General features: G+C 35.1%; 11 protein-coding genes, 1 long non-coding RNA gene and 1 other non-coding gene across 16 annotated transcripts; 4 read left to right on the forward strand and 9 right to left on the reverse strand.

Moving 5' to 3' along the window:
* Positions 1–9,099: 9,099 nt before the first annotated feature.
* On the forward strand, positions 9,100–9,206 carry LOC146926369 (small nucleolar RNA R71). The gene has a single exon (XR_015009197.1). It is a non-coding gene; the product is annotated as a small nucleolar RNA R71 (small nucleolar RNA).
* A 23,272-nt stretch (positions 9,207–32,478) lies between these two features.
* Positions 32,479–37,465, reverse strand: LOC146926370 (Tetratricopeptide repeat (TPR)-like superfamily protein). 3 transcript variants are annotated; one of them, XM_085758743.1, is made up of 5 exons: positions 37,343–37,465; positions 35,886–35,970; positions 34,956–35,089; positions 32,721–34,858; positions 32,479–32,537 (listed from the first exon to the last, which is right to left on the reverse strand). In XM_085758743.1, exon 4 carries the CDS (start codon positions 34,723–34,725, stop codon positions 32,890–32,892), a length of 1,836 nt encoding a protein of 611 aa, XP_085614869.1. In that variant the 5' UTR covers positions 34,726–34,858; positions 34,956–35,089; positions 35,886–35,970; positions 37,343–37,465; the 3' UTR covers positions 32,479–32,537; positions 32,721–32,889. The 3 variants fall into 3 exon arrangements, with proteins under 3 accessions (XP_085614869.1, XP_085614867.1, XP_085614868.1); XM_085758741.1 differs by having other exon boundaries at positions 32,721–35,089; XM_085758742.1 differs by having other exon boundaries at positions 32,721–35,089; positions 35,886–36,064.
* A 16,788-nt stretch (positions 37,466–54,253) lies between these two features.
* On the forward strand, positions 54,254–60,151 carry LOC146926371 (jasmonate-induced oxygenase 1-like). Of its 2 annotated transcripts, none has more exons than XM_085758748.1 (3): positions 54,254–55,005; positions 58,340–58,673; positions 59,409–59,796. In XM_085758748.1, the coding sequence occupies exons 1-3, from the start codon at positions 54,473–54,475 to the stop codon at positions 59,655–59,657; spliced, it is 1,116 nt and encodes a 371-aa protein (XP_085614874.1). In that variant the 5' UTR covers positions 54,254–54,472; the 3' UTR covers positions 59,658–59,796. The 2 variants fall into 2 exon arrangements, with proteins under 2 accessions (XP_085614874.1, XP_085614875.1); XM_085758749.1 differs by lacking the exon at positions 59,409–59,796 and adding an exon at positions 59,860–60,151 and having other exon boundaries at positions 54,279–55,005.
* Positions 60,152–60,537: 386 nt separating this feature from the next.
* LOC146926372 (uncharacterized) lies at positions 60,538–63,124 on the reverse strand. Its single transcript, XR_015034102.1, has 2 exons — positions 60,996–63,124; positions 60,538–60,908 (listed from the first exon to the last, which is right to left on the reverse strand). It is a non-coding gene; the product is annotated as an uncharacterized LOC146926372 (long non-coding RNA).
* Positions 63,125–64,898: 1,774 nt separating this feature from the next.
* Positions 64,899–68,338, reverse strand: LOC146926373 (PHD finger protein ALFIN-LIKE 1-like). The gene is made up of 5 exons (XM_085758750.1): positions 68,056–68,338; positions 67,916–67,948; positions 66,635–66,857; positions 65,929–66,049; positions 64,899–65,393 (listed from the first exon to the last, which is right to left on the reverse strand). The coding sequence occupies exons 1-5, from the start codon at positions 68,144–68,146 to the stop codon at positions 65,139–65,141; spliced, it is 723 nt and encodes a 240-aa protein (XP_085614876.1). The 5' UTR covers positions 68,147–68,338; the 3' UTR covers positions 64,899–65,138.
* Positions 68,339–74,427: 6,089 nt separating this feature from the next.
* LOC146926374 (uncharacterized) lies at positions 74,428–78,112 on the reverse strand. The gene is made up of 3 exons (XM_085758744.1): positions 77,884–78,112; positions 76,491–76,909; positions 74,428–75,122 (listed from the first exon to the last, which is right to left on the reverse strand). The coding sequence occupies exons 1-3, from the start codon at positions 78,046–78,048 to the stop codon at positions 74,681–74,683; spliced, it is 1,026 nt and encodes a 341-aa protein (XP_085614870.1). The 5' UTR covers positions 78,049–78,112; the 3' UTR covers positions 74,428–74,680.
* A 6,892-nt stretch (positions 78,113–85,004) lies between these two features.
* On the reverse strand, positions 85,005–87,778 carry LOC146926375 (uncharacterized). Its single transcript, XM_085706896.1, has 2 exons — positions 86,510–87,778; positions 85,005–86,138 (listed from the first exon to the last, which is right to left on the reverse strand). Exons 1-2 carry the CDS (start codon positions 87,776–87,778, stop codon positions 85,005–85,007), a joined length of 2,403 nt encoding a protein of 800 aa, XP_085563022.1.
* A 135-nt stretch (positions 87,779–87,913) lies between these two features.
* On the reverse strand, positions 87,914–88,594 carry LOC146926376 (uncharacterized). The gene has a single exon (XM_085706898.1). The coding sequence runs from the start codon at positions 88,592–88,594 to the stop codon at positions 87,914–87,916; it is 681 nt and encodes a 226-aa protein (XP_085563024.1).
* A 2,086-nt stretch (positions 88,595–90,680) lies between these two features.
* ESP4 (HEAT repeat-containing protein) lies at positions 90,681–108,133 on the reverse strand. The gene is made up of 27 exons (XM_085758746.1): positions 107,787–108,133; positions 107,426–107,585; positions 106,312–106,404; positions 106,123–106,228; positions 105,835–106,003; positions 105,050–105,224; positions 102,965–103,099; positions 101,596–102,150; positions 100,869–101,483; positions 97,362–97,430; positions 96,516–96,632; positions 96,174–96,425; positions 95,980–96,027; positions 95,763–95,900; positions 95,480–95,641; positions 94,840–94,902; positions 94,642–94,749; positions 94,419–94,502; positions 94,295–94,342; positions 93,980–94,054; positions 93,331–93,426; positions 93,162–93,242; positions 93,002–93,073; positions 92,666–92,710; positions 92,501–92,584; positions 91,522–91,625; positions 90,681–91,331 (listed from the first exon to the last, which is right to left on the reverse strand). Exons 1-27 carry the CDS (start codon positions 108,002–108,004, stop codon positions 91,187–91,189), a joined length of 4,017 nt encoding a protein of 1,338 aa, XP_085614872.1. The 5' UTR covers positions 108,005–108,133; the 3' UTR covers positions 90,681–91,186.
* Positions 97,532–100,145, forward strand: LOC146926378 (uncharacterized). Its single transcript, XM_085758747.1, has one exon. The coding sequence runs from the start codon at positions 97,980–97,982 to the stop codon at positions 99,819–99,821; it is 1,842 nt and encodes a 613-aa protein (XP_085614873.1). The 5' UTR covers positions 97,532–97,979; the 3' UTR covers positions 99,822–100,145.
* Positions 108,134–109,822: 1,689 nt separating the features above from the next.
* On the forward strand, positions 109,823–117,989 carry LOC146926379 (Rhodanese/Cell cycle control phosphatase superfamily protein). Its single transcript, XM_085758751.1, has 2 exons — positions 109,823–110,329; positions 117,312–117,989. The coding sequence occupies exons 1-2, from the start codon at positions 109,851–109,853 to the stop codon at positions 117,505–117,507; spliced, it is 675 nt and encodes a 224-aa protein (XP_085614877.1). The 5' UTR covers positions 109,823–109,850; the 3' UTR covers positions 117,508–117,989.
* A 12,446-nt stretch (positions 117,990–130,435) lies between these two features.
* Positions 130,436–134,738, reverse strand: LOC146926380 (uncharacterized). Its single transcript, XM_085706899.1, has 3 exons — positions 132,004–134,738; positions 130,547–131,749; positions 130,436–130,505 (listed from the first exon to the last, which is right to left on the reverse strand). The coding sequence occupies exons 1-3, from the start codon at positions 134,721–134,723 to the stop codon at positions 130,436–130,438; spliced, it is 3,993 nt and encodes a 1,330-aa protein (XP_085563025.1). The 5' UTR covers positions 134,724–134,738.
* A 1,173-nt stretch (positions 134,739–135,911) lies between these two features.
* Positions 135,912–138,543, reverse strand: LOC146926381 (uncharacterized). Its single transcript, XM_085706900.1, has 2 exons — positions 138,444–138,543; positions 135,912–137,110 (listed from the first exon to the last, which is right to left on the reverse strand). Exons 1-2 carry the CDS (start codon positions 138,541–138,543, stop codon positions 135,912–135,914), a joined length of 1,299 nt encoding a protein of 432 aa, XP_085563026.1.
* Positions 138,544–144,179: the final 5,636 nt, after the last annotated feature.

Here is a 144,179-nt window from a genome sequence, read left to right on the forward strand (position 1 = left end):
ATATCTATTCTTTATAGTTACTTCGTTCAACTGTCGATAGTCAATACCTAACCTCATACTACCATCCTTCTTCTTAACCAACAATACCGGCGCTCCCCAAGGTGAAACATTTAGTCTTATAAACTTCTTATCAAGTAAACCTTCCAACTGTTTCTTCAACTCAGCCAACTCAGAAGCTGACATACGATAAGGTGTCATAGACACAGGCTTCGTTCCCGGAACAAGATCAATAGAAAATTCAACCTCTCTCTCCGGCGGTACTGATGAAAGTATATTTACATCAAACAGGATAAGTATTTGTGTATCGTCTCCACAGGGAATAGTGCGTTATCAATGACAGTTTAACATCGACTATCATTCCAAGTATTAAGAGTACTTGTTTGTTTGAATTGAAATGTAACTAACTAAACTAATTGCAAAAAGTAAAAGTTGAGATAAATAAGGATTGAAACTTGTTAGGAGTAGCGTTCCTTAACCAAGCGTCACACGTAACCTAATGATCCATACGAATTCTAGCTTTGTAAACAACATTATCACAATCAATTCTAAACTACCCTTCGTGTCCAAAGTGATATAATTATTTCTAAGTTATCGTTTAAACATTCGTGTCCAAATCCCTTAAACGATAACAAAGTCGATCGGATAACTTAATCGACCGTGTCCAGCCTGATTAAGCATCCGAAAGCATTAAACTCTTGATTATGGTGATTATCACAAGATTAACCAAGTTGTCAAAGAAGTTAACCTAAGATATATTGCTACTCTAGCTCTAGATTCAAGAGTTTGTGTCCAAATCATCTTGAATCTTATTGAAAGCATTAACACAAGAATAACAACAATATTGAATATAAATTGCTAGAATCATATATTGCAAGATCAAAAGGATTACATGTTTAGCAAGATCAAGTACCTCTCATCCTAACAAAGGGTGTTTAGCTACACATCATCATGGAAGCCTTGCAAGGATGGATTGAAAAGGAAGGATTCATTACACTTGTGATGTCTCAACAAAGAAATAAAGATCCAACTTCCAAAACCAAAATCACTCTATGAAGAACTACCCTATTTTCTCTCTAAAAATATCTAAAGATGAAAAACTAAGAAGAAAATAGAAACCCTGGATATTTCCTAGATATTTACAAAGAATAGCAAGTGGGCTATTTATAGAATTCCCACTATGCTTGAGCTCGCCTCGCGAGCAGACTTACTCGCCATGGCGAGTACTGTTTCCTTCCCCATTAAGCTTCTGCCACGTCACCCTGGGAGGGTCAAACCGCCCTTACTCGCAACGGCGAGTAGCTCTGCTCGCCTCGCGAGCAAGGGGGTGCTCACCGCTTTGTGGCTTCAATTGAAGCTCGCCACTGCGAGCTGCTGTGCTCGCCTCGCGAGCAGTGTAGTGCTTGCGGCCTTTTGCACTTTTCTTGGCTTTTTCATGCTTGCTTAGTGTCTTGAGGTTAAATCCTGCACAATTGGGTAAAGTAAGGCAATTAAAGCGTAATAAGGCAATTATCACTTTTATCTCGGCTTTTCCTTAAATTTCTTGCAAAACAAGTAACAAAAGTGCTTAAAATATAACATGAAAATATCACTTCCTAGCACTTATCAAACTCTCCCCAACTTAACTCTTTGTTTGTCCTCAAACAAAAGATTGAAAATCAAACAAGTTAATAGAACAAGACACAAGTACAAAAGGTTTTGAAAACTTTCTCAGATAATGATTCAAAATGAATGTGCGTGCAAGGCTAAGTTTCCAACTAATTTAGAATTCTACGACTAATATGAGATGAGTCCTATGTACAAAGCTCATGCCAAATAGTTCAAAACAATAATACATATATTCACGAACCACACCTAACACACTTCTTTGAAAGTAGATAAATGATAGATCTCTGGCAAGTGCACCAATAACTATCGAAGTAGTAAAAATATCGTTCCCACGAGGACTGTTTTTAACTTCAATTATTCAATTTCGTTATAAAAGTCGGATGTATAAAAGTTTATTTAGTTTTGCCACTAGGCAGTAGATTTGGTTTGATTTTAAGAAATCAAATAAAAAAGTAAAGATTTGATTAAGAAAATAGGAGAGAGATGAGATCAGGTCTTCGAATCCTCTATGTTTCCCCTAATTGGTTACTGCACCTATTATTACTAATTATTCTCTAGTTTCACGATAGTTAACAAATTAGCCCTAATCAATCCCTTGAGTTAGGACCCTCTTTTTAAACTACAGCCCCTAATTCCTTAGGTGGTCTAATAATCATCAAAGGTTTAAGCACGTTAACCTAATATCACTAACAAACGATTATCCATTCCTAGACTAACCATGTTTATTAGAACAATTCAATTAGGTCTAAGTCGAAAGCTATGGTCAGTAGTCATTCGATCTCACAAAATCATGTTTATATTTGATCAGGATATAAAAAGCAGTAAGAACAATTGAATTGAATGAAAACTAGAATATCATTAATAAGTAATAGAGTTTCACAGCAACATATGATCAATTAGGTTTACATAGGTTCATCTCCGACCTAATCTCTAAGAGATTTAGCTACTCATAATTGAGTTTACAAATAGCATAATCAATGAAAGAATTAAAACATACATAAACTGGGTTAGAGATGATGAAATCCTCTCCGCTGCAGCCTTCTGGGTGTTTAAATCGCACTTTCGTTCTCCAAAATCGTAACCCTTGTTCTTCAGATTGAGTGCAGTATTTATAGAAGTCATGGGCCTGACCCATCAAAATCGCGCCGCGCCTTGTTAATTGGCGTGCCGCGATTTCCCCTTTACAGGAAGTGTGTATTTTTGCTTCAAAAATCGCAGCACGGCTTGAAATTGGCGTGGCGCGATTTCCTTCGAACAGACTTCAAATTTTAAGCTTTTTGCACTCCAGAACAGTAAAAATTGCATGAGAACTCTATCAAAATGTCACAATAAGTCCCTAATATTACGTAATGACAGAATGTCATCACAACCCCAAACTTAAACCATTCCTTGTCCTCAAGGAATTTGCTTGCAACAGTGACAAACGACAGTAAAATAACAGTTACCTGACAAAACGATAGTACCCAAAAGTTCATTCTCCTTCTAGCTAAAGATGAGCTAGTTTGACTTGTTCGCATCTACCAATTCACAACTCCACGCAACAATTTGAAATAGGGTTCTACCAGTCGACATGCAGGTCTACATATTACCATATGCTTGAAAAGTTTCTAAACATCAATCAAAGTCAATATCATTACACACTTTTGTGGTCTTTAGGGTTATAACGGGGCTTAAGTGAAAGGTGGGATATATTTGGATAAGTAGGCTACAAAAAATTTGAGTTAGGCATTCCTACGGAAGTTAAAGCACAAAGTTCAATCCTTCATTCATTCACCTTGTGGAAATACAATCAATGCAAAGGTACTAGAGAACATTTTTAACATTTAGGGACACTCGAGTTTGAAGTTACTCGGATTTTAGATGTTTTGTCCCTTTTTCATCATTCAATTTCTTTTTTTTTTTTGATACACCATTTTTGTGTATATATTGCATGACAATTTCATATTTCTTTCATTTTTTTTTTTCTCTTATTCTCTAGTACCCCCACCCCAAACTTAGTTGGTTGCAAATTCCAATAGCAACCCCAAACTTAATCTTTAGCAACATTCTACAATGCCTTAACTCAGAAATTCATTAAGGGACAAGTCCTAAAAGTCTCTAGGCTTGTAATGTAGTTTGTCACCGAACAAAAAGTTCTAATCCTACCGGCTCACAATTGGTTAAGAAAGGATAAATTCAATCAATATCAGGGTAGGCTTCAAAAAGGTTCACAGGACCAAGCACTTTTGCCTCAGTGTGTAATTGACAAAGACCAATCAATAATAGAGAAACAATGCAAGTTCTAGAAATGTAGTTGCATGGAAAACTAATCTAATTATAAGTAAATTGAAAAACAAGATTTGGCAATGAACCTTATGGCTGAGATTTCTGGGAGTATGTGACTACCTAGCAACGCCGTACACTTCGCCTTTGAATCAAGTCACCCCTCCTTTAGAACTTTTGGAATACCGTTTCATCAAACAACTGTTACTAAACTGGAATAGGTCACATGAAACAAAACAAATTCATTAATAAAACAAGTGCAGGATCAATTACAATAGGGAAATAAGTTCAATGGACTTTGACATTAAAAAGAAAATAAAAACTGAATGTATTGAAAAACAAAGTAAATCTAGTGGGTTGCCTCCCACCCAGCGCTTCTTTATCGTCACTAGCTTGACTGCTAAGGATCCTCAGAGGTCCTTCAGAATGAGTGCCACCCTTCCTTTAGGTAGGTCGCCACCTAGGTATGGTTTAACTCTTTGTCCATTAACTTTGAAACTTCGATCTCCTTCAGGTGTCACTAGTTCAACAGCTCCATATGGTGACACACTTTTGACCAAGAATGGTCCAGACCATTTTGACTTGAGCTTCCCAGGAAACAGCTTCAACCTGGAATTATACAACAAAACTAGTTGTCCACAGTTAATATCCCTAGGCACTAAGTTTTTGTCATGATACCTTTTTGTCCTGGCTTTATAGATGAGGGCATTTTCATACGCTCTAAGCCTCATCTCCTCAAGTTCATTAAGTTTCAAAATTCTTTTCTTACCAGCGGCTACTTGATCAAAATTCAAGGCCTTAATGGCCCAATAAGCTTTATGTTCCAGCTCGACTGGAAGATGACATGCCTTCCCATATACTAACTGATAGGGTGAGAACCCAAGATGGGTCTTAAAGGCTGTCCTATATGCCCACAGTGCGTCATCTAATTTCCTAGACCAATCTTTCCTATTTGACGCAACTGTCTTCTCCAGAATCTGTTTCAGCTGTCGGTTTGAAACCTCTGCTTGACCACTAGTTTGTGGGTGATAGGGAGTTGCAACTTTGTGCTTAATGTTATACTTTTTGAGCACATTTTCAAGAAAATTATTGCAAAAATGCTTCCCCCCATCACTGATCAATACTCTAGGAGTTCCAAACCTAGTGAAAATATTCTTTTGAAGGAAGTTGACAACCGTTTTGGCATCATTAGCAACACATGGTATCGCTTCAACCCACTTTGTGACATAATCAACACAGACTAGAATATGGAGATAAGAGTAAGAGGGAGGGAATGGTCCCATAAAATCAATACCCCAACAATCAAATGGTTCAACTTCAATGATTCCTTTTAGGGGCATTTCATTCCTCTTTGATATATTACCTGTCCTTTGGCATTTGTCACATCTTGTGACGAAGTCGTGGCAATCTTTGAAAAGGGTGGGCCACCAGAATCCACTTTGCAAAATTTTTGCAGCTGTTCTTTCTCCACTGTGGTGGCCTCCATAAGCTGAGCTATGGCAGTGCCACATGATACTATGTGCTTCCTCACCTGCAACACAACGTCTAATCAAACCGTCAGTACCTACCTTAAACAGATAAGGGTCATCCCACAAGTAGTGGTTTGCATCTTTGAAGAACTTTTTCCTCTGAGGGTAGGTTAGATCATCAGGAACTATGTTGCCGGCCTTAAAGTTTGCCATGTCAGCAAACCAAGGTCTTTCTCCAATAGCAAACAGCTGTTCATCGGGGAACTCGGCCTTGATGGCCTTCTCCTTCTTTGTTACCTCGTCATTCTCCAGCCTTGAGAGGTGGTCAGCTACCACGTTCTCGACTCCCTTCTTGTCACGAATTTCAAGATCAAATTCTTGCAATAATAGGATCCACCTCAACAGTCGAGGCTTTGAATCCCCTTTTGTTAAGAGATATTTGAGAGCTGCATGATCTGTAAAAACAATGACTTTGGAGCCTATTAGATAAGAACGAAATTTTTCCAATGCAAAGATTACCGCAAGCAATTCCTTTTCAGTTGTGGAATAGTTAACTTGATTTTCATTTAAAACCTTGCTTGCATAGTAAATTGCATGAAAAAATTTGTTCTTGCGTTGGCCTAGGACTGCACCAACAGCATAATCACTTGCATCACACATAAGTTCAAAAGGTAAATCCCAATCGGGTGCAATGATTATTGGTGCAGTTACCAACTTGTTTTTAATCAAAGAAAAAGCATTTAGACATTCAGAGTCAAAATTAAACTCGTTTTCTTTGACCAAGAGGTTACAGAGGGGTTTGAAAATTTTAGAAAAGTCTTTTATGAACCGCCGATAGAAACCGGCATGCCCCAAGAAACTCCTCACTCCTTTAACATTGATTGGTGGAGGAAGTTTCTCTATAACCTCTATCTTAGCTTGGTCCACTTCAATGCCTTTAGCACTTATCTTATGCCCCAAAACTATACCTTCGGTTACCATAAAATGACATTTTTCCCAATTCAAAACAAGGTTAGTTTCGGTGCATCTTTTAAGTACAACATTTAAATGGAACAAGCATTGATCAAAAGACTTACCAAAAACAGAAAAGTCGTCCATAAATACCTCAATGTTCTTCTCTATCATATCAGAGAAGATGGAAAGCATGCACCTTTGAAAGGTTGCCGGCGCATTACACAGCCCAAAGGGCATCCTTCGATAAGCAAACACACCGAATGGACAAGTGAAGGCAGTCTTTTCTTGATCTTCCGGAGCCACTGCAATTTGATTATACCCTGAATACCCATCCAAGAAGCAATAAAAGGCTTGGCCAGCCAGTCTCTCAATCATTTGATCCATGAATGGTAATGGAAAGTGGTCCTTTCTTGTTGCGGTATTCAACCTCCGGTAGTCTATACACATTCTCCAACCAGTGACGGTGCGGGTGGGCATCAATTCATTTTTTTCATTTGCTACCACCGTCATTCCTCCTTTCTTGGGTACCACATGAACTGGACTTACCCATGAGCTATCTGAGATAGGGTAGATCATACCTGCATCTAGTAACTTCAGCACCTCTTTCTTTACCACTTCCTTCATTGTTGGGTTAAGTCTCCTTTGAGGTTGAACCACCGGTTTGTATTCAGCCTCCATGTGTATTTTATGCATGCAATAAGCTGGACTAATACCCTTTAAATCAGAAATGTTCCACCCCAAAGCTCCTTGATTGTCTCTTAACACCCTCATCAATTTTTCTTCTTCCAAAGGTGTCAAGGTATTGCTGATGATTACTGGTTTAGAGGCATCCTTAGTGAGAAAAACATATTTCAAGTGAGAAGGGAGTTCTTTTAATTCTGGATTTTTCTCTCCTTCTCCACTCAAAAGAGGGGCATCTATAGAGTGCTTACCCATTAATTCTTCTGTTTTTACCGGACCCAACTCTTGCTTGCTTGCTGCTAGTTGCTTCACACAATCACTTACTTCAAGATCTTCATCATCTTCACCTTTTTCTATAGAATTCACAATTGCACGTTCAAGAGGGTGTGTTGGTTGATGTTCACAAGAGTCATCTTTAACTATTTCTTCAATAATGTCAATCCGGTAACACTTGGGATTTTCATCTTTGTGCTTCATGGCCTCAAATATATTAAACACTACTTGCTCCTTATGGAATCTCAACATTAGCTCTCCTTTCTCAATGTCAATCAAAGCACGGCCAGTTGCAAGGAAAGGTCTTCCTAGAATGAGTGGCATATCCTCATCTTTAGCCATATCTAAGATCACAAAATCTGCTGGAAACACCAAGTCATTAACCTTGACTAGCACATCTTCAAGTATACCGAAAGGATAAGAGATTGACCGATCAGCTAAAGTAATGGTCATTCTTGTTGGTTTTGGTTCCCCACACTTAAGCTTCTTCATCATTGAAAGAGGCATCAGATTTATACTTGCTCCCAAGTCACATAAAGCTCTTCCAATGTCTACCGGTCCAATTGAACAAGGGATAGTAAAAGCACCAGGATCCTTCAGCTTAGGTGGCAGCTTCTTTTGAAGAATAGCACTACAATTCTCAGAAAGTGCTATGTTCTCATCATCCTTAGGCTTCCTTCTTTTGGTTAACAAGTCTTTCATGAACTTAGCATACAACGGCATTTGATCAAGAGCTTCACCGAAAGGAATATTTACCTGAAGTTGTGAGAAAAGTTGCATGAACTTCTTGAATTGGCCTTCATCCTTTTCTTTCTTCTTCGAAAGGTGAGGGTATGGAAGCTTCACATATGATGGAATAACCTGTGGTTTGTCTCCATCTTTCAAAATTTGACTCTTCGACTTCCTCAAGATTGAATCTTCATCAATTAATCTCTCACTTTTTTCTCCCTCTATTTTTTTCTTCCTTTCGTTTTCAACTTCTCCATGATCATTTTCTTTTTCAACTACACCCTCATCATTCTTTTCAACTACATCATTCTCCTCCACCTCAACTACTTCATCAACCTTCTTTGGAGCTTTTGGAACCAAAGGTGTCAAAACCTTTTTGCTCCTCAGTTCAATAGCATTACAAGACTCATTCTTAGGGTTATCTTTAGTGTTACCTGAGAATCCGCCTTTGTTTTGTTCAGCCAACTGCTTAGCTAATTGCCCCAGTTGAGTTTCAAGCATCTTCCTAGAAGCTTCATTGTTCTTTCTTTCAGCTTCTTGACTCTTCTTCATCTCTTCAAAGTTGCCTTGAGTCATCTTCATGAAGTTCATCATAGTTTCCTCAAGAGCGGATGGCTTCCTTTGTTGTTGTTGAGGAGGAGTTAGCATCTGAGAGTTCAAAGCATTGTTGTTTGAGTAGCTTAGATTTGGATGCTTATTAATGCCTGAATTGTAGTATTGATTCTGCCTTTGATATCCTCCCATGAAGTTAGCTTCTTCACTTGATCCTTCCGGAACACATTCACCGTTTGGATGTTCTTCACCACATAAGTCACATTCGATTGCAGCCACTTGTTGTTGCTTATGAGCCAAAGTGAAGCCTTGAAACTCCTTAGTTAGAGCTTCAATTTGTTTGTTCATAGCTGCTTGGTTAGCAAGGATAGCAGTTTGTTCACTCACCCCAAACACTCCTCTTTCTTTCTTTTTAGCTTGATCACGATACTCATTGCCAGCCATGTTTTCAATTAGAGCTTGAACTTCATGATCAGTTTTACTTTTGAGACTACCTCCCGCGGAAGCATCTAAGAACATTCGAGTGTTTGGTGTTACCCCCTCAGTGAAGATTTGGAGGTATTGCTTCTCGGTGAACTCATGATTAGGGCATCTCTTGAGAAGCAAATTGAATCGCTCCCAAGCATCATACAATGATTCACCTTCTCCTTGCTTGAAGTTAGAGATCTCCATCTTCTTGTCCCAATACTTAGACATAGGGAAGTATTTCTCCAAGAACTTCAGCTCTAACTCTTCCCATGTTTGGACAGTCCCGTTTGGAATTGTTAGCAACCAATCTTTTGCTCTTCCCGTCAAGGTGAAAGGAAACAGCCTTAGCTTCTTTTGTGCTTCAGTCACGGTGGCTGGTTGCACACAAAACTCACAGGTTTCAGCAAAACGGCTCAAGTGTTCATGAGGACTCATAGCTTCAGTCCCATCGAATTGCTTGTCCCTCAAACCATTGAGGACAGTTGTCTTGATGTCGAACGCTACGGGGTTAGCTGGTTGAAAAGTGTGGGTCAGTTGACCGCGATGAGTGGCTAACCCGTAGTCTCCAAGCTTAGGTCTTGGTGGTACAACTCCTTCTCCTTCCATCGTTGCAGATTTAGGAGAAGAATTTGTTTCAGATTCACTTGAGAGTTGCTCCGGTACTTGTTCTCGAACACCCGGTGGAATGGATTGAGCTAACCTTTGCGATCGGACAGCTTTCCGAAGTGCTCTAGCAGTTCTTTCAATCTCCGGATCGTACTCTAAGTCGTCAGAGCTCTGTTTACCTCGCATAAACAGCAAAATACCTTAGTAGCACTGCACCACGCAAAGTAATCAAGTGAATATGAAAACAGAAAAATAAAAATAAAAAAAACAGAAAATTAAATTGCAAAAACCCTAAATTATAACGTAATTGCCTTGTTGAAATAATTCAACAGTCCCCGGCAACGGCGCCAAAAACTTGATAGATCTCTGGCAAGTGCACCAATAACTATCGAAGTAGTAAAAATATCGTTCCCACGAGGACTGTTTTTAACTTCAATTATTCAATTTCGTTATAAAAGTCGGATGTATAAAAGTTTATTTAGTTTTGCCACTAGGCAGTAGATTTGGTTTGATTTTAAGAAATCAAATAAAAAAGTAAAGATTTGATTAAGAAAATAGGAGAGAGATGAGATCAGGTCTTCGAATCCTCTATGTTTCCCCTAATTGGTTACTGCACCTATTATTACTAATTATTCTCTAGTTTCACGATAGTTAACAAATTAGCCCTAATCAATCCCTTGAGTTAGGACCCTCTTTTTAAACTACAGCCCCTAATTCCTTAGGTGGTCTAATAATCATCAAAGGTTTAAGCACGTTAACCTAATATCACTAACAAACGATTATCCATTCCTAGACTAACCATGTTTATTAGAACAATTCAATTAGGTCTAAGTCGAAAGCTATGGTCAGTAGTCATTCGATCTCACAAAATCATGTTTATATTTGATCAGGATATAAAAAGCAGTAAGAACAATTGAATTGAATGAAAACTAGAATATCATTAATAAGTAATAGAGTTTCACAGCAACATATGATCAATTAGGGTTACATAGGTTCATCTCCGACCTAATCTCTAAGAGATTTAGCTACTCATAATTGAGTTTACAAATAGCATAATCAATGAAAGAATTAAAACATACATAAACTGGGTTAGAGATGATGAAATCCTCTCCGCTGCAGCCTTCTGGGTGTTTAAATCGCACTTTCGTTCTCCAAAATCGTAACCCTTGTTCTTCAGATTGAGTGCAGTATTTATAGAAGTCATGGGCCTGACCCATCAAAATCGCGCCGCGCCTTGTTAATTGGCGTGCCGCGATTTCCCCTTTACAGGAAGTGTGTATTTTTGCTTCAAAAATCGCAGCACGGCTTGAAATTGGCGTGGCGCGATTTCCTTCGAACAGACTTCAAATTTTAAGCTTTTTGCACTCCAGAACAGTAAAAATTGCATGAGAACTCTATCAAAATGTCACAATAAGTCCCTAATATTACGTAATGACAGAATGTCATCAATAAACAATTGAAAACAAACAAATGAGGGTTATGAACACACATCCGGAAATCAAGTTAACATTCCAATCAAGTTATGTGTCCATCCAAATATCATTTCAAAAGGCATAAAGAACATGGATCAAAAGGTCTTTGAGGGTTATAACTTGGCTTGGCTACAAAAGAAATGTCATATGTGGGGCAATTGAAATCAAAAAGCCTAACAATCAGGAACATTCCTTGTATCAACCATTAAATTTCACAACCTTTCCTACCAATCATTACAAACCCTTGGTGCTTAAACATGAAGCACTTTGATCTTGACAACTTATTTTCTTTTTGGATTTTTCTTTCTTTTTCTCTTTTTCTTTTTCTTTTCATGTACACATTGTTTTTCTTTTCTTTTTGTATTTACAACAACATGTTGTCTTGAACAAAGATAAAATTACACCATAGTACTTGACATAAGATTTACATCTACCTTCTCTCCCCAACTTGAATCAACAAATACCCTAATTGAATGTTCCTCTACTCTAAGGCAAAAGGGACAAATAACATTGAAATTTTAGGGTTCAACAATTAAAAGCATATCAGAGTCCTAAAGTGCGTCAAAGATGAACTGAATTTTGAAAAATTTAAAGGCAACTTCATCAAGCATTGTGCTTATGAATTGACAGTTCATAATTGATGACTCTGATTCCTTTGGCTCAAGTGGGTTAGCAAGTACTCGCTCTACTCACAAGGTAGGCTATTTGTGGTCAAGTATGTTTCACTCCTTAACAAAAATGTGCCTTGATCACTTCCATGCCTTCACACAATTAAAAACAATTATTGGATTTAAAATAAATAAACTGAGTTAAACAATGAATCCGGTCTCCTTGCATATGTACAAACATTTGAGGTTTCCTCACTTTTAGGCTAGTACTACGTGGTTCACAAACAAATAAATTATTGTAAAGAACTAAATGAAATGAAATTTGCACAAAGTACTCGTTCCATATTCGAGTAAAAACCTAGAAAAACTGGAAACTTGTACCTTGACTTTGCGCTTTTAATCATTAGTATGAATCAATATCAATCATCTGAGAATTGAAATTTAAGCTTTGGCTATTAAAACCAAAAGGGTACTTTGATCATACAAAAAATATATGCTAAACATGAATTTAACTAATCATAATACAAAAATAAACAATACTAAGATAAATAAGAACATCACAATACTAATTAAATTAATTGTGCCAACGAAACACAATACAACATAACACAATACGATTGTACTAATACAAAAATAAACTGAGTCATTAGTGCCAAATCAAAACACAAAAGAAGTAACATTGTTCAAAAAGTATCAAAAGAGAAAGCAAATGAAATATAAGGAAGACAGCAAGAAAATGAATGAAAGCTTGATAAAATCACTCTATGAAGAACTGGCTTTCAAGACTTTTCCTCTTCCTTAAGATTGCATATCATCATCCGAGCCATCGTGAGAAGATGTAGCACTCGGTACATTTGCTGGATCATCTCTATCATCATCCTCATCACCACCTACATCTTCTCCCATGGTTGCATTCTCATGCCCTGCAAAGTCTCCAACCCCTCCATATGGACCTGGCATGCCCTCAGGCCAATTAACATAGTTCTGAAAAGCCTGTGGTGTCATGAACTGATCCATCACCTCCTGTGGGTAGCCTACTTGCTGCTGCATGACATACTGAGATTGTTGGAAGTAGGTGTTTGCACGGTTTTGAGCTGTCAGCATATTCCAAGTGTGCATATTGCTTTGATGTTGCCACTGAACGTAGCTAGCAAAATCAAAGGCAGCAGTGGGTTGGAATGGCATGGGTTCTTCCTGTGGAGGAGGTGCCTGAGAAGATGAAGCTTGCTTACCCTTACCTTTATCTTTCTTAGATTCACCCATGATGAAACGAGTGATGAAAATATCATTGATGGGGTTGCGAATTTTCTCATGAACGGCAGAAGGAAGCTTCATACCGGTATCCTTAATGAGTCCCATGATGAGACCGGGGAAGAATAGGCGGGCTGCTGGCTCACCCTTCCCTTGTAAAGCGACTTTCCTCAACTCCCACGCAATGGTTCGAGCTATGTCCACTGGTTTGCCATTAAGGATATAGTAAATGAGGGGGCAGACTTCCACAACACAATCAGACATGTGGCTACTAGGCATGACATTATAGAGGATAAATTTCTGGATGATTTTGGCTGGGTTAGTCATGAATTTGTATTGGCAGCGATGCTCTCTCCCGGCCTCACTCTTGTCATAGTTGAAACCCTCAAGCAAAAGAAATCGTTTGATTTCTTCATGAGTTTCATCAACCTTAAAATGCCCCAAGTTCCTCTTAGTGTGGTATTCATCATACTCATGGTCATGGGGTAGTTCAAAGGGATTGCCAAGGTATTTGTTGATGGCTGCCCTATCAAATTTAATGGTGTGACCCCGGACAATAGTCTCATATGGAAAGATATCAGTGAGGGGGTTTTCAGGAAGAGCATTGGCGTAAAACTCACGCACAAGCTCAGCATTTAGGTTGGTGATGGGGTTACAAAGCCTGTCCCACCCTTGATCTTTCAAAAGTTTCGCAATTTCCCCATAAGGTCCGTTAGGGCTTATGTTAAACACTCTCTCAGCCCACATGTTTTGGTCGAGTAACTCGACGTACCTATCCTGATGGTAACAGGTTTTAAATCTGTTTGAATCAAAACTTTGGTTTCTAGAGGATTGGGGTGCAGAGGTTTCACCCTTCTTTCTCTTTTGAGAATTCTTAGGAGCCATACCTGCAAAACAGCCAGGAAATCCATACACAATACAATATAACAGTTAAATATCAGTATGGAAACAAATCAGCATAACTGGCATCACTAAAAATGGAAACCAGAACAAAAATTTTCAAGTTCTGAAGTTACTCGCCTCGCGAGCAGCTTTACTCGCCATGGCGAGCTACCAGACAATTTTCTGGGTTCAGGAAGAACACTCGCCTCGCGAGTGATGAAGCTCGCCACGGCGAGTGACCCAGAATTTGGCCAAAATCAAATTTTTCACAACAGTGGTTCAGTTTTTAAAAGGTATCCTAACCCTAAATAAAGCAATTGCGCCCCTTGTTGTGACCTAAATATGAACTGAATCATGCCTTTGCTTTATAATTCAATTTTATGCCACAAAACCCTAATTTTTATTTTCAAAAAATTTACAAAAAGGGTTAATCAAAAGATGTGGCTAAGAAAGAAAAGCAATACAAAAGTGTACATGATTCTGTTTTCTCTTAGGCATATGGGTTCTAAATCAGAACAACAGTTTCAACAAAAATCAATCTTCTAATCCTAGGGTTTACATGAATTCGAAATTGAAAAATAGAAGTTGAAGAAACAAACCTGTGGGAAGATTAATCTGATGCAATTGCAAAATAAAGAGAAAAGATTTGGATACTTTGAAGATTTAGGGTTAGTGATGAAAAATAGAGAGAAGAATGTGAAAAATTTTGATGAGAGAGAGTGTAAAACGAAAATGATAAGGGAAAGGATAATGATGGGTGGTTAAGGAAAATAATGGGGGAGTTAATGTGAGTTAGTGGTCTTGGGATACGTAACTGACCAAAACTGCACTTACTCGCCTCGCGAGCAATTTTACTCGCAGCAGCGAGTGAATTGGTCGTTGACTAAGTTGACTACCAGTTTGCTCGCAGTGGCGAGCAGTTTTACTCGCCTCGCGAGTTGTAACAATTTTGAATTTTTTTCTCCTGCTTTGGATGTTTTGATGCATGCACATGACTCTAATAACTAATATGCCTTAAAACGATAAATAGACTTACAAAGTTGGGTTGCCTCCCAACTAGCGCTTGTTTAACGTCGTTAGCTCGACGCCTTTTCCGTTAGGGTGGCCAAAATGAAACGGATAGCACATCATCTTTTGAAACCCTACGCTTTGGGAGGAATTCCATGAACTTTAAGTACAGATGATGAGGAGTCCATGACCTCCTTAACTTTGATTTGAACAAGGCACAAATTTCATCAACGACTCGATCGATTTCTACCTTGTTCACCTTCTTTCCCCTTACTTCCATTAAATCTTCCTTGATTAGTAACCGTTCCTTTTTCTCAACCACCATTGCTTCTTCAATATCAACAGTTGTAACTTCCTCATTTTGAACAACAACTTCTTCAACAATCTCTCCGACTCTCTCAAACATGTTTGGATTTTTTTCTTGTTCTCCAAGAGTGGATTGATTGTTGGCTTGGTTATCCATGATTTGTGCTTGAATCAACCCAATTTGAAGTGATAAAGTCTTCAATCTTTGGTTGGTATCTTGCATGTTTATCATGGATTGTTGCATGAAGATATTCAGAGTATTTTCTATCACCTTGTATCTCTCATCTTCATAAGAATGTTGCTGATACTGAGGATAGGATTCATACTCGGGTGGAGTATAGAAGTTGAAGTAACCATGATCAGCCATGATTTTGGCTAGGTGGTGATCCTAAAACGGAACAACTAACAAGAAACTTTTCTTTGTTTATCAACAAGGGGTAAGTACAAACAACTATTAAATAAAGAAAACTATTTACGGATTATATACAAATACTTAAAGCGATAAATCAATAGTACTATCTATGATAACTAAACACCATTCCCCGGCAACGGCGCCATTTTGATGAAAGTATATTTACATCAAACAGGATAAGTATTTGTGTATCGTCTCCACAGGGAATAGTGTGTTATCAATGACAGTTTAACATCGACTATCATTCCAAGTATTAAGAGTACTTGTTTGTTTGAATTGAAATGTAACTAACTAAACTAATTGCAAAAAGTAAAAGTTGAGGTAAATAAGGATTGAAACTTGTTAGGAGTAGCGTTCCTTAACCAAGCGTCACACGTAACCTAATGATCCATACGAATTCTAGCTTTGTAAACAACATTATCACAATCAATTCTAAACTACCCTTCGTGTCCAAAGTGATATAATTATTTCTAAGTTATCGTTTAAACATTCGTGTCCAAATCCCTTAAACGATAACAAAGTCGATCGGATAACTTAATCGACCGTGTCCAGCCTGATTAAGCATCCGAAAGCATTAAACTCTTGATTATGGTGATTATCACAAGATTAACCAAGTTGTCAAAGAAGTTAACCTAAGATATATTGCTACTCTAGCTCTAGATTCAAGAGTTTGTGTCCAAATCATCTTGAATCTTATTGAAAGCATTAACACAAGAATAACAACAATATTGAATATAAATTGCTAGAATCATATATTGCAAGATCAAAAGGATTACATCTTTAGCAAGATCAAGTACCTCTCATCCTAACAAAGGGTGTTTAGCTACACATCATCATGGAAGCCTTGCAAGGATGGATTGAAAAGGAAGGATTCATTACACTTGTGATGTCTCAACAAAGAAATAAAGATCCAACTTCCAAAACCAAAATCACTCTATGAAGAACTACCCTATTTTCTCTCTAAAAATATCTAAAGATGAAAAACTAAGAAGAAAATAGAAACCCTAGATATTTCCTAGATATTTACAAAGAATAGCAAGTGGGCTATTTATAGAATTCCCACTATGCTTGAGCTCGCCTCGCGAGCAAACTTACTCGCCATGGCGAGTACTGTTTCCTTCCCCATTAAGCTTCTGCCACGTCACCCTGGGAGGGTCAAACCGCCCTTACTCGCAACGACGAGTAGCTCTGCTCGCCTCGCGAGCAAGGGGGTGCTCACGGCTTTGTGGCTTCAATTGAAGCTCGCCACTGCGAGCTGCTGTGCTCGCCTCGCGAGCAGTGTAGTGCTTGCGGCCTTTTGCACTTTTCTTGGCTTTTTCATGCTTGCTTAGTGTCTTGAGGTTAAATCCTGCACAATTGGGTAAAGTAAGGCAATTAAAGCGTAATAAGGCAATTATCACTTTTATCTCGGCTTTTCCTTAAATTTCTTGCAAAACAAGTAACAAAAGTGCTTAAAATATAACATGAAAATATCACTTCCTAGCACTTATCAGGTACATCAGGAATTTCATCAGGAAAAACTTCAGGAAAATCACACACTACCTATAACTTATCACTCATTGCTTGATTCTCAATAGATAGTGACGCCATCAACGAAAACATCAAAATTCCATCACGTGCTAACTGCTTCAGCTGCTTAGTAGACAAAACTCTGCTCCACTTTCTTCTTCGGCAGAAGAGAAATACACCGACTTACTAAAACAATTCAATGTGAACATGGTTGTACTCCAACCAGTTCATACTAAGGGTTAAACAACAAACAACAAACATGACAACTCAATGACGGTATCTCAACCGTCAACAACACTACTCGACTCATCTATTTGGCCGGACGGACCGACCTGCTCTGATACCAATTGTAACACCCCGTTTTCCCAACATAAAAATTTCACATAAAATCAGAGTATTTAAATCACAAACGGAATGTCACATGCTTCTTGAAAATCTTAAAATAGATAATAATAATTATCCTACAAAATTCAACATCATAAAATCTGAAACTTCGCAGCGGAAAATAGTTCAACATTATAAAAGTCTTGGCACGCAGGCCTCATCAGAAATCTCATAGTCTTAGTCAATTTTTATTCATAAAAAGTTCATAAAAGACACGTAAGGAATAGAAGTAAAAGCAAGCCCCCGTCCCGTTACGTATCAGAGCACCTAGACACAATGTGAGGAGTCCACTCACGAACGCCTCTAGTCTTTGTTACCTGCAAGTTACCCATACGAAGGGCAACATTTTCAAGCAGAAGGGGTGAGATTTCACAGTCAATAAATTAAACATATAATTCATCAAAATGCATTTAACAACATAAAACATCCTTAACATATTAATATTTATCACTTAGCATAATATCAATTCATAATCAATCATCATCATCGAATATCATCTTTAGTTTGTAAACCAATATCATCTTTAATTCATAAGCAAAAATCATCCTTAATTCATAATCAAGTATCATCATATATTTAACAACTTAAGACATTATAACATCAGCATTAATAATCATTTCGTATTATAATATTATCATCATCAATCATAAACAAACATCATCATCAAACATCATCATCAAAACATCATCATCAATCAAATATCATCTTATAATCATCATAACAACTTCTTAATCAAACTCATAATCGACTTCATAACCATAATCATAACCAAGTTCATATTCGACTCGACTCTTGACTTGACAATGCGACTCAACTTGACAATGCAACTCTTCACAACTTATATCATCGTAAACTTCTTGTTATGCAAATGCATGTGGTACCATTCGGGGCATCAAGCCCCCCAACATAATATGAGCGTAAATAGGCTCTTCAACAAGTGAGCATAAAGCTGTCGGGCCTCAAGCCCCCAACATAGTTTGAGCATTAAGCTACCGGGCCTCAAGCCCCCATATTTAATGAGTATGCAATGGACTCAATCTTCCTACAACTTAGACAACAACGTGAACATCTTCTACAATTCCATAAACATGGACAACTTCTTAAATCTTTACAACTTATACCGTCTCATGCAACTTCAAGACTTTAAATAGTCAACGGCATTGAACAACAACAGATTACAACATATAATAGTGCTTGAATGTCTCAACATCATTTGAGGAATGAATTACATCAACTTGAATATCATAAAACATCGTAATATTACTCATACATCATCACTAATAATCTCAGTCACTTAAACAGCCTTCTGGAACTTCTGAAAGCATCCTAAACAACCCTCATTCTTACTTCTAAGATCAACTCATGACTACACGTGCGAAAGGATCGCATGGGAAACAATTTGGGCAACTAACAGCTTAACTCGCAATGGCGAGTATCCTGCTCGCAATGGCGAGTAATTGGGTTGCTCGCAGTGGCGAAGGGTTCTGCTCGCAATGGCGAGTGTCTGGGTAGCTCGCAATGGCGAGCGATCTTGCTCGCAGTTGCGAGTGTTTGGGTTACTCACAGTGGCGAGTAATGTTGCTCGTAATGGCGAGCGATGGGTTCCTAGCTCGCAGTTGCGAGTGTTACTGCTCGCAGTTGCGAGCGATGAATGTCAGTACGGCCAGAAACCTAAAAATCACAACTTTTCATCTATCTTCATGGTTCTTTCATCCAAATAGCATCTAATTATAACCCTAGGTAATATTTAAGGTCTGTACACAGATTTTGCATCATTCTAACATCTTTTCATGGTTCAATCATCAAAATCAATCATTAACCCTAATTCTCAATTCTCACAAAAACTCAACCTAATCATGCTAAATCCATTTTTCAGAATCATACCCTTAATAATATTGAAAGTTAGTCTCACCCTTACCTGGTTTTGATGCAAATCGACAGCCTCTCTCTTGTTCTCCTCTTTTCTGACTTTTCTCCCTTTTTCTCCAAAACTGAACGTACGTTGTAAACTTATTCTCTCAACCTAAACCCTATATTTATAACACTTGAATTACTCTTCTCACTACTAAACTTACTCATCTCACAACACAGCCCCACTTCTAATATTTTTATTTTATTTCTCATATCTTATTTTAATAAAATAAGTCTCAACACCTCATAACATCTCTAAAAATCATAACATCGCATATATCACATAATTTTCAGATAAATCATATATCTCTCATAAAATCACGTAAACCTCATAAATCACTTAAATTCATAAATCATATAAATATATATAAATATATTTCTAAATAATTAAATAATTTACGACGGGCGTTACAACCAACATCCTCCAGCTCCACTTTCCCAATTATGAAATAAATATGTGCGTATAAAACTTTTCTTATCCCTCCAAAAACAACATATTACAACATATTTTACATAGTATAAACATTTCCTAAATATAGATATAGATAGCATTTGAGTAGTGAGAAACATTTTGTTAGGAACAATTTGATTTAAATAACCATGACCTCTAATTATTATTTGGTGATAACAAAGAATATAACAGAATAATTTATTCTTTAATGCATGCTTTATGTGTAGAAAGTTATTGATGACACTCTATCATACTATGTTATTCTACTTATTTTGATATCATTTGGTAAGGTTTTAAGAAGCTTCAGGATATTTTGATGCTAGAAAGGATAGGAAAATCAGTGATCAAGGAATTTAGGATCGTGCCTTGAAATGGGATCATCATGCCACGATTTTAAACTAAAAATTAGCATTTCAGCTAACTTAATTTTGTGGCGCGAAAGGAGTGGATCACGACATGATTTGAGGGAGTGCCAGATGAAGAGATTTAAATTTTGAAACTGATCGTGATGCAATTTTACTACATTGTGGCACAATTTTACATTGATGCCGCCTGACACGATATATAAGTGAAGGATCACACCACGATCTATAAGCACTGTGGCAGGTTTAATCGACCAAGGATTTTCTATAAAAGCTCATTTGCCATTCTGAGCGAGGGTTCAATTTTTTGAGATTTTAAAGACATATTTGCATATTAGGCTTGAGGATTTCATGGTGTCTCACCATACAACTCATAGTTGTTCATCATTTCATGTAATATATTAAAATATATTAGTGGGTTATGCTTTAGCCATGAGTAGCTAATTTATTCTTGATTAGGTCTTGCATATTGATGTTGGAGGGATAAACCTACTTGTTTTGTTAATGCTTGAATTATTGGATCACAACAACTTTTATCATAACATTTTCAACTTCAACCATACCGTTAGAATTATGTTGTTACGGTTGGAGGATATTTTGTATTTGATTGTTTTGACCATTCGAGGCTTATCAATCATGAAAACTCTCAATGACATGATATTAATCTCATAGGTTGGCCACATCGATGTTTTTGAAGATGATTCATATATTAGCATGCTAAAAGAGCCGGTGCTTTTTGTGTTATCCAACGGGTCTTTCAGTATGCTATTATTTCAAACACCTCTAAGGACTTCGATGTTGAGAACTCAGGAGATCGATCTCATTTCATTAGAATCATCTATGAATAGTGTGAGTCTCAAATATGCGAACCAAAAACATACAACATACCATTCAACGTAATAGCATAATTCAAACTGCAAAAGATGGAGATCATAATTATAGTAATATATGAGTTTCATGCACTATAAAAGGATAAATAGGTTTGCACCTCTAACACAAGTATGCAAACGAGACGACCTTGTTTTCTTAGACTTGCGCTCAAATGTTTACAAAAACTCTCCACAGCTGACTAATAGTATGTGCTTTTTTTTTTTTGCCCTCAAAAAAAAAATAGTATGTGCTTTTTTTAGATTTTTTTGTCTCCACCGCCTTATATATTAATCTAAAGTTTTTTTTTTTTTTGAAAGATATTAATCTAAAGTTATTGAGAACATTAAAAAAAATAAGAGTTGTAAAGATATAATGAAAGTCATAAAGACAAGATAACAAAAAACTTCTTGAAACTACGGCATAATCTAATTAAATATCTCATCAGTTGATGTTTTTCTGATTATTGAACTTTTACGTTAAACCATGATTATCATTACCCAAATCATTTTCCTATTGGCTATTGCAATGAAGAGTGGCTGAAGCATCTTGTTGTGTCTTGTGATTAAAAAAATGAAATTCGTGTGTTTCTTGTGAAAATATTTTCGTGACATAAAGCATTTCCCTTTCTGATTTACAATTTTTCTCTTTGTTTTTAGCGCATTCTTTAATTTAATCATTATTGAACTGATTGTGGTTATTCTGCCATTTGTAGATGGATATTAATAAATAAAAAATTGTGAATTAACACATTTTGAAAATTTAAATAAATAAAAAAGAACATACTAACACATTGTTGAATTGACGCTTTTCTGTTTATAGATTCATCATTGAAAATAAGATATTGAATATTCAATGGCTCTGAACATGTGTAATGACATCTATTTATAGACCTTTTATGTCACAACTTCAGTCTTAAATATTATGGATTAATCCCTTCAAAAAAATATTATGGATTAATAATGTTTAGTTCTTTAAAGATACTCGAATGGGCCGACCCAAATAGATAAACACGAGAGACAATAAAAAGACCTCTAAAAAAAATATAATAATAATAATAATAATAATAATAATAATAATAATAATAATAATAATAATAATAATAATAATAATAATAATAATAATAATAATAATAATAATAATAATAATAACCCGAAATAACAACAACAATCAAATAACAACTTTCAAAATAAATATAAAAAAAAAAAAAGGACAATCAAATAACAAATCTAAGTAAAAGGTCAAATTAAGAAACTTAGCATCTGGGAGCACACCTTGAGTCTTGTGGATGAATGGAGGATGTGCTTTGTTTGATGTTCATCACATATTTAAGTGTTAGGTTATTGTTTTAATGGCTTTGGTTTATGATATTTGTTGGCTATTGTTTCATTGACTTATTAGGTGATGGTTTGACCCCATTCTCTATTGTGAGTGGAGGAGTGGTTTCTTGTTACTGGCCTCTTCTCTACTTTGTTCCTGCCTTCTCTCCCTTTTATAGATGAACCCTCTCCTCTTGGTTTTATTGTTGATGCTTTAAGACCAATGGTCACAGCCTCAAAGCATCTTTTGGTACTTGCAACAATTCCTCTTTCATGCAATAAAGATTGTTTTCCATATCAACTGCTTAAAGTGTGTTTGTTATTTACCAATTGGGGTGATGGCTTGTGACTAAGGTTTGAAAGATAGACTTGCAAGCTGTGAATGTTTAGATAAGTATCTCACTTGGCACATTATAAAAAATAAACCTCTAATATGTGTGGCTTGATGAAATATTTTGATATTTGAAAAATTGAGAACCAAAATTGTGGATTTAAAAATGAGTGAACAAAAGTGAAAATACAAAAAAATAAAGGACTAAAACTAAAATCAATTTATTTTTTTTAATGAAGATGTGATGAGGGATGGTTCATAACTTTTATATTTTGTCAATGAAAAAGAAATTGTATTGGCCAAATGGGCTTTTCTTTCTTTCTTTTAAATTCCTTTTTTCCAATGAAGCGAAAAAAGAGTTAACTTTCTTAAAGCTATTGAATGTAACAGAACAAGTTCAAAAATTAAAAATAATAGGCTTAAATGCAATTTTGCCCCCCCCCCCCCCCCCCCTATTTTGACTCAATACCCCCCTATTTTAAAACTCGGAATTTTGCCCCCCCAATTTAATGTTTTTGGAATTTTACCCCCCCCCCCCCTATTTTAAAACTTGGAATTTTACCCCCCCAATTTAATGTTTTTCGGAATTTTACCCCCCCACCACATTATCTTATTATCCACCTAATTAATTATTTAAATTAAATAATTTTTAATTACAAAAAATAAATAACTTTTTAAAAAAAATGGAAAAAAACTTTAAAAAATACCTTAAAATGCAGAAAAAAAACTAGAAAATAAAGATAAAACGTAGGAATTACAAAAAATAAATAACTTTTTATAAAAATCGAAAAAAACTTAAAAAAATACCTTAAAATGCAGAAAAACAACTAGAAAATAAAGATAAAATGTAGGAATTACAAAAAATAAATAACTTTTTATAAAAATCGAAAAAAACTTTAAAAAAAATACCTTAAAATGCAGAAAAAAAATACTAGAAAATAAAGATAAAATGTAGGAATTACAAAAAAAAAATAACTTTTTATAAAAATCGAATTTTTTTTTAAAAATACCTTAAAATGCAGAAAAAATACTAGTATTTTTTCTGCATTTTAAGGTATTTTTTCTAGTATTTTTTCTGCATTTTAAGGTATTTTTTCTAGTATTTTTTCTGCATTTTAAGGTATTTTTTTAAAGTTTTTTCGATTTTTTAAAAAAGTTATTTATTTTTTGTAATTCCTACATTTTATCTTTATTTTCTATTATTTTTTAGAATTTTTTCCTGCATTTTAAGGTATTTTTTAAAGTGTTTTTCGATTTTTTTAAAAAGTTATTTATTTTTTGTAATTAAAAATTATTTAATTTAAATAATTAATTAGGTGGATAATAAGATAATGTAGTGGGGGGGTAAAATTCCAAAAAACATTAAATTGGGGGGGTAAAATTCCGAGTTTTAAAATAGGGGGGTAAAATTCCGAAAAACATTAAATTGGGGGGGCAAAATTCCGAGTTTTAAAATAGGGGGGGTAAAATTCCGATTGAGTCAAAATAGGGGGGGCAAAATTGCATTTAAGCCAAAATAATAATAAATCAAACAAAAAACCATTGTAATTTATAAGATTCAATATATATAGTTTAATACAATAACAACCGAACTTGGTTTCATTAAGTTGGATCGGCTACATAAATCAAATTCGTAGTAATATATATCTCTATGATTCCTTTATTCGATTATTGTGTCGTTATGCTGTTTTTATTCATGACAAAGCATATTGTTGGGATGTTACCCACTTCACTCAAATACGTTTCAACTCCCACCCTTCTTTTAAATAAAACTACACAACAATTTTTTTTAATTTTTTTAAGACTTTCAAACATTTAACAAAATGAGAAAAATAAACTACTTTTGATTAATTCTTTTAATACATAACTATTAGTCTAACAAAATTGAGAAAACGAAAAAAAAGAGGTATAATGGACTTTTCTCATGGGTTTGAAGACATTAAGGGGAAAACTGTCATTTCAAGTGGAATTTGTTGATTGTCATTTCAAGTGGAATTTGTTGAGTCATCAGTTTGTGTCAAGTCACTGCCACATCACTAATCACATGCTTGTTTGAAAGAATTAAGATGAATTATATATTTAATTTTTTTTCTTCGAATGATTCTCATTATGATGCTTGCAAGAATAAGGAAGTGAAATGTTCTTCGCGTGGACCATTTTATTCTTAAAATAAAAATAGAAATAGATTAAACTCAATCGGGTTTTAGTTCTTGTACACTATTAAGTACTTCTATTTCCACTGAAATATTCTTTCCAGTCACTATTATAAGCAATACTTCACTTGTTAGATACATTGAATAATTAATGTATCTAAAAGTGAAGTATTGCTTATAATAGTGACCGGAGGAAGTGCGTAGTTAGGTCATTAATTAATGTGTCATAACAATACTCTTAGTATTGTTGAAAAATTGGAGAAAATAAAATCCACGTAATCTTGTTTTATAGGAAAGGCCAATTTCCAAAACTCTGGTCTAGACAGATGAAGCAACAAAATAAGTTCATATTTTCCCTTGTCTGCCATGGTTAAACTATGAAATGAATGAACCTTAGTCATTTATCTTCAATCTGAATAACTTTTGTAACCTTTAGTATCGATGTGCACTAATCAAAACGTCTTAATTTATTTACAAATTACAACAAAAAGAATGATCCAAAACAAAATAAAGAAACTAACAATACCACACTCAACTATTTTCTCCCCTCTAACTATCATCGGCTCAAAAATCCAAAAGCCTTTGTGCCATTCAAATGGGACAACTTTCACATTCCAATAACTCATAACATTTCCTCTATCTTTATACTCTGATGTACGCGACATGCTCATGCATCGAGTAAAGCTCCCCATATATTAGATTTCATCAAAAGCAACCTTATTCCCAGACCAAAACTACCTAAAACACCAAAATCCTAAACAAAATCAAATCCTGAACAAATGATGAACAAGAAAAGAGAAAAGGAGACAATGCTCAAGTGGACTATATCATGAGTCAAATTTTGCTCAAGGTGTTTGACTCGCATTCTTGAAAGGTTATGCAAATTAGTTAAAATATAATTTTTTTTTTTTTTTTATATTCTTAACCCTTTAGAAAAACTAATTCTTTTTTTATTATTATCACACCTTTCAATATCAACCATGGGCATGATACAACTTTTGAAAAGTTCATTTTTTATGGTCAATCACCCGATTATAAAAAAAAACTTTTAAAAAACTAATTCTTTTTTTTTTTATTGTTTTAACATTGTCATTGATGAAAATTGAGTGGATTACAATCACCCAATTATGAATGAGCGATCTTGAGAGGTTAGAGGCCAGTCGTTGAGAATTTTATGATTTAGAGGAGCTTAAGTCTCAATCCTGGACCCACAATTGGTGATCCTTGGTCTTTTATTTGCCTAATGTTCACACTTGTATTTAAAGGTTTTTTTTTTTTTTGTTGAAAGGTTGTATTTAATTTAAAGTTGTGTTCTTTGATTTTAATATCTACTTGTTCCTAATTATTCCTATCTAAAGCAATTGTTTGAGGACAAAAATGGTTCAAGCATGGGGGACTTTGAAAAGTCTAGTTTTTATATAGTTTTTATGAATTATTATTATATTTAAAAGTTGGTATTTTTGTTTAACTTTAGTTGCAATTCCCTACATTTGGTTTGATTTCCTTTTTACAGGTCAAGAACAAGAAAACATGAAGAAAGTGATGGGAAAAATTCATTTGACTAAGTTTTGAAGACAAGGAATTATAATGATTCTTCAAGACCAGGGCAGTTACAAAAGAATTGAAAAGTTAGTGAAAACAAAAGACTTGGTACAAGAAATCAGTGAACTACTTGTTCCTTTTTACCCGTAATGGTCATTCCTTTTGAGATTGTGTTGGTTACGCTTTTGGCATTAGATTTGGTTTGTAAAATTACCAACAACCATGCTTAGGGTGGTTACTGAATGCACAAATATTGTCTTATAAAAGCATCACCCTTCCACAGTTTGTAACATTCCATTCCATCAACTTTACATTTTGCAACTTTGTGATTTTCTTTGTTTTTAGAACTTCAGGATTTTATTTGTGCATGTTCTTGTAATTTTGATAAGTTAATCAAATAAGCTATTCTTTTATTTTCCTTCTCTTGCCTTTATGTACTTGTCTACAATGAACATGTGTGAGTATATCCCTAATGATAGAATTTTCCATAAATTTCAATTCTTTCTTGGTGCTATGAGTTTGAAAGCATTCTAAATTTATCTTATTATCATTAAGCACTTTACAGTATGAAATTACACGATTATGATTATATGATCTTATCTATTAAATGATGAACTTGAAGTCAAAGTTCGATAGAAGCATAATAAGATTGAATAGTCGTAAGATTATGATTTATAATCCTAGACTTTAACTCAAGAACTAAAAGGTTTGAGTTGTTGTTGGATGTTCTTTGAGGTGATATATGATAATCAAGCTTAACATGTTTTTTCAATGATTCTTCCATGAAAATAAGACGTCTCATTCGCTCTAAACACGCTTATGCATCTCTAACAGGGGAAGTGGGTTACATTACCTTACCTCACATTTATAACTTTAATTTTCATAACAAACAAAGGGAATTAGGATTGAGATTTCTATCATTATGATGAAACCTAAAAGCATAACAAGGTATATTTGCATTGACTCGTATTTAAACCTAAATAACAAGCATTTCGTCGTAGCATTTTTTCCAAAAATACCTATAATGGCAGAAAGAAAGAAAAAACGTGTTTATTGCAACATTCTTGTAACCGCAAATTAAGTGAAACAACTATTAAAGTCTCTGCATTAGAATTTTTGTTCATGAAAATATCATTTAAAGTTGGATACAAGTCCGCTCCTAAATAATGAAGGATTAAACTTTACGTAGGTGTGCATGAATTCATGGTATGAGACACACTGTTTTTTTTTTCTTATGTGTTGAAATGGGAAGTTTGAAATACTTTTTACATTGGTAAAAAAATATCAACAAATACAACAACTTCATTCGTTAGAGGAAAGAAATGAAGTCATTTCTTTCTTCATAAATAAATGACTTTTTTTCTTACCTTCAAGCCAAAAGTTGTTCTTTATGTTAACTTTTACTACTATAAAAGTTTTACCGAATCTTCCTTGTCCACACATAAACAAAGATAATGTGTATCATCATAGCTTCAATTCATGCATGAAGTCAAAGTGACTTATGGTTTGATACTTTATTATTTAGGATTATTGGACTTGTATCCAACCTCAAAATGATGTTTTCTTCGAAAACCCTAACTATAGGTATCTAAACATTACTTCTTGGACAAAGCTTCTACCACAAAAGTGTAAGTTGTTTATCTTCATCTACAAAATACGAGAATGCTGCAAAAGACGCCTATTTTTCATTGTAGGTATTATAAAAATAAAAATAAAAACATTCAGATGAAATTCTAGGGATTCAAGTTTAATCACAACAAATACATCATGTTTTGTTTTTAGTCCCTATAAAAATTACAATATTTTTTTATTTTTGTCCTTGGTATTTTGTTGTAGGCCTTACCAAATTTGTTTATATTAAAACTAGTCCTGCAATATTAGTTACAACCTTTATTTTGAGGAAATAAAATCCAATAAGTTAGTTAAGAGAAAAAGGTAGTATATTTATCTGATCCTTAAATTTGAGGGTTGTTCCAGAAGTATTATAAATGAAGTGCACTAAAGTTTATTTAAATATGGGATTAATTGAAAAACCATTTATTCATTCAAGGTGTCTGAAACTATGATTAACAAAAGAAAAATGATATTTAAACAACAATTTTATGACAACTTTCTCTCTCATATTCACGTCATGTTTTCATTTTCTCTCTTTATTGTTTAAGTTTTTGTGTCAATACCTACATTTCTTTGCATATTTTGGTTGTCCCGCAAGTTATCCCATATCAGTCAATCATATTGTTTAAAAATGTTTTTTGTTTTGGGGTTTATGATCGTCGAGTTGTCGCAATTCTAGTGTCTCGCACTAGGACAGACAAGATGTTGCATGTCAATCAACCCTATTTATAAAAATAAAAATAGAAAATGGTTTATTATTTTAAGATTTAAGATCATCAAGTTTGTCACAACTATCATGGATTAACAAGATGTCACCTCCCAACTAATCCATTTTCAATTAATGTTTATTTTTCTTTAAAGAATTTTTGTTTTACACCAACTGTAAGGAATTTGGTTTATTCATTTGATTTGAGGTAAATAAAAATGTTATTGAACTCTATGCAGAAAGAAACCAATGTTAGTCCTCAAAAAAACAATGTTAGTCTAAATAACATACATGAATGGGATGAGCCGAAATAGATAAACACACGAGACGACGACGACAACAACACTTGAAAACGATAAAAGGAAAAGATTTAACATCCCTTTTACCAAAAAAATGAAGAAATTGGAAAGGTTCGTAGTTGGGAACAATATACCTTGGTTGGAGGTGTGCTTTGTTTGATGTTCATCGAATGCTTTAAGTGTGGAGAGGATATGGTTTGTTTGTTGGGTGATGGTTTGAGTATGATTCTCTATTGTGAGAGCAAATTAGAGAAAGTGGGAAAATTTGTATGAAGGACATAGAAGCTAAAGATTGATAATGGTGGTGTGGAGAGGAAAAAGGTTTCTTGTTACTCCCCTTCTCTACTTTGTTGCTGCCTTCCCTCCCTTTTGTAGATGAACCCTCTCAAATGGTCACAGCCTCAAAGCATCATCTTTTGGTACTTGCAACAATTCCTCTTTCATGCAATAAAGATTGTTTTCCATCTTTCATTCTTAAAGTGTGTTTGTTATTTACCAATTGGGGTGATGGCTTGTGACTAAGGTTTGAAACACTAGACTTGCAAGAAGTGAAATTGCCAAGAAAAAGAATCATGCAAGAATATGTATAAAGAGTGATCTGACTATGAATAGAAATAGCTTGTTTTTGTTTTTGTTCATTTTTTAAGAAAATGAGCCAAGACAAAAAAATGGTTTTTTTTTTGAACAAAAAAAAATAGTTATGGTTATGAAATACTACATGATTGGACTTTGCAATGGTGAAATCCAAACATAAAATTATAGGACTAAAATAAAATAAAGGTCATATTTCCATGGATCATTCGTATATTTAAGCCAATTAAATATTTCAACAAAAATACAAATATTCAAGTGCGAAAATGCAATATAAATATTTTTTGTTTGTGTTAAAAATTGAATTGGCCTGACAAAACTAAGACACTACAATATTAGTAGTTTGTCTTTTAAGTATCATGTAGATAAAATTTAAAGAACAAGTATAATATAGTTATTATAATAGTTAAATTTCACTTAACAAATAATTTCAACTTCTTCAAAATTTACATTACTCTATATCACAAAAGTAAATAAATTTGATGCAACACATTCTAGGTAAAATTTCAATTAGTAAATCATTGCTATTAGTTAAATTTTTAGATAAGTATCTCACTTGTCACATTATATAAAATAAACCTCTAATATGTGTAGCTTGAGAAAATATTTGATATTTGAATATTGAGGAACCAAAATTATGGGTTTAAAAATGAATGAACAAATTTGAAAATGAGAAAAATAGAGGACTAAAGCTACAATTTTTTTTAGTAAAGATGTGATGAGGGATCTTTTATGTTTTATGAATGGAAAAGAAATTGTATTGGTCAAATGGTCTTTTTTTTCTCCGTTAAATGGTCTCCTTTTTTTTTCCAATAAAGGGAAAAAAAGTGTTGACTATCTTAAAGCTGTTGAATATAACCATTGTATTTTATAATATGATAATTAATAAAATGAAAAATCATTGTATTTTATATGATTAAATATATTTTAGTTTAATACAACAACAACCAAACCTGATATCATTAAATGGGATCTACAACATAAATCAAAGTACGTCATAATATATATCTTTATGATTCCTTTATTTGATTTTATTGTGTGGTTATGTTGTTTTTGTTCCTGACGAATCATGTTGTTGGGACTTGGGATGTTGCCCACTTCTGTCAAATATGTTTCGACTCCCACCTTCTTCTTTTAAATAAAACTGATGGTCGTGATGTTGTGTGGTGGTGGAAGGAGGTGTTGGTGGGGATGTTTGTGATAGTGGAGGTTGTGTTGCTGTTTTGGTGGATCAGTGATGAGAAGAAACGGGTTTCGGGTTATGTGGTGGTGAATCTGAGTGTGTGGTGGCGGTTTTGTGGTGTGTGGTGGTGATGTAGTAGGGAGTAGGGTGACAGAGCTGTCTTGCGTTGATGTTTAAATAGTGGCAAAATGGGTGGGTGGGTGGTGGCCAACGGGAGGATTAATGCGGTTATTGGTGTTTGCGTGGTGGTGTGATGGAGATAGTTGTCTTGCGTGATGGTTGGAGGTTTGTGGAGGTGTGGTTTTTGCGTGGTGGTATGGATGGGGTAGTCGTGGATAATCTAGATTTGGATTTTGTGGCAGCTTGTGATGATGTTTGAGGGATTTGGTACAACTTTTGGTTATGTTGTTGTGTGGAGGGTTGTCTTTAATTTTGGTGTTTCCATTTGTTGATTTTGATACACGAGTCTATGGGTTTACAATTAGGTGCTCCTCATCTATCCTTTGTATGTTACTACTGTACGACTCCTAACCTAGCACTCCTTGTGTTGGTTAGGACTCATTGTGATTTTAATAAATTCTATTTTGGCTTTTTCAAAAAAAAAAATTATTTTATTTTTTTTTAAGAATTATAAACATTTAAACAAAATTGAGAGAACTAAAAAATTAAAGAATTTTTTTTAGTTTTATTTAATAGAAGGGGTATAATGGACATTTCTCAATGGCCTGAAGGCATTTAGGGCAAAATTGTCATTTCAAATGAAATTTTATGAGTCATCAAGGTCTTTACCCAGTCAGCTTGTGTCAAGTGACTGTCATGTCGCTGATCACATGTCACATCACTAATCAAATGGGGTTAGGAACAACACTAAAATCATTAAAATTTACGGTGGTTGTTTGTAAGAATTAGTAAGTTAAGAGACGAAGACTCAAATGACATATATTTGCAGGGACGACTTACATATTTAAACCTTCATTTTATTTTTCTTATTCTCATTGTAATGCTTGCAAGAATAAGGAAGTGAAATGTTCTTCGACCTATTTTATTCTTAAAATGAAAATAGAAAAAGAAGCAAATTGGGCTTCGGTTCTTATACACTATTAATTCCCACTCAAGTACTCCCTCAGTACTAAAATACTCCCTCCGTCTCACAATATTAGTCGTTTAAGGTTTGTGCACGGTTATTAAGGAAATGATTAATTGTGTTGATTTCAATGGTAAAATTAGTAACATTTACTAAAACACCCTTATTAATTGTAGTTAGTGGAGTAGTTAAGTTGGATGAAATTCAATAAATAAGGGTATAATAGTGGAAAAAAGTAATAAATGTTGCATTGGTATTGTAAAGTGACAATTATTTTGAGAAAAAGAAAAAATGCTAAAGAGACAATAATTGTGAGACGGAGGGAGTATAAGCAAAAATTGGTCAACAAAAGTTAATGTATTTGGTTCAAAATTTATACCAAATATATCAACTTATGTTGACTCATTTTTACTTATATTTTGGGACGGAAGGAGTAGGTAGTTAGGACATTAATTAATGTACCATTTAATATTGTTGAAAAATTGGAGAAAATAAAATGCATGTAACCTGGTTTTATAAGAAAGGTCAATTTCCAAACCTCGAAAACATGGGCTAGACAGATGAAGCAACAAAATAAGTACATATATTCCCTTGTCTGCCATGGTTAAACTATGAAATGAATGAATCTTAGTCATTTATCTTCAATCTAAATAACCTTTGTAACCTTTAGTATTGATGTGCACTAATCAAAACCTTTTAATTTAGGGAAATGTTAACCGGTGCCCCGAGGCACTGGTTAAGGACCTTAAATGGTAACATTTTGTGGAAGTTTGTGCAATAAAGTGCATTGAAAATTGAAAACTTTTACATTCTTATGATATAATTACTAAATTTAGAATGCTTAAAGAATGCCCCGGGGGCACTCGTTAACAAGACCCTTTAATTTATTTACAAATTACAACAAAAAGAATGATCCAAAATAAAATAAAGAAACAAACAATAGCATACTCAAAACTATTTTCTCCCCTCTTATTAACTATCATCAGCTCAAAAATCCAAAATCCTTTATGCCATTCAAACGGGACAACTTTCACATTCCAAGAGCTTAAGACATTTCCTCTATCTGTACTTGAGGATCATAACCTTCTTCTCTCATTTTACCATGTAATTTTGTCAGAATTTCATAAATATGGTCAGATTCATCATGAACTCTATCACCTGCTACGAAACTTCGAACTTCATTCTTTAACTCCACCACACTTTGACCGACAATCTTGTTCAACCTTTTCTCCTTTACCAGTCTCCTAAGTTTTGTAGCACTATGCCAATTTTCGTCGCCACAATAAATATTTGACAGGAGAATATAATACCCTGCATGATTAGGGTCTAATGAGAAAAGATTCTTAGCTGCAACTTCCCCCATCTTTATATTCTGATGTATGCGACATGCACCGAGTAAGGCTCCCCATATATCAGGTCCAGGTTGGATTGGCATGTTGTAAATTACATCCAAAGCCATATCCAGCTCTCCTATTCGACCAAGAAGATCAACCATTATCGCGTAATGCTCCGAGTTTGGTTTTAATTTGTACTTGTTAACCATGATATCAAACATATTTATCCCTTCTTTAATCAAACCTGAATGACTACAAGCAGATAGAATTGAGATGAAAGTTACATTGTTAGGCTTAGTATTTGAATGATTAGCCATCTGATAAAATAATTTCAAAGCTTCTTCTCCTTGACCATGAAATCCATAAGCTGCAATTATTGAGCTCCAAGTAACAACATCTTTATACGACATTCCTTTAAAAACCTTGTTAGCATCTTCTATGCTACTGCATTTTGCATATACCTCTATAAGTGATGCTCCAATAAATTGGTTATTTTCAAACCCATTTTTAATTACAAACGCATGAAAACATACAGCTTGTTGAAGAATCCCAAGTTCTGAAACAGCAGTAAGAATCTTAACAAGAGCAATAGCATCGGGTCGAGTTCCACTGGATAACATATTGCGGAAAACCCACATTGACTCGTGCACCATACCGTTGTTGGCATAGCCACTAAATAAAACAGCCCAAGCAATTACATCTTTCTTTGGCATTCTATTGAAAAGATCAACTGCTTTTTCAGGTGAAAAACACTTCATGTACATGTCCATCAAAGCTGTAGAGACTGTGGTTTCCATCTCAAAACCATAATTCACTGCTAATTCATGAATCTTCATACCTTCTTCCAAATTGGAAATGCAAGCACACGCTCGCAACACACTAACCACAGTAACCCAATTGGGCTTAATTCTCTTATCTAACATTTCATTGAAAAGATCTAATGCGTCCGTTTCGGCTCCATTATCGGCATAACATGCAACCATTGAGCTCCAAGATATAATATCCTTATCAGGCATTTCCCTGAACAAATTTTCTGCATTTTTTATAGAACCAGTTTTTCCATATAAATGAAGCAGTGAATTGGCCAAACACAGCTTAGTGTCTAAACCTTTTCTTTTTACAAAGCCGTGAACACTTCTTCCAAGCTTAAAATTGGATAACTGAGCACAAGCAGAAGCAACACTAACAAGCGTCACTGGATCAGGACTCACTTTCTCCGAGACAACCATTCGGGAGAAAAAAGCAAGTGCAAGTTCTGGACTACCACTCTGCTCATAACCACTAACGATCGAAGTCCATAAAACAACATCAGGCTTCGGATACTCCATAAAAACTTTCACAGCATCATTCATTTGACCACATTTTGTGTACAAATCAATCAAGGCAGATCCAACAAACATGTCACAGTCTATCCTCACCTTCTTCAGAAACCCATGAATCACCTTACCCAATAAAAGCTTCCGCAAACCTGCACACGATTTCAAGGCAATGGATACCGAGTAATTGTCGGGTCTTTCCTCAATCGATACAGAACTAACGTTATTCATTTGACGGAATAAAGACAACGTCTCTACCCATTCTCCCTCAAAACAATAACTCCTAAGCAAAGCATTCCATAGGTAAACAGTTCTGTGAGGCGTTTCTTGAAACAGCTTATGGGCATGGTGAATCGATGCATATCTAGCATAAAGAACATTGAGCTTGGTAACAATGAAACTATCATGAACAAGACCCGCTTTCAAACACTGTGAATGCAACTGTGAAATTGATAACTGACTGCAACAAGTTTCCAATAACTTCGCTAAAAGATTCCTCCTTTCCATAAGCTATTCATCTTACTTGCATTATTCAAATTTATTATTGCATCTCTCAATCACTAATCTTCCTTTTTAGTGGCACTACCAACATGTCCTGTTGAGCAAATTACGTAATTAATAAGTTCAGCAGCATTTGACAGAAGAAAATAAAATCCATTGCTGGTATGAAAAGAAAAACATGTAGCAGTCAAATTACACCAGTGTTGTTAAATAAAGCTATAGCAGCTCAAAACCGCTACAACGTTACAGGTTTTTGACAAACAGCTATTATTATGTGATATGCTATTTAGTTCAAAATGTTGTCAAATAACAGCACTATTGTGTAGCGGAATTTTAACAATCCGCAGTTAACAGCGTTGAATGACACAAAAGAATGAAAATATCACAGTAAGAAATAAAAGTACAATAAGAATAAAAAATAAATGGTGGACAAAACCCAGAAAATGGAAATTTTCAAGAGATTTGAACATAATTGTCAATCCCGGAAAATATTTTTCATTTGGGGTTTCTTGTGCGAAACCTTTTCATTCAGTAATCAGAAACTAAATTCATGATAGATAAAATTGCAGGAAAATGAGTTTTCATCTTTGAACAAAATTTGGAGGCCGTAGATCAGAAAGATTAGATGAAAAAAAAAATTAAAATATTATGTTGTCAATCGTAGACATTAGAAACTAGCAGATTGTTAAAATTCCGCTATGCAATTGTCAAAATAGCAGAAAATGGTGGATGTAGAAATTCTGCTATAGCGCCACTATAATGGCTATTTGACAACATTTTATACTAAATAGTGTACCGCGGAGCAATAGTGGTTTGTCCAAATTCCGTGACGCTATAACTGTAGAGCGCCGCTATGTAAAATTATTCAAAAAGAGAAGAAAAAACAATACCTCTGGCCTTTCCTGTAACAATGATGGGTCTTGCAGTGCTGAATCCTTCCTGGTAGAGTCGCTATTCTCTCTTTCTCATTTGAAGCTGAAAGAGTTATCACCCTCAATGATCAGATTTTTCCCTTATTTTAACACTTGGATAATTTTACATATGGTGTACAATATAGTCGTAGGAGAATCTACAAAAATAATTATTATATATTAAATGGCCGTGGGGGCTAGTTTGCACGAATGTGATGAGGGATTCTGATGGTTCATAAATTACACATAAAATGAGTACTGAATTGATTTCTAGGGCAAGCGAATCTATTCACAGGGGACATCTACCTTGATGAATTGATTCACAGACACATAGTTATGTAGAAACAATAGTGATTCAAAATGATGTTAGGAAATTGTGGTCTCTCATTTTATTATTTTCCACAAGAATTCTATCATCTAAAACATCATTCCAATCACTATGAAGAATATAAAATCATTACCTTATCATGCTACACCAAAACCATCATTGAATTCATGATAAACCTCCTTGATCCATTACTTATCATAGTTTCTAAAATACTAAAAATCATATACTCTCATTTCTTAACCTACACCAATTCCTATTTCCTTTCAAGACATTTAGGAACCTGATTAGGGTCCTAAAAATGTGTCACTTTACTCTTTTAAGTTCATTGGTTGTTTCCATTATTATATCAATTCATCCATTCAGTAATGATCAAAACTTTCCAACACAAATAGTGGATTCACACAATGTTGTCAAATGGCGGCTATAGCGCTATAGCATAGCAGAATTTGAACAAATCACTATTATTCTGCAATCTGCTTTATAGTACAAAGTGTTGTCAAATAGCCGTTACTGCAGCACGATAGCGCGGTAGCGTAGCAGAATTTTAACAAAATTTTACTTTCCACGATTCGCAATCAACAAACATCACATATTACATACTCACAGTCACATCCACCAGAGACATGAAAATTGGCATTCCATACAAAATGCACATCACTAGAGTTGTCAAATGGACCGGCCCTGCGAGCTAATAGCTGTAAACTAAAAAGCCCGATCACGCGACAACAGGTTGTGCGAGACAAACAGTTGAAGATTCAATTTGGTTCCTCACAATTTTGCCTCATTACAACAGAAGGTCCAATTTGTCCTATATGAATGTCAGACACTAATTTGACTATTTTTTTTTTTTTGGTTGACAACTAAATTGAACCGCGAAGAAATTGTGAAGAACCAAATTGGTTAGTGTTACAAAATACAGAACAAAATGAGAGAAATTATAACAAAAACTTCCTAAATAACATGAAGAAAAAAAAATATGCATTATGTTCTACTTCTACGTTGAATTAGGATTGTTCACAATGAGAGAGAAATATTGCTATAATGGAAGATGGAACCAAAAAGAAGGAGATAGATGAATGAGGAAGCTATAGAATTTATAAATACTCACTTAACACTTAGTTAACCAAAACGAGAGGTGGTGCCGGAGGAAGATGCTGCGACGGCGTAACGCCGACAAGTGAGAAACGGGAAGCGACGGCGTATTTCTGACTTAGGTCAAGTGGGAAACAGTAACAACGAAGACAAGACCAAAAAATGTGTTTTGTTTTTTGAAAATTGCTTTTTTGACATTGAAAAGTTCACAATGACACATGTAAATGACCTAAATGCCCCCAGCAGTAGCTAACTACTGTTGAGGATCCAGTAGTAGTTAACTACCGCTAACCTCGGCGGTATTTAACTAGTGCTGAATTCATTTCTACACAGCCTACTACGTTTGATGTACCATTCCTTTTCTCAGTCTTCTTTTCTTTTTCTTCTTCCTTTTCCACTTAGATCTGGAAACAAAACTACTTCAATAAACTTATTAATCAACAACTCCTCTTTGTACAATGAAGATACAATTTCTCGAAAAGAATATGGGCTATATTATTTGTGATTCAATTGGAAAACCATTAAAACAGATATGTGAATGAAGCAACAACTCCTCTTTTTTTTCTTCAATCTCAATCATGGAAACAAGGAATGGGAATTCAATATCTCAGCAAAATTGATATAACAAAATTGGAACCGCAAAATTGAAGAAGACAATTGCAGATTCCTAATTTCTTGTGTCAAAAAAAAAGTGCAGATTCTTGATTTCTTAATTTATATATATCCTCACTAATCAACAACCCAAAAACATTATATAATTCCTAATTTCTTAATTGAAGATAGACTAAAAGAGGGACAGTGATGATGAAACTCAGTTAGAAGTAGTGATTTCCATAAACTCACTTATTGAAATTGCAATTTGATTTTATGGAAAAAGAAGAACCATGTGGAGGGGTCTCGTAAGGAGAAGGCGAGTGGCATTCTATAGTCATATGGAGAGGATGACCGAAAAAATAAAATTGAAAAGACGATGATGGTGGCAATTAAATCAGAAAAGCAGTTAAAAAATGGAAGTTGGTGGCAGAACAAGTGGGCATGCAATTTCTAGGTGTAGTTAACTACCGCTCCAGCGGTAGTTAACTACTGCCGGTTTGAAAAACGGTAGTTAACTGCTGCCGGTTTAAAAAACGGTAGTTAACTACCGTTGGGGCTTTTAGGTCATTTATATGTGTTATTGTGAAAAGCAACTTTCTTGTTTTTTTTTTTGAAGGGGAGCCCAAAAAATGTGTTAGCATAACATTAAACTCAAAAAAAAAAATAGAGTATTCTCTCCTTTCTAAAATACATGTCACAATTAACTACCGGATACACAATTTTGACCATTAATATTTTTAGTTATATATAATAAAAAATTATAAAATTTGATATTTTAAAAATATTAATTGAGACAAATCAAATAACATCTTACATGCTAACATTTATATTTAGGGTTAATACGTTTTTACCCCCTGTAATATAGGCGAGTTCCGGTTTTCCCCCTGTAAAAAAGATTCTTTCGATTCCAACCCTGTAATATAAAGATTCCGTCGAAAACCCCCCTGAGCACATTTGAGACACCCCCAGCAGATGAAATGGCATGACGTGGTGGGCTGAGTCACCTATTCTGCTGACGTGGCACGCTGACTGTATAATTAATTTTATTTTTTATTTTTTTATAGGGACAAGTGGCATTTGTCATTTTTTTAATTAAAAAATAATTTTTTTTAAAAAATTAAAAAACGAAAATAAATCAGAAAAAATAAAAAAATTCCGATTTTTTTTTAAAAATTGGAAAAATTAATAAAAATGAAAAAAAAATCTGGAAAATTTTAAAAATAAAAAATAAAATCTGGGAAATTTTAAAAAATAATAATTTAAATTCTGGAAAAATAAATAAAAATTGAAAATTATGATAAAATTCGGAAAAAAAATTAATAAAAATGAAAACAAAAATCTGGAAAATTTTAAAATAATAATAATTTTTTAAAAAAAATTCTGGAAAAATAAATAAAAATTGAAATAATGGAAAAAATAAATAAAATGGAAAAATAGACTTTTTTTGAAATTTAAAAAATTAGAAAAAAGTTCGGATTTTTTTCGAAATTTAGAAGATATTTAAAAATACTGGAATTTAATTTTCAAAATAAAAAAAGTTTAGATTTTTTCGAAATAAAAAAACTGGAATATATTTAAAATTTTAAAAATCTGGATATATATTTTTTAAAACCCAATTACAATATGAAAATTAAAAAAATTATCATCTAAAACTTCTTGCCTATGTAAATTTTTTAATTTTCATATTGTAATTGGATTTTAAAAAAATATATATCCAGAGTTTTAAAATTTTAAATATTTTCCAGTTTTTTTTATTTCGCAAAAAAATCTAAACTTTTTTATTTTGAAAATTAAATTCCAGTATTTTTAAATATCTTCTAAATTTAAAAAATAATCCGAACTTTTTTCCAATTTTTTAAATTTTGAAAAAAAATCTAAATGTCTTTTCTGCTTTTTTATTTTATTTTTCGAAAAAAATAATCTGATTTTTTGTTATTTTTAAAATTTAAAAAAAATCAATCTTTTATTTTATTAAAAAAAATAATCTGATTTTTTGTTTTTTTTTTGAAGAAGCTAAAATGAAATTTATTCAAAACGTAAAGAATCTCATCTAGCACAAGGAATGCTAGGCTAGGATACTTAAAAGCAACATACAAAGGAAAAGTGTGCCATATATACACGGAACACTCAGTATTTTTTTCATTATTTTCAATTTTTATTAATTTTCCAACATTTTTTTTAAAAAATAATTATTTTTAAAAATTTTCCAGATTTTATTTTTAAAATTTTTACAGGGGGAAAACTAGAACTCACCTAAATTACAGGGGGGGTAAAGACATAAAAAAATGACAAATGCCACGTGTACCCTATAAAAAAATAAAAAATAAAATTAATTATACAGTCAGCATGCCACGTCAGCTGAAAAGGGTGACTCAGCGCGCCGCGTCACGCCATGTCGTCAGCTGGGGGGTCCAATATTCGACCAGGGGGTTTTCGACGGAATCTTTATATTACAGGGTTGGAATCGAAAGAATCTTTTTTACAGGGGGGAAAACCGGAACTCGCCTATATTACAGGGGGTAAAAACGTATTAACCCTTTATATTTATTATGGCCAAAGTAATCTATGTGAATGTTGTACATTGTAAAATTGCGACATGTATTTTGAAACGGAAGGAGTATTATAAATTTTATTTGATATTTGGGTTTTTAACACTTTTTTTTTTACCAAGTGTTTTCAACACATTAAAATATCAAAACAACAACTTTTTTATATGAAAGTTATCAATTTTTTTTTAAATCATTTATTAACAAATGTCTTAAGAGCACTTGCTAGAAAGACCCAAGCAACGAAACTTTCCTCATTTCAACGGTTATGAATTTCTAACTTCTCAAAACCGCTTAAAATTTGAATCATCCAACATATTGCAGATTAGGTCGCATCTCAAAACCACCCAATATTCTTAGAAGGGAAGTGTGTCCAATTAATCACATTTCAACCTTTTTCAACTGCCAAACAAAAGATAAGGTCGCATTTATTAAATCAGTTATTCTTCAATTTGTATTTTTATGGTGTTGTGCAGATTTTATATATACGAAACAGATTATTCAGGAATTCAGATTATATAGTATGAAATCGTACGGTGTGTGCTGAATTCTGAATTAATTTGATTTTAAAAGTTTTAGCTAAATTCAACCATTTTTATTAAGTTTGCATATTTAAATATCTTTTTATTTGTAATTTTTAAATTGTTGATAATTTTTTAAGTAATTCATTATAATTAAAAAAAACAAATGGAAATGTTGAGAATGGGTCAGTCTGAAGCCCAATAGGTTAGTATGGCGTAATTTTTAGATGGGCTAGGGCTAAAAAACCAATTTCATTTGGACTATTATTTTTCTCACCCTATTACCTTCTCACGCGTCCTATATAAGCAGCAATCAAAATCTCTCCTATTTCGGCAGTTGTAAATTTCGCTTTTTAAAAACAACAAAAAAACTAAGTAAAAATGATAAAAACATGTCAAATAAAACTAATTGAAAATTTTTTGGATTTTTCTGAGAACATGAAAAATGGGTCTAAATGATGAAATTTATAATTTTGAGAGGCGACTGATGAGTCATAGAATAGTCTATTTTATTGCATTATTTAGTATCGTTTTATTTAGATTTGGTTTTATTTTATTTTAATATTATTTCCTTTTTGAATCTTTTACTTCAAATTGCATTTTATTATATTTTAGGAACGAATATATGGTGGAAGGTGTCTTGGAGCAAAAGAAAGAGGACTGGAGCAAATACAATACAAGAATACGAAGATACGAGACAAAAATATGTCTCTACCAAGTCAGAAGCTTGGCACGGCCCGTGCCAACATGTGGCACGGCCGTGCCACCCTCCAGGACCACTTTTGCTGCTTTTCTTCAAGCCCAAGTTACTCCGTTGCAGCTTTACTGTTTTGCCCTTATAGTAGCTTAGTTTCTAAGTCAATTGTAAAGCTATAAATAGAGTAGCACTCCATCATAAACATTCATCTTTTGTTCTTGGAATAAAAGTTCACTTTTATATTACTGTTCTTTTACTGCTTTCTCTCTTCTTCCCCTATGTCTACAATGAACGTTAGTGAGTAGACACTTCTTTGTCTTGGGATTGTTGGTAAGTCTAATGACATAATCCTAAACAAACCAAGCTTAAACCCTAATTTCTATGTAACCCTAATTTCTAATCTAGATTCACCGTCTTAACGTGGATTAACAATTATCAAACTGTGGAAGCGAAAGCGGAGGGTTTGATAATCGTTAATCCATCATCCCAAACATCAATTCATAAAGCGAGAGCGGAGTCTCGATGTTGGAACAAGTGAATCTAGACAATAATTGCAAAACAGTGAAATAGTCTTTGCAATTATTGAGACAAAGAGTAGTTTCAATCCTCTATGCATCTTCTAGTAATCATGTCAGTGAAATAGGCTTGGTTACTAGAAGTAAACTCTCATCGGACTTTCATCGGAAAGGTGTGGGGCTAAGGGAAACCGGTCTTTAGGAATTAAGGTGTAAACCATGAAATTAGATGTTTAAGTCTTGTCTAGTGAAGGGTTTGTTATTATGATAAACCAATAATCCCAAGGCTCTTTTATTATTATTGTTATTTATCTTCAGCAATTAACCCCCTATTTCATAATCTTTCTTCTTTTCTAATCATTCTCTAAAAGCTAATTGAATTCACAACTCCCTAGCGGAACGATACTCTTCTTACTACTATTACTTCGATAGGCCGTGCACTTGCGGTTTGGCTCTATCAAGTTTTTGGCGCCGTTGCCGGGGAGTTGTTGTAATTTGATTAACTTTTTAATAGTGATTAGACTAAAAAAAAAAAATCTTTTTCGTTGTTTTATTTTATTTTATTTTATTATTTTTATATTTCTTTCAAAAAAAAAAAATCTTTACTTTATTCTGTTTTATTCTATTTTCGTTTTATATTTGTTTCATATATATATATATATTTATAAAAAAAAAATAAAAAAAAACATCTCTCTCTCTTTCTCTTTTTCTATTCTATCTCTAACTGTTTTGATTTCAGGCATGGCTCAAAACCTTTATCAATGGACCTTTTCTCCCCTTTCATCACCTTGTAAAGCTTATGAAATTTTTGGTCACACTGGTGTTGAATGTCAACTAGGTAGTGTTGTTAGAAGTCCCGAGCAGGTAAACTATGGGTTTAGGAATGATCAAATTTTTTCTCAAACCCCTCAAAATCTTTTTAGACAACAAATATCACCACCCGGTTTTGCAAACAACCAAAGAGTCTCTCAAAAATCCGACTTGGAACTTTTGATAGAAAATTTTGAATTAGATAACATTAGGCATAACCAAGAGTTTAAAGTCAAAGCTGGAATTTTGAATGACTCTCTCAAAAGGCTTTCCGCAAATGTGGATTCTCTTTCTACTCACAACAAAATGCTTGAGACTCAAATCCCTCAAGTAGCCCAACAAGTAACCTCTTACCCACAACCCTCCGGAGTCTTCCCGAGTCAAACTGAAACCAACCCCAAAAGCCCAATAAATGCTATTACACCTAGGGATGGTAAGCAATTAGAAGACCCCGTTGTGGAAACCAAGAAAATTGAGGTTGAGGTAGAGAGTGAAAATCCACAAAGTGAGAAAGTTGTAGTAGAAAGTGGAAAGCCTCACATATCACCACCATATGAGCCAAAAATTCATTTCCCACAAGGGTTTGATGAGTCCAAGTTAGATGAACAGTTTAGGAAATCTATTGCAATCATTCAAAGCAAATTGTCATCTAAACTTAAGGATCCCGAGAGTTTTTCCATACCATGTGACATAGGATCCAAGACTATAGAAAGAACAACATGTGATTTGGGGGAGAATATTAGTTTGATGCCATTGTCCCTTAGTGAGAGATTAGGTATCGGATAGAGAAACCTTTTGATCGTCAAGCTAATGACTTTAAACGAGCGCTTCGTGGGAGGCAACCCACGCATTTAATTGCTTTTGTTTTGTTTGTTTTTTGTTTTAAGTTGTTTTGTAGGTAATTGTCCATGTATGATTCAAGAAAAACTGAAAATTTTGAAGCCCCCTGACCAGAAGGTTGGCACGGCCCGTGCTAAGGTTGGCACGGCCGTGCCAGTGTTTTTGAAGCAAAATTGGCCAAGACCCACAGAAAGTTGGCACGGCCCGTGCCAAGGGTGGCACGGCCGTGCCCGACCTCTAGCCTTCTATAAACCCAATTTTTTTTCTTTCTTCTTCCTCATTCACAAACAACAACCCTCTTTCATCTTTCAAATCTCTCTCTAAACCTCCATAACCTTCAAACCTCAAACCTTCAAATCTCCATAAATCTTCACCAATCCACTCAATTATTTCACCAAACAATTCTAAACTTCATCCTAAACCAAACCCTCCCATCAAAAATAACTTTCATCCACTCAAACCTATAATTCACCAAAACCTTATTCTCCATTAAACCTAACAACCACAAATTCTCAACAAATCTCCATAACCAAACCCATCAACCTTACTAAAACATAAACTCCAACCCTAAACCAATCCTTTCCACCAAATATCTTCCCAAACCCTAAACCTTCAAAACCAATCCACACCAAAGGTCATATGGCTTCAAGAAGAAGTGGTAAGAAACCAGCAAGCTCTTTCGGAGGTCCTCCCTTAAAGAAGCAAGCACAAGCAAAGAATCATGGAATCCAATTTCGAGACAACAAGCAACGGGACAGGTATAAAATTCTAATCTCTAAACCCTTGCATCCTTCTCGATATCCCGATTCTCATACTTTGAATATGCTAGAGCTTAGTGCTGATGTTTATAGGCTTATAGGAAGGCTAGGTTGGACTGATTTGTTGAAACCTATGCGGGTTTATGAAAATTTCACTTATGAATTTCTCAACTCAATTATTTTTACTAAAAATAAGTTGGATTTTGATAGCCCTAAGCATAGAGTTTCTTTCTGGTTAATGAATGTTAATTATGATATGTCTCTACAGCACTTTTGTGATACCTTAGGTTTTGCAAACGAGGGGTATATTCATGATTCTTGGGACCCTAGCCTAAAACCGGATAACTACCAACCAGCTGCCTTTTGGGAACACTAGAACCGATGAGCAGTTCATGTTATGGGCAATGCTCTACAACCACCCGGTCAACACTTGCTTTTATCCGATTGATTACACTAGACGTTGTCGGTACTAGACCGGCCGGTAAAGGAGATATAGTGGTGGGTGGCATCATTACATACATAGGTAGGCATTTTGGCATTGGTGAGGACGAGGGGATCAAACAAATTGAGGGAAACAATAGACTTAACATGGACACCCTCATTACTATAAATTTCATCAAACCTCGTCCACCACTCCATCACCAACTCAAGTTTAATGTGCCTATCATGTTTTTACTTCCTAACCCATCTCGGACTACCACCGAGGTGGAAGCAAATTTGTTGTATGTTGATGATGTGCAGGTTCTTAGTGAGCAAGATGATGATGAGGGAAACGATGCTAACTTGCACCATGATGTAGGAGAAGGTGCTAACTTGCACTAAGAGGAAGAGCACCATGACACCATATAAAGTAGGATAGAGGTACATAATGATCGTGATGATGATGGTAATGAAGAGGAGGTAGGTGCAAACTTGCACCATGAACAAGAAGCCGGTGGAAGCTATAATGATGAACGGCGGGCATAGATGCAAACCAAAGTTCAAAGAATAAGCACCGAGAAACAAGGACAAGGTGTTGAAAGGAACAATGTCCAAAGGAGCAATTGAATAAATGAAGAAAAAAATCACATGCTCCGAAACATGACGCAACACCTTCACCCTCCAAAGTCCACCTTATGGACCTCAATGTACAATTGTGAGCTTTCCTCTTCCTATCTTCCCTTATCTCTTCTCTCCTTCTCCTACTCTCTCTCTTCTACTCTTCTTTCCTCTTCTTCTACTTCTTCTCTTTTAATTTCTTTTTCTTTGAATCATTGAGGACAATGCTTCCCCTGAGTGTGGGGGGGGGGGGGGGGGGGGGGGCTAATAAAGTGTCTAGAGTTGTAGTGTTCCCAAACTCCCTTGAACTTTATTCTTTTGTTTTGTTTTTATAGCAAGAGGCATAATTAGTAGCTTGTTTTTAATGTAAAATATGGCATAAAATTTTTTGTTTTGTCTCTTCTTTAAAGGTTGTTTCTTGTACATGAAAGTAGTTTCTTGTGTTTCTTGTGTTCTTGCTATACCCACATCTTGTTTTATTGTGAAAATTCTCCAATGAGAAAAGCACCCAGTTGCAATCTTTGAGCAAGTGTATGAATAGGTATTTTAAGGAACACGTTCTATCTTTAGTGTTAACTTAGACCCTTTAAAGTCTTAAGAGTAAAAGTAGTATAAGTTTGTGTGGGAAAATTAATCAAATTGTTCTTAATTGTTATATTCTTTTTAATTTGTTAATGTTAAATGGGGCGGGAGAATGGCACCAACATGTGGGGGAAAGGACAATTACATCCTAACTTCCTAATTGTGGTGGTGACTCCTTAATTTGAACTTAAAGTGAAACAAATTCATCAAAGCTAGGGGGAAAGGACAATTACATCCAAAAAGACTTCCTACGCGGAGATGAAACAAATAAATAATTTTGCAGCACTGCTTAGGGTGATTTTGAATCTAGGGGGAAAGGACAATTACATCCGAGAAGACTCCCTACGAGGATAGATAGCCCCTAAGCATCTGCAGCCCCTTGTGCTCAATTGTTAAATTAATTCAATCTTAACTTAAATTTCCATCACTCTTATATGAAATGAAGAAAGGACTTTTCTCGGTTACTTTAGCACTAAGGATAGAACCTATTCCTCATAATATCTGTCTTATACAGGAGCAAGAAAAGGGTTGGACTGCACACACACACTCACTTGAAACTTGATGTTGGGTAGAATAGGTTCATGAGAAGTATTTGAAATTGTAATTAGTGTACTTGAAGCAAAGCCTTTCTTTTGAGACTTTTGTTCTTAATATTGCCATAATCAAATCTTTTGTTGCTGCTATGTTTGCTGCCTTTTGCTTGAGGACAAGCAAAGATTCAAGTGTGGGGGAGTTTGATGAGTCATAGAATAGTCTATTTTATTGCATTATTTAGTATCGTTTTATTTAGATTTGGTTTTATTTTATTTTAATATTATTTCCTTTTTGAATCTTTTACTTCAAATTGCATTTTATTATATTTTAGGAACGAATATATGGTGGAAGGTGTCTTGGAGCAAAAGAAAGAGGACTGGAGCAAATACAATACAAGAATACGAAGATACGAGACAAAAATATGTCTCTACCAAGTCAGAAGCTTGGCACGGCCCGTGCCAACATGTGGCACGGCCGTGCCACCCTCCAGGACCACTTTTGCTGCTTTTCTTCAAGCCCAAGTTACTCCGTTGCAGCTTTACTGTTTTGCCCTTATAGTAGCTTAGTTTCTAAGTCAATTGTAAAGCTATAAATAGAGTAGCACTCCATCATAAACATTCATCTTTTGTTCTTGGAATAAAAGTTCACTTTTATATTACTGTTCTTTTACTGCTTTCTCTCTTCTTCCCCTATGTCTACAATGAACGTTAGTGAGTAGACACTTCTTTGTCTTGGGATTGTTGGTAAGTCTAATGACATAATCCTAAACAAACCAAGCTTAAACCCTAATTTCTATGTAACCCTAATTTCTAATCTAGATTCACCGTCTTAACGTGGATTAACAATTATCAAACTGTGGAAGCGAAAGCGGAGGGTTTGATAATCGTTAATCCATCATCCCAAACATCAATTCATAAAGTGAGAGCGGAGTCTCGATGTTGGAACAAGTGAATCTAGACAATAATTGCAAAACAGTGAAATAGTCTTTGCAATTATTGAGACAAAGAGTAGTTTCAATCCTCTATGCATCTTCTAGTAATCATGTCAGTGAAATAGGCTTGGTTACTAGAAGTAAACTCTCATCGGACTTTCATCGGAAAGGTGAGGGGCTAAGGGAAACCGGTCTTTAGGAATTAAGGTGTAAACCATGAAATTAGATGTTTAAGTCTTGTCTAGTGAAGGGTTTGTTATTATGATAAACCAATAATCCCAAGGCTCTTTTATTATTATTGTTATTTATCTTCAGCAATTAACCCCCTATTTCATAATCTTTCTTCTTTTCTAATCATTCTCTAAAAGCTAATTGAATTCACAACTCCCTAGCGGAACGATACTCTTCTTACTACTATTACTTCGATAGGCCGTGCACTTGCGGTTTGGCTCTATCAGCGACGTCCTATAGGAAGTCCCTAAGTCCCTTCTACGAGAGTCTTGATCCTTGATTTTTTTTTTCTTCTGATTTTCTGCGAAAGTTTCAGAGCAATATGATCAAGTAGTCCGAAAACCGGATTTTCGACTGGAAACAACTAACAGCGACCTAAAACAGAAGGATGGAAGTTAGAAAGATTAATGTGGTACTTAAACTGGTTATTCATTTTACAAACAAACTCATAATTTGTGGTGATATAGTTCGGATTATATCATTCGAACAATTTTTTTTCCTAATTAAGGGTGTTCAGAGGGTGTTTGGATTCTATAATCCAAAAAAAGCAAGGAACGTACCCTATTTTTAAAAGGGTGTTCGGATTATAGAATCTAAATGGGTGAAACACTCATTTTTCCACCCCAGAATAAGGGGAAATTCAATTCGAATTATAGAAACTAAAAATTTCATGGCCATTTTCATAATATATATATATATATATATATATATATATATATATATATATATATATATATATATATATATATATAAAGAATAGGGTGCGCGAGAAAAGGGGAGGGTGGGAAAAGTAATAGTATTTCATTTGAAGGAGGAAAATATGGATTAATGGGTTAGTCCATCAGCTCGATCCATTTTTTAGAGCTCTACATAGAAGGAGGAAAACTCAAAACCACAAGAATGCATGTCTAAGAATTCTGCTCTTAACCCAAACGATTTTGCTCATTTCCAAAGTAAATGACCAAAATACCCTTGCGTGAGTTAACTCACGCTAATGTTAAATTTGCGTGACTTATCTCACGCTATGTGTGTTAACTCGCGCTGAAAATACACACTGAATTCCAGCGTGAGTTAACTCACGCTGGTTTTCTTTCTCACTTTCACACCACTAGTGCATACTCTGCCCCCCACCACAACTACTACTCAATAATACTCATTCATTCTCCAAAAGAAAAGGAAAGGAGCACATTAATTGGTGATGAATTATGTTTAAGAAAGTGATTTGGTGTGTGGTGTTTCACTATTTATTTGAGTCAATGGAATGGGCAACATGTCATCACTCATCACCATGCTTTCCTTCATCTCCACCATTTTTCTTCCATTACATGGCAACGTGCATCACCATGTTTTGCATGTTTGTGATGCAAATTGACATAGAACACAACAAAACAACTTCTTTATGAGCAATCTAATCACCACACACCACTATAATCAATGACATGAAAAGAGAAAGAGAGCAGGCATTTTGTTGAACTTGGACAAGTGAAAAAGGAACCAACGTGAGTTAACTCACGCGGCGTGAGTTAACTCACGCAGAGATTAACACTAGCGTGAGTTAACTCACGCAGCGCAAGTTAACTCACGCAGGGGTAATATGGACATTTACTTTAGGAATGAGCAAAACCGCTTGGGTAAAGAGCAGAATTCCATGTCTTATTCCCTAAGCTCTTCATAAAAAACATATTATAATGACCCCGAACATTCGATTAGGTGTGAGATAATGTGTCAACTCAACAATGTTTAATTAATCATAAGTAACATAAGGACCAACTTGACTTATATTGTGCAATGTCTAAGATGATTATCGAAAGAGCATTGCTATATCTCTAGACAAATTTCATCCATAACCAATCACGGACAGTTTCTAGCCAATTAAAATTGTTTCTAGTCGGAAATCAGGGAGGGAAGTTGTTTAAGTTAGGAAAGGTATATATACAATACACGCTCGTGAAACTCTCGTGAGGCTATGCTTCGTTGTATTTATCAATTTCCTTTTCAAAATTACGATAAATTGGAGACTGGTTTGAAACAAGTGGCAAAAACGAAAATTAGTAGTCACTCAAAATATAACTAGAGATGAAGGTTTTCCAATTAAAATGAAGTTTTGGCTACTACAATTTTAGGATCAGTTCGGTTCAACTAAGATGAGGTGATCAGAAAAGCACGCCATCATAGGTGGCTAGAAAAGCAATAAATCCCCACTATTCGTGTATATGTTGTGGGAGTTTGTTTTTGTGTGCAAATATCTTTTAGGTTGTTTAATTGTCTTGCATGATCGTCAAAAAAATTAAAAAATCGTCTTGTGTGGTAGATGAGGGTGTAAATAATTTGAACTGGTGTTCGCATGTATCAAAATTTCATGTGCCTTGTGTTATGACATGAGAAAAGTAAATCAAAAGACTTGTCTATAAGGTGAGATAATGTCATGACTTAAATATCAAATGTAACTTTATTTTATACATGTTAGACTCATAATAGTCAGGGGCACGACCCTGGTGTTAGATTTTTTTTCTTCAATTCTTTTTAAAGGAAACTTGTCAAGATTATAACAGGGTCTTTGAATTGTCAAAGCCGACCTTGATAATAGTGTTACATGATTAAAAATTGACATTGAAACTTGTCAAGATTATAGCATAGTCTCTGAATTGTCAAAGTCGACGTTTATGGCAACTTTCACTCTATTGATAGTAATCTTCTTTGAGTGTCTTCGCTCGTATATCATTATTTAATGGTGTGCCTTAATCCAACTAATTGCTAGGTTACCTCAGAAGATAATTTGTAGCTCAAATCTCAATAAAAATATGAATTTTTAACCCTTAAACTTATGATGAGAGTCCAGTCCAAAAAATTGATCTATAAGATATTAGAATATCATAACTTTAATATGAAATTCAGGTTTAAATTCAATGTGATATACTTGCAACATCTTTTAAGTCGTTGATTGCTATGTATAAGAGTTGTAGTATGCTTATACTCTCATTGATACATTTTACTTATAAAAAAAATAAAAAGGCATGATAAACATAAACTTCTAATCAAGACAATAGTGAAGTTACTTGTAGAACTTGTTCACAACTTTAGACAAGTGCCAATACTTTTTAATTTTGGTGGGAAACATATAGGAACTGGCCTTTTGTTTTGACAACAGCACTCTTTGTGGCGACATTAAATTGCACATGCTTAATCACTTGGTCATAAAGTTGAAATCATAATTTAAAAACCAGGGAAATAAGGTCATGGGACAAATTATTTTGTCCTCGTGATCAAATAGAATTATAGCTTTGGATAAATAAGAAGCTGCAACGTTTCAAATTGCACTTGTGAACTTCACAAATATCACATCACATCACATAATGTATATAGACAAATATAACCAATAATTTTGTGCATATTAAAGAATGTCTAAAAGCATATTATACCATTTCTAGACTAAATTAGACGTTTCTCTGCAATGTCGGGATATATCCAATTCTTGATCATGCGTTTGAAGAAAAAACAAACTCCAATTGAGCTCCAAACTGTAAGGTCTACGACAATAGAATATCATTTCGTTGGAATTTCCATTATGACACATCAATCATTCTAATTTTCAGTCTAATCATTTATTCTTTCATTGTAATTTATTTGGCTCGCTTTAGTATTTGGTTTGTGATTGATTGGGGTTCTCTTCGGTAGACTTTCGCTCTATTTCAGACCATTTCGATCATCATGATATATTCATAGGGGGTTTGAAAGCGAGGCGCTCTTTTTTGCACTTAATTTGATTTACATGTGTGTGAGTTATCCGACAAGAGCAAAATGAGAGGATTTTCAATCATAAGGATAAATGGATGCCTCCGTTGCTTGATAAGGTTAAATATTTGTCTTTATGGTGGTTGAAGCATGAGGCCGCAAATGTTTCTCTTGAGTTTGCTGGTTGGTGGCAACGCTCCTTTGATTATCTGGGTGTTGGTTAATTGTATTGTTTTGTTTCTTTTTTATCGGTACTCTATTCTCTTTAATGGGCGCTAGTTAACTCTTTTGTGTATTTGAACTCTTTACTTCTTCTCGGCGCACTTTGTATTCAGGAGGTGGCTTTTCATGTTGTTTAATATATATCATTTTAGCTTGTTAAAAATATCATTCTAATTTCCATCTAAACTCCAATTGAAACACACATTTTGATAACAATGCTTTTTTTTTCTTAGGGAAAATTTTTAAACAAAAAAATATTTTCTATAGGATTTTTGTAACAAAAAATTTGAGTTGTGTAATTAACTAATATGACAGTTAACAAAAAAAATACAATGTTAACCATTTTGTTAGCAAATATCACATTGACTACTTTGACCGTCTTAATAACTAGAAAAGTGCAAGACATTGACCACTTATTTTATATAAATTTATGTTCTTTCGGACATTATTTTTAAACTATGTAAAATAATTGGTTAATGATTTGGGTTTTTATAAGTAATGAAGTAGCCAAAATGATTAGTAAAATTCATATTAATTAAGCGGATAATAACATACATTTTTGTGATTAACGAAATTGTGAAATTGGTTAATGACACAACTCAAATTTTAATATTCAAAAATTTTCTCTATTAATTTATTTTACAATTTAAAAAGTTAAAACAATAGACAAAAAAGCTTAAACAGGGTAAATGTCATGTATTATTGACAAAGTAGTGTGTTCTGATAGCATGGCTATATATGAAGCACGAATACTCCAAACACGGACAAGTACCCGTATCGGGTACATATCGAATACCGATATTTTATGGATACTCGCAAATACGTATCCACGAAGTATCATAATTAATTATTTTAATTTTTTTTTTTTTAAAAAAATTATTAGATACTTATAGGATGCTCAACAGATATACACGGATACTTATAAAATACTTCACAAATAAGTATCCTTGAAAAGATGAAGGATAAAAAAAGTGGGATAACATTGTGAAAATTTAATGGAGATGTATATGATTCAATTTTAAATATGCATGAATGGAATTGTTTCACTATGACCCACTTAAAATTATACTTCTTGTGGATGAAGTTAACGAGAAAGAGGAGATTCAACTAATCAACATTAGACAAAATTTGTGTTGAGTTATTTTAATGATGCTTATGTTGATAATATAACATATGGATGAAAATATCATATGTATTATTTTTTTAAAAAAACTTGTGACTTTTATAATCTATACTATATATAAAGAAAACTACACCTTTCAGCACTTTTTGGCTGACTTTTTCCCTTCCAAAAATACACTCAATTTTCAATACAAATAACACATGTAACAAATAGATAAAAATAAATTTAAATATTAAAATAAAAGTGTAACAAACACAAATGTCCAGTTTTTTCTTTTATAATTTAAAAAGTGTAACAAACTATATGAGTGTATCTATACTAACTTTTTTATTATCCCAATTATAGCCTTAAACAACAATTTTTTCTTTAATAAATATTGTTGTTGGTGTCATTAAAAAAATAAGAATTTAGATTATAAATTTTTGTTATATTGTTGAATTCATTGAAATAGATAATCATGATTAGTTTGATTTGTTATAATTTAAAAGAAAAAAATTTATATTTTTACTTTTTTCCTTAAAAAAATTATATTTTTACTTTTAATCAAAATTTAAATTTTATAAAAATACACTGTTCATAATTTTCAAACGTTGTCGCAATAAAAATAGCGGAAAGACGGCCACGTGAGTGCCCGTCTTTTCGCTAGTAATATAATAATGAAAAGGTAATCAATGCTTATTTTCACCAAGTATTTTACATGCATATAAGTTTTTTTTTGTGGTGGCCGGATTCGAACCCCGGACCTTGCATATTTTATGCATTGTCCATACCAACTGAGCTAAGCTCACGAGGACACATGCATATAAATTTTAGGCTTAATTGCAGTTTTAACCCCCTAAGAAAAAAAAACTACAAAACTGCCCCTAAGTTTTGCAACTGTAGCAGTTTTGGCCCCCAAGGCCAAAAAAAAATATAAAAAAATGACACGTGGCACCTCACTTAGGGTGCCACGTCAACGTAGACCGAGTCAAAATTGGCCTTGGGGGCCAGAACTGCTACAGTTGCAAAACTTAGGGGGCAGTTTTGTATTTTTTTTCTTAGGGGGCCAAAATCGCAACTTTAGAAAAGTTAGGGGGTTAAAACTGCAATTAAGCCTAAGTTTTAATATAAACATGTTGTTAACGTATCTTAATCGTATCATATAAATTTTAAAAATTTATACGTATTAGCATACTCGTATCGTATTGTACCCGTATCACGTATCCGGGTTTGATAGAAAACTATAAAAATATATAGTCTCACGTGTTATTAATGCCTATATAGTCCCTCTCTTTGTTCATCTTAATCCCATAACAAGAAGCCACAAACGCACTCACTTAGACGCATGCACTAGTTAGTGTAGAGTGTTCCCCTCCAATAATATATCTTATTTTTAGGTCCCCTCCAGTAATATATCTCTTTTATTTTTCTTATGAGCGTTAAATATTCTTATATAACAACCAAAAAAGCTAGTGTAAAACACACAAAAAACGATGGCTAGTGAAGGTTGGCCAGAGCCAGTGATTCGAGTCCAAGCCTTAGCTGAAAGTAGCATAAGCTCAATCCCTCAACGTTTCATCAAACCAAAATCCCAAAGACCTACCACAACAAACTCTCTCACTAGCCAAACTTTTCATCATGTTCATGATGAAAATGACAACAATAACATCAATATTCCAGTTATTGATTTACAACACTTATATGGCGAGAACGAGAAGCTCCGCGAGGAGACGCTAAAGCGCGTCTCGGAGGCGTGTAGAGAATGGGGATTCTTCCAAGTTTTAAACCATGGAGTTAGTCATGACTTGATGAAACGTGCTAGGGAGGTTTGGCGTGAGTTCTTTGAGCTACCACTTGAGGTGAAAGAGGAGTATGCTAATTCTCCTACCACTTATGAGGGATATGGAAGTCGTTTGGGAGTGAAAAAAGGTGCCATTTTGGATTGGAGTGACTACTTTTTTCTTCATTACATGCCTTGTTCACTTAGGGACCAAACCAAGTGGCCTTCCCTTCCTACTTCTTTAAGGTACTATATCACCTACCAAGCTTATCTTTTTTTAGCAAATTTCACATGTGATTGATTTTTATACGATGTCAATATAAAAAGTTTTATAAGTGGGTAAATCACAACGAACATACGTGTTAAAGTCAAATATTTTCAACAATCTGATAGTTATAGTTGATTAACCGTTTATATTTTCTTACACAATACATGTGTGTGTGAAAAAGTCTTTAATATTGTCTTAACTCAATTGATAAAGATATTGTCATAATATATGTACGTAAGGGTTGAAATTTGAGTCCCGAACACCCACTTATTCAAATTAATAAGTGAATTTCTAACCACTAAACTATTTGACCGAGAGGAAAAAAATATTGTCCTTTATAATATTCTCCCATGATTTAATCATGGACAAGATATGCCTTTCTTGCTTTCTTGGTTTCTTCCTCTTGACATATACTTAAAAATGAAAGTGTTTAAATAAACAAGTACTTGGATCTCTGTCTAGTCTTTGTATAAATTATAGCTTTTCTAATTATTATGTTTTTGTAGTAATTATAGTTTTTTTTTTTATTATGTCTTGTTTGGTAAATATGCAGACCTGAATTTGTTTAGAGTAATGATATTATTTTATTATTTTACTAATAGAGTTATGATATTCTATGTTTTTTTGTTATATGATATTTTATAAGTTAATCATCTTTAAAAACATAGTTAACTCTATTGAATAGATGATTAAATCAATTCACCATCAAAATCGTGATCCACTACTAAAAAAATAAAAATTAGTGAGGGAAATTTAGAGAGGAAAATTGTGAAATCCCTCTCTAATTCCGTCATTAAATTTTATGATCAAAAAATTTGTTAAGAATTTTAATTTTTCCGTCACTAATTTTCCTCCTTAATTTTACTTTAACCATATATATATTTTTTTTGTCATAAATCAAATATTGCATTTATATATAAAGAAAATGGCTTAATGGTGTGTTTCGCCCCTGCAAATAGGCGGCGTTTAAAAATTGGTCCCTGTAATCGCTAATCCTGGCATTTTACCCCTGCAATTGTTAATCATTTAAAATTTGGTCCTTTGACCAACTTAATCACTGCCACGTCACCAGATTAGCAAAAATGGCATGGGAAATGACGAAATTACCCCTGGCTTTTTTTTTGTTTTTTTTTCCTTAAAAAAAAAAATTCAGTTTTTTCCCGAATTTTTTTTACGAGTTTTTCCCGAAAATTTTTCAGTTTTAATTTTAACAATTTTTTTCCGAAATTTTTTTTGACTTTTAATTATTTTTTCAGATTTTTTTAATTTAAAAAAGAATTTTCAAAATTTTGAAAAAAAACATTTTTTGAAGGAAAAAAAAAGTTAGCCCAGGGGTATTTTGGTCAATTCCCATGCCATTTTTGCCAATCTGGTGACGTGGCAGTGATTAAGTTGGTCAAAGGACCAAATTTTAAATGATTAACAATTGCAGGGGTAAAATGCCAGGATTAGCGATTACAGGGACCAATTTTTAAACGCCGCCTATTTGCAGGGACTAAAGACATCATTAAGCCAAAGAAAATTGAGTGCCAGTGAAACAAATTGTCTTATATTAAGAGTAATGATATTTTGACATCCATTTGATGACAACTTTGTTGACAACCTTGTTTTTCTCACTTCTTATTGGTCAAAAACAATGAGAGAGAAAAAGGAAGAGAGAGAATAACAACATCATGTGAGTATGAGAGAGAGAGTTGTCCAAAAGTTGTCAAAAAGTGGTTGTCAAAATATCATTTCTCTTATATTAATTGTATCAAAAAACAATGTAGGGTATTTGGCCAATTCTTACACTGTCACGTTGTACACTCGCATGTAAAACGTGATGTATATATTCATGTCTAAGTCAGACGTCAACATAAATGCATGGCGTAGAATACTATTAAAATAAGCACGTGAAAGGGAAGAAAAAAACAAATAACTGGCTGCGTGGAAATAAAATATCAATAAAAATATGCTGATAAAAAATTATCAACAAATATCATTCAATTTTATGGACCGTACAACCTTATCACTATCAGCAATTTAGGAAAATTGTTGTTGACAAATATGATAGGGCTGAAAAACACATATAAAAGACGAAAATGTCCCTGCGGCAGTTAATTACCGAAGTTCTGAACCTGCTGCAGTTAACTACGGAAAAACGAAAAACAAAAAAAGAAAAAACATCGGCACTTAAGTGCCGAAGAACTCATCATTAGTTAAGGCTTATATTGTTAGTCTAACACGTCCAGTTAAGGCTGCCGTAACATTACTAGCACGAGAAGATATATTTATATACACACAAACACACAACTTTTTGGGAAAAGAAAAGATGTTAATCACTAAGAAATCCATAATAATTGTATTAAAAAAATTGCAAACTTTTCCAAACTGTTGAAGCTTGGATCAAAGTTGGGATTGGTAGATTAGAAAGGATGGATTCTATGAGGTCTAACTAAGGTTTGTGATTTCTGTCATGTTGTTGGTTTGTGAAGATGATGATGATGATATGTTGTGGATAGTATATGAATGGAGGAACAGAACAAGAACATAGGGCTGGGAATTGAGAAGATGGATTGGGAAGTCACACGTAGATAGATGGTTGGATGAGTAATGGTTTGGTTGTTCCATTATTGAAGTGGTGGAACACGTGTGTGTCGGTTGTTGACTTTTTTTGTGCTATAATATGAGTGTGTTTGGAAAAGTTTGGGAAAAATCAAAATTCATGTTCTTCGGCACTTAAGTGCCGAGGTTTTTTTTTTCTTCGTGTTTTCGTCGGCAGTTAACTGCCGAAGGAACTTCGGTAGTTAATTGCAGCTGGTTCCTTACTTCGGTAGTTAACTGCTGCAGGGGCATTTTTGTATTTTACATGTGTTTTTCGGCCCTATCATATGTGTCAACTGCAGTTTTCGCAATATAGTGGTTAAAAACGGTTAAAACATAGTAAACTATTAAGGTAAATAAGTAAATAATGCATTCATGACCTTGACCAACCACCACAACTATAAACCCAAAACAAGGTTAGTTAAAATCAAAGTGGATTAAAATAACATTATATGAAACAAATCAAGTGGATTAAAATACAAAGTGAATATTACACTTACATATAATATATTTTTTTTTCTCAAAAAAAAAAAGAATATAATAATATATCTACCCACACCAACTTTGACTCAAAAGTTAAATTATTTTATTGAATTTGTTTTTTGAACAAGTCAAAATGAAATTTAAATTACTAAAACACACTTCTTGACTACCACAATTGAGTACTCTTTACTTTGTATACATGCATTTTTCTTTAATATATACTAAAGTTTCTTTTGGTGATAATAGGAATGTGATCAATGAATATGGTGAAGAAGTTGTTAAGTTAGGAGGAAGAGTTCTTGAGTTATTGTCAATTAATCTTGGCCTTAATGATGATTTCCTTCTAAATGCATTTGGTGGTGAAAATGATCTTGGTGGTTGCTTAAGGGTGAATTTCTATCCAAAGTGTCCTCAACCTGATCTCACTCTTGGTCTCTCCTCTCACTCTGACCCTGGTGGTTTGACCATTCTACTTCCTGATGATTATGTATCTGGGCTTCAAGTACGTAGAGGAGAAGATTGGATCACAGTTAAGCCTGTCCCAAATGCTTTCATCATCAATATTGGTGACCAAATTCAGGTCCCCTATTTATCTATCTATGATATTAATTCCAAGTAATTTAAGTATTTTGGACAATTAACCAAGTTATTTAAGTTTCTAAGTTGTTATCATGATAGCATTCCTAACTAACAAAGTGACGTATTAAATTTGTTAAATGAGTTTGAATCTTGTCCAAAAGTTAGATCAAACTATAAGGGAGGTGAACCACATATATACACACACATCCAACAACCCGAAACTTTAATATAAGACTCCAATACAATTTAATACACAGCATCATGTTTAGCATCGAGCTAGAAAAAAAAGTTTGGGTAGACCATCAAAATAAATTTTATTTCGAGTGACTAAAAAATGTGATAGTAACGTTTAGTGAGATAAATACGAAGATAGGATATAAGGTAATTTTATCTAAAAATCTAGAATGTTATAATTATTTTCCCTATAAAAAAAATTTATTTTATTTTGCTCGGGTAGACCGTGGTCCATCCAAACCCTAAATTATTTATTGCTCATAATTTAAACATGGGTCTTGTTAACGAGTGCCCGCAGGGCACTCTTTAAGCATCCCATATTTAGTAATTATTCTTTCAAAAAGTCAACTATTACAATTTCCAATGCATTCAACACACAACTTTTTATTAAAAACTTACTATTTAAAGTGCTTAAAGAGTGTCCTGGAGGCACCGTTAACAAGACCCTTTAAACATTGGTGGTTGTTTACCTACTCATCAATGATTTATCTTATCTTTGTAGGTGCTAAGCAATGCAATATACAAAAGCATAGAACACAGAGTAATTGTGAACTCCAACAAAGATAGAGTTTCATTGGCCTTCTTTTATAATCCAAGGAGTGATTTACTAATTCAACCTGCTAAGGAACTTGTCACTAAGGATAGGCCAGCACTCTACCCACCAATGACATTTGATGAATATAGAGTTTACATTAGGACAAAAGGGCCTTGTGGAAAAGCTCAAGTAGAATCTTTGGTTCCCCAAAAGTGATTTCTATTAATTTTGTCATTAGTTTTCAATTAATGGATCTTGTTTTTCAATTAATTAATTAAGTAAATGTGTTCAATTTGGGATTTTATTTAATCATCTGATCCAATATTTATATCCAAGAATGAACTTACACATGTCATTCTCATACTTCTTCTTTTATGTTGTACTTATCTCAAACTTGGGTTGCCCTTATCAATTCAAGGTCAAAGAAATGAATAATGAGGAGTGGTTGAGTTATTTCATCAATAGTGTGGAACTATGGAAGCAGAGGTGGCCCTGAGCATGGGCAGAAGGGGGGACGCCTAAGATACCAAATTTTTAGGATCACCGAAATTATTTATATATAAATATAATGTATTTTGTTGAGGCCAATTTTACATTTGAGCCTTTCATTAGACTTATATCATGTTATTCATATGAGCTATTTTCTTTATTATATTATTTAAGATTTAAGATTTATCCAACTATTTCAGATCTCATGAAAATTGATTGAATAGGGTGAGACACGTGTGAAGCTTTTTAATCTGGTCCATTCATTTTTTATCTAAAAGTTGATAAGTGTTCTCATCATTCTCACATAAGTTATCCATTCTCACTAGATATGCTCTCAATAGAGATTTGCAATATTAAAAATTCAATTGGGAGGAGAGAATTTATCCAGTATATCCAACATATTCCTCAATAGAGATTAATCTCCGCTTAAACGATGATGGAAACTTCTTATTATAACATGACTGTCATACCCCAATTTTTGACCTAAGGTCCGACACGTGTCTTTTGACCCTGATCTGGTTATGACTTTTCAGTAAAAAAAAATTCGACAGAGAGAAATTTTAAAATACCTCATAATTTGGTTCCGAGTCGGACCCTCTTCTCTCAATTTTCATTTTTTATTTTTATCTTTTGGTTTTAATTATTTAAAATTCCATCTTTTATTTTTATTTCTTCAAATTCAATTTTTTATTCTTATTATAAAATTCCATTTTAATTAAAATTATATTTTAATTTATTTAAAATTTTTGTCCCCCTTTCCATCAACCACACGACAACAGCAGCAACAATTTTCTCAGTTTCCAGCTTGCACCTCTGTGCACAAATACCCTCCCCTTAGATACAACTTTTTTTCTTGCAACCTTTTACCCAATAAATCAGATCATGACATTGTCCATTGGTAATATGGTTGTGTCCTTGGAGCGTATAAATATGGGAACCAAATATCAGAGAAGGGAGAGCCAGAAACGCCCAATTCATCTGCAAAAAAAAAAAACTTCATCGCAAAAATACAATTTTTCACAGAAAAATTCACGAGAACTCTAATTCACCAACAATTCCAATAACCTGCAAAATCGAAATAAAAGATTCAAAGAGACCAATTGCTCATAAATACACAAACCACGTATCGAACAACACAAAGCTGTCACTCTCAAATCCGTACACAGTCGAAACCCATCAGCATCACAAATCGCATAACACAAATCCAACGAGACAACACAATAAACCTAGAAACATAAGCTTCCAAACCATACACACGCAAACGTTAGAATCCGAAACTAGTCTACAAACCGTAACTACCAAATACAAATTCGACAAAGCAGTGTTCAAGCCTCACAAAGCCAAGCCGTTTCCGAATCATAACCAAATCCGGTCGCCGGAAAACTCATGAATGAACAAGGAACAGAGGGAGAAGACGAGAGACATATGTACCTGTTTGTTACGGCGGTGGCAAAAGCATGTACCCACGTTTTGGCAAAAGCTACAGTTTTAAGCTTCCTAAAAATCACGGTAGGTTAGCATTGGGAAGTGGTATTTATGCTCCCACCACTATACCAAACAGGCTAATAAGAGAAGAGAGAGAAGAAGATGTTAAAATGATTTTTTTCTAACAAACCCAACCTCTTTATACAATCCATGACCCAAACCCGTTTTAAAAAAAACGACCCGGTTCGTTTTGACCAAAGCCCAATTTTACTTGTCTTTTGTCTTTTCTGCTTACTATTCACACACCCCATATTACTGCTTGCACCCCCTTTTCCTTTATTTTCTATTCTATTATATTTTTATGTCTTTCATGCATTTTTATCTTATTTTTGCATTACATTCTATTGTCTACTATTATCATATGCATATTTAAATTTTGTCATTAAATACACATCTCAATCCAGAGTACTCTGGTCCTAAATTAACTGTTAATATTATATTATTCTTCAGAACAATCTGGTCCTTGTCAATTAAATTAATCCAGATTGCTCTGGTCCTAAATCAACTGTTAATATTATATTTCTGCTTATATAATCGTTCTCCAGAGTATTCTGGTCCGTGTTAAAATAACCTCATATTTCAGCTTAACATTATTTTTCTCATTCTGCTTATATAATTTCCATATCATTATTCAAAATAACAAAAACATTCAAATATATCAAAATCACAAAAATTATTTTCATAAACAAACCTTGATCTTAAATCAAGTGATCGTTCATTTTATTTTCTTTCTTAATCAAATCATCAATCAATTCTAATTCTATTTTGAGTCATCTTTCATTTAAATTAAAAAAACACAAACAAATTCCAACTTGCCATTTGGATTTTATTTTATAACTTTTTTTTCAAAAACATTAAAAAGCACTCAACAAATCAAACGTCAATTTCTACCCCGAACTACGAGGTTTTGATCCTTCACGGGTACGTAGGCAAAGGACATGCGTCCTTCCAAATCAATAAAAATGTAGATAAATTAGGTCTTTATTTTCTTTTATCATTGCGAATTTCATTTTTTAAAGCAAGCAAGTTTATAGCACAAAAGTTAAATAAAATCAAAAGGTTTTCGTAGAGTACTACGAATATTTAGGGTGCTTAACACCTTCCCTAAATATAGCCAACCCCCGAACCCTTAATTCCTAAAAAACGTGGTATTTGAACCTTTTTCCACTTTCTGTTGAAAGAAAATTAAATGTTCAGTCGTGAATAAAAAATTGTGAGTCAAACGCTAATCAAATGGCCTTTGACCAGTCCGAAAAATGATGCGACAATGACATTCCAATAATACAGAGGTGATTTAGGCATGTCATAATTATGAGGAAGGACGGTAAATGACATTTTCCGATTGTTAAATGGAGCCATTGCCAACAGCAGCGATAGATACACTATGTCCACATTCTAGTATGTAGAGGGACCATACTATCATATGTTAGGCCGTTGCACAAAAATACCCAACAAACAGCTTTACATGATAAAATAATAACTCTTATGAAGAGTGTTATGGATACTCTTTTTCTAACAGTCACTTTTTTACTGGATGGAATCTATGTGGGTCATACTTTGGAAATAGGCCCGACATAAAATGATGAGACCTATATAAGTTTCACTGAATAGAAGAGAGTGTTAAAAAGATAGTGTTCCCGCCATTTCTCAACTTTGATATGATGAGCAACACTTGTTACCCTTCCTAAGTAGTGAGAGCTGTATCTTAATTCTCTCCAAAATAATCAAGAAAATTTTACAGTTTCACTTCTCTTATTCTCTAATTATAAATTTTCTTAAAACAAACATATCCTTAAAAGTCTATGAATATCCAAATATATTAATATATGATCTAAAATATATTTTTTGCAAGTAAATAATACTCTATCTAGTCCTTTTTATAAGAAACAAATGAGTTAACAAAAATTAATGTATTCATTTAGTGAATAATGTAGACCAAATAGATCAATTTTTGTTTACATATTTATCTTTTACAAAAAGAACCTGGTGGAGTAATATATACATTAAGATCAAGAAATCAATTATTGGACTGTATAATGATGACATCTTCCGAAAAAGATTCTTCAAAAATCTTTCATATGTGTTATACTTGTTTGAGATACCTTGACATAGAACTAGACTGCACATCATCTTTGTAGACAAATTATATGTCAAGTCACATTTAGATTCTTGCTACTTTGATAACAATGAAGTTTTAATAGAGACCCCTCATAGCTTGTAATATCACAATCATATTTATATTATTAGTTTAAGCTTGTATGATAAGGTCACTTCTAAAAAAGGTGACTTTAACTCCAAGAATTTGATCTAATTGTAAAAAAAAAAAATCTTAAATTTAGAAATAGTACGTTGGTTAAACCGTGGTTGAATCAGATATTAAATGAAGATATTAAAAAATAAAAATAAATAAATGTAAAAAGTAAAAATTGGTTGAACTATTTGTGATTCAACCAAACTAGTTGATTTCCCATTTCAACCAATTGAAAAGGCCAATTTAATCCTGTTTTGAAATTATTGCTATAGATATTGGTAAAAGCATTAACTAAACTGATGTGATTTGCCACTTGAAAATAAATTAGCAACTTTTTATTTTGATGAGAAAGAGGCAACTTTAAAAAAAAATGGCTCATTATATAATTTTTCATAATGATTAGGATATTTCTATCAAGTTAAAGACCCTTTGGAACTACAGTTTTTTTTTTTTTGTTACAAAAGACCCTTTGGAAACTACCAATTAATAACAATCTTTCTTATTAAACTTTTGAATATTTTGAATGTTATGAAATTAATGATTGCATTAGAGATTGTTCGAGTAAGAACATGAATCAAATTAAAGTACAAAAGTTGTTCTAAGCATAAAAAGGGAGTCTTCACTTAAATTCTTCAAAACAAAAAGGAACTCAACAAATATCAAAGGTGGTCAAATTGCCACACAGAAATCAGGTGACCCAGAAATCATAGGGAAAAGTTAACATGGTTAGATTAATCATTAAAACAATGAAAGATAAAATGGAGCTTTAGAAGATTATTCAGTCTTCAAATTCTGAGAAAAAAACAAAGTCGCAGGCTGTAGCGACTAGCGAACAATGAATAAACATATAGATATGCTATGAGCCTATGATCTTGAAGTATCTAAACAATAAATGAAAGAATAATGAAAAAACAAATACGGATTTGCAAAATTCAACCCGGCTCAAACCCATATCAATCCACGAATTAAGTGAACCGGGTCTGAATAGCTCGGATCAAGTGAACCTGTTTTTCTCCTGGTACATAAGACATAGCCTTGAGCCTTTCGATTTATCTCAAGTTTCAACAGTTAGCATTTGGTAAAAGAAGCAGCCCTGCAAAGAAAGTGCACAAACATTTGCCACACATTACAATGTCAATAGGAAGCCGATCCAATAGCTAGCAACGATGAAGACAACAAATAAATCAACTACAAAAATTATAAGAAAATCTATGCATATAGGTAACAAAATGTAAAATAAAAATCTACTCTTTCAATCGATAATCATAACCTTTCCCCACCCCTCAATAAGAGGAGACAAATTTGTAACAAACTGAGGATCCATCTTGATAGAAGAAATTAACTTTAATAGTTTTACCCATTAGTCATATATAAACTATACCCATTAAATGAATTTCTACAAGAGATTTGGCAATATTACGTATCCGGTCAGCATCAACAAAGTATTATTCACTTCACATGCTGTCTTAGGCTTAGGGCCTGCCCCTCTTGATGCTGCATGATGGGCACTTGTATTGCTTTATGCTCTCAGCTTTAGCAGGAGTAATCTTCACACATTTTCCATGATACCACCTCTCACAAATATCACAGCCAATCCAAAATTCATCTGCGTTGTAGTTTCCGCCGCAGCTCCCACAAAGGGTTTCGCTATGCTCGTCTTCTTCCTCCTCATAACCTTGATCATCTACCAACTTCGGGTTGCTTTTAACTTGTCCATCACTTGATCTCTTCAAATAAATTAACAAACATGTATTAGACAGTAGTAACATGACAACATTTAGCACCCTACGAAACCTTTTAAAGTTTTAATTCATAGTCATACGCTACAGAATTTGTACAAATGTTGCAATAACATGAAACAAACACAACGATCAAAGTGCTTCTAAATGCAGGTCACATATAATACTCTGTTGCAATTTTCATGATCATATGCATAAGCAAAAAAGAAAAGTAGTGTGAGAGTAGAACGGTGTGATAGATTATGAACTTAGTTTAAAAAGACACAGCTGGTTTAGATATCTGGCGGTACTCACAGCTGCTTCAGAGTGTTAACCAAGTAACCAGAGACTATACAACAAATAAACAAGCCAAACACTTTATTATAGTTCCTTTGTGTTTGATTCAGGAGAAATATTTAAAAAGCTTCAAAAACATTTAGAACACACAAGCATTACTAAGCTAGCTCCGAGTAAATAACAGGCCAATTTGTGTGTGTGTGTGTGTGAGATACTAAACAGTACACACAATGACAATTACACTAACCTTGGTGCTGCCCCGAGATTTGCTTCCACTATCTACAGTGGGCTTGTCCTTTATTGGCTTCCTGTCAGTTACAACTTCAAACACAGTTGGAAGCTCATTGATCAAGCTAAATAAGCGTTTCCTGCCATGAATCAGTGGAACCATCAATAAAAAGAGGGACCTATAAGCCCATTACAAAGCAGTTGAGAAAAAAATGGTAAAAGCAGTAAGCCCTTAAAACGGCAATAACAGAGCAACAGTAACCACATTCTACCATACAAATAGTTGCCCTAACACAGTGTGATAAGGAGGGCGAAATTATTAACGGGGAGAGATTATCAATTGTCCAATTGCAAATCAAAGCAAAAAGTTACAACAGAGTCGGTCGCCTTTCACACAACCTCAAGTTTCTTGAATTGTAAATATGGATGAGAAAGGGCCCTTGTGCTGAGGTTTCTGGGAAATAAAATTGTCTTGGCCCATCAATCCAAGGAATACATATACAAAATTAACTAGAATCACAACAGATGACGATGATGCAATTCAGCAACTAATATAATTACAAGCCTCAATTCTCAACATTTCAAAGTGCTTAAGCATGTGAATTACGATAACAAACTAAATACAACTAAGATAATTATAATGATAATTATAATCACATACATACTCTGTATAACGAGCCAAAACGTACTTAAATTACTATAACCCAACCAAAACTAGATAGTACCTTTCATTGCGGTTAAGACGAGCTCCAAGATAAAAAGCCACAGAAAGCAACCATGAATCACTGTGCACAGCAACCAGGGAAAGCCAGTCCCTACGATTCATGCCATCCCTTGCAAAATTGATTCCAAGAGCTGGCTCTGGAAGCTCAGGTGGAACTTCCTCAGCAGGAAGAGTAACCTCCCATGATTCATTTGTATGTCCATAGAGACACAAATTGTCCTTATCTTGAAAACAAAAAGCACAACAGTGAAACTTGTAAGTCAGTGAAACAACACAGATTCATAATAATTATTATTACAAAAACCATAATAACTAAGAGCATTTCCAGCACGAGTCTAACTCAACCACTTAGGTGTCTGTTAAATCTCATCTCCAAATCAAAATCCAAAAACTGGATATGTCCTAGAAGCAGGGTTTTAAATATAGGTTGGTGACCACGTTCTGGGATGCGACACAATGTTTATGAAGTTGGTGAAATCACGTCGTGACATCAATTGAGACCAAATTTGATTGTGATTCTCAACAACGTCAAGGAACACGATGTAACCTCCATTTAAAACCTTGCTTAAAAGAATACAAACAACCCAATTCAAGCTCTTAACAATTTCACAAGATCACAACACCACAAACATGTAGAATTATTAGCTATGACACACTGACACATCGACACAAATAGTAACTTAAGAAAATGACATATGTAGTCACATGTGTCAGTGTCGTGTCAGTGTAGGACAAGTTTAAGATACCTGACACACCTTCAATCAGAAGTGTCGGTGCTACAAAGGTTATTAGCAGACCGAATCATACTATTTTAAAACAGTTAGCAATGACTCAATTATTATCAGTTATATAGATAATGATTTTTCCGATTCAAAAAAAAGATAATGATTTTCTCAATTCAAAGGAGCAAGATCCAAAAAAATTATAAACTAAAATTTTATTTTATTAACTAACAATAAACTGACTTCAGTGTCTTGTAGTTGAAAAGTAACTGATATGTGTGAGATCGTGCCTAAATAAATAAACAAACAAACAAAACAAAAAATAAAAAATAAAAAACACATGGGACATACTAACCTTTGACTTTTTTTCCTCAAATTCTCCAAAAAAATAAAATTTAACCCTCTCAACTCAACAATTAACAAAATTTTTCATAAAATAAAAAAACTACAATTTTCAATTTCACACAGAATCAATAAAATTGAAAGAAAACAAAAAGCTAAAAATATGATTTTTAGATAAAGTAAAAAACAATAATTCAGATCTTGAACTACCCATTTACCTGGATCACAGAGTGCATAAAATTCATCAACATCTGAAGAAAAAAACAAAAAAAATAATTAATGGGTTAGTTGAAAATTTGAATAAAAATCACCAAAAAAACAAATTGAATTTAACTGAATTGAATTTTGAAGAATATACCTTGAGTTAAAGCACGAACGATACCATCTCTACGAGAACTGAAATCTTTGAAGATCTCTTCAACGGTACGAGGACTTGACGCCATTTCCATATAACCCTAATTTGAGATCTACGCGAATTAGGGTTAGGGTTTGAAGAAGATTTCAAAGAAATTGAAGATTAACGGTGAAGATATGAATTTTGAAGTTTGAAGAGACTAAGCCATGTGAGTGAATGGATCGATCTTAATTGTGATTGATGATGATGTAAAAAGGAAACAACCTAAGAAGAGAGAGAAGACTATGGTTGGAAAAAATATAGAAAATTAATTTAAGTGTGTGTAGTTAGTTATATAGTGTGTTTCCTATTTAGGGTTTATATTAAGGGGAATTGGATTTGCTATTTAGTTACACCTGAGAGCCGTCTGATTTTCATCGACTAAGATCGTTTTATTGTGTGACATTTGTTGTGTGATCAAAATCGTATGATCTTGAATTAATAACAGACAATGTGTATTGTGTGGACTATGATTCCGTGTTGTCGACTTTTTATACATTCGTGCATTAAGTGTATTTGTGATAGTGTCTTTTTTATTTTTAAAAGTTAAAATCTTTATTAAAATATGAACTGTTCGATTTCAATCCAATGATAATGGATGAACTGAATGCGTGAGTTGAATGAAAAATTTGACAACACGAAATCTCATTTTGCATTGCGTAAAGTTGTATTTTTCGAATTGGAGGAGATCTAGATCCATATTCAGTGTGTATTGTTAGATTAATCTTAATGGTTGGAAATTGATTTTAGTTGTTGAATTAACTTGATGGTTGGATTGGTTGTGTATTGATCTTAATGGTTAAGAGATTGATTTTGATCGTTGCGTTGATTCAATGATTGATATATGATTGGAATGATGATGTGTTTATTTGATGATTGCTATATGGTTGGAATGATCATGTTGGTTAATCTTGGACATTGGCTAACCCTTTATGGTAGGAAAAATTCATTTTACATGTTGAGGAAGTTATTAAATTGTTGGATTGGTTGCGTATTGATTTGAATGGTTAACACAATAATTTTGATCATTGGATTGATTCAACATTTGGTATATGACTGGAAGGGACGCGTGCTAATTGTAGTGAGGAGTAGAAGATTGAATTGGATTGATTCAACATTTGGTATATGACTGGAAGGGACATATGCTAATTGAAGTGAGGAGTAGAAGATTGATTTAGATTGTTGGAACAATTTCATGGATGATGTATGGTTGAAACGGTCGTGTGTTAAACTGTGTTAAACTTAACGGTTAAGTGATTAATTATGATTGTTGGATTGATTCGATGATTGGTATATAGTGGGATTGGTCGCATGATTGTAATGAGTAGAAGATAGGTTTTTGTTGGTTTGATTTGATGATTGATGCATGGTAGAAATGATCATGTATGAATTTAACGGTTAAGAGATTATTTTGATTGTTAGATAAGTTCAACGATTCATGTATGGCTAGCATGGTTGTGTGTATATTTTAGTGGTTAGAAGATTTATTTCAATCATTGGATTAATTTCGGTCATAGCTTAAATTTATTGGACTGATTAGACAATTGATATATGATTGGAACGGGTGTGTGTTGTTCTTAATGTGTAGAAGATTAGTTTTGATCGTTTGATTGATTCAATGATTTATATGTGGTTGAAACGGTAATTTACGAGTCTTAGTAGTTAATAGATTAATTTTGTAAAAAAAAAAAAGATTAATTTTTGTTGTTGGGATGAATTCAACGATTGAGATAAAAAAAATTGTTTTTTTTTTTTTATAAATAGAAATCTTTGTTGAGAAAATTGTGTATATTATTTTAGCTTCAGTGATTAGAAGATTAATTTCAATAGTTGGATTAATTCTTTGGCGGCCGTAAAATCTATGTTGTGGTTGTGGAGATTTGTGTGCACTATTAAGTCTTCTTTTCTTCAAATAAAGATTACATACCGGTCAAATTAAATTTACATATCATAGTACTTGTTAAATTTTAGATTTAGTTCTTTTTTTTTTCTTTTCAAGAGATTTAGTTCTTCTAATATCCTTTCAAAATAAATTACAACAATTATTCAAAGATTGAGTTCTTTTAATAAATATTTTTTCGAGTTTTGTCAAAATCTTGCCAATTTAGTTTGTCAATAAAGAAAAATCTTGTCAATTTATATCAAGCTTTAAACCTAAATCAACATGTTTTTTAATGAACCTATTTGGGGTTAGCCTAGTGGTTGGCTTGGGATCTTGGAGTTTACTCCTCTTAAGGTCTCATGCCTCCGTAAATGGCTGGTGGGATTGATCCCCTCGAATTAGTCGGTTTTTGAATCAGATACCGAATTTAAAAAAAAAATGTTTTTTAATAAATAAAATGTTTTTTTTCTATCAAATCAACATGGTTACTACATTGCGTAGATTAACTTCATTATAATTCGAAAGAATTTTAAACAAAATCAACAATAGATTGTAAAAAGTGGTGTGGGATTTGAATGTTTTAAGCAAATGATCATAAGTTAGATCACATAATTTTGTGTTTATTTAAAATTTGAAAGGAGGGAAGAACACACTTTCTATCTTGCACAATTTTTTTTTTTTACATACGTTAGTCATAGTTAAGTGACAGCGAAAACTTTGTATTTATAAAGAGAGAAAAAATATTGCATTAACTTCCTATGATAATAGTTGAATAACACAAAGATCCGCTATATTTTAACAAAAGATCTTTCTAACAAGTGATCTAATGTTAAGAATTCAAAAATTGAAATAATCCATAAGTTTTATGTAAAAAAATTACTTTTTAAACTTTGTGTTGAATGCATCATTGTCAAAACAAAATTCCTTTTTAAACTTCTTACCGGTGTCATTAAGACACTTAGCATTTCCCTTTAACAAATAATACGTCCATTCTCAATTTATATCTTGCGTTGACACCTTCTAACTTTCCACAAACGTTTTCCTCAAAAAAAAAAAAAAACTTTCCACAAACGTTAGTTCTTGATAGAGTAGTGATATTTGAACAACTATTTGAGACAACTTTTGATGACAATTTTTTTTCTTTCTATTTTCATTGGTTAAAAACAATGGAGAGAGAAAAAGAAAGAGAGAGAATAAGATGATAATGTGAGTATGAGAGAGAAAGTTGTCAAAAAGTTGTCACAAAGTGGTTGTACAAATATCATTTCTCATGTAGTAAAAGGATCTCTTTTAAATCACAAAAAATAAGTGGCACCTTTCAAGTTCAACTCCTCCCTTTGAATAAGTGTCACACACACCGTGTGTTCTTTCCTTTCTATTTTCTTGGTACAATTTGTGCGTTCTTTTTTGCCTAATCATCATTGGAAACCAATTTTCTGAATCTACTTTTTAAAGCTTAGGAGGTCATCGTACACGAGGAATATATTTCTTACATCATTCACAATGTTGTTTCTACTATTAAATCAATAAATTTTACTACTAATTTATTAAATGAAATATGATGATATTTATAATCCAATGGTGAAATATACATAATACAATACTAATTTGTTTGTGCACGTTAAAGAAATTCTAACTTAAGACAATTATTCTATCAAAGTTTCATCTTGTGGAAATTTATTAAGTTAAAGAAAGCACAATTCAACATCTTTCTTTCTTGTTCAAGACCTTGCTCACTTCTAGTCAGAAAACAAGACTCGCTCCGTTTCCAAGATCCTAAATGTTTTCGAGGTCTAAACTATTTTATGCAAATAGGTTCTAAACCAGCGATCTTTATTAATTGATAAACAGTAGTAGAGCACCTGCAATGGAGCGTAATCGATAAACATTGATCTTTATTTGGATCTTGCTAACAAATGTCCTTAGGCACTGGTTAAAAATTCAAGAATAGAAATAACTATGTAAAAAAAAGTTACTTTTTAAAGTTTCAATGCTTTGAATGCATTATTTCCAAGACAAAGTTTCTTCTTTAGACTTCTTAACAAGTGTCTTGAGGGCACTTGTTAATATTTTCCTTATTTTTTTGTACTTAAATAGATCTCATGTGTACATATAATTTATTTATAATTTTTCAATAATAATATCTCAAAAACATTTAATCCCTCCAGCTTAACATCTTTAAAAAATTATTAAATTGATTCCATAAATAATTCTACATCATCATATATCAACATCCAAAGATTATTTTAATATTATAAATCATGCGAAGAGAGAGGGTGTTTCATGTATCGCCTCTTCTCATTAAGCATCAATAATATTTTCTCTCCAATGGATTACTATGTTATCCAAGTGCTGTTCGTTACCTATTAGATACCAATGCTTGTGGAGCCAGGCATTCTTCATTGGAGATGGTCCTACGTTTCACTCACACATAATTAATATTCAACAATATGAAGTTTGCATAAGTCACTGACTTGAACACAACCAATGAGTTTTTTTAACAAGAACAAAAGAAACTAATGAGATAAAGGAATATGCCCTATTCTACACCGATATTTAATCATACATTTTCTTATTATGTCAGACGAGTTGTAATTGATCATCAGTATAAAACAATTTTACACAGAAAGTACATTAATCACTAAGGTAACCGTTGTTAGAATTGTTGTATAAAAGGCAAGAAAATCTTGAAGGTAGATACAATTGGTTGAGGTTATCTCTCCATAAAGTTTGAAGAGGCACGCCTATATGTTTGATATCGCGATGAGTATACAAGAATTGTGGCGACTCGCTGCAATTTTGAGTACCAAGCATACACTCAGAGGTCTAACTAAACTATTCACGATTTGATGAAACTTGGTATTGGTAATGATATTAAGGAAAGTGTCCAAAACACGCCCTATAGATTTTGGTGGGTGTTGTCCTCATGGGTGTTTTTTAGGGTGTTTATTTTCGGGTGTTCCGCCTATATACGACACCTTTAGTTTGTATTCTCTATTTCACCGATCTCTGTTTGTTTTGAGCAAAGATATGGTTGGTTAATAAAATTTGTTGTTAAAAAAAAATGTGGTTGGTTAAAAAATTTCAATAAAGTATATCCAAACAGACAAATGTGGTTGGCAATTTCTTAAACAATATCATAAGAATACTTGTTAGAATTATCATAGTTGTTAGATCAGTATTTTCTCCTTTTGAGTAGGTTTGGATAATAGCCACGGCTTGATGAGGAACCTGCACATCACGGTGCAGAATTCTTCACTGGTCAAAAAGGAATATATCAAAAGTAGGGAAAGTTACATCTCAGAAAACCATGTATCAGAAGTTCAGTTTCAAGCTATTACATTTGGCTCAATATCCATGCCATCAGAAAAGTCTCCACTTTGATTAAATAATGATTGATGCCTTTGCTGCCAACTCAAGGAAATGAAATGGAAGCATAGTGCAAAAAAGAAAGAGCATATTAAAATCATATGAAACCCTTATGCCTCCTTTGTACTTTGTAATATATTACTCCCTCCGTCCCATATTACTTGACCTAGTTGACTCTGTCACGTATGTCAATGCACAATTTTAAACTTAAATTTCTTTAATAATCTAGTAGAAAAAATTACGAAAATTTGATATTTTGAAAATATTAATCGAGACGAATCTAATAACATCTTATATGCTATATTTTGTTTTTATATATTAGTAGAAAAATAGAGTCAAAGTATGTTATATGAATAGTGCAAATATTCTAAATAGGTCAAGTAATATGGGACGGAGGGAGTAAAATCTAGGGTTAATAGGTCTTTATCCCCTGTAATATAGGTCATTTCCGGTTTTCATCCCCGTAATTTTTTTTTTATTCACCCCCTGTAATTTTTTTTTTTGATTTACCCCCCTAATAGGCCAAACAAAAACCAATTTTATTTTTTTTTTAAAGAAATTTTCGTTTTTGTTTAGCCTATTAGGAGGTAAATCAAAACAGGGTAAATTAATTTTTTTTTACAGGATGTAAAACCGGAAATGACCTATATTACAGGGATAAAGACCTATTAACCCTAAAATCTAAATTGAATTGTATTTTTTTTGGTACATAAATTGAATTGTATAACTCTATCAAGTTTTGATTTGATCTTCAGTAATTAATTAATCAAAAAATTAACGATCTATGAATCATTGACACAAACATCGAACTCGACATCAACACTAACACCAATAATAATTTAAGAAAAATAAAATAATTAAATATAACCACATAATACCAAGCACACCTTCAATATAAAGTGTAGGCGTATTTCATAGTTAACAGTTCCTTTTTCTAATTAATTTATGCAAGAAAACGATTTTAAAGAGTTTAAGAGCTATGAACTCTCATATTTCATCTGTAACCTGTAAAGTGTACATCAATTGATGAAATGGTTGAAAAGTACAATGATAAAAATGAAAAGCAAGAAATATAGATATCCAAATATGCAAACACACACCAAAACTTTTCACATAACTAAACAGGCCAGTGATTAAGAGAATTATTCACTCAGAAAACCAGAAACTAAATAAAATATGAAACAACAAACAAATATCAAACTTCTAATAAATTGTTCCTAGTTAAAAACTAGTTCACAAAAGCCACGAATTTCCAATTGATTGAAAACCGCAAATAAAATTAAATTCCAAATCTAACACATCTTCATATATGGCTGGGAGAGGTACCACCACTGGTGTTTACGAAGATGTCAATAATCGCTTGATGCCGGTCTTCTGCTCTGATGTAAGTCTTGATGGAAACTTGACGTTGAACTTGACTCTCAAGTTTCCCTTTTTGGAAGGTTCCTTAGGAATTGGCATACCCTCTCCTTTAATTACTTCTTCATATGATGGACTAATGATGGTGTTGACGGGGACCGTAAGATTCCTCCCATCGAGGGTAGTTATTTGGGCAGTGTAACCTGTCAGAGCTTCTACAAGAGAGATCTTCTGTGTAACAACAAGATCATTGCCGTCCCTCTTGAAGACAGTATGAGGCTTCTCGTCGATAATAAAAACAAGGTCTGCAGGTATAAGGCCTCTCTGTTCATTTCCCTTCTCCGGAAAAGTTATCTTTGTTCCTTTCTTCCAACCTGGCTTGATCTCAATTGTTAGAATTTCCTCAACTGTAGTAGGCTTCCTTCAGAATAAGAAAACATACAGTAGATTAGTTTCATGCCATTCAATTCACAGCTCTAATATGTTGTTACTTTTGAACAATGTTGTCATATATATAGCTGATATAGCAGCCCTACAGCACAGCGGAATTTTAACAAACCACTGCTGTTCTGCGATACTCAATTTAGTAGAAAGTGTTGTCATATAACGGCTATTGCAGCGCTATAGCGTAACACTGCTTTTGAACAAACTGCTATTTTCCAACACAGCTTTTGAATACATCTTATGCTATGTGAACTTAATGTTGACAGATAAAACAAAAGCTATTGCATAAAACATATAGTAAAAGTTTTATGAGTAAATGACTTTGGTTATACTTATACATGTATAGTAACGAAGTTAGTTACCAACAACGTAACTTTGTAGCTTCAGTTCTACTATTTTCTGGCACAGGTATTAGTGAATGACATGACATGAAGTAAATAACCTTCAATTTCCTACAGCATCGGCTAGACAATGATATGAAAGAATAATTTCATGAAATGGGAAAGATGAATTCTTACTTGCTGACATGTAATATTTGTCTAAAAAACTTGAGTCTGGACTGTTACATATATATATTAGTTTCAAATTTCCATTTAAACATGTCTTATTGCACATTCTACATTATTATAATATTAACCTTAATAGTTACATCACATCACAACTAATATTAGTTTGAATGAACAATGCAAATTGTAAAATGCAATTCATAAACATGATGAAGAATGTTGGTCTACAGCTATTGCGATAAAGATTTATGTGCCAGCAAAAGAAGAATTATTTTGAATGAAATAGCATATAGAAAGGTAATGTCAACAACCATTTAAGAACTACAAGTATCAAAATTGCTTATACATCAAAGATGTCAGATTCTCAAGTCTCGAACCATCGCAAAATCTGCCACTTTATTATGGCCTGTTTAGATTGGCTTATTTGAACTTATCTATTCGCATAAAGACTTGTGAGTCTGTTTGGAAGAGCTTATGGAAACAGCTTATGACAGGTCCATAAGCTGTTTTTAGCTTATTTGCATAAGCTTGCCAATATAGCTTATGAAAACAACTTGTATGAAAACATTTTGACTTTATTTTATCTTTTGATATAGAAATAGCTTATTCGTAAGCACCTAATATAATTAAGCTGTTTATCCGAACAGGCCTTAGCGGAAATTTGATTATTTAGAGCATATAAAACAGAAAATGTAAACTACGAAAATGATCATCAACCAACAACACATAACAAAATACAAATTGTCGAACTAGACTTCAAATTCAATAATTTAAATCTATCCAATAAAACCAATGCAACTAGGTTAATATAGGTTAGCAGGTTAAACTAGAAAACTCACCCGCTGGAATCAGTAACATCTCTGGAAATCTTCATTTTTTTGGTGGTCCCTTTATACAAATCCTCCAAACTGCAAGGCAATGTTCTCTCTATCGGTGCACTTTTCCTCATCACATTGGCAGATCCTTCACCGGCCGAATTCCTAAAAGAAGAGAAAAGGTCATCCCTAAACATTCCCCTCGGAAAGCCAGATGCACCAGGATGACCACCCATATCACCCATTCCACCGCCAAATGGTCTTTGAAACCCGAAGAACTCGGAAAATATGTCATCCGCACTTCTCGGATTGAACCGGAACATTGTCGGCCCACCATCACCGCCGTCAGAAAATCCACCTGCACCTGGGGGAGGCATCTGCCCCTTCAACCCCTCCTCACCATATTGATCATACACAGCTCTCTTTTGTGGATCACTCAAAACCTATTCACAAATCGAAATCACTAGCAAAACCAACAATTCCAAATGATTCTAAATCACAAGAAAACACAAAATTCAACTCCCCAACATTTCAAAAACATCTCACCATACTGATCATACACCTCTCTCTTTGGTTGATCACTCAAAACCTAATCACAATCAAAACAAAAAAACACAATTCCAAATGATCCTAAATCACAAGAAAATAACAATTAAACACCCCCAACATTTCAAATTGTAACCCGAAAATCCAACTGATCCAAAAACACAAAAATAAACACCTCATCATTCCAAATTGTAACCCCGAAATTTCCAAGTAATCCTAAATCACAAGAAAAACACAATTAAAACCAATCCAAATTGTAACCCCAAAAAACCCAAAATTCCAAATATCCAAAATCATAAAATTAAACACCCCTTAATTCCAAATTGTAATCCTGAAACTTCACAATTCCATATGATCCAAAATCACAAAATCAAACACCCCATCAGCTAAAATTGTAAACCTAAAACCTCAAAACTCCAAATGTCCAAAATCACAAGAAAAACACAAAAATTGAACACCCCATATTCCAAATTGTAACCCTAAAACTTCACAATTCCAAATGATCCAAAATCAAACACCCCATCAGCTAAAATACCAACCCAAAAACCCCAAAAATGTCCAAATGATCCAAAATCAACAACGAAAAAAGCATCAAACTTTACCACCCTCAACATTCCAAATTTTACAACCCCAAAAATCAAACAAATGATCCAAAATCAACAAGAAAAACACAATTAAACACCCCCATCAATTCAAATTGTAGCCCCAAAGTTTCCAAATGATCCAAAATCAACAATAAAAACACAAACTTTAACAAACCCAACATGCAATTTACAACCCCAAAACCCCAAAAAAAATCAAAACTTCACAAAAATAACTCACAGCCCAATTAAAATTACACAAGATAAATCATCAAATTGAGCATACATACATCATAAGCTTCAGAGATTTGCTTAAATTTGGCTTCAGCATCTTTCTTGTTATTAGGGTTCTTATCAGGATGCCATTTCATAGCAAGTTTGCGATAAGCTTTCTTGAGATCATCATCTTTTGCATTTCGATCTATCTGAAGGACTTTATAGTAATCTACACCCATGAATCCGATTTGAAGAAGAAGAGGAAGGAACAATGTGTATGTGAATGTGTATGTGTGCGTGTGTAAAAGAAATATCCAAATGGGTGAAAAATGTGTTATCTGGGCTCAACAAAAAAACACACACATCCCCTAAAAAAAAAAGAATTCTGCTCATCCCCCAGCACATTTTGCTCGCGCCCTGCAGTCATGCCAAAAATGCACCTACGTTAGTTAACTAACGCAAATGTTAAACACTGTGTAACTTAACTAACGCTGTGTGAGTTAACTAGCGCAACGTTAGTTAACTCACGCTACGTGCTGTCTTAAACAAGGCAGAACACCTAATTTCCTCATTTCTCATTTAAAATCTCAAAAAATCTCAAAAACCTCTCTCAAATCACCCAAAACCAAAATTCCTTCAAGTTCAAATCAGACAACACTCCAATAACAAGTAAGTTTTCATAATCAAACATCATTAACCTTTTATGTTTATATGTTATATTTTTTTCTCATTAGAAATTTTTTAGATTTAGGGTTTGTTTAAATTTTTGTTTTTTTGGCAAGAAATCATACAATGTTTACATGAAAATGACTTGTGTTGCATAAATGTTTAGATGTTTGCATGTTTATGTTGTAGTTTTGAGATTTTTTTTTTAGATTTAGGATTTGTTTGAATTTTGATTTTGCTTGCAATAAATGATACAATGTTACATGTAAATGACTTATGTTGCTTAATTGTGGTTAGATGTTTGCATGTTAATGTTGTAGTTATGAGTTTTAGGATTTATGTCAAATTTACACTTCAAGTGTTTGATGAAATGTTTGAATGAGTTTTTCATTGATTGTTTTCAATTTCTTATTGTGTAGATTTGAAACAATGGTCGGGTGGATCGACGTTCATGCACAATTCAACGGCGGAGAACCTCATAGGTTGAAGGTTCGTGCCTTGGTGTAACGTTAAGAAGTCTCAAGGATGAACTGGATGAATTCAACCAAGGAGTCAACCCCGGAGACACAAGGAGTGTGCAAAACGTTCGGTATAAACGTCCAACGTTCAACGAGGGGAGAGTATCATTCACTTGGATGGAGTTAAAAAACGACGAAAACGTAACGAGCATGTTTTGGGAGCACAACATGTTCTAGTGGATCGATATGCGAGTAACGTTGTTGAGATCAACTGAAGATATCATCAATAGTCTGATTTCGCCAGAAGATCGTGATTAGGTAGGGAATGCACCTTTCAACTACAACAATTGTCTTCCTTTAAATGGGGTAATTCAAACTTGCCAAACGGCGGGACTCCAACATTCGACCGACATTCCCATTGTTCCTTTCAAAAGATTAAATTCTTGTTAGGCTGGTTTAAATGAAGGTATTGAAGTGTCAAGGAATAGACCTCATTCTTTTGACACTTGAATACCGTCATTTAAACCAAACCGAACAAGAATTTAATCTTTTGAATGGAACAATGGAAATGTCGAGCGTGTGTTGGAGCCCTGCTGTATGGCAAGTTTGAATTTACCTTATTTAAAGGTAAGACAATTGTTGTAATTGGAATGCACATTCCAACTACAACAATTGTCTTACTTTGGATGAGGCAATTCAAACTTGTTAATCGGAAGGACTCGAGCATTCGCCCGGAAGTTCTTTTGTTCCATTCAAAATGTTAAATTCTTGTTGGCTTCGTTTAAATGATGGTATTGAGGTGTCAAGGTCTGGACTTCATTCCATTGGCACTTGTATACTATCATTTTAAACCAAGACCAACAAGAATTTAACCTTTTGAATGGAACAAAAGGACTTCAGGACGAATGTTGGAGTCCTGCTGCTTAGCAAATTTGTATTTGCCCCATTCAGAGGCAAGACAATTGTTATAGTTGGAAGGTGCATTCCCGAATGTAATGTAATGTAATGTAATGATAGGACATATTTATGAACATATATAGTTGACATACATGTCGTTTATGTAATGTAACGTAACCTTTATTCGAATTTATTCAATACACAATTTTTATTCTAATTCACGCTCAATTTATTCTATTTCATTTATTTACTTTACTTGAATTTATTAATTCAATACGCAATCGTAAAATAAATGCAACAACTAGCAAAAATAAAGAAACAAAAATAATGGATATAAAATATCATTTTATTAATATAATTCTTATTACATTTACAATGGGGTAAAACTAAATCTGCGAAAAAATAAAAACCACCAGAAAACCGACCTCCCTGGCGTAAAACTAAAAGAAATCCACAAGAAAACCAGCTTTCCTGTGGTAACACTAAAAGAAAACCACCAGAAAACCGACCTTCCTGGGGTAAAACTAAATCTGCACATTTAGTTTTACCCAATCTGATTCTTTTCCCAAGAAAGCTGCTCACTACTTATCTTTTTCCCAGCATTCCCACTACTTATCATTCTTTCTATTTTTACACCAAAATAAAGAAGGAAAAAAAGAAGGAAAGGAAGAAGATTCATAGGGGGAGAGAGTGAGGAGGAGAGTGAGAATGTGAGATGGTGTGAGGAAATGGGGAAGTTTAGAGGTGTATTTATATGGGGAGATTGTAACATAGGTTATATCTACCATAAAAAGGGTCAAAAAACGTGAAAAAACTTAACAAAAATGTGCAAAACCAATTAAAATGCATTGATCAAAGTCAAAAAAACGTGTGTTCTTGAGCTCTAACCACCGGCCAACTTGCGTGAGTTAACTCGCGCACATGCCAATGGTGCGTGACTTAACTCACGCAAAGATCATAATGTGCGTTAGTTAAGTCACGCTGCGTGACTTAACTAGCGCAGGGGCATTAATGTCCATTTAGCTGGATGGGAGCGAAACGTGCAGGGCGAAGAGCAGTAATAAAAAAACACACACACACACATATGAATGATGTCACTATCGTTGGTGTACTAATTAGGATTAAGCCCAACTTTATCATGTTCATTTTTTTTATTTTACCTATATATTTCGTGCGTAATTGCTGAGATTAATCATTCTTCACTAAGATCGTAATAAAAGTCAAAATTTTCTATCAAGAAATCTAAGTTTTGTTTGGTAAAAAATAAAGAATAGTTAATAAACTAATAAATTAAATGATGACTTATAATTGAATCAAACCTTTTGGTAAATTGATGGCGGATAATTATTAACTGAGAAGTTAATTGAAGTTTTTGGTAAATTTAGTGGTTCAAACCTTTTGTAATATTAAGTTTTAATTGAAAAACCACAATTATTTATTAAAAAGTTATATATTTCATATAAAATGCATAAATTACAATACAAATATATTATTTCAAACTTTTTAACACGTACAAAATTATCATGATAGAAAAATGACTCTTTCTAGTTTCACCCTATATAATCATAGTTACACCCAAATTTATGAAATTTTTTACAATAATACCAAAATTGCCCCCTTCATCTAAATTTCTAAAAACCCTTTTTTTTTATTATCATTCTAAACCCTCACCCCTTTTTCACCCACAAACCACCATGGATATGCAATCAATACCTACTAAAATCGTCAATTGAATCAACATCTCTTCCATTAATATGTACTCGATTAATACAAGTAAGTGAATTTCATAAATTTCTTCGAGTTTCTATTTATCGTTTGCTCTATGATTTATTCGATGTTGTTAATTTTACCATGGATGTTTATAGTTGTTGTTAATTTCACGTTTGTCTATCGACATCAATTTGTTTGATTAAGTTTTACGTAGAAGGGTAACGTAATTTAAGTTTACATATCTCACGTGAATTTAGTTTACGTACATATTCTAAAAAGAAGGAATAACATACACGTTTACTTGGTGTATGTAAACTCAGTTTACATGAACTACGTAAACTCAGTTTACATGAACTAAAACTCAGTCTTAACTTATGTAAACTCAGTTTACGTAGTGTATGTAAACTCAGTTTACTTAACTCATGTAAACTGAATTTACATAAACTACGTAAACTGAGTTTACATACACTATGTAAACTGAATTTACGTATACATAATTAATGTGCAGTGAACATGAATAAAGGGTATATTAGTAACTTTGGGGTGTAACTTGGATTATTTGGGGTGTGAGTAGTATCTGTCTAGAAAAATCCATTAAAAATATACACACATAAATGATGTCACAATAGTTGTTGTACTTGAGATAAAGATTGTCTCCGTAAGTTTAGCTCAGTTGGCAGGGAGCCAGGGACGTCCATTGTTATATGCAGGGGCTGGGTTCGAACCCCAAACACTCCACTTATTCATCTTGAAAAAGGTGAATTTTAGCCACTAAGCTACTTTTACCGGTATACTCTTTGCATTTGTAGGGATTAATAATTTATTTGAGTCTGAAAAAATTGTAATTAATGATAAAACACTTTGTCAAAAGATTTAAAATTGAATTTGAGAACATGACTACTTTGATTAAACTAAAAGGTCCTCGTGAGCTTAATGCATACTTTATGAAAGGTCCGGGGTTCAAACCCTGACCACCACAAAGCAAAAAAAACAAAAAAAAAAAACTAAAAGACTACATTCTCATCTAAGAGATTTTTAATGGAGTATATCTTCATATCATATTTTTATACCAAATATTTAATGAATAGATTTTTGTGTTAATCATACGATTCGATTCTAATGGAGGAAAAATTTCTTAGATGATATCAAATTTTAAAACAAACTAGCCAATTTACAAAAAATAGAGAATCAAAATTTCAATTAAGCCATCTTTAAAAAAAAATATATCAATTAAGCCTAACAAAATAGTTGCATTTTTTTTAATAAATATATAATATTTAGTTAATATATTCCTTTTTTTAGTTAATATGTTTTTTGATGGTGAGAATAATTGGAAAAACATTAGAGAAACGATATTTTTTTCTTCTCTTTAATAGGTTGTTGCATATAAAGAAAGAATACCCATACGATTCTTTATATACAAAATGTAAGCCTTTTTTTTTTTTTTTTTTGAGGAATGTAAACCTTTTTATTGAACAATGAATGATGAAAATGAATAAACTTAACGTACAATTTAAATTATCAAAATTTGCCCCCATGAATGATTCTGTTTTTACATGGAGCCTGGACATTTTTCTTGACTACATAGTATATGGAGCAATCATTTTCCTAATGTCATGTATATTACATTTATGTCTACGTACACACATCCTTTATTTATTAATTTGAGCAAATTGCACTCACCTCCCCTGAGGTTTTATTAAAAGACACTCACACCCCCTCTAGTTTGGTAAAAACATTAACCTCCCTTACTTATTTTATGATTGAGGCACTTTCCCCCTTAGAAACTAACAGCTGTTACTTTTAACCGTGCACACCAAAAAAAAATCCATTCATCTTCATTCACAGTTGTTCATCTTAATTCATGGATTTTTGCGATTCTCCTGCACACTTGTTCAATAGACGCCGTCGTTTATATGTCTTCTCCAATTTTCATTATTTCTTCATCTCTTCAACTCTCTTAATCATTTTTATTTTCTGCATTTTATCATTCTAAGTTTTTTAACATTCTATGGAATTTAACTCGATGCATATGAATTTGGAGCATAAGATGTTTGTTGATTTGTTTGAGTGAAATCTATTTGTTTTTTTTTTTCATCCAGTATCATCAAGAAATGAAACTGAAGCTGTTTTTTTTGAATCAGTGGAACTTTTGATTGGTAATTGTGGGGAAATAAAAAGATATTATGAAAACATGGTAGTTGTTTCTACAATGTATAAAAGGAGCTTGAATTAGGATACATACTGTTGATAATTCGGATGAATTTGGTATTATTTAAACCATGTATACATAATAATGCATAAAATGAGTTTTGATTTTTCTCAATCAAACAAAAAGGAACACGGTTGCACATCAGTTTGCAAGTTAACAGATACTCAAGTAATGGTGTGAGGCTAGTTGTGTTTTGATGGAAAAGTGATGAAAGGTCGGTGACGGTGAGAGCGTTTCATATTTCTTGTTTTTGGGAGAAAAAGCAAATTAGGGTATAACTTTTGTGATGTTAGAGATAAGTAGTGAAAGTAGAAAATGTTAGTTAACGGTGTTAACTTAAGGGAGGTTAATGTTTTTTTCAAACTAGAGGGGGTGTGAGTGCCTTTTAATAAAACTTCAGGGGAGGTGAGTGCAATTTGCTCTATTAATTTTGTTACGTCTGCAACAATTTAACCTAATTTTTTTCCGCTCATATGCTTTATTAGGTTTGCAATTATTTGACCTAACAAATTCCATCTAAAAAAATGCATTTATTAATTTTGTTACGTCTGCAGCAACTTAACCTAATTTTTTCCCGCTCATTTGCTTTATTAGGTTTGCAATTATTTAACCTAACAAATTCCATCTAAAAAAAATGCATTGCACACCAATTTCATTCCCATCCTCTCGCCTTTTTTTTTGAAGAAAATATTTTCTACCATATCAATGATCTTACGGGTTAAAGATTATTTATTGGTTTCTATTATAGTCGAGAAAATCCGTGCAACGTACGGGTCAAAAGTCTAGTTATGTACAAAACTTGCTTAATAGGGTGATCAACTATAAAAAATGATGTAGGTTGATTCTTAGTACGTAGTCCTCTACGGACTTTCATATTAAGCGGTTATTTTTTCACACCACTTTGACTCTCTTAATGTGAGAAACTTATATATGTTAAGTTTTTTCATCCAACCTTGAGCATAACTCAGTTGGTAGAGACATGCATTGTTATGTGTAAGGGCCGGGATTTGAACCTCGGACACCCTACTTATTCACCTTTAAAAAGTGAATTCTAACCTCTAGACTACCTGATAAAAAAAAAATCAAAATTTATCATATAATTTTCTTCGTTATAAATTTATCATATCATTGTCAGTTTTTTTTGAAGAAATCAAAATGAGATATATTAGAACCACACAGCTTTCCCACCAGCACAAGGTGTGCCGGAGAAATAGACAATAATTACATCAAAAGTTCTACAGACAAATGACAGCTAACCATTACCCAAACAATAAAAAGGGTTCTGGCTCCAGTCATGATATTTATAATAAAATGCAACAGAACTAGCTTTAAACCACGAGAATGAGAGAAGCTTAATATTATCTAACAACTGATGCATTGTGTTTTCTTTAGCTCGAAAAATTCTTGCATTCCTTTCCTTCCAAATTACCCAAATGCTTGCAAACCAAAGCAATTGCATAAAAGAGCATCTGGAAATAGCAGAACCTGAAGAAGTGCTAAACTGAAGATAATGTTCCGAAATGGTTAAGGGATTTACCGAAGAGATACCTAACCAATGACGAACAAGATACCAAACCTGCCCAAACACAGCACAATGTAAAAAAAGATGATCTGCCGTTTCAGGCAACCTGCAACCAGAAACACAGCCCCGAGCATCTTCGTGAATGATATTCCTTCGAGATAAATTATCCTTAGTAGGCAATCTATCCCGAAACAGACGCCAAGCAAACATAGAAACCTTAAGCGGGACATCTTTCCTCCAGATACTAGGCAAAACCGCAGGAGATGCAGAAGGCGTGTTAATCAATTCATTCAAAAGGGAATGATATGCTCCTTTAACCGTGTAACCTGCTACTGGATCCGACACCCAAATCCAAACATCGTTGTTGGTAACCTGTGGAACAAAAGACAGTAATAACAACCTACACTCTTGTAACTGCTCCTCCTCCCAAGCCCAAAGTCTCCTCCTCCACTTCCACGCCTCCCCACCCTCACCCCACCTCCACTGAAACATTTCCGCTACAGTTAGAAATTTATTATCTGAGAGTTCAAATAACCTACGAAAACAGACCTGAAAAGAAGTCTCCCCAACCCACCTATCAAACCAAAATAAAGTATCTACACCGTTTCCGACATTTAATCTAACATTGTCAGGAAACCAGGTCCCCACCACCGAACCAACCCCATCCCTCATATTGGCAATTTCCTTCCACCATGCCGACCCATCCCTACCTCCGGCCTGAATGCGCCCCCCCACAATTCCATACCTATTAGCCAACACATTAAACCATAACCCATGTCTCTTCGTTGCCACCCTCCAACACCACTTCCATAACAAAGCTAAATTAAACTCCCTAATTCTCCTTACCCCCAAACCACCAACCTCCTTCTCCAAACAAATAGTATTCCAATCAATCCAAGAAATTTTTCTATTTTCCTCACAACCCCCCCCCCCCCCCCCCCCCCCCCCCAAAAAAAAAACGAATAAAAAGAGATTCGATAGAAGAGATGATACCTGAGGGAGCTTTGAAGAAGGAAAGAGCGTAAACAGGTAACGAGGTCAGGATAGAATTCAAGAGAACAAGGCGGCCACCAAATGATAAGAATTTACTCTTCCAACTGGACAGACGAGCCTTAATGTGAGAGATAACAGGTTCCCAAAAATTCAACCGACGGAAGTCACCCCCCCACAAGGGAAGTAACTCTGCAATTCAACATCCCTGCCGCTTCAAGAAACCATGACCGGTTCACATTTACCCCCACCAACTCACTCTTGTGAAAGTTCACTTGAAGCCCAGACACAGCCCCAAAAAGATGCAAAACAGCCCGCATTGCTCTAACATTCGCCCAACTCTTTTCACCCAATATCAAAGTATCGTCAGCAAACTGAAGGTGGGAGACTGATAGATTCTGATCCCGACCCACGCGATAACCAGAAAAAATATTCTTAGAAACCATGGCCTCCATCGACACATGAAAACCCTCTGCCGCCAAAAGAAACAGAAACGGCGACAGAGGATCTCCTTGCCTCAACCCTCTAGCCAAAGAGAATTCATTTATTGGACTTCCATTTACCAAGACCGCCGCCGTTGCTGTAGTAACACATTCTCTCATCCATTTCCTCCACAGCGTCGGGAAGGACATTTTACGCATAACATCATCCAAATATTTCCAGTCCACTGAATCATACGCCTTCTCAAAATCAACCTTGAGGAGGAGTAAATTTTTGTTTAATTTTTTGGCCTCACCTACTACCTCATTTGCCATCAAAGTACCATCAAGGATTTGTCCACCTTTAACAAACGCGGATTGAGTATCAGAAATAACACTACCAATGACAAACCTCAATCGATTAGCCAGTAACTTAGCCAAAACCTTATATAAACTCCCCACCAATGAGATAGGACGATAATCATTCAACGATTGAGGACACTCTTTTTTAGGGATAAGAGCAATGAAAGTACTGTTGATACCTTTAATAAGCTTTCCATTACGATGAAAATCAGACACAAAACGCAACAAATCTTCTTTCATATCCTCCCAAAAGTCTTTGATAAATCCGAAATTGGCTCCGTCCGGTCCAGGACATTTGTAACTATCACAATCCCACACCGCGATTTTCAACTCTTCGATACTAAACGGTTTCACGAAGGCCGCCCCTTCCCTAACAGAGAGCTTCTTGAAATTTAAATCTGCTGCACTTGGGCGCTCAACCACAGGGGCCTTAAAGTGGTTAGAAAAATGATTAAACACCGCCTCACGAACATCAACAACCGCTTCCACTGTAGCACCTCCCACATCTAAAATAGATATGGTATTAATGCGCCTTCTTGTTGCGATTGTACCATGATTTTTTTTTTTTGAATTAGCATCCCCTTCCCGCAACCACCGGATACGTGACTGTTGCCAACAAATGCTAGATTGTATACGGGATAAAGAATGCAATTCTTCAGAAAGATCATGTAATTCCTCCACCTCATCATCCCCTAAAAAAGAATGTTCCCCCTTTTCATCCAATTCAGCCATGCGCCCTTTTATATTCTCTAATTTGCTTGGAATATTTTGAGAATGAGTCTGATGCCACTCCCGAAGAGCCACTTTAATCAATTTAAGCTTCTCCTTCAACACATACCCACCCCAACCGTTTACATGCAACTGACGCTATCTAGTACTCACAAATTCCTTGTAACCTGGAACATCAACCCAACATTTCAACATCCTAAACGGTTTTGGACCCCAATTCTGCTCATCAACAGTGAGGACCAAAGCACAATGATCAGATAAACAACGAAGTTGAGCCACTTGCAGAGAGTTCGGCCATCTCAAGCACCAAGCCTCGAACGATAAGAATCTATCAATACGACTCATCGACTGGCCATCCCCAAGGTACCAAGTAAAACGACGACCAATCAAAGGGAGATCAATCAAAGCTTCTCTGTCAATAAAATCATTAAATTTATCATGAAGAGCACCTCCTTGAGACCGAACTGAAGAAATAATACTCTTTCTTTCCGCGACACCCCGCACGACATTGAAATCCCCGCAGACACAAATCTTACTACCAACATAAAGAGACATATGGGCACTTAAAGAATCCCATAACAATGACTGACTCCGCCCGTCACAAGGAGCATACACATTGAATAACACAAAATCATCTTGAGATTTCAGAAATCTACCCTGAACTACTAGAACATGATCAAAAGAAAATGACACATTAATCGACACCTCCAAATCCCACATAATAAGTAACCCATCAGACGCACCAACAGATGGACGATAAGAGAAATCATGAGATGAACAACCCCACAAAGAGGAGCACAACAAATTATCTATCTGCATAAGTTAAGTTTAGTAATCCCACATATCATTGTCAGTTGCCTCTCGCTGTTATGTTATCACAAGTTTAATTAATCAATGAATTGGATTATTTTGACTAAAATAATCCTATGATATGACAAACGGAAAACATCACTTTTTATTCGTTTGGTGTAACTACTCTTTTTAAGTTTCTCAATCGTGCTTCCTAAGTAGGACAAAACATATACTCCTATTAGGATAGTGTAAGAACTTCCAAAATATAGAGTGGCTAACTAACGGATTTAAGTTAAAAGTTAAAAGAAAATTCATACACACTTCATACTAAAGTAAGTAACAACACATTGGTTGCCAAACAATTCTTGACGAGATGGTATATGAACTTCATCTACAAAGGTCCAGGTTTAAGTGAACCCAACAGACAAACATCACATGAAGAGATTCATTTTATTCTTAATTTGAAACTAAATGGCACCAAACATAACTCACATGTGGGCAATCTCTCAAAACCCAAAGAATAGATTCATCTGCACTAAGACAATGCATTAAACGTCAGATGAATACCACCTAGGTATTACAACTGAGCGGGTGGGGGCGCTGGCCCGGAATGCTCACAAAAAACCTGCAACAGCACCTGAACTTCATCGGGTTTGAAAGTTGAGCACACATCCCTGCTCCAACAAAAGTTGTGCTCGCACATGACTTAAAAATTCGTGAAAAATCCGCACCCACACCTAATCATTGCAGGGTTTCTTTGTAAAATTATGGGTGGGTTTAGACGAATTCAAACGGATGTGGTTTAAGCTGTCATGTCTAATACCACCCTAACGACTTCACACCTTATAACTTGTAAGAAGCCTCCCATGCATGATAAGCCACAAAACACCTAATGCGTTTTGGAACGTCGAGTCTCTACCCTAAACTTCAAATACCGATATCTTAAGCTTTGAGGGTGTTGAAGGAGAATGTTTTTGAGAACTACCTCTATATTTTAATATATATTTGATATTTTAAAAATATCGAAAGAACAACATATGATACACGAATGTATGATATCATGTTATTCCTTATTTATTTATTTTTATTTTTATAAATATTAAAGATATCAAAATATAGACTTAACCTCCCAAAGACCGCTCCTCCAAAACTTTCAAAAAATTGACTCGGAAACACAGGCCAAGAAAGAACCCAAAAGGACACCCACCTAAATCAAGAAATCATCCTCAAGTTCTACATAGCACTGGAGTCAAATAGAAACTTACACAAATTTGCAAAAACAAAAACTCAAACCGACCCCACTTCCAATGACTAGAGCCATCAACTAAATTTCGAACAATTCAATGCATAGCTTCACCACCGTTTCAAACAAATTGTAAAATCCAACAATCGTCCTTTCAAACAATGACTTCACCATTTCCAACAACCCAACCTAAAACATATTGTTGCATCAAAGGGCCAGCATTAGGCACACCCTTCTAAATAAAAGAATATGAGCCCTAAGTCACAACTACTCCACTATTAAGAGAGTTTACATGCATACTTTCCCCGCAACATTTTGGCACCAAATGCTAGCATCTCAAGCCTGTAACGATTAATTTATTGTCATCAAACCAAGCATCATTCATAGTTGGGATGTCCTGGATGGCTAGAACTCAAATAACCTACGGAAGAGTTAAGGTATCACATTTGACCATATGCTTGCATTGGTCACCATTATCATCATAATCACCACCACCACAAAAAAGTCATCTTGAAGGCAATCACTGAGTCATAAGCATCACAGAATAAACTGGAATAGCCTTAATGATAGATCTAAACAAAGTGACTCCCAACAAAAGATAACTGTTATCCTATAAAGTTTATCAAAAGCTGCAAGATGTTAAGTTGTTTCACATAAACCACAAGGTTTTTTCATAGGTTATCATTGACAAAATTAGAGAACAGCTTATAGAGAGTTGCTTCATAAGATTGGCCTAATACTCTGACAAGTATTGACTGACACAAATAGAAATCCAAATAAACTATTCAACCCAAACTCAAATTTAGTATCACATGATTCTCTTATATGAACTATGCTTTTTGGAAAGAAAAAAAAATCTTACATAAACAATTTAAAAATAAAAATAACTCAGTTCTGTGCCATTCCATTCATTATTTATATCGTTACAAAGTCTAAAATAAGGATGAAAATTAAATAAATGCCCATATTATTACAAAAGGATGAGTAAACAATCAATGATTCAAGTCTAAATCCTAGATACATAATGTTAAAGCTAACTTAAGAAAGACATCCACTAGGGGGGATCAATATATCATGTATACTTTCCTAACAGTAACACTCTGCTCCAGCAGCAAACCAATGTTGCGACCAATTTAAGACAGCATGATTCTTCGTATACCATTCTAATATACATCATTCCACCTACATATATGTACAAGCTAGGTTGTAGCCTGATGAAATTGTACAAAACCTTTGACACATTGACCACTATTCAGCCATTTGAACATGTCAAATTCATCAATTCTGGTTATTCTTTCTCTTGTCTTGACATAGCTAGAAGCAGCTTAGTCTCAGTAAGGTTTAGGCTATAATTTAACTCAAGTGCTAGTTTCAGTTTAGCTTGCTGTAGTCGATTCTTTGGATTTTTCTGTCATTGTGTCCTTATCAGAGTTGCTTGTCTCACCTGTCTGTGTTTGACTAGTTTGTGGCTGACTTGGAACCTGAGAATCGGAAACAATGCCAAGAACAACCAGCACAGACCTGGAAAAAAAATAAAATCAGAATCGATATTGGCAGCACGGTGAAAAACATTGCTTTCCCCTGCCCAAACCAAAACAAATTTTAAATGCAGAAGTAATGTATAAAACTTCCACCTTTAAAATGGAATAAATATAGAAGGGGAAAGGAACAGTAAAATTAACGGCATTTTTGTGCCGAGTGATTAATGAACCTGGGAAGTGAAGATTGTATATCTGGCTGGCTAGCATGAGCAATCAATGGTGCCTTCAGTGCAGCAATTCTATTTAATGCAGCTTCCAGTTGTGGTGGAGGTAGCTGAACAGAAGCAGACACCACCAGAAACACATTAGAACATAATTTTTAAACGATATGAGAGCTTCACAAAGACCACCCAGAAATCATGAAAGCAAGTTGAGAAAGAATAGAGCAGAAGGAAATATTCCCAAGAAATTTAAAAAAAAAACATAAGGATATTCAAAAGTATAGATTTTCTTTCTGTCGTTTTAGGCTCCCTTCTGCCACAAGTTTTTGTACCAAATGAGCAGCAAGATGTTCTAAAAACTAATTGAAAGCATTAGTTGACATCGACTCGATCATTAAACAAGATCAGTTTATGTGTTTAAGAAGTTAATAACCTGAATTACCTTTTTTTAATTTGTTTATACAATATACACTTCACAAATCCTTTATATTATACATAAGTCAGACATTAGAATCTCTCAATACCCGAAAATCAATTCTCTAACAGCAGCCATATTCATCTAACAGCAATTCTCCCCACTCCAAAAGAATATACAAATATTCATCTAACAGCATATCCATCGAGTTGCATCCAAATTGGTGCTACTGGTGTTAAACAGAATACTAATCCCAATGAATGCCCAAGTCATTTAACAGTATATTTATGTTTCTTTACTGTTGACAGTAAAAATTCTTTGTTTAAATTATTTTTAATTCTGACAGATATCATGTCAGCACGTAGATACATCTTACATGGTAATAATAACTGATATTTGCATCCTTCAATAAATAGTTCATTCGTTATACAAAATAAGTATATGTGAAGGTGGAGTGTTGAACTAAGCCAATAAAAACTTACTGAGAACATCATATTATGGAGACTAGAGCACAGGAACATGCAAACACCAAACAGTTAAAAATGATAATAAGTGCCCAACAAATGTTAATACCTGAAGCAAAACGCCAAATGATTGAGGTTTTGTCAATTGCAAACACTTCAAGAATCCCACCCACAACTTTGGGTATTTCCATACCTACAACAACACATTTAGTCATGCATATGTACACTGAACAGCTGAGTGGATTATCAAATACAAAATTGATCAAATAATCACCTGCTTCTTTACAAGACGAGCAAGAATCCCCATGATAAAGTCCACCTGTAGAAATTTAACCAAGTCAATTTTTTTTTTGCAAATATATAAAATTTAATATCAAGCAAAAAAAAAAAACATATAACAAGGAATGATAGTAGATTTTTTTGGAAAATAAGGAAATAATTCAATTGTCAATGACAAGAAAAGTAGCTTTGAGGGATCTATATGGGCGTGCAAAACTGATCTATACACTAAGAAATCATTACTAATAACATTCCTAAATTCTGTCGCACAACACTAATCAAATAAGTTTTTATTGATTATTACATTTCCTTGTACAAGTGAGCTTCTTACCAGTGTTGGAAAAGCACCTATTGCTTGTAACACTGTACGCATGAACAGTAAAGGGAGAGGAATTTGCTCAACCTGCAGGGAAGAGCATTTATTGTATGAGATCAAACTATATTGAATATCCTTTCCAATAATTATATAAAGCAATTCCCACATAACATACCAATTGATTCAAAACTTTGGCAAGAACTTCTTGAGTAAAAGTTTGTCGCTGCTCAAAGCAAGCATTGCACGCATCAGTTACCTGCATGTAGACACTTCAGTTATGCAAAATGTATCTTGATTTCTTGAATAAGCATGATGCACTAACCCAATCATCATAAGTGCACTACCTTTTTTAAGGGAATTCCATCTCTTTCAGTATCAATTCCATGAATAGCAATTAATACTTCAGCTGGTGTAAGCACTGGACCAGATTGTGATGATCCCTGTATAAGAAATTTGCAATTAATTTAATTTAATAACTAAAAATGTGTTCATGGTTCAGAACAATATTTTTCTTATTAGAAAGTTATCTCATAAAACCTGCAGCTACAAGCGCTAAATTTCACATGGGTGTAATGCTAATCCTAACAAAAGCAAGTTTTATATAGTACACCGTGAAATACTGTTTTTGCATACTACAGTACATTGGAATGAAAACTTCAGTCTTAAAAATCCAAATAATAAGACAGAAGCCTTGTTTCATTCCTCTCTACTGCACTTTGTTCTTTTTAAAATATTCAAACCTTATTCTAAATCAAAGTTGTTAGGTGAAAACATATGAATAGTTTTATATCTAACAGTTATTTATCACAGTTTTTCACTTTGCCTTTGTATATCTTGAGAAGTTTTTACAATTTCCAAAACTACATAGCTTACAATCCTAGAATCCAAAACTTGGTTCTAACCCTACTTAACCTTTGAAAAGTGAAAAAAGTCTTTGTAGGTTCCACATGAATTAGCAACTCTGATTTTTTGCTAAACAGGAGTGAAGCATACCTGCAGTATGCGACCAAGTGCTCCTTGGAACTTCTCCGGAGGCAGGTTAACAATGTTTGGAAAAACCGCCATTACCTATTAAAGGATTGTTAAAAACATATTTGCCAAATGAAAAACAAGATATTTCAAGATAATTTGAAAGTAAACACAAAAAAAATGTCTGACAAACAATTCTTACATGAGTCGTTAATGATACTTCACATTACAATTCTTTCTTGATTTGAATTCACATTATAATTATATACTGATAATTATATACTGAAAGTCTAAAACAGTTAAATTCATATCCAAATGAAAAGAAAAAATAGGAAGTACCTCATCTTTCAGTAGGAATGGCAATATTGGAATAAGAATCTCTGCATCCTGTAAAGGACCAACCAGGTATTAGGCGGAATACTGAGTTTTCACTACAAAACTTGAACGGGAAATTTTAGCATACCTTAAGTTTTGAATCATGTAACCTTTTCACGGCAACTATTAAATCCTTAGAAGGGATCGTACCATCAGTAAGTGTATGCAACACCTGACATGGCCAATGTAAAAATATCAATACTCAATATGTTACCAAGAGATTCTCACAAAAAATTATATGGTAAAACAGAATTCAATATATTTCTGATAATTTCAACATTCGCGAAAAATTATAAGGTAAAACGGTAAACCTGCATTAGGAGATTCTCACTTCCATTTGGGGGATCCGATATAATTTCAAGGAGATCCGAAGATGAACCCAATGTACGCACTAGTATGGGAATCTGACGATGAATAGCCTGCACCATACAATTAACGAGATAAACCCTGTGACCAAAAACAAATACTTAATAATATTCACTAGAATACAATATATCAAAATCTGAAACCTGCTTTGCTGCTTTTGATGTGCTTCTATAGATGACAAATATTTCGCGAAAGAGAGAGTGTTTCTGTCATCACAAAACATCAATATAAGGTACTTTTGATCAAACAATTAAAACAAGTTACAGAACATGCAAAATATAGAAGAATCTGTCACATATATGTAAATTATTTTATAATATCTTGATTGGATCTCCAACTCAGATCATTTCATAGGACTGATCTCCATATTTTCTTATATATCTTGATATATTTCCTTATGTATGAAGAGTTTTTTAATTTAGTATAGAATTTAATAGCGTATTAGAATTTAGGATTTTGGCCACAACCCCAAAAGTTAGTCTAAGATATGAGGAAAGCCTACTAGATTGGTCTGCGTATGTCTACTAGTACAAAACCCCAAGAGTTAGGCTCTTAGACTGGTCTGCGTATGTCCATATATATTATATATCATGATTTGATTCCTTTTATAATCAAATTAAAAGTCTACTAGTACAAATATGATAAGTGCTATTTACATAATACCCAACATATAATTCACATCATATCAAAATAATTTTATTTTTATTTACTTTTACTCCTACAATAACCGAAGGACTAACCCCTATAATCTCAACTGGATATTACCAGGAAATAACACAATACCTTTGTGCACAAAGCAAAAAACAATGACATGCCCCTCTGAGCCTCAGAAACAGAAAGTGGCGAGGTGCCCTCAGATGTGCTTGATTGCCGATTATCTGAGACATCCTTAGTACTGCCACTCAAAGACAACGGTTCATTTGTAACCTTTTCAACATCAGATCCCTGAAAAGGAAAAGAGAAAAAGAAAATTAGTATATCTAGTTCAACAAAAATGTGGCAAAATCCCGCTGTCAATAGACTCTAATCAGAAAAGATAAAAGTAAATTCACAAAAATGTGAATACCTTTTGTGAATCAGCAATGGACCCTTCAGCATCAGTAGCTTCAGAAGCATCACTACTCATCACTGAGAACACCATTTCCTTTGCAAAATCTTCTATTTCCTTAGAAATTGATGATAAAGGATAAAGTTTGTTTGCTACCTGCAAGAAGAGCTGAAAGTAAGACATGTGTTTTTATCCAGTCATTTATATTCTTCAACAGGAAATTATGCTTAAGTACCAGGCGTATTGCTTTCATCCGCACTTCTTCCAAGTGATGCACTGCACTCTTTCAATGAAAAATTATAAAAGGATCAAAGAACAGTTAGTTAGACACAGAAATTTACTAATGCTAAGGGAAGCAAGGTTTGAAAACACAGGTCCTAAAAAAATTCAAGGAACACAGATGTTTAATATAAAAGGTATGAGAAAAACCTGTAAAGCAATTTTCAAACAAGTTTCTCGAATGGGAGGCCTTAGAAGAATCAAACTCCATACAGCACTTAGACCTTGAGTAACTCTATCCACATTCAATGTGTGTGATTCCTTTTCAATTTTATCCCCATTTCCAGGAGAGCACATGTTCTCTAAAATCTTTAAAACTGATTTTGGTAAATAAGGAGATTCACCAAGCAGTTTACTTAATGATTTATCCGATGGTGGAAAAGAATCTCTAAGTGCTTCTGCCTGCATTAGAAGTGAAACAAAGCTCAACTTTGGCCTTGCAAATGGACAAACAAGAAACAAATAAAAAAATAATAATAAATAAATACAGACCACTGTTAGGAGGAATGTTTCATATACAGAAGCTGCAGTTGTGGAAGAAAAGAAGTCAGGCTCCACTTCAGCTTCACCAAATAACCTGTAGAGGACACGCAATGTCAACTCATGTCCCTGACACACAAGGCAAACATTGTCAGCATCTGTGGATTATTAACAAATGCAGATGGCACATAATAGTTGCCAACTTACAGTTTATTTAAACATTAGTGTCTTTAAATAGTTCATTAACAACACAATGATTGGATTTACTAGTTAACATGTTCAAAACAATAGATGAACTGAGTGAAAGCATCATATATTGTTAGCTCTACAAACGACAGCGTTCATTATAGTACATGGCATACCAACCAAATAAATTTAAACAGGTTCTTTTTAGATTTTAAGCATAAAGCGTGGCACACATTTCTATCTTGACAAAACAAAACATGTATTACAAATGAACCCATAAGAATAACAAGACTCAATTATAACAAGGTCAGCCCCCCAAGTCGGGAGTTGAAAAAAATAAATCCTATTTTTCTAAAGAGACCTACATTTTCAAAGTTGGTTCTTGTCTTCTTGATTAATTTTGAAATGCGTGTGTGTGTGTTTACTCTCCAATTTTAAGGAAAAACAATTAAAGGTGGTTTAGCATGATATCTTAATTTAAATAAATTAAAATGATGAGACATGTTAATTTAGAGTAAAGAAATATATAAAGATAATATACATTGCTTTCTTTCTTTCAATTAGTTCCGAGGTTAGGTGAAAAGAGTTCACTTCACTGTATTAGTCATGCCAAAGCTAATAGAAAGAAAAATTGGTATGAAGCATTAATTAACACATAGGGCAAGCGCTTACCTCATGACCTGAGTAGTCAATCAAAATATGCTTTTGCAACAATTTCCACGGGTCTAATTCCAAAGGAAACTGCATGACGAATGATAAAAGAAAAGAAAAAAGAAAAATAGTTACATTCCACTCGTTAAAAGCATTTATCTAGAACGAAAAAGAAAAACTGAGTGTGATAGAACCCTGAGTTCCTGTACATGTGTTGGCCCAATTGTTGGGCCCAATCCACACAAGCACAACCTCTAGAAGCCTGTAGAAGCTGTGGGAATACAAATGGTTATAATAATTAATGGAATTTAGGCAGAATTGCAGTTATTGAAGAGAGGGAAGCCTAGAGGGTCAGTCATTAAAAAGAGAATTTCAGTTATAAAAGAGGGGAGAGTCTAGAGGTGAGGCATTCAGAAAGTTTGTTAAGAATTGTTTAGGAGAGAAGTTCTCTCTGGTCTAGGAGCTTAGCTCTGGTAGGAGTTCTCAGAACTCTGGTTTATCTTTTCAACTTTCTGTTTTAATCTTTGTAAGAGCTTTGAGCTCATCACTTTCCAGTTAAATAAATACAGTTTTGCTTTCAAATTTCGGGGTTCTATCATTGGTCCGACCTACCGGATATTCGAGAGCTAGTGATACCGAATGCCACCAAAAATGTCTGAAAGAGTTGATGCTTTAGAGGAGAGAATTTCTGCGTTGGAAGGATCTGTGCAGAACATGTTCGATGAATTTCGTCAAACCATTTTGGCGGAATTTGCGAAGCTGATGAATCGACCTACGCCAGAGACACCAGAAGCATCTTCAGTGAAGGATTCAGCGGATGAATTCAAGATGGCGGTGAAGAAGGTCGAACTGCCGGCGTTCAACGGAGACGATCCAGTGGGATGGATCACACGTGCAGAAACATACTTTGAAGTACAAGGTACGACGGAGGAAGTGAAGGTCCGTTTGGCAAAACTGAGTATGGAGGGAACCACCATCCATTGGTTCAATCTCTTACGCGAGACAGAGGACAACCTCACATGGTTGAAATTGAAGCAAGCTTTGATTGATAGATATGGAGGGAGGAGTAGTGACAATCTATTTGAGGAATTGAAGGATCTCAAACAAACAGGAGATGTGGAGGATTACATCTCAGAATTTGAGTATGTTTCTTCTCAAGTCAATCGTCTCCCTGAAGAACAATATCTAGGGTATTTTTTGGGAGGCCTCAAACCTGAGATTCGATTGAAGGTGAGAACCTTCAATCCCATGACACGGCTTCAGGCGATGAGGGTGGCGCGTGATATTGAGACAGAATTGCGAGGATCTCTGATTCCTCGGAGCGGTGGAAGAAACTGGGTTCGTGATGGAAAAGGGAACGGGTCAACTGACTTTGGATCCGGGTCAAATAAAAAAGGGGGGAACGGGTCAAATTTTGATCCTGGTCCAAATCGTAATGGATTGACAATTAGGTCCACTGAATCATCCCAAAACAAAGGTAATCAACCTGATTCAAACTCAAATCAAACTGTGACCCCAAATGCAAATCTGTCAAGGCACACCGGAGACGATGGACGAAGGGGGAACGGTGACTGCAATAGAGGAACCAAACACCTTCCATATTCTGAGTTAATGGATCGCAAAGCACGAGGGTTGTGTTTCCGTTGTGGAGAACGCTACAATCCTCTGCATCAGTGCGCAGAAAAACAGTTCCGGTTGGTAATTTTGAGCGATGACGAAACGGTGAATGACGCAGGGGAGGTCATAGCCATTGAATTGCAGGAAGGTGATGAAGTACCAGCCTTGGAATACAATTCTATGGCACTGTGTGGGCTAAAAGACAGAAGTAGAATCCAGAGCTCTTTCTCTAAACTTTTATACCTTGAAGGTACGGTGAAAGGAAAGTCGGTGACGGTCCTTATTGACACCGGAGCCAGTCATAATCTCATATCGCTTCAAATGGTATCAAATCTGCAAATTCCGATAGACACTAGTAAGGCAGCAAGTGTGAAATTCGGGAATGGAGGTCGTGTTGCTGTTGTGGGGAAGGGTGAGGGTTTGCAAATTCAATTTGGAAAATTTTCTACCATGGTTGAAGCCTATGTCTTGGAGTTAGAAGACATTGATATTGTGTTGGGAGTGACTTGGTTGCAGAGGTTTGGCAAAGTAAACTTTGATTGGAAGGAGAGGGAAATTAGTTTCAATTGGGAAGGAAAAAGGGTGAAGTTGCAGGGCCATCTTTTTAGTGATAAGAAAATTATAAGGGAAAAACAACTTAACATGGCAATTGTGGACACTTTACAGTCAGGAAAAGTCACGAGGTGGGAAGGAAACAGAGAAATTATAACTTGGGAACTTGGAATTTTGAAGAAAAATCAAGGTCTTAATGCTAGCCTTGAGGACAAGGCAAGGTTTGAAGGAGGAGGTATTGATAGAACCCTGAGTTCCTGTACATGTGTTGGCCCAATTGTTGGGCCCAATCCACACAAGCACAACCTCTAGAAGCCTGTAGAAGCTGTGGGAATACAAATGGTTATAATAATTAATGGAATTTAGGCAGAATTGCAGTTATTGAAGAGAGGGAAGCCTAGAGGGTCAGTCATTAAAAAGAGAATTTCAGTTATAAAAGAGGGGAGAGTCTAGAGGTGAGGCATTCAGAAAGTTTGTTAAGAATTGTTTAGGAGAGAAGTTCTCTCTGGTCTAGGAGCTTAGCTCTGGTAGGAGTTCTCAGAACTCTGGTTTATCTTTTCAACTTTCTGTTTTAATCTTTGTAAGAGCTTTGAGCTCATCACTTTCCAGTTAAATAAATACAGTTTTGCTTTCAAATTTCGGGGTTCTATCAGAGTGTAAGCACGGAGACATGATAAGCATGCATTCGACTAGGGATGGAAATTTATATCCTAATTGCATCAAATTCAGATCTGTGAAACAGGTAATAAGAAAAAAATAATGTTTGAAGTAATGGATCGTTGTAGACCAGATAGTTTAAGCATGAGGCAATATAAAATCTTGATTAATAAAAGAAAAGATATTCGGAGGGGAAATTCTGAAGATCACATGTTCTTATAGCTCTACAATCATAACCCCTAAAAAAACTAAGCCTTAATGACACAAATCTCCACAATTTGATGAAATTTTACTTACCATCTCATCTTAGTGGGTGTACATGATTGTGTGTGAAATAAAAGAGTGGTGTTTGAAAAATATTTTGGTATTACTATATGTCTGATAAAAATGTAAAATAGGACAGGCTAGTGTGATTTCTGAAAGTAAAAGACAGGTCATATCAGCAAACCTCGGGTAAATGTAGTTAATAGTTTCCTACTAGAGATAAATGTATCTAAATAGAAGGGAACATCAGAAGCTAAAGGTCAGTAGAAGTTTTATCAACACAGTTACAGAATACAACAAAGAATATACAGAGTGGGACTACCAGGCTTTTAAAAAAGTCTTGAACATACAAATTCCTATATCAAGCACTTAACCTCATTTGTCATTGCACAGCTGAAATGAAAAAACCTGACATTCTTGATAAGTTAGAATTTTCACCTCGACTCCTAAATAAGCAAGTATCGAAAATCGAACTTTTGAGCCTCCAGCTACAGATATTTGCTTATATGCATCAATGATGCGCATAAAGCATGATGTTTGCAAATGATCCCTTTGTTCATCTGCAAGATCAACAACTGGAGCAATCATCTTTGGCAATACTAGACGAGAAGGCAACACAACTGAAGTAGCTGTTGAGGACACCAAGCTATTGACATCTGGAGCAACTGCTTTTGGGCTCAGCTCTTCAGATTTATCTGCCGACATTGATGGAACTAAGTTCGAGGGTGACCTATTATCTAAACTTGTAGCTTGCTCTTGACTGGCATCTTCTATTTGCATATCAGTGGAAGCCAATGAGGGAGCAGCCAAAGTTTCTGACAATGCATCATTTCGACCAAAAGAATCCAGGCCAGGGATTCCACTCTCTAAGTTGCCTACATCATCTATGTCAGGAGGCAGAGATGTGCTGACATTCTCCACTCCAGGTATACAAGTATCAGAAGATGGAAAATCAGTAGGGGATGGTGCATTTTGAGATGAAAGAATCATGCCAGAATGGATAACACTACTATCTACTCCAGTTGAAGAAATTTCTTCGTCCCCTTGAGATTTCTACAATATTTGTGTACATCAAAGTTTTAGTCAAAGGATAACTTTAAGAAATAAACAATAAAAACGTAAAGTGTAAAAACAAACAAAAAAATACCAAATACATAAATTATACCACTAAATCATTGGACACTGATTGATGAGCATCAAGAAGTGAAGCAACAGGTGGAAAAGTACTAGAAAGTGACATAACACCAGCCACAAATGATTGTGGATATTTAGCCTTGTCTTGAGAACCAAATATACTAATGTCATGCAACTGTTCATCTCCGTCAGCATTAGGGCAATTTGGAGGTAGATAACGCATATTTGCCATCACCACCTCAGCTAATAAGTCAGCAGAAATATTTGAGATAAGAATTTCCAAAGACGCAACAGCCATTTCACCTTGAGCAACCAAAGCACCAAACATGGCAACAAGCTGCTGTACAGGCCCGTTATCCACATCTTTTGAAAATGCTGGTACAGTCGAATGAGTGTCATTTTGTGTGTTAGCAGTACATTCATCTAACTCCTTTTTAGGTGTTTTTAAACCATCAGTTGTTGTTCTAACACGTTTTCCAGGAACATCTGCATCTTCAGCTAAATCACTGCCATTTTGTGATCCTGATCGTTTTCGTCCCAAATTAACGTGCCCTGAATCAAACGAACTTCCTGCAGTATCCTCTTCCTGTAAAATGTGGTCATCAATAATTGAAAAGAAACACCTGATATTTCAGTGTATAAACGTACTGATGTCATACTATAGTTAAATAATTTGTGTAAGATTTCTTTTGGCCCACAAGTTTTATTAAACTTTATCAGAAAGAAAGATAATAACTAGTACACTAAAATAAGTAATATAATAAAACTTAACAAATTATCCATGAAAATTCATTTGTATTATCACACAGACATGACCCAACTGTGTTTGTAAAATTTAAAATTAATACTTTTGATTCTAAAATATCTATTGGCAATTCATTTGTATGATCACAGTCATGACCCCATTTATAACGCCAGAATCAGCCTCAGTTATATAAAAATATAACTAAATTTTACTACATTATCCATTATGGAAAATATTGTATTCCAGTAATTTTAAGAAAATTATTAATGCCGTCAATTATAATATATTACGGCCCCTTTAATGCACTTTCCAAGTTCAAATAACTGGAGATAAAAATAGACAAAAAATAAAATGTAAGAAAACGTGATCTTGATTTTCTAAAGCAACAAATAAAATGAAACAACCTCTCAAAAAAAAAAAGAAATAGAACTATTCTCTATCGAAAAAATGGCAGATATTTAGAAATGGAGTGAGTACTGCCAATCCCTTCAACATACAAACAAAACAATTTTAAACAATAAATGCATCTATTCAGTCACATCAGTAATATTTCATCCAGCATATAAACCACCTTCATATTCATATATACACAACTCAAATAAAATATATAACAAACAGAAAAATAAAAATATATCCAACAGATTGTACTGGTTACCTTGATAATAACTGGTTGATAATCCTCCTCTCTCTGTAATATACTTCCGTTACTTGCAGAGATTGGATGGAACACCTGATCTGCCTTCCCTTCAGACTGCATCTCCTTCAAGGCACCTGCCAAACGATCTCTCCACTTCAAAGGAAAAACAAGAAAAATATCAGTTTTCTATGGTCTCGTTTATAAAGTTTATAAGCCTCATTTAAGGAAAAAGTAATAAGATTGAAAGCATCTATTTTGATATTTTTAAGCTCTCCCTTTTCATAAACAATCAACTTTATAGTTTAAACAAGGAAATGGGCAATCCAAAGTGCATTGACTTTTACCCACACATAATATAATGCCACAAATTTTCAGTCTACTACAATGTATATTTCATTTGAGACAACTAATGCATTGTTACACATTTACAAATAAAAGAGTTGGTTCTCCAACTTCAAGATAAATACTTTGCAAATATTACACATTTACAAATAAAAGAGTTGGTTCTCCAACTTCAAAATAAATACTTTACAAAACGAGTCTAATTGTTGGTTTATCCTTATTTGTCAGCCATTGTAAGCCAGTTGGGTTGTAGCGGGCTGGAGGCAGGGTAGGTCAGGTTGCCTGAATATTGGGTTGTGGTAGGTTAGAGTCAAGGTAGGACATGTTGATTCATAATTTTATAATGTATTTCTTTTCTCAAGGTTTTTAAAGGCCCAAACCTAATGTTTTTTCGTGTCTGATTTCTATCATTCACATGAATATCATCTTCAACTTTCATCTTCAATTTCAAATGCAGGAACCCACCCATGATATGATTCACTGTTCTCTTCCAACCCTCCCCCCACAATTGCACCCACAACAGCAAGAAAAGTAGGGCTTTGCCAGAGTTAAGGACACAATACTTTTGTGAATAATCTATACTATATATAAAGAAAATAGCCCCTTTTAGAAAGATTTTGGGCTGTTTTTTTTTGTTATTCCAATTATATCCTTAAGCAAATTTTCGTATGATAATGTTATATTGTTGGTGTTATTAAAAAAGATTAAGAATTTTTGTTATATTTGTTATATTATTGTTGTCATTGAAAAAGATAAATATTTGTTGAGTTTGTTACATTTCAAAGTCACAAATATGTATACCTTTTTTTTACCAAAGATATCTATATCAAAAAATTTATATAAAATATCGTTTGTAATTTACACGCAAAATTTTTATAAAATATAGTTGATAATCTACACGCGTTAGCACAATAAAAGAGCGGAAAGACGGGCACAGTGCCCGTCTTTCCGCTAGTTATGATTATGATTTTGGGCTTCAGAATTGGATAGCAAACGGGTTAAGTCTTTTTTTTTATATGATGGATGGTCTTTTAAATGACAACTAAAAATCCTGCACAGTGCCCAAAACTCCTGCTTATATCCTACCTGACTGTACAACAAATGAACCTCAATTAGCATACCATTGATTCACTCATGAATACCCTAAGTGTCTACCCTATTAATTCCTAACAATTTATTGTCATTCATCAAATGGTTTAGAAGACTCCAATGTTATAAATGGTGTATGGCAGTTCATGGCAGCAAGCCAAAAATGTTCCATGAAAATATTGAGGATGCATTGTGCCCTATGGGAGCAGAAGTATGGTGATTACAATAAAAATATTGCAAACGACAAAATGCAATTAAAAACCTGTTGGATATAATAAAATGAATCTTAAGTGTTATATAACTCAAAATTTATGCACAAAAAGTTCAAATGGAAATCAGCCAATAAAAAAGAGACGAGAGAGAGAGAGAGAGAGAGGAGGAAAAATAATCAGACAGTGGTAACTGGTAACCGATTTCGGGATATTTTCATAATAACAAGCATTTTCCATACATAAAAGGATAAAATTATATAAAAATATGTAGCTGTTTATCAACAACAAAAGCCTTTTCTCTGGGTGGGGTTGGCAAATATGAAGCTGTTCATGATATAAAATTGAAGAAATTTTTAAAAGTAGACACATACCAAAAAATAGATAAAATAATGAAAACTAGAACTCAACAACAAGATTAAACAATCAAGGTATCAAGAACATCTTGGTTTGTCAGAAATACCGGGGCAGCACTTGGATGTGTACATTCTGTGCACGTAAGAAAGGCCTTCTTTAGAGCAAGATGTGCTGCAGACACACAGACCCCATTGACAACAGAGGTTGAGGGTTCCAAACTGAGCAAAACGGGCAAGATGCGTCCATAGAATGCAGGCCTTTCAATTGCAATGGCTGAAAGGCTGGGAATAAACCAGAGAGGAAGTTAATAGTCATAAAGTAGCATTTGAGCAATAGATTTTTACAGTGTAAACAGTAATCAGTAATTGCAAGCAATAAAAAAAAAATCTAACAATTTAACAATCCTTGAATTAGTGTCAAACATTGCAAAATAAAAATTTGTTTTTCTTTCAACCAAAACCTGGTCAGTTTTTTTCTCTTTGCATGACTTTGTACCGATGAACAAGTTTGAAAGGCTAAGATGAGCAAGCAAATACTGATTATCTATTTATCATGCATGTTTCATCAGGATGTGAAAACATAATATTCTCTGTGTGCACATGTAATGGGGGTAAGAGCAAATATTAGTCATCTGATAATTACGCATTTGTCAACAGGATAACAACACAAGTCATGTGACTGCTAAGCAGGCATTTTGGGCAGAAAATGAACAGTAAAAGAATTGATTGAACACCTTTTAATTAGCACAGTGTTCACAGTGTGTGTGTGTGTGAGAGAGAGAGAGTGAGAGAGAGAGAGTGAGAGAGAGAGAGAGAGTGAGAGAGAGAGAGAGAGAGAGCAAGAGGTGAGCAAATATTTAGATCATGAGGCCATGAAAGAAAAGACGCATACCTTTTAATTAGCACAATGATTACTGAGTTACCAAGAGACTTGACAGTTGGAAATCTGAGTTGATCAAGCAAGAGACCCAAACTATTACTGGCTTCCATTGACATATCTCCAATGTTAAGTACAGGATGATCCCGCCTCAGCCATGATATATTAAATACCGGTCGTTTTCCTACACAAAAAACATGAGAACCCATGTAAGCAGGTGATTTGAGGCTTACAATAACAACAGATTGGCACAAACTGTTTTAAAAGACTGGTGATATTATCTAACCAAACTTGAAACAATACCTTGATGAGAATTGGGTTCTGCGGAACCATTAGGATCAAGTGTGTAAAGACGAATAACTGCTTCAACAAATTTAAGTGCCAGCAGCTTTGCTCCACCCCTCCCATTCTTTTAAGCAAGTTATAAAGTACAACCATCAGACAATATACAAAAGCAAGTGATTTCATATTATCAAGAGAGCAATTACTTACTTGAAATGCTATTGAGTATACTTTTTCTTTGAATTTAACCATCCACTCCCATGCAGATTCAACAGCACTGTCTAAATCACTAGAAAATAGACCCTGTAATAAAATAAAACCAGGAAAGGAAATGCCCATATCTTAAAATGTATATGTATGATAACATGAAAGCAATAGCTATTGGATAAGATTAGAGACAACTGCTATAAGAATTAAAATTTTCAAAGTTTATGTTCAAATACATGCTAGCATTTTCTTACTATGTTCCTCATTTTTCCGCGGAGAAATTGAGGCATGAATAGTATATTTGCTTTATCCCCCCCTACATAAGATGTCTAATTTATGTATTGTAAGTTGCAAAGATAACAAACCCAAGAAAAACTATGTGGGTATAATGATACCTTCCCTGACTTCTAATTTTTCACAAATCGTCATTCACAAATTCAATGTTCAACTCCAAATCAAACGTTTCAAATTCACTCACCTTTCCAACACTCACATACTGTTATAATGATACCCTCCCTGACTTCTAATTTTTCTCAAATCGTCATTCACAAATTCAATGTTCAACTCCAAATCAAACGTTTCAAATTCACTCACCTTTCCAACACTTGCATACTGTCAATAATGACACCTTCCCTGACTTCTAACTTTTCTCAAATCGTCATTCACAAATTCAATGTTCAACTCCAAATAAAACGTTTCAAATTCACTCACCTTTCCAACACTCACATACTGTCAATAAAATCAAATGTATACAAGTGTGTGAATAAAATAAAGTAAAACCTAGCAACCCTAACATATTATATTGCATATGCATTAATTTCAACAAGTTGGGAGAGTTGGCAACATGACCCTCTCTCAGGAAAGAATCCGGGTTCGATTCTTGGAGTTGCCCATTTGGGAGGTAGCTCAGTCCTAGTTAAAAAAATCAGATGTCTCACTACTTGAGGATTAGTCCCATCAACAATCACACCATCTACCACATCAACAATCACACCATACACAACATAACATTAAAACTTGCATAATTACGATCACATCCATCATCAAGATTGTTCCAAGTTCCAACACCAATCAACTGAACCATTAATTGTTCAGAATTAAGAAAAAAACAAATTACCTGAATCGCAATTTTCTCAAGTGTGGAACGAAACAAACGGATTCCACAAAGTATAGCTTGGCGAACAACAGCCGGTGTATCATCATCCAATACATCAATCAACACAGGCACAATATCAGGCAAGAATTCCGTGTTCTTCAATCCAATTTCACCAATCATTCTTCAACCAAAGAAAACAAAAAATCAAATCTAAATTTCACATCAAAATTCAACTACAATAAATAATCAAAGTTTCAAATCAAAATTCACCTAAAAAAACACAAAATTGAAGTATCCATCAAAATTCAACTGCAACAATCAATGCAGTCAATAATCAAAGTGCCACATCAAAATTCAACTAAAAAGTTCAAATAAAACGTACTCAGTGACGAATTTGCGAACAGGACTGAACTGATCGGAAAGAAAATCGAAAACCGGAGGGAGGAATTCAGTGAGAAGAACAGGATCTTCTTGAGGAAGTTCATTTTTCAATCTGCGCAATGATTCAATCTTTGAAGGTATATCACTGGCTAATTTCGCTGAATGCACAAGACTCGCGAGTTTTTCGCGCGAAGTCACAGCCATGGCTTTTCCAACCATGGAAGCAGAGAAGAATGAGAATAAAAAGCCCTAATTTAGGAGAATTTGCATTGAAATTGCGAGCGAAAGAGGAATTAGGGTTTATGAAGAAGAGGGAGAAGAGGATTTGTTTGAAAACGTGAAACGCATGAGTGAATGTGTTTACTGTTGTCGTTTCGTTGAGAGAATCGGGTCGGGTTTGTTGGATTGCAACATGGGTCAAGTTTTTATGGATGAATATATTTTTTTTCGCAAGATTTATGGATGAATATGATTACATGATATTCAGATGAGATTTTCTTGAGGATAATAGTATCAAATCTTGGTTGTAAAAGTTTTTCTTACAAGAAATATGACATCAATTGTTAATATTTCTATTAATAATAATAATTTGCAGAAATTGTTTGTGTTGAGTAAGAGACACGATAACAAAAAAATATTGATATTAGAATGTAGGAGAGTATGATGTGTATGCTGACAAACAATGAGAGTGTATGCGGATAGGGTAGCCTGCATAAGCTGCTATCTCTAGTTGATACGACTACATTATTTTAGACTGGTTAATGACAGGGTGGGTTGACCCGTTTTGTCATCCTTAATTTTAAGGCTAATTTCATGTTTGGAATGTGGTTATGGATGAAAAAAATGCGCGCGAGAAAGAAAGGAAATCAATATCAATCCGAACATTCACTAAAACTATATAGTAATGGTTGTAATATGCATAGAGGAAAATTTAATCCTCTTATCAATAAAATTAAACATTAGGAAAAAAAAATTAAGCCTTAGGACTTTGTAAGCTTAAGAGTTGTGATCATAAGATGTCTCGGATGTTATTTATTTAACTAAAAGAAACTCTTAGGTTTTGAAGTGGCAAAAGCTCACTCCACACCTCTCTCTTTATTCTTACAAAGGTTCTTTCAAGTGATTAAATATATCTTTCTCTCATTGTTCTTGCTTCACCACCAATAGAATTTACATTACATATCATAATTTTCATATGATTACATAAACCCTTAGGTAAAGAAAGCAACTTATATCATAGTGGAAATAACATGGATTATAGTCTATATAAGGGTACAACGACTAGCAAATGAAAGATTATTTTTCTTCCAACGATTAAGTTTCTTCAAAATTTGTCAAAAAAAAAAAAGTTTCTTCAAAACTTTACCTTGGACATAGTTAAAATAAAGAAAGCAACTCATATCATAGTGGAAATAGCATAGATTATAGTCTATATAAGGGTAGAACGACTAGCAAATGAAAAATTATTTTCCTTCCAACGATTAAGTTTCTTCAAAACTTTACCTTGGACATAGTTAAAAATTTGCATCTTGGATATGCCCACAACATTTGGAAGACCAAAGTAATTACAAATGTTGTTCGCATATTTCATAGAAAACTAGTGAAGAATTTGATAGGGGTGTTTCATTCATAGCTACATATTTTTTTTTTTAAATTAGTTTAGTGGTTGAGACTCACACATTTTAAGTTCATTTTTATGAAGAAACTCTTCTTTTTTTTTTTTTTATAAAATAAAGAAACTTTTTATAATGTTCTCAATATACTTGCAAAAAATCATTTAAAAATACATAATGGCTTAACATCAAAGACAAAATCCACAAGTAAGAAAATTTTGTAGAAACTAAAAAAACTATTAAAATTAATTAAAGACTAAATTTAAAATGTTTGTATTTATACGAATTAAAAATATGTAATTCCAAAATAAAATAAGATCCAGAAGAGGATAATGTCTTTGAATCTTGTTAGATAGATTGATAAAAAAGCAAACAGCAAACAGACAAAAAAGAAAGCTCATACAGTTCTTAGTGGTAAGTTCTCATCATATTCATATCCATAGCATCACAATATGGCAACTCATTTGAAGTACAATCTATTCAACACTTCAACACTTCAAAAACACAAAACACAAAAACAAAACAACTCTTTCACTACAATCACACAAAAAACATCAAGATTTCATGTTATCAATGCAACATCCAATAATATGAGTGCTAGACAACTCATAGAATCTGGTACAATAAGAACAATTTTGCCAAAAGATGCTTCAACAGTTCTGAACTCAGAAGGTTTCATTCTTCTTGATGTTAGACCCAATTGGGAAAGAGAGAAGGCACATGTGAAAGGTTCTTTGCATGTGCCAATGTTTGTGGAAGATAAGGATAATGGTCCTTTAACTTTGCTTAAGAAATGGGTTCATTTTGGTTACATTGGTGCTTGGACTGGTCAATATCTTACTACTTTTAACTCTGAGTTTCTTAGTCAAGTGGAAAATGTTGTTCCTGGTAAAGATACCAAGGTTCTTGTGGCCTGTGGAGAAGGATTAAGGTAAATATGTGGATTATGTTTTTGTTTTGTTTTGCAGAATATGGTTATTTAGTTAGGATAAAACTTATGTGTATTTATTTAACTGTTTTACGCATGATTTTTAACTTAAAATATAGATTATGTGGTTAATTATGAATATTTTTAATGAGATTTGAATTTGTCCCTTGAGGGTACTAGACAGGAGTTATAAATATTTGAAGTTAAGAACAACGCGAACGCGAAAAATATCTCAGAACCTAAGTTTTGTCCATATAGTCTGTTGGAACATGTGTGGAAATTGAGTTAAAAAGACTAAACACAAATTCCCATGTTGGGTAGAACTAGTGTTGTGTGAATTGAAAAAAGTGGAAGTCCCACATCGGATGGAACACACACATTAGTAGTGTTTATATAGTGGGGGTGTACCTCTAATTAATGGGGGTACATAAGCACTAGAGAAAAAATATATATTGATATATATTTTATTATTTGGAAATGATAAATTAAATAATTAATTTAATCATTATTAGAAAGTGCTTTCTTAGTCCCCAAGTTTTGCTAAAATATTTTGGTACATAATATGATATATTTTTGTACTAAATTTAATATATTTTAATACTCAATTAAGATATTTTTGTACTAGATCTAATATGTGAATTACTTAATCGCAAAGTAATATGTTACTTGTTCCCAAAGTTTCTCATATTACTTGTTCCCAAAGTTTCTCACTTATTAGTTGTGAATTTTCTCTATAAATAGAGAGCTCACACAGTGCATTCCACACACCGAAAAGAATTTCATTGAGTTGTCGGGAATTCTTTTCTTCTCTTCTCCCTCCGACTTGTGTTAACAAGTTTCTTCTGCTTCTACTCCTTTCTGTCCCTTTCGGTTTCAAATAGAGCGGTTACGTACCGTATCGAGTGGCTTCGATCAATCGATTGAACCATATTTTAAGAGTGTTCTTAAGACCATAGTCCCTTTTTCGGTTTAATGTCCCTTCGGAATTAAGAGTGGTCTTAAGTTCATAGTCCCTTTCGATAATATAAGTCCCTTCGGAATAAAGAGTACTATTAAGATCATAGTCCCTTTCGTAATAATAATGTCCCGTCGGAATTATGAATGATCTTAACAGTATATAAATTATTTAAATATTTTTCTATTTGAGGAGAAATGGTGGTAACACCATATTTGAGTGGTCATAGTACCATATTGATAGTTTGGAGAACTTAAAGGTTAGAATGGTGGAAACACCATATTTGAGTGGTCTTAGCACCATATAGAATGGTAATAATACCATATTAAAGTGGTTTCAGTATTAATGAGTGGTCTTAGTACCATATTTAAAGGTGTAATTCTCGAACGGTTTTCTACGGTGCAGTAGTTAACCGCACAGTTGTAGCTGGGCTTGTTTTATCCTGGAGGCGGCGTGGTTGATTGTCTACCTTGCACAATTTTGGGTAGTGCCACGAAACGTCTTAAAGAGAGCGACCTGGTCGTGACTCAACCTAGTAACAACTTCGGTAGATAATAGAATTTGGAAATCCAAATACAACAGTTTGGAAATCCAAAAACAACAATTTTAAGACGTTTCGATATGCTATGTCTACCGAAGAAGTTACTTATTGAGGTTCAATTGTCCCTAAATACACTAAGGATAAATCAAGCTATAAAAATACATCTTTCGACTGAAACGAAGAAGTGTTTGTTGTTATGACAACAACACTAAGAAATTCACATCTGTGACTTGGAATTTGTTTGAAATTTATTTTCAAATTCATAATCGAATTGTGAATAAGTAACTTTAATTGTTTGTAGAATAGAACCTATGTTGCATCATATACTTGACAAACAAATACAAATAACAAACTAGTGGAAGCAAGCGGTGGTCAAGTATTGGAATAAATTTGTACAGTACGATGGCAAATGTAAAAGATGCAGAGGTTCTAATTAAAGTTGAGCATGAGCTTACCATATAAGAAGGATGTTGTGTTTTTTTTTTCATTAGACCAACATTCTGTTCGAGTACATGGACTAAGATTTATTTGGTAAATTAAAGCACATGTACATCTTTAAGAAATTGAGATCAAGTACCACTTTTTGGACATATATGAACTCGACTGCTCAATTATTTTAGGATGTTAATCCTATGAGAACAGGTCTAGTGACTTGTACTCTATGCATTCTTATGAGAAAAGACTGCACTTTGATGACATGATCAAAATTAAATTCTGCTTCTATTTTATTAGTTGTGTGATTTTAATATTTGACATGTGAACAAGCTTTTAATTTTAAATTTGAGTAACTTGGATTTAATTCCAACGTTATAATTAGACAATTTTATTTATTGCAGTCAAGATATATGAACCAAAAGTTCATATAAATCAGAATTTAGAGAATATGAATCTCTAAACATAATAAATTATGATATGTGTGAATTTGATGACACATAAACTAGAAATGATAAAAATAATATTTTATCATATTTATTGATGACTGCAAATTTTGAAAAATAAAATTTATATGCTTGATATGTTCAATTTCTTTAACGAAAATTGAAATTTATAGAGTACCCAAGTCTAAGAACAAAAATTCTAATTAAGAAATTTTTGAAGAAAAGACAATCCAACTTGTTTTATTTTTGAACTTGGGATTGTCCGGACTATATTTGGCTTCAGGACCCCAAGAGAGTTAAACTCACTAGTAGAGCCTATGAATATGTATTCATTAGGTATGTTATAAATAACGAAGCATATAGGTTTTAGGACCTAAATGTTAAAGTGATCATAGAATTAAAAGATGCTGATTTCTATGAAGTAAGTACCCCTGTAAATTAAAGAATAGTGGGGGCACTTGTGGGGGTAAACTAAATTCCATTTTTAAAAAATTAAGAACTAGTGGGGGCACTATATCTAATCACATTCATGTAATTAGAAATAGTTATGAAAACATCATATGAGATGTTATAGAACCTCAAGGAGGTAAGAAAGCTAAAATTGCTAAAGAGTATGAACTTGGTTTATACATTGGAAGAAGATTCATTAAGCCTTAAAGAAGTTATATCCTCATTGGATGCTGAATTATGGCAAAAAGCAATAAACGATGAAATGAATTTTCTAGAGTCTAACAAAACATGACACTTGGTTGACTTGTCTCATAGTTGCAAAATCAATCGGTTGTATTTGGACTTTGGAAAAAGGAACTAAAACCTGATGGAATGGTTGATGAATACAAGGCTTTCCTTGTAGTCAAAGGTTTTAGACAGAGAAAAATATAGACTTCTTCGACATTCATTCACCAATCACGAAAATCATATCCATAAGAGTACTAGTCCCTTTAGCCGCCGTTCATAACTCGATAGTACTCCAAATGGATGTGAAAGTTGCCTTTTTTTTATGGTGAACTAGAAGAAGAAATCTATATGAAACAACCTGAAAGTTTTGCGATTCATGGACAAGAAAACAAAGTCTGTAAGTTAGATAACTCTTTGTATGGTCTAAAATAAACTCCTGAGGAATGACATGAAAAATTTGACATTTTAATGTTATCGAATGAGTATAAAGTGAATGAAAGTGACAAATAATATTTGCACGATCATATGTCTCTATGAAGACGACTTGCTCATATTTGATTTAAAGATTCATGTTATGGATTATGTGAAATCATTGTTTATCAATAACATTGATAAGAAAGACCAAGACAAAGTTGAAGTAATTCTTGGTTTCAAGATTACTAGATCAGAAAAGAGAATTTTTTTGATAAATCTCACAAAGTTGAGAAGTTCTTAAGGAAATATTATTATTTCCCCGTAAACTTGCAATCATATATTATGATCCAAGTGTAAGAACACTTGAGATGGAGTTAGAAAAACAGAATATGTGAGCATCATTGACAGTACTTAGGTATGTCACTGAATGTATTAGACCCGACATTGTCGATGTCGTAAAACTCTTGTGCAAGTTTACTAGTAGACGGATGAGAAGCATTGTCATGCTATAGAAAAAGTCATGAGGTGCCTTAAGAAGACTATGACTCTAGGATTACTTCACTAGGAGTAACCTATTGTACTTAAATGGTACAAGATATAAAATAAAACATCTTTCAGATGAATATTTAGCGACTAGTGTTTGCACATTGAGCATCACTAGAGGAGTTATTTGTTGAAACAAATGATATTGACTCAGTCCACTATGGAATGAATCTGAGATGAGAACACTAGAGAAAACTAGTGAAGAAGCAAGTTGATAAGATACTTGCTAGTTGAAATCCCTTAGTGGATAAAACCGGTTCCAGAAGTGTTAATTTATTGTGATAGTCTGCAGCTATTACAAAATTGAGAATCGTTACCACAATGGTAAGAGGCGATTATTAAGGCACGAACACATAGAGAAATAGAGAGCTAGCTACTCTCAAAAGGAACGGTTAAAGTAGATCATGTACGTACTGATAAAGAATTAGTTAATCCTTTGACGAAAGGAATTACTAAAACGAAAGTCCTAAACACATCCAATAGGATGGGACTAATGCCCAAAGGTCACAAGTGATGGTAACCCGACCTACATGACTGGAGATCCCAAGAAATAGGTTCAATGGGTAATAACAAGTCACAAGTGATAGAACATGCTATGTTAAAGGTAAGAAAGCATGATTCCTGCAGCGATAGAAGGATGAGATAATAGAAACTCTTAATGAGATCTATACTCTATTTGGAGTAGAGTACATAGCTACAGGAGTACTCTTGATAGACTCACCTATACGAATGTGGAACTAAGGGCCGGTTCCTATGGGATTCGGGGCAGAATACCTAGAGCGTTCGTTAAACCGGGATACACGTGCAAGGCCATAAACGCACGGGCTTTTAGAATACACCTTATGAAAAGGTTTGTGTGTGGGTTCTATGTCTGAGATAGAGTTCAATGCTGTAAGCAACTCTTGTTAATCAGAATTTTACTCGCTATGCAAAGGTTCAAGTTGTAAGCGACACCTTTGTTTACTAGCAAATCTTATGGAGACGTTTTTGACGTTATTTCTGAAACCATTTTTTAAATTCAAGTGGGGGATTGTTGGAACATGTGTGGAAATTGAGTTAAAAAGACTAAACACAAATTCCCATGTTGGGTAGAACTAGTGTTGTGTGAATTGAAAAAAGTGGAAGTCCCACATCGGATGGAACACACACATTAGTAGTGTTTATATAGTGGGGGTGTACCTCTAATTAATGGGGGTACATAAGCACTAGAGAAAAAATATATATTGATATATATTTTATTATTTGGAAATGATAAATTAAATAATTAATTTAATCATTATTAGAAAGTGCTTTCTTAGTCCCCAAGTTTTGCTAAAATATTTTGGTACATAATATGATATATTTTTGTACTAAATTTAATATATTTTAATACTCAATTAAGATATTTTTGTACTAGATCTAATATGTGAATTACTTAATCGCAAAGTAATATGTTACTTGTTCCCAAAGTTTCTCATATTACTTGTTCCCAAAGTTTCTCACTTATTAGTTGTGAATTTTCTCTATAAATAGAGAGCTCACACAGTGCATTCCACACACCGAAAAGAATTTCATTGAGTTGTCGGGAATTCTTTTCTTCTCTTCTCCCTCCGACTTGTGTTAACAAGTTTCTTCTGCTTCTACTCCTTTCTGTCCCTTTCGGTTTCAAATAGAGCGGTTACGTACCGTATCGAGTGGCTTCGATCAATCGATTGAACCATATTTTAAGAGTGTTCTTAAGACCATAGTCCCTTTTTCGGTTTAATGTCCCTTCGGAATTAAGAGTGGTCTTAAGTTCATAGTCCCTTTCGATAATATAAGTCCCTTCGGAATAAAGAGTACTATTAAGATCATAGTCCCTTTCGTAATAATAATGTCCCGTCGGAATTATGAATGATCTTAACAGTATATAAATTATTTAAATATTTTTCTATTTGAGGAGAAATGGTGGTAACACCATATTTGAGTGGTCATAGTACCATATTGATAGTTTGGAGAACTTAAAGGTTAGAATGGTGGAAACACCATATTTGAGTGGTCTTAGCACCATATAGAATGGTAATAATACCATATTAAAGTGGTTTCAGTATTAATGAGTGGTCTTAGTACCATATTTAAAGGTGTAATTCTCGAACGGTTTTCTACGGTGCAGTAGTTAACCGCACAGTTGTAGCTGGGCTTGTTTTATCCTGGAGGCGGCGTGGTTGATTGTCTACCTTGCACAATTTTGGGTAGTGCCACGAAACGTCTTAAAGAGAGCGACCTGGTCGTGACTCAACCTAGTAACAACTTCGGTAGATAATAGAATTTGGAAATCCAAATACAACAGTTTGGAAATCCAAAAACAACATAGTCTTTGACAATGACTATGAAGTCCAAGTTTTGATATTTCTGGGAGCACGAATTTTAGAAACGGCAAGTGTTAGTGTAGTAAGTTTTTATGGCGAGGGTAGAGATCGAATTTGACCTTCCTTATCAACTCCATCACCTTAGCCACAAAGTCCTATCCCCTCTGCAAACACAATTCAGTTTGCATCAGCCGCCTCACTATTATACAATATTAAGGATTGTGCCATCTCGTTTTAAAGCCCTGGTTATATCATACTATGTACCATATAGATTTAGATTAAACTACGTTTTAAGTTTTCGGTGCCCTTAAGTGCTTGCTTTTAAATGAAATAGGTTTTTTGGACCAACTATTTGTTGGTCCAAGTGGTAAGGGACTCGAGTATTTTAAGCGAGTGATTAAAAGTTTGATTTTGTTTCCCTTGTAAAACAAAGTTTACAAGCTTCTAAAAGTGCGGCCACTAGTATATATTTTACATCAGTACACAATCAATGGCATTGGTTTGAAGCTCTACTAGTATATCTTTTTTCATTTGTATATGTGATTCACCCCAATTTACAGTATAAAAGCATTATTAGCATATAGAACAAGTTTATGATTATGGCAATGAAGCAAAATATTGGTTGGTTTCTTGGTGAGTGTCTATTCAGGTCAATGACAGCAACTTCAAAGCTGTATAATGGAGGTTACAGAAATCTTGGATGGTTAGTTGGAGGCTTTAGTCGTTCAAAAGACGATGATTTCTCAGAAGTTGAAGGAAAAGAGAAGTTGAAGTATGCTACAATTGGAGGAGCCTCTTATTACTTCCTTCAGCTGCTCATACTTCTACAGACAGTGAGTAAATAGTCATTTTGTTCTTTAAATATGTGAGATAGCGTCATTATAGTCTTTGAATGAATCGAAACTTAAACATTCCTAAGTGTGTTTTCTGGACCGATCGATATGGAGACACATTCAAGAACCAAACAAACTAATCGATGACATGTTTGATTTGGAAAAGACACATTCAAAGATATTTTTGTAATTTTGATTTATTTAGAGACTATAAGGAGACGCTGACATATTCAAGGATCCAAATGACCATTTACTCAAATATATTAGTATATAGCTTGATGACATTGATGAGTACATACGTACTTACCCTATTGAACGTGTAAGCTTCTATGACCTTGTTGCAAGCGCATTAATTGTTTCAATTTTCATATAATTTGACTTTGCAATTTTGTAGTTATTCCTGTCAGATTCTTACAGAAGTGAGTAAACACTCCAAAATTGGGACTTTGAACGTGTAAGTCATGCATTTATAGATCTGAGTAAACATTTCCAAATTAGTACTTTAAATTGTAGGACCTATTAGATTATATTAGTTTTTCAAACATTTTATATTCATAAGAAAATACTAAATAGTTGGCCTTTGAAATTATAGGTTGTATCAATCTAATTTCTGACATTATCAGTATGTCAAAATGGCACTTGAAATCATAAAATGTTAATCAAACTTGTCCCGCTATAGATTTTTCATCAAATACATCTGTGACATTATTCACTTAGTTTCAAATTCATCCAAAATATGACGGAGTTAATATCATATTGGAGTATTGGTACATGTCATGATATCCCACTTTGCAATACCAAGTGGCTTGCGTGCGAATGGTACTATATTCCGAAACCGAACTATGGTATACATGACCTTGATCAGTGGATGGTTTCAGATTTACTTGACAGTAACTCCAAGCAATGGAATGTACCGTTTGTTGATCTCTTTTCACTAAACATATTGCCGCCAGCATTTTAAACACTCCCTTGTTCAGTTCGGTAGCAGAGAATGGCTACGATGGAAGTATCAGAAAAATGGTATTTTTTTATTTTTATTTTCTGTAAAAAGCACATATAAAGTGTGTACAAGTAACATCTTTAATAATTCCAGCATGAACAACCCGAAGTTTTGGAAACGAATTTGGAAGGCAAAGGTTCGACCTAAGGTTAAAAAATTTGTTTGGCGCTTATGTAAAAGTTAAATTCCCACTAGATTTCAACTAAATCATCGAGGCATCATGTGTCCGAACCAATGTGTGTTGTGCGAAGGTTAAGTAGAGGACATCTATCATCTCTTCTTTTGGTGCAATAATGCAGAACAAATTTGGAGGAGGTTAGACCAATGGCCTATGGTTCAACAGCTGCGACAACATAATACGAATGTGAATGATATTGTTTTTGTAGTTTTGCAGGCACTGTCGAACACGTCTTGAGCAAGTTTCATGACTATTTTGTGGCGCATTTGGCAATAGAGAAACAACAAGGTCTGGCGTAACACGTGGACACAAGTCAGTTTTTTCATGTGCGAGCCACCAAGCTGCTGCAAGATTGTTCATCTGCCCAAACAGCCAAAGAACCGCGAGAACACAGTTGAACAACTAGAATGAGGTAAGGTGGATGAAACCTCCTTTGGGAAAGTATAAGGGATCAAAACAAAGTACGCATTGGCATATGTATCAGGGATGATCAAGGGCGTTTTGTACCTGCTAGAACAAAATGGTTCTCGCCCTGCATTGACGTGGACATAGGTGAGGCAGTAGGGCTCCTGCATTGGTTTTTGTCAATGTAATACGGGGTGAATATGGTTTTAGTCTCTTAAATAAAATGATTTCACCCCTTCTCCCAAAAAAATTGATTTCAGTGTTTTTTTTCTTTTCCTCGTCATCCCCTACCTCCTAAATAACATTCATTCAAACCCAAAACACCGAAATTCAATATATATTTGATGACAATGGATCTTGTCTCATATATATTGTCTTTTCATAGACATTTTCGACTTAGTATACATGTGCATGTATAGGTTATTCTAGATTTTGTCCAACAAACGAATAAGAAAAAGTCAATAATAAACATAGACCAGTAAATGATATAGCATGTACCTCACACGAACACTGCTTGAACTTGTTAGGACCAAAATTAGATTACAAAAATGCCAACTAACACTAATTAAAATCACACAAAATGTACCCTTGAAACAAAAATAATCACACAAAATGTAACCTCTAGAAACACGTAGACTAAATACAGCAACACGCATAATACTCTAACAAACAGTTCATCAAGAAGAACATTACTATTCAATTGGTTACAATTGATATATAATCATGCATTATATATGACAAACTTAATTTGAGGTAGAGCAAAGGAAATTAAGAAGTGATATTCTTAGATGTGATTCAAAGGCAAAAGATTATAAGCAAATGAGTAGATCAAAAAGCAAAATTAAGTTGGTTAATCAAGATTGGATGGATGTTTGTAGGGTATTGTAAGAGAGGATGGTACAAGATCCGAATGCACCTCCACATTTAGCTAACATTAACATTAGCTATAGAAAAATTTAGTACTTTGAGGCAATTTAGTCCTTGTTGAGCTTTTATTTTAGTTTGACAAAATGACAATAGTTATTAAAAATCCTAACAATTTCATTTTTTGTCGATTGAGTTTGAACTTGTGATTGATGAGCTTATTATTTAGATATAATGCTATTTACGCAATAATAATGTAAATACACCTGTCGCGTCATTTTTCGGAGATCAAGGCTATTTGATTAGCTTTTGACTCACTAAGTATTTTCACGACTTTGAAAAAAATTATTTAAATTGGGGGTCCGGGGGTTGGTTACATAAAGGGAAGGTGTTAGCACCCTTTATGTCCGTAGTACTCTACGGGAACCTTTTGGTTTCACTTAAATAATGTGCTATAACTTGCTTATTTTTAAAAAAAAGATGAAATTTTGAATGATTAAAAGAAAGACCTAGTTATCTACATTTTATTGATTTGGAAGGACAAGGTCCTCTGCCTACGTACCCGTGAAGGATCAAAATCACGTAATTCGTGGTTAAAAATGACGTTTGATTGGTTGTGTGTTTTTTATTAGTTTTGAAAAAGGTTTTAAAATGAAAAGCCAAGTGGCAAAATGAATTTGTTTGTATTTTTTATGTTAAAGAAAAAACTACTTGAAATATGATTAAATTGATTGAAGTTTGATTAATGAAAGAAAATAAAAAAGCGTCACTTGATTTAAGATCAAGGTTTATTTAAAAAATATATATATATTTTTTTGAAACTATTTGCATGTTTTTGTTGTTTTTGAAACAATTAGAATATAAACTAACGGAGCATAAAAGTAAAGCGTGGGCACCTTATGGTGGCGTTGGACCACCACAAGGACCTTTTACCTAGTCTAGCAACAGAAAGAAAGGCATACACGCACGCACGCGCACACACACACACACACATAACCTAAGCTATTACAAAAAACCTATTAATACATGCTAAGGTCTGCGATAAAAATAAATTACATAAATCCTATATTTACATTCTAAATTATGTGCAAGAAACGAGAATAAATAAATAAGTTACATGAAAGCCTATATACAATCTAGCTCGATGAAAATAAACAATGATAACTAAAAAATGCTAATGATAAAAAATGAAACGTAAAAAATGGAAGTAATGTGTCCTTAGAATGAAGCAAAATTGAAATGCAATAGAAGGTAAAAATGCATGGGAGGATTTAAACGAGACATAGCAAAAAAATATGAATGCAGGGGGTGCAGCAGTGTTCAGGGGGATGCAGGAATTAAACAAAATAGGAATTGGGCTTGAAGAAGACAAAAGGGCGCTGGGGTGTCAAGGATTTAATCAAAGTCGCCTGATTGAAATCAAGTTGCCTTGATTTGATCATGAAGAGAGGCATCAGAGGCCTCTTGATCGCAAACCAAAGGCTGGAAGCACGAGGGTGTACGCTAGTGTGTGTACAGAGATGCATTGGATCCACGAAGCCTTTAAATAGGCAGTAACACTAATTCATTCATTTTCCTGATCTGTTTCTCTCTCTCTTATTCTCTTCTTGCTCTCGGCTCTCTCTCTAAACCCCATCTTCTTCTCCGACGGAGAGATGGCGGCCGGAGATAACTCCGGTGCGGCGGTTAGCCGTCATAGACGGCGGCGCCGCCGCTGCTAGCCTCCAAACAACTCTTTTTTTTAAAATTTTTTTCGGTTTCTTGCCTATTTCTTACCCTCCTTTCGCTTACGACACTTAAAAATCCCAAATACTATCCCTAAGCTTTTAGATCTAGAAAGATGGAAAGGAAAACTACCTTCTTTTTGGATCGGTTTTAGGTCCTGATGACGTATCTGGTCTTTGTGTTGTGCAGATTGCTACTGGGTTGTTGATGCTTGCGGTCGGGTTCGTGTTGGGAATGGCTGTGGATGTGCAATTCTGTCCTCTTCTTTCTGCCGTCCTTTCTTCCTCCCCCTTTGCTGGTTTGTGCGTGTTGTATTTATAGTGTTAAGCTGAGGCTAGGGTTTGTTATTTAAGGAGCAAAAATCATGTGATTGGATTTGGATTGGAAGGGAAACAAGAGAGCAATCTGTTCCTGTGTTTGGGTTGAGATAAAGGCGTGAAACTGGATTGGGATGGATGAGAGAAGATGCGCATGAACCTGGACAGGATTCGGATGGGAGGAACGCGTGACTGGATTGAGACGAGATGATCACGCGCGTGACAGGCTGTGTACTTGGACTTATTTTTGAGTTTTTTAGCAAATAGAAAAATAAATAAGAAATACAATTAACAAAAGAATAAAAATAAAAGAGGATAACTACATGGACTTTATTTTTTGGAACTTATCGCCTAAATAGAAATAAAACGTAAAAAATAAAAATAAAAAAATAAAAAAGGGATAAACACATACATACATTTTTGATTTTTTTATCTTCTAATTAACAAGTAAATAAAAAAACTTGGATTTATCTAAAAAGAAAATAACAAAAGAATTAAAAGAAATAATGACTAGATAAAACTTTAAAGTTTGAATTTGATTAAGAAAAATTTAAGAGATGGAAATAAAGAATAAAAAATGATATAGAGACAAGGGCTCGATTCGGAACTGAATATGAGGTATTTAGAATATCTTTTTGCCAAATTTTAAATGAAACATCAGATCGACTAGGGTCACATGACGTGTGTCAGTGGGACCTTAGGTCAAAAATTGGGGTGTGACAGATGCCCCTATTTAAGTTTCTTCGTCCGGAGATTTGAAGATGGAATCTTTAATTCGATCGGAGCGAAGAGACTTAAATACAAAGTACACCAATTTTGGACCTAAGATGCTGTGAATGCTCGTGAAATGCTTGTATGAATGCAGGACGACAAAGTTGACTCGACTGAGACGAGAAACAACGACGGGATACCCAAATTCATTGAAGAATGGGATCCGACTCCGCTGGGGGAAGTAGTTTCACTGGGGAAAAGATTGTCTACTACCGTATCGGTTTGAGGCGATAGCTTTAATGAAGACAAGACTCTATAGTGACATCTCTTGGACAACTACGTCGGGGATGACACTTTTGAAATTGAAATTGAAATTGATTGAAATTAAAATTGAAATAGAAATTGATTAGTGACATCACTAGAACAGCTAACGCTGGGGATAACACTTTTAAACTTGAAATTGAAATTGATTGAAATTGAAATTGAATTGAAACTGAAATTGAAATAGAAATTGATTAGTGACATCACTTGGAACAGCTAACGCTGGGGATGACACTTTTGGACTTGAAATTGAAATTGAAATTGAAATTGAAATGGAAATAGAAATTGATTAGTGACATCACTGGAACAGCTAACGCTGAGGATGACACTTTTGGACTTGAAATTGAAATTGATTGAAATTGAAATTGAAATAGAAATAGAAATTGATTAGTGACATCACTGGAACAGCCAACGCTGGGGATGACACTTTTGGACTTGAAATTGAAATTGAAATTGAAATTGAAATTGAAATGGAAATAGAAATTGATTAGTGACATCACTGGAACATCCAACGCTGGGGATGACACTTTTGGACTTGAAATTGAAATTGAAATTGATTGTCGACGTTGTGATAGATGCGACCATGTATGAACGATGTTATGTATGAATGAAAGTAATAATGCGTGAATGTATGAATGGTTGAATGAATATAATGAGTGTATAGACTGGATTGTGACAGATGAATTTGATGAAACGAGACAAGACAGGTAAGATGGGAAACGGATTGACATCGCAGTACATACACTCGGCAAACTTCATTGGAGATGATATTATTGCGAACAAAATCGAGCCGTTGACAGGATGGAGTCAGGCACAAGGTAGCAATTGATGCCCCCTGGGGATAAAGCTCATTGTTGACCAAAAATTTGGAAGAAGTCGCCATTTGTAAACCAGCACAGAATGCTCTTCCAATGACCCACTTTGGTCGTCGTGCCTTTTCTTTGTTTATTTGTTGTTTTTTTTTTCTTTTTGAATCCCTAACTTTTGCATGGATCGCCCTTTCGGGTTTTCAATCCACCGGGAGTATGTTCCTTTTTTATGCCCCTAATTTTTTCCTGGACCGCCCTTTCGAGTTTTCAGTCCAACGGGATGCTCTCTATTGCCTAAGCCTCCTTTTCAGGTTTTCGACTCAGCGAGCTTTTATTTTTTCCATTTTTTTTGAGGGCTTCCCACAGTGTCTAGCCATGCTCGTTTAGTAGGATTTAACCACCCTTGAGGGGAACATAAACGCGCACTTCTTTTACTCTCGAGCCCTACAATGCACCTATTCGTTTATGCTTTCTTTAAGGGATGTGAAAAAGTTTTAAGAATTTTGCTTCAAAATATTATCATCAAGGAAATAGAAGAAATTTTGGAAAAACAAAATAAATGAGAATTCCAAGCAAAAGGGCGAAGGCTCAAATTTTATTGATTAAGTGGTGGCCTGCCAATGGCGCGACTCCATAGATCTTTACAAAATTTTGAAAAATGGTAATTTAAAGTGGAGAGGTACTTTGAACTTCATAACCCTATTTTCCCTAGCTACTTTGAATTCCGCTGCTTTTGATGCTTCATATTGGAGATTCTTTGATAGCAGGTATGTCCCAAGTGGGTGCGCCAGATCGGATGCAGTTACTTTGTCTCTTTTTTTTTTTTCTTAACTTTTGCATAGACCGCCCTTTCGGGTTTTCAGCCTATCAGGATGATTTTCTGTTTGATGTCTCTAACTTTTGCCTGGACCGCCCTTTCGGGTTTTCAGTCCACCGAGACGCTCATTTTTGCCTAAGCCGCCCTTTTCGGGTTTTCGACTTACCGAGCTGTTCTTATGATTTTTAGACAAAGTATTTCTTGACTGCATCCGTGTTTACGGTACGTGGAAGTTCTTCACCATCCATGGTTTGAAGAGTCATGGCACCACCGGAGAAGGCTCTTTTGACAACATATGGACCTTCATAGTTAGGAGTCCACTTGCCCCTAGAGTCGGGCTGGAAAGTCAAAATCTTTCTGAGCACAAGATCACCTTCTTTGAATTCACGGGGACGAACTTTCTTGTCAAAAGCCTGCTTCATCTTCTTCTGATATAGCTGACCATGACATAGGGCAGTCATGCGCTTTTCCTCGATCAGATTCAATTGATCATACATACTTTGGATCCACTCAGCCTCTGATAACCCAGCTTCCATTAGAACTCTCATTGAAGGAATCTCAACTTCTACAGGGAGTACAGCCTCCATACCATATACCAAAGAGAAGGGAGTTGCCCCTGTTGACGTGCGTACGGAAGTACGATATCCGTGTAATGCAAAGGGAAGCATCTCATGCCAATCTTTATAAGTCACCACCATCTTCTGGACGATCTTCTTTATGTTCTTATTTGCAGCTTCGACAGCACCATTCATCTGAGGTCTGTAAGGTGAGGAATTATGATGCTCGATCTTGAAATCATCACACAACTTTTTCATCATCTTGTTGTTCAGATTCGTCCCATTGTCTGTAATGATCCGGTTAGGGACACCGTAGCGGCAGATAATATGATTCTTGATAAACTTGACCACCACTTGCTTGGTTACATTAGCATATGATGCTGCTTCAACCCACTTGGTGAAATAGTCAATAGCCACTAGAATGAAGCGGTGCCCGTTTGACGCTTTTGGTTCGATCCTTCCGATCATGTCAATGCCCCACATAGAGAAAGGCCAGGGAGACGAAAGAACATTGAGTGCAGTTGGCGGCACGTGAATCTTATCGGCATAGATCTGACACTTATGACATTTTCTGGCGTGCTTGTAACAATCAGCTTCCATCGTTAACCAGTAATAACCCGCTCTCAATAACTTCTTAGCCATTGTGTGCCCGCTAGAATGAGTTCCTAAGGAGCCTTCGTGTATTTCATGCATCAATAAATCTGCCTCGCGCTTGTCCACACATCTGAGTAACACCATGTCAAAGTTTCTTTTATACAAAACGTCCCCGTTCAGGAAGAAATTGCCAGATAGTCTTCTTAGAGTCTTCTTGTCTCTATTGGAAGCTCCGAGCGGATACTCTTGACTCTGAAGGAAACACTTGATATCATGAAACCATGGCTTATCATCAACAACTTCTTCAGTAGCGAATACATGAGCAGGTCTCTCAAGACGTCTGATATGGATCAATGGCGCTTCATTCCAACGATTTACTTGATACATCGAAGACAAGGTAGCTAGAGCATCTGCCATCTGGTTCTCATCACGGGGAATGTGGTGTAGCTCGACTTTGTTGAAGAAGGTCAGTAATCGTCTTGCATAGTCTTTGTAAGGAATCAGGCTGGGGTGACGAGTCTCCCATTCTCCTGTGATTTGATTGATTACAAGGGCAGAGTCACCATAAATGTCAAGGATCTTGATTCTCAGATCGATGGCTTCTTCAAGACCCATAATACATGCCTCATATTCTGCCATGTTGTTGGTACAGTCGAACGTTGTTATACCCTAATTTTGGACCTAAAAATACTAACTCAATTCTTCTTTTCTTGCATTACAAGCCATTTGAACTGGCTCTGATCAATTACATCTTTCTCTGCATTTTATTTCAATGTTATTTGCAAAATTCACATAGAAGGGTATTTTAGTCATTTCTTGCATTCAACTCATTTTTATCCTTGAAATTTGTTTGAGTCTTTTAAATTGGTTTGTATAAATCCTTGTTTCAATCTCATGTCAAAATTCATTTCAAAAATATCAGTTGAGTCATTTTCTTAGTCAGTTTAGCCCCTAGGGGCATTTTAGTCATTTCCTATGTTAAAATTTCTTTCAATCTTTTAAAAATTTGTTTGGGTCCTTTCAAAGTAGTTTGAATAAGTCCTCATTTCAATTCTATGTTAAAATCCATTTCAAAAAATTGCATTTGAAGTCATTTTGAGTCAGTTTTGCCCCTAGGGGCATTTTAGTCTTTTCATGTGTCAAAGCCCTGTTTAAATTCTAAAAATTGTCTCTGAGTCTTTCAAATTGGTTTAAATAAACTGTCGTTTCAATTCTATGTTAAAATCCATTTTAAAATTGCATCTGAGTCATTTTTAGTCGTTTTAGCCCCAGGGGCATTTTGGTCATTTCACACGAAATTTCGGCAGAGAGAGGTTACTTTAAAGTACCTCATTTAAGCCATTGGTTCATTTTAGTCCGTTTTGTCAATTTTAATCGTTTCACTTTACGTTATTTTCCGGTTACCAATTTTAATTCATTTCATTTTTATTTTTATTTTAAGTCCTAAAATTCTAAAAATTGCATTTTAATCCTTTTTTGTCCAAGTCATTGGTCCAGTGCCACGTGTCAGTGTCTTATTTGTCCAGAAAATTTGTTATAAGTCCAGGCCACATGTCAAGTTCCCATTAGTCCACAATTCATCATCAAGCTCACCTTCGCAATTCCAACGAAGAATCATCATCGACAACGACGAAATCTTCGTGATCACGAAGGATTTGAGGAGAAGAGGGAAAGAAAGGTCAGATTCGAAGCCGTAGCAGAGAAGAGAAAGAATACGAAGTTCATCAGAAGAAGAACAATCGAAGAATTCACAATCTTCTTCGTTCGTCACATCTCCGACCTAAAACACAGGTATCAAACTCTCTTTCCTTTTCTTTTCACTTTTTCCTTCGAAAATCCAGAGTATTAGCTTCATACATGTTCTGTTGTCACGAATCCAAGTAGATCGGAACGATTTAAGAACTTTCTTGCAAAAATCTTTCAAATAAGAGAAAAAGAAGAAGAGTTAACAAAAAGAAGTATCAAAGCCGTAAGATAAAATTCCGATCTACGTTGATTCGTGAGTTTCCTTGAGAAACTAGCCTTAGATCCGAATATAGGAGAGGAAGATCTTTAGAAATAGGTAATTAGGTCGTGAATCTGGGCGGTTTGAGGCTCCGACGCGGCGGCGCCACCACCGGCCACCGCGTCGGAGAATTGAACAAGATGACCGGTGTCGGATCGGAGAAGAGAGAGTCTGCAGACTCTCTCTCTCTAAGAACATTGTAGAGAGAGAAACAAGTGAGAGTTGTGAGGGTTTTCTTCATGTTTCTGCTTATATATGCCATGCCTGATCCTGTGTGTGTGTGTGCTCCGTTTATCATGCTCCTCTTTTGCTTAAGCCGTTAGATCTTTGATCTGACGGCTACTGGGAGCCCTCCCATGGCTTGATGTGTTGACCTGTGTGCTGGCGCGTGTTGGAGCGTTGGATCTTGGATCCAATCCAATTGGATCGATCCAACGATCCCTGTGCCTTCAACAGACCCGTTTTCACCTTGGGTATGGGCCTGGACTTCCTTTCTTTGCAGATTTTCGTTTTTCCTTGTTCTTTTGCTATTTTCCACGCTGCTTGTGATCTTTGCACCCCTGGCATGACTAATTTGTTTTAGAAAATTCCATAAAATTTTCATATACTTTCTTGATAATTCTGTGATGTTTTTTGTGTTACTTGTTTACTGAAAAACTTGAAAAAATATTGTGACATTTTCTTGCTTTATTACTTGAATCTCATATTAAAAAAATCCATAAAAATTGCATGACTCAATTCCAATCCTTGATAAATGGTTGTGGTTCATGATATATGATTTTATGGAATTTTTACTACTGTTTGAATGTGTCTTTACTGGACATGTGCATGTGATGATTGGTTGCTTGCTTGGCAAGTTTTGTTTTGTGAATAAATGGTGCAAATAGGCCTAAATTCACATAAAAATGCAAAGTTTGTAATGACACTTGGATTCTCATTTTAAAACCTGGATTTTTATGCCTTGAAAGTATGTTGAATTGTGAGGATTATAGGTCATACTCAAGTCTTGCATTGGTGATGAGATTTTAGGGCTATTTCACATTGTTTTTGCTTGCTTTTTATGTCAATTTTCTTACTTTTGTTATGATAGCTTTTACTTGCATTATATTTTGTGCTACTAATATTTTTCATCTCATGTTTCATACATTCCATAAGCATATTTCATCCTTCAATTTTAGTTTCACTTCTTGCACTTTAATTCCCATATTAATACTTAGAATGTAACACTTAGGATTTTTCTTTGTACTTTACTTTCATGCCATTTTAAATTCTTGCAAGACCATAGAATGTATCTAGGCCAATGATGTAATAAGGACAATGGACTCTAATGATGTACACCGACACAAGCACCGACACATGCACACACATCACATAGATAGGTTTAGATGTATGGCTAGAATATGCATGTTTAGATGTATGTTTAGGATTGTATGTTTAGATGAATGTTTAGGCTTTATACTTAGAAAAATCATTTTCCAAAAAAATATGAACAAACTTCACTCAAATCATTTTCAAAATAAACCTTGGGATCAAAATCCCATTGAATTTTCCTTTTTCATTTTCTTAATCAAATTTCAATGAACTTTAATCATACTTTGACTTTCTTTTGCAAATGACTAATTCAACCTCACAATTTCATAATCTCATGCCCTTGAGGCCTCTTTCTCTCATTCTTCAAAATTCCCATTTTCAAACTTAAAATCAACCAACAAAAACAAAAACATTTTTTGGAAGAGAACTACGGTGGATTTGATCCCTTAAATGGGTACGTAGGCAAGGAACAAAATTCCTTCAATTCAACTAAAATAAAAATCCAAAAACATTCTTCTCCCTCCAATTCTTCACTTAGAATATTCTTAGGTTTAATAAACACTTTCAAAATAGCATTTAAAAAATAAAGCGCGCGCGTAGAAATTAAAGACGGTTCCTATAGGATACTATAGTCGTTATGGGTGCCTAACACCTTCCCGTAGCGAAAACAACTCCCGGACCTCGATTCTCAAGGGTTTTGCTTACTTTTTCCCTTCCCAAGAAAAAATGAGATATCACCGGTTAAAAAGGTTCAAACGTAATCAATGTTTGACACCCGAAAACCAAGATAAAACAAACGTCAGCCTAGCAGTGAAGGGGATATGTGCACCCTCAGGAGTAATAATGATTGCCCCTATTCCGCTTCCATAAACATTAACAGCTCCGTCGAAGATTAGACCCCATCTTGATTCAGGATCTGGACCTTCTCCGAATAACAGCTCGTCACAATCTTTCATCTTCAGATACATAATCTCTTCATCAGGAAAGTCGAACTTGATAGGCTGATAATCCTCAACTGGTTGGTGAGCTAAATGATCTGCAATGATACTCCCTTTGATTGCTTTCTGGGTACGGTACTCGATGTCATATTCAGATAACAACATCTGCCACCGGGCGATTCTTCCTGTTACTGCAGCTTTCTCGAAGATGTACTTGATCGGATCCATTTTAGAAATCAACCAAGTAGTATGATTAATCATATAGTGACGAAGGCGTTTGGCAGCCCAAGCTAGAGCACAACATGTCTTTTCGAGCATGGAATATCGAGACTCACAATCAGTAAACTTCTTGCTCAAGTAATAAATAGCGTGCTCCTTTCTTCTAGTTTCATCTTGTTGCCCGAGTACACAACCCATAGAATCTTCTAACACAGTCAGGTACATGATCAGAGGTCTTCCTTCAACTGGAGGGATAAGGATTAGAGGTTCTAGCAAATACTCTTTGATGTTGTCAAAGGCTTTCTGGCACTCTTCTGTCCACACAATACCTTGCTCTTTGCGGAGTAGCTTGAATATCGGCCCACATGTTGCAGTCATATGAGAAATAAAACGAGAGATGTAGTTCATTCGTCCGAGAAACCCTCTTACTTGTTTTTCTGTTTGTGGAGCGGGCATCTCTCTGATAGCTCTGACCTTGTTGGGATCTACTTCAATACCTTTCTGGCTGACAATGAAGCCCAAAAGCTTTCCGGATCTGACGCCAAAGGTGCACTTGTTAGGATTCAAACAGAGTTGATACTTTCTCAGTCGTTGGAACATCTTCAGCAAATACTCGACATGCTCATCTTCAGTACCTGACTTGACAATCATATCATCTACATAAACCTCAATCTCTTTGTGCATCATGTCGTGGAAAAGAGTAGTCATACCTCTCTGATAAGTAGCACCTGCATTTATTAACCCAAACGGCATTACTCTGTAACAGAAAGTGCCCCAAGGTGTAATGAAAGATGTCTTCTCTCTATCTTCGGGCGCCATCTTGATCTGATTGTAACCGGAGAAACCATCCATGAAGGAGAAAACTTTGGATTTTGCAGTATTGTCAACCAGTACATCAATGTGAGGCAGTGGAAAATCATCTTTGGGACTAGCTTTGTTCAGATCACGGTAATCAACACACATTCTGACTTTACCATCTTTCTTCGGAACAGGCACAATGTTGGCAAGCCACTGAGGGTATTCTGATGTGACAAGGAAACCTGCGTCAATCTGTTTCTGTACTTCTTCTTTAATCTTGAGGGCCATATCAGGACGGGCTCTTCTCAACTTCTGCTTGACCGGTGGACATTCAGGCTTCAACGGCAAACGGTGCACCACAATATCAGTATCTAGGCCTGGCATATCTCTGTACGACCAAGCAAATATATTAACATATTCTCTGAGAAGTTCTATTACTCGCTTATTGACACTTGCTTCAAGTGATGCCCCAATCTTGACCTCCTTCTTGTCTTCTTCAGTACCCAAGTTGATCACCTCTATTACTTCCCCATAAGGCTGAATGGCATTTCTTTCTCGTTCAAGTAACCGAGAGATTTCGTCGGGAATCTCTTCATTCTCTTCCTCTTCCGCCTCATACACAGGGGATTCAAAGTTGGGAGAGATCATAGGGCTATGTTGTTCAAAGGGTTCATTGATGTTTAATCTGCACATATGATTGATGATTTTAGAAAATAAGTAAATGCAGATTTTTCGAAGGTGCATATATTTTTTTAGGTTTTTTGTATTACCATTTTTCAAAAAAAAAGCAGAAAAATAAAACAAAAGTCGGGAACAAAACGACATTTTTATTTAATTGATGATAATTCCTTGAAGCAAGTGGCCCTAGATAAATTCACTTTCGCTTGGGGCGGGGCGAAAGGATTTTTGAAAAAAACATAAAACGAACAAATGCATTACTTTGACAAGTGAGCAACAAAAGGAACATCTACAGTGACCCAATTGTGGCTAGACCCTCCATGAGTCACGAAGCTTTGTGGCGCTCCCTCAGGACTGTCTTCTATGATAGCATTGGCTTCTGACAGGGCATTGATGAAACCAGCACTGTGGAAAGCACCTCTTGTTGGCACGACGACGTCCCAGGGCAAATCAGCTGACGGGGAGAAACCCAGTCCTTCTCGACGCTTGTTCTCTGGCAATTCTATCAACTTTCCCCAGCTTGCAGACCCTCCAGCTTGTATCACATTCTGAGCATCTTTTAGAGAGGAAATAGATGCCCCATTCTTCTTGGTATTCTCTTCTGCCACGACAAGTCCTTGGAATGACGTTCCTTCAACACTGTCAGCTCCGATGAAAGAAAAAGACGACAAATGGCTCACTAGTAAAGCTCCCTCACCGTTCACAATTACCAGCTTCCCATTCCGCACAAACTTTAGCTTCTGATGCAATGTGGAGGTTACTGCCCCAGCTTCATGAATCCAGGGTCGGCCCAACAGACAACTGTACGATGCTTGGATGTCCATCACTTGAAAGGTAATTTGGAAAACATGTGGACCAATTGTAATAGGCAGATCCACCACCCCATGAACATTCTTCCTTGAACCGTCGAAAGCTTTCACCATTACATCACTTCGTCTCAGAGGCGTACCTTTGTAGGAAAGTTGATCATAAGTTGTTTTGGCCATTACATTTAACGACGACCCAGTATCTACTAGCACATTTGACAAAGCATCGGTCTTGCAGTTCACAGATATATGGAGAGCCAGATTATGGTTCCTTCGTTCTTTTGGGAGTTCTTCATCACTGAAACTCAGATTGTTGCATGCGGTGATATTCCCCACTATTCCTCCGAATTTATCAACAGTTACATCATAGTCCACGAAAGCTTGTTCCAAGACCTTCATCAAAGCCTCCTTATGAGCATCAGAATTCACAAGTAAAGACATTATGGATATCTTCGACGGAGTTTGCATCAATTGATCGACCACTTTGTACTCACTCTTCTTTATCAACTTGAGGATCTCATCAATCTCTGAATTTGCATTGGTCCCACTAGACTGACCAATATCTTTGACCGCACTGGGATCTTTAGCTTGAGTCTCCTTGATTACCGGAGCACTAACTTTCTTTGGGAGCACCATATGAACAATACGCCCATATCTCAGCACTCTACTGTCTTCAGCGACATTCCCCACAGACGGCAGGGGCGGTATTGCGACTTCACGACCATCTTCAATCATAGTAGCATTGTACTTGTAAGGGATGGCCTTCTCTGAAGTGTAAGGCAATGGACCAGGCAAACAGATCACTAAAGGAGCAGTAACTGACTTCCGACTGTCGTAGAATATCTCCAAAGGCCCCTCATGAGTTATAACACATACATCGTCACATTTCCTTTCAACAACAAGTTCTCCCCGGTCTAAAAGTCCTTGAATGTCACCTTTTACTATCTGACAACCCCAGGGACTTAGGAGGCATACTTCGCAGCCATCATGATCATGTTCGAATAAGTTCACTTCGCATAACTTGGCATGTAATGGGACCAAAGGCGTCCGGATGCACTGAGCATCGAGGATGAGGCGAGTCTTTTGGCAATCTTCGACCATGTTGACAGATGCAGCACCATGGTTTGGGAATGGATTAGTCTGGACATTCGGTGCAGAGTCTGTGAAGGTTATCTTCTTGTCATTGATTAGCTTCTGAACTGCATACTTAAAGCTATAGCAATTTTCGATATTATGACCTCGGCCTCCCTGATGAAAATCACAAGTCTGGTTAAGTCTATACCATGCTGGCAATTTTTCTGGCACTGGAGAAGGTGCTCTGGTCTGGACCAAATTCTTTTTGAGTAACCCTGGGAGTAATCCTGCATAGGTGACGGGGATCGGGTCAATTTGCATTTTTTGTGGTTGAGAATGTTGTGGTTGATAGGGTTGTTGTTGATATGGACGTTGTTGGTGTTGTTGGTATGGTTGTTGGGGATATTGTTGTGGAGGATATTGTTGAGGGTATTGTGGTTGTTGTGGATATTGTGGGAATTGAGGTTGTTGTGGATATTGTGGGAATTGAGGTTGGCCATTTGGTGGTTGGATGGTATTGGCAGCAGGTATGATGGCAGCGACGTGTTGATAGGCTGAATAATTTTGTTGAGGTCTCCCATGGGTCACCATACCGACCTCTTGTTCTTTCTTTTTCGGGAGGTGGTTCCCAGATTTCTTGGTTCCAGTCGCATATGTTTCTTCTTTTACTAAACGTCCTTCTCGGACTCCTTCTTCCAACTGTACACCCATACTAACCATCTCAGCAAAGTTCCTGGGCGTACTTCCAACCATCTGTTTGTAATAGAATTGATCGAGAGTTTTTAAGAAGAGCTTGGTCATCTCCTTTTCTTCTATACGCGGGCTGACTTGGGCAGCGGTATCCCTCCATCGCTGAGCATAGTCTTTAAATGCTTCCCCGTTTCCCTGAGTCATAGCCTGAAGATCGCTTCGGTCTGGGGCCATATCCACATTGTAACTGTATTGTTCTACAAAAGCATCGCATAGGTCACGGAAAGTTTGAATCTTTGTTTTGTCCAAGTTCATGTACCATTTTGAGGCAGGACTAGCCAAACTTTCTTGGAAGAAATAGATAAGGACTTTGTCATCTTTGGCATAGGTAGACATCCTTCTCACATACATTGTTAGATGCTCCTCAGGACAGGAGTTCCCTTTATACTTCTCGAAATCTGGTACCTTGAACTTGTGGGGTACTTGGACGTCCGGCACTAAACAGAGATCGTAAGCAGTCTTCCCAAACATCTTCCTTCCATGGAGAGCTCTCATCTCTCGTTGCATCTCATCGTACTTTTCTTGCAAGTCATTCACTCTGTCATAGTTCTCCATGTTCCCTGAATGGTATATGGGTTCTTCGTCTTGTGGAATGGTATGCATCACCGGAGCCGAATAGGTCATAGCGGCTGGAGGAGCTCCTACCAGAGGTGGAGGAACATGAGTTGCATTTTGACGAGTAGGCATCGGAACTTCGGTCATGATAGGGTGGAATACTTCACTGAGGCAAACTGGCACACCCCAAGAACGACCTTCTGGCATAGAACTTGAAGCTTCACACACAATGGGACGGAGTATTTCGCCGGTAGTGAAAGGCGAGAACCGAGGCGCAGAATGTTGCGGAGCAGAGTGTATCGGAGTATCTGCACATATTGTCCATCCAGGGGTAGCAGAAGCAGCAGCAGAGGCGGATGTTTCAGCCTGAGTTCTGACTGGAGGAGGAGGCGGTGGTGCTTGTGCCTGTGCTCGAGCTTGTGATTGAGCTAGTGCTTGAGCTTGAGCTTGTGCTTGGGCTAGTGCTTGAGCTTGCGCTTCAGCTTGTGCTTGAGCTCGAACCTGTGCTTCCGCCATTGTCTTCATTACTTCAGCCATTTCGTCCATCTTAGTCTGCATGGCTGTCATTTCTTCACGGAGCACTCTGTTTTCTTCTTCGAGATAATTCATCTTCTTCTTCACGTTTGCTCGAGTGTAGATAGTACGGGTAGACTTGTAGAGGATACGCGGGGCCACCTTTTGAAACGGGCTGATCTTTTTTGGAAAAGAAAACTTGTGTGAGACTCTGGATTTGAAACTATGGAATGCAAAATGATGCATGATGTTATGCAAAAATAGACACATTTTTTATTTACCGAAGGACTTATAAAAGCAAATTTGTAAACATCATAATTGAAAATTCCATTGAATATTTAAAGTACTACAAGATAATTCCCTTTTAACAAAAACTGAGCCAAGGGATAGACTCCAAAGTACATCACAAAAAGCTAGAAAATAACAGAAAATGGTGAAACAACTGGAAATATCTTGAGCTTTTGTAGTGGGCTACTCCTCGAAATCCGGGTGTGCCCCTGCGAAGAAATCCATGCGCTCCTTTTTGCTGATAAATTGTGCGAGCCTCGCACTTTGAGCTTGAATCTGAGCGTCCTTTTTAGCTATCCGCTCCTTTTGCTCGAGGAGCTCATGCTCCTGCTGTTCTATTTTACCACTCATAGTTTCCATTTTGAGCATAGCTTCGTCATATTTCCTTTTCAAGGTGGCATTTTCAAGGATTAACACAGCTTCCCGCTCTTGGCTTTCCTCCTGAGTTTTTGGGGGTAAAGGTAAGGGCATGGACGGAATAGTCGAGGTTGTGAGCCTTCGTTGAGGGTAAGGCATCTTCAGTTTGTTTGCTCGATCAATGACCCATTTGACATAAGCTTCATGTGCGGTATTCGACTTCCTTCCTAACTGGTTCCTATCCATCCTGATAATGGAATGCCAAGCTTTCACAAATTGAGCTTTTTGGTTCGCACCATCCTCCTTGTAGAGGAAGAAATCTCTGTCTAGGATGCAGTACAGAGGCTTCATCTTCATGGGGTATCCAAATTGACGTCTAGCAAGAACTGGGCTATAGCTGATTCCTCCACGTATACCTAGGAGGGGTACGTTGTTGGATTCTCCGCACCTGTCGATGATAACTTCTGGGTCACAAGCTGGGTTGAACCAAGTTATGTCATTAGGGGTAAGGGTCATGAACTTTTGGGACCATGGAACATATTCTGGCCTAAACTTGGGACGGGGTAAGTGTGAGGTGATCCACATGTGGAGTAAAGGTGCACAACAAATGATGGTTCCTTTCCCTTTACTAGTTCGCTCGTGGATGGAAACATAGGTGTCAGCAAGCAGAGTGGGAACTGGGTTCTGAGTTAGGAAGATTTGAATGGCGTTCATGTCAACAAAGTCGTTAACATTTGGGAAGAGCACAATACCATAAATGAGCAAGGCAAGGATAGACTCAAAGGCATCAATTTTTGATCTATTGAGACAAGTGGTGGCTTTTTGGTAGAGGAAGTTGTAGGATAGGCACTGAAGACCGGCTCTAGGGACGAACTTGTTTTTTATATCTGCTACTTCAAGGTGAAGGGCTTCTGCGAGAGCTCGGATTTTAGGGGTGAGTTCAAGGCTATGAAAGGGCACTTGGTTGAGTACAGGTAAACCAACCCAATGAGAATACTCCTCTAGTGTGGGAAAGAGCTGAAAATCTGGGAATGTAAAGCCATGGCAGATCGGATCATAAAACTGGACCAAAGTATTGAGGAGTCCCTTGTTATACCCTAATTTTGGACCTAAAAATACTAGTCAATTTTTCTCTTCTTGCATTACAAGCTATTTGAACTATCTCTGATCAATTGCATCTTTCTCTGCATTTTATTTCAATTTTATTTGCAAAATTCACATGCAGGGGCATTTTAGTCATTTCCTATGTCAAGTGTCTTTCAGTCTTGTAAAAATTTGTTTGAGTCTTTCCATTTGGTTAGGATAAGTCCCTGTTTCATTCTATGTCAAAATTCATTTCAAAATTTGCATTTGAAGCCATTTTGAGTCAGTTTTGCCCCTAGGGGCATTTTGGTCATTTCAAGTGTCAAGTCACTGTTTAAATCATAAAAAATTGTCTCTGAGTCTTTTAATTTTGCCTGTGTGAGTCTTTGATTCAATTCCTTGTTAAAAATCCATTCTAAAGTTCGTATCTGAGTCATTTACAGTCGTTTTAGCCCCAGGGGCATTTTGGTCATTTCACACGAAATTTCGGCAGAGAGGTACTTTAAAGTACCTCATTTAGGCCATTGGTTCATTTTAGTCCGTTTTGTCAATTGTATTTGTTTCACTTTACGTTCTTTCCAGTTTACCAATTTTATTCCAATTTTATTATTTTTATTTTTTGTTTTAGTCCTAAAACTTTTAGAAATTGCACTTTGGTCCTTTTATGCCATCTTATTTCTTTTTTAGGTTTTACTTTTTAGTCCTTTAAGTCCCTTAAGTCCATTTTTCGATTTAAGTCCTTTTTTCCCTCAATTGCAGTCCAGTCCTTCAAATCCAGTAAATTGCAAATTAGTCCATGGTTTTTTTTAAGTCCAAAACACGTGTCAGCCACTCATAGGGTCAAAGGCCACATGGCTCCCTATAAAAGGAGCATTTACTGCAATGTGCCAGAATCAGCAATCACAAGGTGCCAACTCAACAAACACCATTCCATTTCTCTCTCCAGAATTCACAGATCAAAGTCATAACCGTTTTCAAATCCATCAAGAACAATGAAGAACACAACGAAACCCTAGAACATTCCAGAGTTCAATTTCAGCCAAGATTCATAACAATTTCGAAGAATTCAACACTGTTCTCAGTAATCCTCTACAGGATTATCATCATCGAACAGTTTGCTTCGCAATTCAGTGCGAATTCATCGCCAAGAGCGACGAACTCCAACACGATCACGAAGTCTTGAGAAGAAGAAGAATTGAAGAAGAACTGAATCAGTCCAGAGAGAGAAGAAGATTCACCGATTCATTTTCGGTTGCGAAGGTTTCGAAGGCTTACCAGAACGATCAAGAACGAACGCAGGATCCTTTTGTTCGAATCTCCAAACAAATCCAGGTAAACACATGAAAACCTTCTCGTTCTCATTCGTATTCGTCATCGAAGGCTTGAAATAGAAAATAAACGGTGAATTGATGCGAAGATTCGAAAAGATTTGAAGGAAAAATTGAAAACCGAACCCTAAAAAAGCAAATCATCCAAGATTCACCGTTTATTTCAAGAATCCAGGTTCATTATCATCATCAGTGTGAAAAATAAGTCAAAATAGGGTTTAGTTTTAAAGAGATTAGAAGAAAATTTTGAAACCCTAGGACGTCAATTCAAGTGTAGATCTATTCAAATCCATGCCTGTTTTCAAGAAAATAGTTTCAGAATCGTAAAGAGGAGACTCAGATGAACACGATAGTGCAAAAAGATTTCAAAAATGTTCAGGTGTGGTGGCGCCGCCGGCGAACCACCACTCCTCCGCCGTCGTGTTCATCGGAGAAGACGAAGAGAGATTGCAGAGCATCTCTCTCTAGAACTTTGTAGTGAGAGAAGGGGAAGGAAGAAGTGAATTGGACCGGTTTCATTGTGCTTATATAGGCACATGAACCGGTCTGGTTCAACTCGGTTCATTCCATCTCTCAATCTCCATCGTCGGATCCATGGCTCTCCACGTGGACGATCCTGATGCCTTGTTTCTGTGCGTCTGTATGTTATCACGGTGTGCTGCGTGTTTACGAGCGTTGGATCTAGGGTTTATGGATCCTGGATCAATCTAACGTCCCTGGCACGTTTGGATAGTCCAGGATCCATGTTCCTTTGGGTTTGGGCTTGTTTGTTGCGCAGATTGTCCTCTGGTTTGCTTTTTCTTGCTATGTACACCCCTGGACTCTGTTTCCTGCACCTCTTGTGCATCAAAACCTTTTACAAAAATTCCAAAATACATTTCTATGATTTCTTGATGTTTTTTAGGTGTTTTTTCTAACATTTTTGCATGATAAATCTTGATAAAATATATATATGGTTTTTTTTTTCTTTTCTTTTTGTTAGAATTAATAATTTTCTTGCACTTTTTAGTCCAAAAAACCTTTAAAAAATTCCTAAAAAAATTCATGTAGATTTCTTGATATTTTTGTAGTATTTTGTGATAATTTTCACATGTTAAAGTTGGTTAAAAAATTAGGTGTCAATTTTCTTGCTATTTTTGTCATATTTTGTGCTAAAAATAAGTGGAAATTTGCTTGATTTCAATCCAATTTGCTTGATGAATTTTGATGACCTATACCATTTGATCTCATAGAAGTTTAGCCACTGTTTGTGTTTAATTTTGTTGCATAATTGTGAATTTTGGTAGGTTACTTAGCTTACAAGTCATTAAGTAGTTAAATAATGTAAATATGCTTCAAACTTGTTTTAAAATGCCAAGTAAACCATGTAGCCTTAATTCCCATTCCAAAACTTGTTTCTAAACCTTTAAAATGTAATTGGAATGTGAGAATTATAGATCACTTGGTTCTTGCATTTTATGAACAAATTTTAGCCATGTTTGCACTTATTTTCTACCTTTTACATTCTAATATTTCTCTTACTTCACTTCTTTGATATTGCCCTATGCTACTAACCTTTTCCTTTCATATTTCATATTCACCATAAGCATCATCATTGCATCCCATTTTCATCTCTGTTTTCTTTCTTGCAACTTAATTTGTACCAAAGTTAGAATGTAAACACTTAGGAATTCTTGTAATATTTTTTCTTTTTGCACTTTTATTTTTCTTGGCAAAGAGGCCATAGAATGTATCTAGGGTATGATGTAAAGGACAATGGACTCTAATGATGTACACCGACACAAGCACCAACACATGCACACACATCACTATATAGCTAGAATATGCATGTTTAGATGTATGTTTAGGATTGTATGTTTAGATGAATGCCTAGGATTTATGCTTAGAAAAAACCAATTTTCCAAACAAATGTGAACAACTTCACTCAAATCTTTTCCAAATAAACCTTGGGATCCAACATCCCATTGTATTTTCTTTTCCATTTTCTTAATCAAATTTCAATGAAAATAATCAAATTTTGACTTCTTTTGCAATTCACTAATTCAACCTCACTATTTCCTAATCTCATGCCCTTGAGGCCCCTTTCTATTCTTCAAAATCCATTTTCAAACTTAAAATCAACCAACAAAATCAAAAACATTTTTTGAGAGAGAACTACGGTGGATTTGATCCCTTAAACGGGTACGTAGGCAAGGAACAAAATTCCTTCAATTCAACTAAAATAAAAATCCAAAAACATTCTTCTCCCTCCAATTCTTCATTTAGTAACTCTTAGGTGTAAATAACATTTTCAAATAGCATTTAAAGATAAAGCGCGCGCGTAGAAATTAAAGACGGTTCCTATAGGTTACTATAGTCGTTATGGGTGCCTAACACCTTCCCGTAGCGAAAACAACTCCCGGACCTCGATTCTCAAGGGTTTTGCTTACTTTTTCCCTTCCCAAGAAAAAATAAGATATCACCGGTTTAAAAGGTTCAAACGTAATCAATGTTTGACACCCGAAAACCAAGATAAAACAGCTGGCGACTTCACTGGGGAGATTCGAGAGTTACGCCTAGTCTTTATTTCCACGCTTGCGCTTGTATTTTTACTTGTTTCTTTACTTGCTTTCCTATGTGAATAAATGTTTAATTTCTTGCAAACGTGTGGGGTGAGAATATCAAAAGTCCTGCACCCGGGCTGAGTGAACTTAGGATTTAGGAGGGATATAATCGACAATTCATTCCGGGGGTTGCCTCGTGTTTTGGATTATGCGATCAATCCCACATAGCTGAGGCATTTTGGGGGTGATGTTGTCGGCGCGAGTTGTCGCGTTTAGGCACTTTACTTCTAATTGTTCTATGACGCTATGGACCGTAGATAACCAAACCCATCCATGGCCATTTTCTAGGACGTAGTGCGGAGGCTAAACCGAGTGTCGTCTCGAGTTTTAGTCGTCACGCGATACTACACTCAAGTTAGACCTTCCACGTATAATCATGGAGCGAGAGTTGTCTCGTGACACCGTGAGATACGTCGGAGAGGTTGCAACTTGGGAACCTTTTTAGAACCCGGTTACTATTATCCTAAAGCCCTAGTTTCACCGGACACCGTGTCCACCCATGACTCCTCGACTTTGAACTTCAAACCCACCATATTTTCTCCGAACTTGAACATAATCATGCATTCATGCATACATGCATACATGCATAAACCTTTTGTCATGCATTGTTATCGAAGGGCTTAGACAAGTTGAATTTGTAAACATTGTAGGCATGAAGATGACTAAGTCCTACAAGTTCAAGGAAGTGGATTTGGCTAGTTTGAGAGATTTGGCACTCAAGGTTAAGGATCCGACTGGTTTCCGACATCGCTACGGGGCTTTACTTCCTATTCTTCATACTAATGTGGATGAGAAGCTTGTGCACACTCTAGTGCAATTCTATGATCCGGGGTATCGGTGCTTCACTTTTCCAGACTTTCAGTTGGTGCCTACTCTAGAGGCTTATTCTTCCTTGACAGGTCTATCTATTGCTAAGGGGGGTACCTTTCTCAGGACCTGAAAGTCCTCTTCCTCCATTGGTTATCGCTAAAGATCTCTATCTCAAGACCACCGATGTCTCCAAGAATCTTGTTACTAAGGCACATATCCGAGGGTTCACTTCAGAGTATCTTCTTGGAAAAGCCAACCTCAATACCACTTGTCAGGACACTCTCGAGGCTATTCTTGCACTTCTCATCTATGGGCTTATTCTCTTTCCGAATCTTGATGGCTTCGTGGACATGAATGCTATTATGATCTTCCACTCCAAGAATCCGGTTCCTACTTTGCTAGCTGACACATACCATGCTATTCACGATCGTTCCAGCAAGGGTCGTGGATACATTCTTTGTTGTGTGCCTCTCCTCTATAGGTGGTTTATTTCGCACCTTCCGCAGTCTTTCCACGACAATCCGAGGAATTGGTCTATTTCACAGAGGATTATGGCTCTCACTCCTAATGAGGTGGTTTGGCTTACTCCGGCTTCTAGGGTCAAGGAAATCATCTTTGGTGGTGGAAAGTTTCTTAATGTACCTCTTCTTGGTACCCGGGGTGGAATCAACTATAACCCGGAGCTTGCTTTGCGACAATTTGGTTTCCCGATGAAAGATAAACCCATCAATCTTGCTACGGCTCCTTACTTCTTTCACTACTCCAATGCTCCCACCGGAATTAGAGAAGATTTCATGCAAGCTTGGACCAAGCTTCGGAAGAAAGAGGTAAAACATATGGGTGTGAGGTCCGGTATCGCTCATGAGGCCTATACACAGTGGGTGATAAGCCGAGCTGAGGAGGCTGGTACGCCTTACCCCTCTATGAGATATGTGTCTGCAACTGTTCCTACCATGCCTTTGCCTCTACTCCCACCTACCCAGGAGATGTATCAGGAGCATCTAGCTATGGAGAGTCGGGAGAAGCATCAGTGGAGAGCTAGATACTATGAGGCTGAGAACTTGATCATGACTTTGGATGGAAAGGGTGAGCAGCAGACTCATGAGGTCTTGACATTGAAGAAACAGTTAGCTAAGGCTAAGAGAGAGATTGAGGAGAAAGATAGACTGCTTATGAGGGACTCCAAGAGAGCTAGGGGTGCCCGTGACTTCTATGCACGATACTGCAGCTATGAGTCCGACTCTGAGGACGATGCTTCCACTTCCTATGCTTGAGGATTTCCATTTCCTGTTGTTATTTCCATTTGTTTATGTTGAAATTGTCTTGTAAAACTATATGTTGGTTGTTTGTTTCCCGTTTATGTTAATTGTTGTTTAGTAATGTTTACAAGTTTATAATTTGTCCAAAACCCTTCGATAACACAAAAAGAGTCTTTTTTGCATCTGCATTAACACATTTCATGCATCATACGCATTCATTGGTCACAAAAAAACTTCTCTCGTGCTCATTGCCTCCTGGTTTTGTCCGCCGCAGTCTGAAAAGTGGCTCGTGTTCGCAAAATCTACCAACCAGATAGAATTCATCAGACAAGATTTCACAAGAGAAGGATGATGGCTAATTTTGAAGAAGAGAATGCTCAGCTCCGTGCCGAATTGGCTGCTATGAAAGAAGACTTGGCTAAGGCTCATGACGCCATGTCCGCTATGATGGCTTCACAAGAACAACCAGCCACTTCTATTCCAGTTACTGCTGAGGTGATTCCCTCTATCCCACTATCTACTGTGGCTACTGATGCTCGTTTTGTTATGCCCAACGGCCGTCCTTATGGACTCCCACCTTTCTACTCTCCTAATACTGCTGCTGGTGTCTCTGGTTTTGCTGGTCAAGGACAGATTCCTGTGTCTACTGCTATGCCTCAGGTGACCACTGTTGTTACCGACCCTATTGTACATACTGTGAAACAGGTGATTGATGTCGACACTCCGCGCGGACAAGATCCCGCAATGGAATCTATGAAAAGACAGTTAAGGGAGTTGGCTGGAGAACTCCGTGAGGTCAAGGCTAGCCGAGGAAACAATGGTGCTCCTGCTAAAGCTCGTGATCTGTGCTTGGTGTCCCGATTTGAGGTTCCTAAGAAATTCAAAGAGCCAGAATTCGACAAGTACAATGGGACTACTTGCCCCCACAACCATGTCATCCGGTATGTCCGAAAGATGGCTAACTATGCCGACAATGATGCACTGATGATCCACTGCTTTCAGAGTAGCTTG

Source organism: Medicago sativa, chromosome 4 (genome assembly GCF_051527215.1).
Source record: "Medicago sativa cultivar Bolivia chromosome 4, Bolivia_mono, whole genome shotgun sequence".
Classification (NCBI taxonomy): Eukaryota; Viridiplantae; Streptophyta; class Magnoliopsida; order Fabales; family Fabaceae; genus Medicago; species Medicago sativa.

Bases quoted from the DNA above. Each gene is read 5' to 3' on its own strand.
- LOC146926370 (XM_085758741.1), bottom strand. From the start codon at position 35,001: ATGGAAAGGAGGAATCTTTTAGCGAAGTTATTGGAAACTTGTTGCAGT.
- LOC146926371 (XM_085758748.1), top strand. From the start codon at position 54,473: ATGGCTAGTGAAGGTTGGCCAGAGCCAGTGATTCGAGTCCAAGCCTTA. The intron at 55,006-58,339 runs GTACTATATCAC...TGGTGATAATAG, and splicing joins TCCCTTCCTACTTCTTTAAG to GAATGTGATCAATGAATATG. The intron at 58,674-59,408 runs GTCCCCTATTTA...TTATCTTTGTAG, and splicing joins ATATTGGTGACCAAATTCAG to GTGCTAAGCAATGCAATATA.
- LOC146926373 (XM_085758750.1), bottom strand. From the start codon at position 68,146: ATGGAAATGGCGTCAAGTCCTCGTACCGTTGAAGAGATCTTCAAAGAT. The intron at 66,050-66,634 runs GTACTATCTAGT...GATTCATGGCAG, and splicing joins CGTCTTAACCGCAATGAAAG to GAAACGCTTATTTAGCTTGA. The intron at 65,394-65,928 runs GTTAGTGTAATT...ATTTATTTGAAG, and splicing joins AATCTCGGGGCAGCACCAAG to AGATCAAGTGATGGACAAGT.
- LOC146926374 (XM_085758744.1), bottom strand. From the start codon at position 78,048: ATGGGTGTAGATTACTATAAAGTCCTTCAGATAGATCGAAATGCAAAA. The intron at 76,910-77,883 runs GTATGTATGCTC...ATTTGTGAATAG, and splicing joins AAATCTCTGAAGCTTATGAT to GTTTTGAGTGATCCACAAAA. The intron at 75,123-76,490 runs GTGAGTTTTCTA...CTTATTCTGAAG, and splicing joins GATGTTACTGATTCCAGCGG to GAAGCCTACTACAGTTGAGG.
- LOC146926375 (XM_085706896.1), bottom strand. From the start codon at position 87,778: ATGGCTGAATTGGATGAAAAGGGGGAACATTCTTTTTTAGGGGATGAT. The intron at 86,139-86,509 runs GTAAATGTGAAC...TGTTTGGAGAAG, and splicing joins ACAAGAGTGAGTTGGTGGGG to GAGGTTGGTGGTTTGGGGGT.
- LOC146926376 (XM_085706898.1), bottom strand. From the start codon at position 88,594: ATGCAGATAGATAATTTGTTGTGCTCCTCTTTGTGGGGTTGTTCATCT.
- LOC146926378 (XM_085758747.1), top strand. From the start codon at position 97,980: ATGCCACCAAAAATGTCTGAAAGAGTTGATGCTTTAGAGGAGAGAATT.
- ESP4 (XM_085758746.1), bottom strand. From the start codon at position 108,004: ATGGTTGGAAAAGCCATGGCTGTGACTTCGCGCGAAAAACTCGCGAGT. The intron at 107,586-107,786 runs GTACGTTTTATT...CTTTGGTTGAAG, and splicing joins GTTCGCAAATTCGTCACTGA to AATGATTGGTGAAATTGGAT. The intron at 94,343-94,418 runs GTATGCTAAAAT...GGTCCTTTACAG, and splicing joins TACATGATTCAAAACTTAAG to GATGCAGAGATTCTTATTCC.
- LOC146926379 (XM_085758751.1), top strand. From the start codon at position 109,851: ATGGCAACTCATTTGAAGTACAATCTATTCAACACTTCAACACTTCAA. The intron at 110,330-117,311 runs GTAAATATGTGG...GTGTCTATTCAG, and splicing joins GCCTGTGGAGAAGGATTAAG to GTCAATGACAGCAACTTCAA.
- LOC146926380 (XM_085706899.1), bottom strand. From the start codon at position 134,723: ATGTATGTGAGAAGGATGTCTACCTATGCCAAAGATGACAAAGTCCTT. The intron at 131,750-132,003 runs GTAATGCATTTG...TCATATGTGCAG, and splicing joins TTTGTTGCTCACTTGTCAAA to ATTAAACATCAATGAACCCT. The intron at 130,506-130,546 runs GTATTTGCTAGA...CTCCAGTTGAAG, and splicing joins GCCTTTGACAACATCAAAGA to GAAGACCTCTGATCATGTAC.
- LOC146926381 (XM_085706900.1), bottom strand. From the start codon at position 138,543: ATGACGAATACGAATGAGAACGAGAAGGTTTTCATGTGTTTACCTGGA. The intron at 137,111-138,443 runs GTAAGCCTTCGA...TTACATTCCCAG, and splicing joins GTTCGTTCTTGATCGTTCTG to ATTTTCAGCTCTTTCCCACA.